This window comes from Megalopta genalis, chromosome 3 (assembly GCF_051020955.1).
Source record: "Megalopta genalis isolate 19385.01 chromosome 3, iyMegGena1_principal, whole genome shotgun sequence".
Taxonomy (NCBI): Eukaryota; Metazoa; Arthropoda; class Insecta; order Hymenoptera; family Halictidae; genus Megalopta; species Megalopta genalis.
In genome coordinates, this window is record NC_135015.1 from 18,939,505 (window position 1) to 19,083,683 (window position 144,179).

The following is a 144,179-nucleotide window of genomic DNA, read 5'->3' on the forward strand; positions in this document are numbered from 1 at the left end:
TGGCAAGGGAACGTACACGAAATCGGCTTTCTACGGTATATAGAGTCACACCTTCGAGTCGGTGAATCGAGCGACACCTGTGTCCTTTGGACGGGGAAGGGCCGCCCCGGCGTTCACGAAGGCTAGATGGAAAAGGGTGGGAAAGGGAACGGAATACGGGTCGGCGAGAAGCGTGGCACGGAAATGGAAAAGGCGAAAACGGGAAAACGGGTGCACTCGGGGAAACACGAACTATTCAATGGGGTGGTTTGGTTCACGGCACGGTGGTGGAGGAGGAGGAGGAGGGGGGCAGGAGAAGGTCTGAAAGAGGCGAAATGTGTTCCTTTGAAGGCGGCTCGCGGAGATACGCCGGCAAAGGGAGTGCGAAGGTAATTCTACAAATTCGTGTTTCACCTATGCGCCCCGCTCTGTAGGCAAGCACAACAAATACAACGATAAATTTTCTGCCTGGCTGGAAATTGTTTCCTTCCTTCCGCGGCCGCGGCTTCTTTTCTCGCCAAATGTAAATGGCCGCGGGTGCAATGGAGCTGGACGCTCCACGTCTTAAACCGTGTACAGCGACTTCCGTTAACACTAAATTTACGGAACTCTAAATTACGTTAAAATTTACGATTATTCGTATCGTATAGATACATTTATGAGTTATTTATTCAATTTATATATATATGAATCAGAATTGTTATTGTTACTTTTAGAAGCTAATATAAAACAGCTGTATTTTTGTGCTCCGTAAATCTAGTGTTAATATTCGGACGCTTTTCGAAACGCTATAATTTTTTTAAGACTGGACTAAGCGACCTGAACTTTTTTTAAAACGATAGCGCGATCGTTCTACCAGACCGCAACTAGAATGCTTTTTAAAAATTACCCTACTGCCTAGAATGACAAAATAAAATAAAAATTCTCGTCTTCGAATCTATCCGAAGCACAAAAATTCGACGAATTCTACAATTAAATATTTATTTGATTTTTATCTTTGGGACTCGCGTTGGTCGCCAACCACGATTGTTACCTATCCGATAAAAGAAGCATCGAGCTACCTGCCAAATGCGAGTTCCTCGAAAACCGGGGCCGATCTATCAAACTTTTCCCATAATGTTTCGCGAAGTCGAAGACGCCGGGCGGACTGATCGTGTTCGGCGACAAGTCGATGAGCGATTATAAGCATTCAGAGTCGGAAGGTAAGCGAGCAAGTAAAATGGAGAAGCGTTATCTGCTTCTACTTCGATGGATATCATTTCACGGGACCCTGAGCAACTCCATCCAATCACCACCCCCGCGAAAACTTCCGTCCTCCTTCTTCGAGGCAGTGTCTCTCTCTCTGTCTCTCCCCCTTTCTTTCTCTCGCTTTGTATCTCCCCCTCGCGCCCTCTCGCTCTCTTTCGTTACCGATCTACCGCGCCTCTCTGCCGGTTCTCCCTTTTCGCCTTAACTCACTTTGGCGCAAACTATTGATTTGTTTCATAGCCAACGGCGCGGCGCGGCGCGGCGCGTCGGCGGCTGCCACGGTGAAACGTGAGGTAAGGGCTTCTTCGTTCCCCGTTCCCGGTTCGGATGGTCTACAAACCACCCCCGTTTTAACCGTGGCAATGCACTACGGTTTACCCTGTCACCCCACGAACACGTACACAACCAGAGAGATTTAGGCACGCCGGCAGCCAGTGTGAGAATGTGCTTGTAACCCCATACGTCCCCGACGAGCGAGGCTCTCACCCCATTTTTCTCTCGTACTCCAGAGGAGACCTTTTTCCCGGCCCTTCTGAGGCGGCTCCAGCTGGCCGGGGCCATGATTTTCATCGAACGATTCGACGACCGATGCATAAAGCATGACCCGCATTAAAAAGGAACATTCTTGTTACACGGGACCACAGATGTCCCCTATTTTCGAGATTCAATTGTTCACCGGCGACGATTTGCATCCGATGAATTACATTATAGAACAACAATAATTGAAGATTTCCTCGGAAACCCCTCTGCAGACTTTGAAAGGGAGCGAGAACGCGCGAGACGATTTTTTGGGGATTTATTTTAATCCTTTGCACTCGACTGGCGACTCTGAGGCGATGCTAAAAATTGCTAAGCCGTTTAAAAAAGAATTTTTACGTTATCGAATTTGTCTGTGTTCGATAAATTGTCGGATAATAGAGGTCTTAAATATAATCGTACTAAATGGAAATACTGTAGGTCGAAGGAAATCCCTTCATTTTGCAATTGAAATAGTTTCAAGCGCAAAGGGTTGATAAAAGTATCGAACACTGTAAATTGAAACTTTGTGCAATCTTTGAGGAATGCGCGCAAATTTTTCCAAGCGACATCCTTTTTTCAAAGTTAGAGTAGTACCGATGAGAACGATTTAAACAATCGTTGTTCCTGGTTTTTACTGAAAATAAGATATATATGCGAGAATATATTTTTTAGACATTAACACTAGAATTATCGAGTTATTAACGCGATACGGTCCTGGCTTTTTCTGCGAAAATTTTTGCATGTAACGGTTCTTAAAAAGCGGATTCCTTATTTTAAAAAAAAATTAAAGTTTTAATTATCGAGTTGTTTTTATTACGTTTCGACTATTTTTAGTTCGGCATTTCACGAAGAATCAAGAAAATTGCTATGTTTAGTCATTCGGCGTTTCCACGAGCAGTCAAGAAACTGACTATTTATACTGATTAAATCTGATTAATTAGTTAACAGGACTAGCGTATATTGTTCTACAACAATGACAAAATTCGATAGTAACATACACCTGAATGAAGAAATTGAAATTTCACGTAGAAACATTTTTATAAAATCGAGAACTGCGAAGGGTGAAATAAAGCGTCGACTGCTGGCAGTCGTTTCGAGCGGTTCTGGAGTAAAACAAGAAGCTACGGTTAGAACTAGGAAGACTCTTAAGTACCCCAGCGCGAGTCCGCGTCGCTCGCGTGATAATCGATGCGGGCCAAATGGCGTTCATTAGTTTTCGCCGCGAGTACGTCTAATTTCTCACGGGGAAGAATTTTTCCCCGGGCAGCTCGAATTGCCTCGTTTTTCAGCCGCTTCGACACGGTCCACTTCCATCTCCGATAAATGAAACCGAACGGGCCGCCGCGGTCGCCCGGAATGGGAAACATTTGATATCTTGTACTTGATTGCAAGGGGTGGCGTCGCGCTTGCGGCAACAGAGCGACCGTGGCACGTCCATTTTCGGGATAAGATGAGAATTACAAGCGTTCCGTTTCGGGGATCTTTTTTCCCTCGGTTTCGCCGACACAATGGGAAATTCTCCACGAGATGGTAATCCCCTCTGCCACCGTCGTGCTCGCAACATGGAAGGGTCGCTCCTATACCAACGTTCTCGCCGGGTCCGAGGATTTTTGGTAAATTGTTTCGCGTTAATACGGCTCTCCCCTCAAGGGTGCTAAGTCCCGCGGTTAAAAATCGCGCTCTATACGGCGGCGTTAAATAGACAAGGATCAACGAATTTTTGTTCGGCATCGTTGGATGAACGTTCGAGCGAATACAAATTTATCTGGAGAGATACAAGATTATCTGGATATTTTGTTAATCGAATAAGAATTTATTTGTGCAGGTATTAATTCGGGAAATAAATTTGAATAGAAATTATAGAATTTAATGTTTTTTCCATAGTTTAGCGATTAATTTTTTTTCATGTTGATTTATACAATTAATTCTAAACTAAATAATCTTTCTTAGAGCGTGAAGAGAGTCATTGTAAAAAAATTAGGTAGAACAGAACGGTCAACAATTACTGGCATTATTAATCGAATATAATAATTGTTATTCGAATGAAAAATAAGGAATAATAGCTATTCGAATGAAAAATAAAGAAAATTCATTCGAATAAAAATATTCGGCTAAAGAAAATTCATTCGAATAAAGTATTCGACTAAAAAGAATTCATTCGAACAAAATATTCGACCAAAAAGAATTCATTCAAATAAAAATATTCGGCTAAAGAGAATTTATTCGAATAAAGTATTCGACTGAAAATAATCCAATCGAATAATTATTTTAGACAAATGTATATATATATATATTCAAACCCATTCGAATAATCTTCGACTCTAGTAGATCTCCTCGGAGGTTAAAAAACGACGGCACAGTCAATCCGTCGAGAAGCGTAGCGAAACGTTCGACGCGTCGACGGCCTGTCAGAACTTTCAGGTTAAACTGTATAAGATCGGGAACGTGATTGGCCAACGATCCGGCAGTATTTTACGCGTCCGCGGTAGTTTATTAGAAATGAGAAATGACACGAAATTCGCCGGATTCTCCATCGAGATTTCCATCGGACCGCATTTACGCCGGCAAAGTTTTTATTGTTGGCGTAGGGTGGCCGATATGAAAAATCACGTGTTCCCATCGTGAAAACTTTTTAGTCCCCATCGACGGCATCCCCCATCACCGACGTGGCCAACGACGCATACCAATATCACCGACTGATAGCGTGATCCTCGTTTCGTCGTGCAACTTCCTCGCGCAAATAATGTTTTATCGTTGGCATTCCGCCGGCCAGTCGATAGCTAACGATTAGGGGATTTTATGGGCCGGTCGTGCACCGACGAGGAGAAGAAAACGCACGAATCTCTGGTTCGGGCTTATCTGGCGCGGGTCGTTACCGGGAACAATATCTCAGAAAATCGTTTCACTTTTAGAGCTTCCGTCTTTTCTGTTCGAGTGCCGTGAAGGGGGAGGAGGAGGGGGAGGCTAACCGACGCGCGCGAACCGGCCGGAACGACGAATGATTCACCCTCGTCCCCCGGTTACATCGGGAACCCTCGACTTTGTAATTGATTGGTCCTGATACGCCTCCTTATCTCTTAATACATCTTCCGCTCCCGCTCTCTCTCTCTCTCTCTCTCTCTCTCTCTCTCTCTCTCTCTCTCTCTCTCTCCTCGCAGATCGCTGCGATTCCGCAGACGCGTGTCGCGTACACTCCCGGCCATAAGTACCGCGTCACCTGTTATGTTTCGCAACAATTACGCCAGAAGCCCTCGATATGGTTCTCGATGTTCCTTTGTCGAAGATGCGGCAAATGAGCCGAGAAAACGGTCGAGAGAAAAAGGTCGTAGCTTGCTCGCAATTTTTATGCAAATGGGGGTCGATAAATATCAGAGTCGAAAGCTGATTTTTAGATTCGCAATGCTCGCGATCAGAAACTTTGTGCAGTTGTGCTTACGATTTTTCTTTTTCTGTTTCGTTCGAAAGAGTTATCTGCTTCGCGAGGAATTAAAATCTCGACGAATTCTTTTCGGTAAATCAAATTATTTATTGGATATAGGTACGTGAATAATATATATATAATTATAGTGGGTGTCTCAAAAATGTCTCGTACTCCGGAAATGAAGGGTTCCTGAGATCATTTGAAGTAACTTTCTCCTTAGCGAAAATGCAAACCGCGGCTTCGTTTACGAGTTATCAACGAAAATCGGTGACCAATGAGAGACGAGATCTGTTGGCGCGAGACAACCGAGCCAATGAGAGGAGCTGGGCTTCGCGCGCTCGTTGGCTCCACCGCCTCGCGCCAGCAGAGCTCGCTTCTTATTGGTTGGCGTTTTTCATTAATAACTCGTAAACGAAGCCGCGGTTTGCATTTTCGCTAAGGAAAAAGTTACTTCAAATAACCTACGGAATGCACCATTTCTGGATTGCGAGTCATTTTTGGGACGGTCAGTATATTATATATATATATAATAAAAATATATATAATAATAATAATATATATATATATATATATAATACATATTATTGTGTATAATATATATATATACTAATAACATATATAATACATATTATTGTATAATATATATAATATATAATTGAATCGGTGAAATCGTAGCAATAAAAATCTGTCCAAAGTCTAAACGCAAACTCAATTGTATTATTATTAGCTAACTAAAAAAATTAAGTTCATATCGCCACAATATTCTTCGCAAGTTGTTTATACAAATTATTATCTAACCGAGTTTCTTCGATTTCTTATTAAACTTTTCGAGTTTCGAAGGTTTTGGAGGATTCGAGTGTCCCGTCTCTAACAAAAAATGTCCTGCAAGCAAACTAGAGCTAACACGCGAGGGTGTCAGGACAATTACGCTATTCATAATTGCCGTTCGCTGGTCGAGCAACCAATGAAATATCGCGTCGAAGTGGCAGAAGCGAGGCGTTGCGGGAGGATTGTGAAATTCGTGCGGCGTGTTACAGGGAAGTCGGCTGGAATAGTTCTGGCTGGGGCTGTCTCAATCGGGCATTCGGCCGAGATGGGGTCCATCGAGGGGCGACGACGGGGGTCGCCGTAAAGAATCAATCCCCCGGCAATATGCGCGTCACGGTCGATGTAAATATTTGCGGCAATTGTGTAAAGATCGATTTCCACGATGCCCCGCGCTGCTATTACGGTTTAAGTGTGTCCTATGAATAATGTATCGAGGATAATGCTCTTAATACGGTGAGATACGGGGGCACTTTCCGGCAACGGGCGATCCGGCGGGCGATCCGGCTCTCCTCCTCGCGGCGCGAGGACGTATTTTTTTACCGCGTCGCGCGGGGTTGGAAAGGCGCTCGGCTCGTCCCGGCGAGGCGATCGCTTTACAGCGGCGCGGTGCCCGGGATAAATATTAAGTATCGCCGGCCGGCATGCAAATGCTCCTTTCGGTATACGATATTTTAATGCCGCGCCGCAATAATAACAGCTGCGCGCGGGAGTCGGCCGAGTTTCTGCGCCCTGTGCGCGCGTCCCGCGTTCCCTCCCCCTCCGGCACCCCGGGACCGATATTAATCTTTCCACGGCGCGAAGAAAATACCTGCGTCGAATTCGGTCGAAAGCCCGTGAAAGAGACCAGCGCCGCGTTTCCTGAGCGTTTTTTAATACGCGTTGAGAGGCGTTCCATAAATCATCCCCCCGGCAAAAATCCAGTCGACGCGCCCGCTTCGCTCTCTCGCGCCGATAAACGAAGCTTCGCGCGAGCTCGTCCGCCGCGGAACGCCGCCGAGCGGACCGGCGCGCGGCGAGAGAAAGAGAGAGAGAGAGAGAGAGAGAGAGAACGGAGCGGGTAATCCACGTTCATTAGCAGCAAAGTGAAAAGTGATTGCAATTTGTCTGACGGGAACGCCGCGTTCGAACAATCCCTTAGGCCAAACACGAGTGCTTGATGCATCGTCGGCGTAGGTTACGACGTTTTAATACGGACAAGTTACGCTCGCTTATGTCTTCATAAGATAAAATGTCCTCCGTACGCTCGGACGGCGCCGTTCTGCTCTACGGTGGGCAGCCCTATGAACGGCGAAATACGTGTTGCCGGGGCCACGTTCGCGATGCCATCGCGAAACATTAATCGCGAGTGGCAAGCGTTTGGACGGGAAACTTCAGCTCTCCTTTCTAATTGATCGGCGAACCTGCTACAGCTATTAAGGCGGTTGCTGCGCGAACGTTCGCGGTTTTGCGATGCCGATGGATCGCTGATCGAAGATTTCAGGCAACATCGAACGGGCACGAATGTTATTAATACTAAATCTACCGCGGTCAAAGTGACCGCTTTCTTATTTCGCAATTCTGCGAAGTGCCGAGGCTGTTTCGTGGAAAACGCTTGAATGAGTTATATTATTGGGGCAAGTTTTATGATGAAATCTTTACAAATTCTAGATAAATTCGGTCTTCTCACTTTTGTGAAGCAGTACATGCCGGTTAGTATTACTGCTTGGTAGGTTTAGTGTTAACACTATGCCGTCCGCAGATCTTAGATCTTAGATTCTTTTGTTTGACGCCGGCGTAATAGCTTGAAAATTTTAGATTTTTAGAAAGATTTCGAAGATGGCGGTAATATAAATTCCTAAAATTAAGATATGTCGTCCAAGAATTTTCGTACTTAATTCTTGGTTAAATAAGCACAATGCTGTAGTTAGTTTGCTGCCTTTCAACGCCCAAGGAATATAGTTCAAATGTTATTTCAGTTTTTTAAAATGGCACCGAAGTGGACGACAGATCATTTTCACAACGACATTTCCTTTTTGTATTCTCAGTTTTATTCGGCTATTTTTCGAAATGTTATATAAACGCGCTTAAAAGTAATTCTCCGAACAGATAGCTTGCAAAAAAGCCGAAATTGCTTCTGCAACGATCCAATAGATTGAACTGCACTTCGAGAACAGCTCCGACGAATGCCTTGAAAAAAAATCGAAACAATACAATCGCCGAGTTTCGAAGCGTAAATATTTCTGCACGCGAGTTTCAGAACGAGTTCCCGACGAAGAGGGATCGGCATCGTTGGCCTGCATTAGCACGTCCTTCGGTTCCTCCGAGGTTTAACAACCCGCTTCGCGGGTTCGGAGAGCGCGAGCGAGCTTGCGCGCGGCTTAGAAAATTGGAACGAAATTAGCGTGGAGTCATTTGCAACGTCGGAACGACGACGCCGGAAGAGACGGCGATCCATAGGCAGATCGTGTTCGAGCAAGGCCACGGATTAATGAAGAGAGACGTTATGGGAATGCCCTCGCTAGCCCCGCAATTTATCAATGGTTTTTCTGCGCGGCAAGCTTGATGGGCCTGGAAATGCTACCACGGCGAGACGCACGCGAGCAGGCGACCGTCTCGAGCCGCGTTCCGCTTCGCTCCGCGCCGCGCCGCGCCGTTCCGGACTTCCGCTCGCGGCGACGTGTTTTGAATTTACGTCGATGTGTCACGAAGCGGTACAAAGTTGAGAGCACCGCGTGCCACTGACACGCATAGAATCTTAATTTCTACCTGTCGCTCGCAGCGCCACAGAAATGAAGCCGCCTAGAAAACTTGCATTTTTACTCTCGGGAGAGTTGTTGAACGCGCCGTCGCCGTTCAGGACTGCCGGCTGGAAATGACACCTCCGGCTTCTCGAAATCATCGCCGACTCGATCCTTTACTACCCTCTCCGCGTCCTCCTCGTGCTAATGATCGCCACGCTAATGGCTTTTTAACTGTGGCCAGCCTCGGAGACGCGGGCTGCTGTTTTACATTCCGACGAATGCATCTTCCTCCTTTGTCTTCGATCAGCCAATTACGCGCACTGATTAGCGCGCGAGACGTCGATGCACGTGGCGCAATCGGGAACAGCTGGTCGGTGTGATATTAAGACTTGTTAATTGCTTGCGCTATGTGATTTTCTTATTATTTTTCTTGCTTTCTATCAGCTTCTTATTTTCTTTTTTTCTTAGAATTTTTCTTTCCCGCGCGTTTCCATTGGATATCATTTCCGGATTTTGATAAAAAGACGGTCGAATCTTGTCTCGTGTTTCGTTTGCTCGGGGTTTCACGGCCAAATCAGATTACGACAATTTATAACAATTTTTCTTATTGTTTACAGTGACTCCCGCTAATATTCGGGCACTTTTCAAAATGCAATAACCATTTTAGAACTGGTCTTGAATTTTTTTTGGATGATAGAGCGACCAGTCTACTAGACCATAACTAGAATTTCTTATTAAATAGAATATTATAATATAATATATATGTAATAATATATATAATATATAATATAATATATATATATATAATATATATTGTATAATATAATATTATAATATTATAATATGTCTATTATTAAATAGAATATTAGAGATTAGATTTATTATTAATATTAGATTATTATAAGATTATGAAATAGAATAGATTTTGAAATTTTCGTTATAGGCTCGAATAAAAAATTTAAACAGCGAGAGTCTTTTATTTTGTCCTATCATTCCAAGTAATAGCAAAATTGTAACAAAGTACAAACAACTATAAAAAATCGGGCCGCAGGGCTCGAACAATCGTGTCTCCTCTTCCCAAATTGTCCATTTTCGTGCACCACGTACAAAACGGTACCAAAATCTCAGCGTAAATTCGACAGAATTTACCGTATCCCTCGTGCTCGCGTCATAAACGCGTAAAATCCGCGGCACGGCCGTGGCGCAAACAAAGCTATGCTTCTCGCGTGTTCGTATTATTTTAGCCGGGGAACGGCCGATGGTATTCCGTCGTTCCATTTGCTCGTTTCGATTTGCCTCGGGACCTTACCGCGGCCGCGCGTGCATTGCCCCGAAAAAAAAAGAGAAAAAGAAATCGCGCGTCGAAAACAGAGTCAAATGGGACGAGCGCGACCGCGCGAGAAAGCAATTCAACGGGGACAACAATGCGCGCGGCCCATCGTCGGGCGGCGCGCGCCATCTAGGATGACACGTTCTCGAACGCGGCGTCACGCGTCGTTGTCACTCATAAATTCTAAGCGAGCTCCCGGCGAACGCCGGGTGCTCTGAAACGATGCTAAAAGGCCCTCCTTTCGTCGTAGCGACAAATGCACCACTCGACTGTCATCTCCCGTCATTCTTCAGTGGTTCAATCGTCGCTTCGCAGCTCGCCCCTCCCCCCCCTTTCACAAAGTCCTGCGTCGCGACGCGAGCGTCACGCCGCGACACGTTCGCACCCTTCGGCGCGATCGCACCTCGTCGCACCTCTTGGCTCGGGAACACGGTAAATTCGCGGCGAAATTCTGTAACGTATCTGATTCAACGCGGAACTCGCGCGACCCACCGTGGAAAATTCGAATGCGCTCTGTTGTCTTCTGTTGCTGCGGAATCGTCGACCGCGAATTGTATGGGTTTAGGAAGCGTTTGAATTTTCGGCAGATTATTCTTTTCTCTAGGAAATATTTAGACATTCGGTACATGTTCGGTAAGTTATTCTTTTTTCTAGAAAGAAAGTACAGTAATGTCTCTGTAATTGACGCTCGGATTGTCCACATAAATGGGCAATTTAGGGAGAGGAGATACGATTATTTGATCCTTGCGGTTCATTTTTGTGGTTAAGAATTGTCAAGAACTATAAAAACGAGCTGCAAGGCTCGAATAATCGCGTCTCCTCTTCCAAAATTGTCCATTTTTCTGCACAATCTGAGCGTCAGTTAGAGAGACATTACTGTATTTGAATCTTTGGTGCAACATTCTTTTGTCTTGCTTGACTTTCTTGATTTTTCCGCGCACACAGATCATGATGATGATCCAAAATATAAAAAATATTATAATATAAATATATTATATAAATATTATAATAAATATAGTATGCAAAATGTAATATATTTAATATAATAGATATAAAATAATATAATAATACATAAGCTAAATATTATGAATATATTATAAAACTATAAAAATTGTTCATTTTTGTTTTCACTCTGAGCGTCAATTAAGGAGAATTTACTGTACTACGTTGAATAATCGACAATATTCGTTAGAAGTTTCGTCGAGAACGAGTGAAATTTATTTCGTTTAGATATAAATTTATTCCGCGAATCCAATGAATGATATTTGTTACAAAATAGATTATATATAGACTGCAGATTTTACGAATTTATTATAAAAGTACCTAGGTCCTTCACAAGGCAGTAAATGCAAAGAATAAATTCAAAAATCCCGGTAGACTTTTCTCAAAAATCTAAAAATCATCAAACAGAAAATAAATATTTATTTGACTCCAGTTTGTTGCAGTCGAGACACAGAATCTTTGTTCCGCATACAGATCCACAGCCTAATTACTAGCCTAGAAGTTACATCTTCAGTTTCACAAAAATAAAACACGGCACGATGTACAATAATCCGGCGATACAGAAAACATCTCACAATTTATCGCGATTTCATTTGCAAATCGTCGCGTTTCAAGAAATATTGTTCCACGAAGCAACGAGTCTGCGGCAGGGAGAAAAAGCAATATTTTTTGAGAAATCGTTTCGCCGTCGAGGACCGCCGTCGCCGTGCATTTACGCTCGCGGACGTGAATTAGGGGAAATCCCGATAATGACGAATGTCGCGGGCCGGGGGGTCGTCGGATTCCGGCTGTGGCGGCGCGGCGTTTACCCGCTCCAGGAAACCATAGAGGGGGCTGGGGCGAAGGAATCAAACGGGAAATAAGAAAGCGTATAGGTGGCCTTTGTGAAGGTCGAGGCGAGAGCGGGCACCGGTGAATATCGGGCCGGGTCGATAATGTTGCGCCGGCTTCGGCTCGGAGCCGGCGGTCTACCTAGCCTGCCAGACGAAATCAGTATGTACAGAGGGACAATAGGGATTGAGACCCTCTTAAAGGGAGGTTAATTGGATCCCATCGATTTCGATCGTACAATGAGGAAATCCAGATGAAATCTCGGCCGATTCGGAGACGGCCGCGCCGTTACGGTCTTCCGTGGTCCTTTCTCCTCGGTCCGTCCGCTCTCTGTTTCTCCGCGGAGGGCCGACCCACCCCTTCCCACCCCCCGGTCCCAGGTTTCGCAGAATCCGTGGGCGGCACTCGCTTTCCGACTCTTTCGCCTCGTAGTCTAGGTAACTCCCTTTTCACGAGTTTCGAGGGGTCCTTATCCCTCGGTGACCTTGCTTTTCCGGCGCACACTTCTGATTTCCTCGGGAAAGATCGTTACCGAATTCGGCTGCAGAATCCGGCGCCCCATCAACGAGACCTATTTACGGGGGAAGTTTATGATTCGCGGGATCCCGGGGAAAATTCGGATCGTTTAGCCGAGTAGAACAAGAGTCGCTCGTTACGCTCGAAGAGTGACAACGGATTTTCGCCGAGCGCGCGCCCCTCGCCGCCCGCAGTTTCACTCTCGTTTTCGCCGCCGCGGCGTCCCACCCGCGTCGAGTGCCCAATCGTTCGTTAAAAATTTCTTCGAGGATTCTCGTGCCTCTCTCTCTCTCTCTCTCTTTTTCTCTCTGCGCCAACGAATCCGGCAAAGTTGCTCGGGAACGCGAGGCGCCGAGAAGAGAAAGAGGGTGCGCGCAGGCCGAACGCCGAATTTCCGGCCCGCCGCGAAAATATTTGTTCCGGCTGTACGCGTGGCCCGATAAAACCAATATCTGCTTCGAGGATGTGTATCGGCCGCGTCTAGTTTTGCGGCGGTGCACCGAAAACAGTTTTGATTATTTCCCGGCGAGCAACACGCCGGTACACTGCGCTCGAGGAACTTTCGAGTGCAGGCTCGGTTCTGTTCGGACCGGCCTGCAACAAATCCGCACCGAAACACAATTTGGGGCTTGTCGGGTAACTGTCGACAATGAAACTGCGAATATGATTCGGGGGAAAAAGCTAACGAAACGCGGCCGTGTCGGCGCGGAACAATCGCTCGGGATTACCGACCCTTTAAACTTGCCCTGAGGTGCTTTCGAACATTTTGCGGCGGATCGTTCCGTTTTCGGTGGTATTCGCCGATTTAGATATTTGCTGCGGAATACGATTCTTTAACGGTGGATTTGGTTCGGTGCACGGGAAGCTGATGTTTTAGATCGGTTTGGGAAAGTGACGATATGACGTTTATCCTGATTTTATTTGGTTTATTTGTTTTATATGTATATGCATAATGAGAAGCGAAAATTAGTCAACGCTGTTAAAACGGTAACTTTTTAAAACGGTGTAACTTTTTTAAACTGGTCTGAATGACTTGGATTTGTCTGTAAATATTATACGATGTATAATTATATATAATTATATATATATATATTTTTTATATTCCTTTTGGTTCAAGTAATAGAAAAATTAAAAATAAAAGTACTTTAGTCATTCTACAATATTATATATATACAATTATTATTATTTTATATTTTTATAATTATATATTATTATTATATATACAATATTATATATATAATATTGTAGAATGACTAAAGTACTTTTATTTTTAATTTTTCTATTACTTGAACCAAAAGAATATAAAAAGACTCTCGTTTCTCACATTCTTATCTCAGGGCTGTTAATGAAAATTTAAAAAATGCATTTGACACCTCTCGATTATTTTTATACACTTATATACACATTTTTCGGAAACAAAAGATACATTCTCATCAATTTAAAGATGACACAATGACACCCTCAAATTCTCGCGACTTTCGCTACAACTAGATTGCAAAACGCGACGCACAATAAAAATCTCCTGTTGCAAGCAAAAAGCTTACTTATTCCTTTCTTTCCCAAATAATATTTCAACAAGGCCCGCCTTACCAAAAATTCGCAAATTTTCGTCGGAACAACGCGCAAAATCCCCGGTCCTAGCAAACTCGTCGCGGTAAAACCGTGACAGCCGAGAATAAACGCGAACGCGTCTTCAATCGAGCCAGCAAAAAAGCAATCAGCCTTCGGCGCGAATCGATCTAGCTGGAAATTCGGTTCCCTAATTAATGCCGGTCCGGCGTGGCGCGGCGCGGCTCGGTTTCGAGCGATCGCCGAGCGATGACGAGGCGGCTAGCTGGCCGGTAGAAATTGTGCAACGCGTAAACGGTCGTCGAAACGTAAACGAGGAACGGCGCGCAATTTTCGGGAGTGGATCGCGCGGCGTTTTCCCGGCAGTTACGCGTCTCGCGCGGCGTTCAACGGTTTACGGTGCTCGTAAAAGTCTCGGCCACCGAAAAATAGTGCGCCGCGCGCGCGCTCGCCCGATCACCAGAATAAACCGGGGGGGCGGCTGCGAAATTTCCACCGGCGGGATACGGTATTACAGTTGGCGCGGTCACCGGTCCCCTGGATAAGGATCCGGAGAAAGGCAGAACGGTGTTCTACGCCGGCGGATCAGAAAAATAAGCGCGCCGAAATCGTATTGGTCACGGTCCTTAGGTTCGCCATGGCCACTTTGCTGTGGTTAAAGTCACGGGTTCTTGTTACCGGGTCGAGCGAGGTAAAGAGGGAAACGGGAACCGAAAAAGGTGAGGAGAGGCAGAGAGAGCGAGGGAGGCAGAGAGAGACAAAGACAGGCAAAGAGAGCCAGAGAGAGGCAAAAAGCGGCAGAGAGAGGCAGAGAGAGGCAAAGAGTGCCAGAGAAGGCGAGAGGCAGAGCGAGAGAGCCAGAGAGAGCGAGAGGCAGAGCGAGAGAGTCAGAGAGAGCGAGAGATAGAGCGAGAGGCAGAGCGAGAGAGTCAGAGAGAGCGAGAGATAGAGCGAGAGAGCCAGAGCGAGAGAGCCAGAGAGAGCGAGAATCAAAGCGAGAGAGCCAGAGAGAGCGAGAATCAAAGCGAGAGAGCCAAAGAGATCGAGAATCAGACTGAGAGAGCCAGAGAGAGCCAGAGAGAGCGAGAGGCAGAGACAAGAAATAGGGAAAGCCGAGAAGCAAAGAGAGAGAAGATGGAAGAAAGCGCCAGTATAGAAACGGAATACAGAGAAGAGAGAGCGAGAAGCATCGCGAAGCACTCCGACACTCGTTTCCCCACTCTTTGATATCCTCCTCGTTCTTCCGCTCTATTCGTGAGCCGACGTTCCAAGACGCTAATTTTCTCCTTACCGAGGAGGCGAATATGCGGAGGCACGGAACGGATCGCGTGTGTACCCCTTGTTCCCGTGCTCGCGACCCACGGATACACTTTCTTCCCCCGTTAGATTGTACTCGATCTGGTTAACACGTTCCCGGAATACGGTGCAAAAGTGTTATTAAGCCTGGCCGAGGGAATTACGAAACGGTGCTCCGCGGGGTGCAAATAACCGGCGAACGGGGAATACTTTCCTATACTCCGAATGTATTATTTTACGAAAACGCGCGAGAGAATCCTCGGCGCTGCTTCCCCGCGTAATTGTTTCGTTTAACTATCAAAAAGCGGACCGTTGAGAATGTAAGTGCCCTGCGAAGCTCTCTCTCTCCTCGAAGCATCCACCGTTTCGACTCGAAGCTGGAATCACAAATCGCGAAACTTGTCGACGCGCGCGAACGTTAACCTATTTCGCAGTCGGAAAGTATCTCGACCCCTTTTTAAAACGCGACGACTTTTTCAAGACTGGGCTGAGTGACTTGAATTTTTTTTTCTTTTTTGGACGATTTTAATAGTCCGCCAGGCGAGGGTTGAAATATTGTTTTTTAATTTCGCTATTATTTCGAATGATGAATAACAGTGAAAGGCTCGCGCTTTTTATCTTTTTTATTTTTAGTGCTGTAATATTATATTAGCAATATTATATATTGCTATAATATTATATTAGCAATATTATGTATTGCTATAATATTATATTAGCGATATTATATATTGCTATAATATTATATTAACAATATTATATATTGCTATAATATTATATTAGCAATATTATATATTGCTATAATATTATATTAGCGATATTATATATTGCTATAATATTATATTAGCGATATTATATATTGCTATAATATTATATTAGCGATATTATATATTGCTATAATATTATATTAACAATATTATATATTGCTATAATATTATATTAACAATATTATATTTTGCTAATATATTATATTTATATATTATATTGTAATTTTAACTTTAGATCTAATATAATTATCTTTTAATTTCACTTCTGTCTCGTATAACCGATACAGATCACTTTTATTCTGCATAAAGTTTTGCACTATATATATAGAAAAGATCAGTGAAATATAAATTTCATAAAATTCCGCACTCTACTTACAACAGTCGCTAACTTTCCGACGCGACGGTACACGCGAGCGTTTTCAAACAACAGGGGAGATGAAACGTGGATGGACGATCTTACGCATCGGTTTTCACAAAAACTGATCGCACGAGTCGAACGTATCGAAAGAAATATGAATATCCGCTGGCCCGTGACGAAAACTAACGCGAGAGACTTTTCCCGGCCGTTTCAGGCTCAGCCACGCGGCGATAAAAAATCGCCATCGGAGCCACCCCCGCAGTTTGTTTCCCCCCGTCGGACGACCATAAATATTCCTGGAACGCAAGATTTCGGTTTCGCGTCGGTCTGCAACCGATGTGCGCAAGCAACATCGTCGAGGCCGCGTGACTTCGGAACGCGCGACGGTCATCCCCCAAAAACGCGCCCCTCGGCCGGCGCGGCACGTGTTTTCGGAGCGGCTCGCCGCGCGCTCCGAACGTATCCATCGGTTTATTATGTTCACAGTCGCCGCACCATTAATAATCGTCGAATCGGCGCACAGCAAACAACCGGTGCGCGTAATTGGAACGTCGAAACAGCGGCCCCGGGGGGCTTTCCGTTTGAAATCGAAAACTCCGAAACGGTTTCCGTCGGCGGCGGCGGCGGCGGCCACCGGCGAAAATTTCGTTTCGCCGGGGTTCCAGCGGAATCGTCTTGCGTCTGTCAACACGCGGGAGTCGCGGCCGCCGAAGAGAGGGCGGAGGGTGCTGGTTGCTCTCGCAGACGACGATGAACCGTCGCACCCGGCAGCACGTGCCGGACGACACCGCGACACGTGCCCCGCGCACGTGACCGGGTAACAGAGCTCAAACACCATCTGGAAAATCTAGCCAAGAAGCGCTTTCGAGGACGCTTTCAGACCTCGTGATCCCCGCCGCACACCGAGCCGTCGTTTTCATCGGTTATGGCCACGGGAACAGGATTTTATTCGATCGAAGCGACCCGTCTCCGTCCTTATCTCACGATATCGCGGCGGACTCTTCGAGATCATCTCGAACAGGATTCACTGAACTCGTAGTCGCGTCTTTCCCGACCCCGTGCGACCCTTCAAATTGGTTGCACGCGCAGACTTTTTCGTACTTTTAGTAGTTTTCTTTGGATTTTTGAGGCACGCGTCAATTTATGATCCAATCGCGAAGAGGTACAGTAATGTCTCTTTAATTGATTTCCAGATTGCGCACAAAAATGGACAATTTGGAAAGAGGAGATACGATTGTTCGAGCCTTGCGGTTTATTTTTATAGTTACAAATTGTCCACAATCATAAAAACGAGCCGCAAGGCTCGAACAATCGTATCCACTGTTCCCAAATTATCCATTTTAGTGGACAATCTGATCGTCGGTAAGGGCGACATTACAGTAATGCTTAACTGACGCTCAGATCGCGCACCAAATTGCACCTAAACAATCATTGCAATCGAGAAATTTCTGATCGCAGTAACTGCGAAGAAGACGATATGTCAAGGGGTTAAACATCTCGCGACGAACATCCGCCACCGATGAAGACGTCGACAGCGGTGAAAATATTCGACAGGGTGAACTTTCGCGCTCGAGGAATGCGCCGGCGAGTTAATTCGGCCGACGACGAGGCGCGATACTTGTGGGCAGGCGTCTCCCGCCGGGTCGCACCGATCGGAAATATTGTTTTATAATATGTATATATCTCGTCGTTGTTTCGTCGCGTCGGTAACCGGTCCGGTATCGTCCGCCGGATCTTTACGGCGCTCGCGAAGGCACCGGTCGGCTTTAGTGCGTTCTAATCGGCGATTCGATGCGCGTCACCGGTGTCGCCCGATTGCCGTTCCGTGTTCGGAGATTACGGCTGGAAAATCGTCGCGGTTTATGACGGGCCGGCGAATCGGCGGTTCGACCTCGCGCGCTCCTTGTCCGCGCCGCAGCCTTGGACACCCTTAATGGTCCCGGCCGCGCCGCGCCGCGCCGGGCGACGACGCTAAAGATAGACACGTTACAAGAGAACCGGCGCGTCCCTTTGATACGTCGCAGGCGGCTTGATTACACGCGGTTACAACCTAGAACTGTACGCCTTTAACGACTCACTTATCGCCGGCGTTCTGGGAGGTCACCGCGATTCAAGCTCGCGCGACCAGCCGCGCCCCCTCACCTGTCGTTTTTCTCCTTCGCGGCAGCATCACCTTCCCGCGAATCATCCTCTCCGGTTCCCTCATTCGCCCGGCATCCTCTCTCCCCCCATCCCTCGCGGACATACTAATTTGCACCTGCGGCAATGTTTCGCCTTTAAGGCGACGCGATTTTTTGCACCGGGCCCATTGTGCCCTTTGTTCGGCCACCGACGAGCGAACCATTGTGCTGGCGCCGGTAATCACGGTCGGTGGATAGGCCAAATTGATACCAGAAGCGAGGCTGATTGTACGAGACGGACGACTCGCGGACCCGTAATTTGGACCCCGTTTCGAGGCTGCTTCGCGCGAATCTCCTTTTTCGGCCGCGGCGAAAAGAAATTGTCGATTCGAAAGTGGATAATGACCATTTAGACCTTACTTCAATGTTGGCCCCTTGATTTGTAGGATTTTTCATACAGGATACAGGTACAATGTTGCATTGAAGAAGATATATATCATGATTACTGAAAGACGAATTCGTTTCAGGGAGTGTGCACTTTCTTTGTATCCGTAGGTGTAGTTCGTGGATTTGAGGGAAAATACAAATTGAAGAGCTAGAAGCAAAAGTGTAAAGAACAAGTACATATAGTCAGGGGCAAAATTGAGTGGACACCGTTTGAAACGGTATACTTTTTTTAGGTGATAGAGGGACTAGTCTACCGGACAATGACTGAAATGCTTTTCTTAAATTTTGCTGTTACTTGGAATGACAAAAAGAGAGAGAAAATAAAGAGTTCAAGTCGTGTGGCCTCCGAATTGCCTTCGAATCGTGGCATCTGCCCTCCGTATTTCCTTAGAATCCTGTCACGTGGCCTCCGAATTGCTTTCGAATCGTGTCACCTGGCCTGCGAATTGCCTTCGAATAGTGTCGTGTGGCCTCCGAATTGCCTTCGAATCGTGTCACGTGGCCTCCGAATTGCCTTCAAATAGTGTCAAATTATTATATTAATAGTTCAAATAGTGTTCAAATTGCTACGAATCGTGTTACGTGGCCTCCAAATTGCTTGAATCGTGTCACGTGGCCTCCAAATTGCCTTCGAATAGTGTCACGTGGCCTCCAAATTGCTGGAATAGTGTCACGTGGCCTCCAAATTGCTCGAATCGTGTCAAGTGGCCTCCGAATTGCCTTCAAATAGTGTTAAATTATTATATTAATAATTTAAATAGTATTCAAATTGCTTCGGATCGTGTCATGTGGCCTCCAAATTGCTCGAATAGTGTCACGTGGCCTCCAAATTGCTGGAATAGTGTTACATGGTCCCCGAATTGCCTTCGAATCGTGTCACATGGCCCCCGAATTGCCTCCAAATCGTGGCAAAAAAATTAGAAATGAAAAATTCAAATTTCATTTTTATTTTACCATCGCTGCCTTTTTCTGCCGACTGCCCCGAATTTCTGCCGAATCCTCCGAACGTTTCCGGAAGAAATCGCTGTAACCGGATCAAGCTGTGTCAAGTACCAAGCTAAAAATAACCCGGAGCAGCCTACGACCTCTTCCGCGATCTTTCTCTCTTAAAGTAAAGATTCCGCCGAAGAAAACAAAATTACTCCAGGAAGCATTCGCTCGCATTCGCACGAACAGGGTCGAAGGTTGTGCCGCGCGGCTTGCCGGCTGGCCGACGCGTCCGCATCGGGACTGACTTCGCGAGTCAAGGCGAGAAAGAAACCGTCCGACGCTAGGAGGCGACTGTCAGCCGTACGTTGGCCAGCTCCGATCGGTTATTGGTGGGTGTTTAATAATGTATTCCGGTTCTGACACGCGGGTTACAGGGCCGACGCGTCCACAGAAGGCCCCGGTACACGTCTGCTACACGGGATCGCGGCGTGCGCACACGTCCTCGCCGGACAAGTACGCACACGTGTAACGTCTCGTATGTAGAGTGGCGTGTCAACAATTAGGAGGATCAGCGTTCGAGAACGTCCGGGCCGCTGATAACGTCTCCTCGGCGAGGGTGGGATGGGGGGAGGACGCCGTCGGTTTTCAGATCGCGGCCTCCGCCGGTGGTGGATCCGAAGAATCCGTGTGTGGGAGTTTCGTGTCCGATCATTAGGGAGATCCTATCGGGATTGTAAGTCACTCAGTCACCCGCTCAATCCTCCGCTCGATTACTCGGAAAGAGCCGGCCTACCGGACGGCGCGACGGCCGAAGCCGAAGCCGTTCAAGTTCTTCTGCGTTCGGGTGCTCTTCTTGCGGCAAGATCGGCCGGAAGAAGAACCGTAGGCTGGAATTCGAGGGATACGCGGCGCGGCGCTCCTCCGCCGATCCACCGGCGTCCAATTAACTAGACTTGTTGCCGCACGGGAACCGATCAGATTTATGTCCGTGTTCTTCTAGCGACGCGGCAAGTGTGAAACCACGGGAAAAATCGAGACACGACGACACCGCAACAACTTTGATAAGGATTGAACGCTCCGGGTGGCTCCGCGCTCTCCTCTCCGTACGATTCCCTTTACAGCGGACGTAAACAAGCGGTTTTTGCCCCGTATCGGCCGCGATCGCTCCCGAGTGCAACTGCAACATCAGTAAAGGTACACAAGGTACACAATCTTGCTCGCAATCTTTTTCCTCGAACAGCCGCGGATCAGCGAGATTTAATTGCTCGATAGGACAATCCATCCGGCGAAAGCGCAATTTGCCTCCGTGGCATCGCGGTCGTGTCCTTGAGGCGGGTTTAGAAGATGAAAGCTGAGGCGTTTATATCGTTTCGTTGGTTTGAGCCTCGGCGTGCGGTTGCCGGGTCTTTTGTGACCCGATGTATAACGTTCAAATGGCCACCTGATCAGTCGATTTTTGGCTATCGAATGAAACAAAAATGGTTGTTTCACTGGGAACTATGGAAAGATTAAGAAATAGAAAGATGTGTGAAATATCTTCGAAAATACGTTTGGAAAAATATGTTGAACAAAGTACAGAATTGTTTTGAATATTCTCAATCGTATAGTTTTGAATATTCTCAATCGTATAGTTGCGAAAATGGTCCGTTATTTGAGGGTTAATACGTATTTCGTTTTCAATGAAATCTGAGAGTACTCAGATTTATATATATTATAATATTATTATATTATATTAATATTATATATTATAATATTATAATATTAATATTATATATTATAATATTAATATAATAAAATATAATTATATATATAATAAAAGCCGCAGATTGCATTTTCGCTAAGGAAAAAGTTACTAACAATAACCTCAACTACCCCCCATCATCGTATTGCGAGACATTTTCAGGACACCCTGTATATATAATAACCAATATGTTGAATTAATTTCTGGCGACGATACCTATGAATCCTATGAATCATCAATAAATGCAAAAACAATTCATCAAAAGGCGCAGCTCGGTTTCAGATGAATGCAGATGAAAACACAATATTTTCACTGCGAATGAATGCACAATGAACGAGATGCACGTCCAAAGTGCAAGGTCTACATTCGACCCAATCGAAGAATAATACCTAAAAGTCGATCAACGAATCAACACAGCGATTAGCTTCAGCTTTTTTCCGAACGACCGCAGCTTCCAGGTGTCGCGACGTTGCAGAGGGAACGCTGGCTATCTGTTATTTCGGGCTGAGGGAAGCGGAGAATCCGAGTCGCATCCTCGAGGAAAAGAATCCCCGCGTCAGCTTTATTAGATTTCCTAGATCGCTTTCTCCGTAAACAAACCCAGTTCGGCCCGGGGACCGTCGGAAAAACGGGATTGATTGGATAGGTTGCGCAGCCGTGTCCGGCGTTTCTGGGTCATTCGTCTTCGGCCGGATTCTATTCTTTTGCCGGGAGTAGCCGCTAATTAAGTCTTTTCGAAGACCAATAGAAACTTGCGGTCTCGTTCCCCGTCCGTTTCCGCTTTGTCTCGAACCTTTCCAATTACACGCTTTACACGCTTTCTTGCCCCGCGTCGGAGAAAAGCAGCGGATATCGGAGAGCGATTATCGGGCTGAAATTGTAGACACTCGAGGATTCAGCGGGGTAGCTTCTTCGAGGGTGGCTCCGAGCCTCGTAGAAAGAGACCTAGGTCACTGTTTCCGTGTTTCAGAGACCGACGATTTCGCCTAATCCAGTGGACGGCAAACTTATTAGTAGTCGACAGCAGAGCGGAATGCGATCATTCGAACGATTGAAATTTCTTTAGAGAATCAATTTTTTTAAACTTACTTCTTTTTAACATGTCGGGAACCAATGCGTGCCGACAGCGTGCATTTTTAATATACATACATTTAACTATATTAATATACATATATAAATACAATAAATATATAATATTTTATTGTATTAATATACGATACATTTTTAATGAAAAAATGCGGTAAATGGATAAACTAATTTCACAAGCGACGCTTATAACTCGATATGTACAGTAATGTCTCCCTTACTGACACTCATATTGTAATTGTATAATGAACAATTTATAACTATAAAAATAAACCGCAAGGCTCGAATAATCGTATCTCCTCTTTCCAAATTGTCCCTTTTTGTGCGCAATCTGGGCGTCAATTAGAGAGACATTACTGTAAAAATTATGAAATAATTGAATCTCTTCGCGCTTCCCGAATAATATCAATTGACCGACGACGATCTTCGCCGCCGTTCTCGGCCAATAGCGATCGAGTGCCGCGGCAGTGGGGCAGCTAATAAGGGTGTGCGGGTGGGGGGAATATAAGCGCAAAGGCGCCTTCTTGTCGCGCGAGGACTATACGTTGTTCCGCGTACAGTAATGTCTCCCTTACCGACGCTCAGATTGTCCACTAAAATGGATAATTTGGGAAGAGGAGATACGATTGTTCGAACCTCGCGGCTCGTTTTTATAATTGTGGACAATTTATAACTATAAAAATAAACCGCAAGGCTCGAATAATCGTATCTCCTCTTCTCAAACTATCCATCTTTGTGCAGAATCTAGACGTCAGTTAAGGAGACATTACCGTAGTTCGAATCGGCCCGAGGCCGGCCAGAAACGTCGCCGCCATTCATCGGCGCGGAGTTGGCGTGCATCGCGACACTTTTCAATGTAGCAGCTAGCATGCGACGTGTAATTACGAAAATTGACAGGTAACGTTCGCGTCGATCACCTCGTGATAATTCGACGCCGCTCCCCGTGTCGAGGCCCGCGATCCAGAATCTACACGATGTAACCAAATTTAATCCGGACCCATTAGTTTCCGCCTTTTTCATTAGGTTTCCCTCGCCGATAAGCGGCTCTGATAACAACCGGTTCTTCGCGGCCGCCGTTTTTTAACACGGCCGGCGCGCACGGCCCGACGGAAGAAAAAGATACGACCGATTCGCAATCCGAGCGCCGAAGGTTAGTAATTATGTTTGACATGCGTTCGAACGCGGCGGTAATAGCGGACGACTTAGTGCACGCATTCGCGGTGGCGCCTGCTATCATTACCGGCTGTTAAAACCATATACGGTTACCCTTTGCTCCTTGTAACTGTCCCTAATAGTCTGTAATTACAGCTAAATAATTTTTTTCAAATCACCGGAATTTGAATAACGCACCGACGAAAAAAAAAATGAAAAGAAACAACGCCACGACAGCCTGTAATAGAACGTTATCTACGCCGCGAGATCTTTCGCGCATGTCCGCAGATTCGGAACCGTTGATACCGGCGCGCATCCACAATTACAAGGAGCCAACGGCTCGGTTATAAGTGATATTCTTCTTGAGTTATCGCTCCGTATATTTTATCACTTCGATCGTCGCTTTTTGCGCAAACGTTTCCCGATATTAACCCATTATGCGGGAAGCGCACCTGGTATCGTCGTTTCCGTTGCCGTCCGTTCGCGAGATGTCATCTTTGAGAACGGATACCGTAATGTCTCTCTAATTGACGCTCAGATTGTCCACAAAAATGGACAATTCGGGAAGAGGAGATACGATTATTATTCGAGCCTTGCGTCTCGTTTCTTATAGTTACGAATTGGCAAGATTATGCGAAGGTCATGTAAGGCTCGAATAATCGTATCTGCTCTTCCAAAATTGTCCATTTTTGTGCGGAATCTGAGCGTCAGTAAGGGAGACATTACTATACACTCCTTGATTATATCGGCTTGTTTCAGGAGCTAGTTTTGTGCAGATTTCAATGCCGTTACAATGTTATCGAATGCGATGTTAAATATTTTTAAGCGCTGTTTTAACGCGGAATCTGTTGAAATGACCGGTCTCGCATTTTGTGTTTTATAATTGTTGAAATTGTAATAACTTTCTTTCGTGGGAAATGATTGAATACATTTCTCGATCCAAGTATTCGTTGTAATAAAAGTTGTGGAAAAATTGAAAAAAAATTGTGGAAAAGTTGTGGAAAAATTGTGGAAAGATTGTGAAAAAATTGTGGAAAAATTGTGGAAAAATTGTGAAAAATTGTGAAAAAATGATGGAAAACTAGTGGAAAATTGTGGAAAAATTGTGGAAAAAATTGTGAGAAAATTATGGAAAACTAGTGGAAAATTGTGGAAAAGTTGTGGAAAAATTGTGGAAAGATTGTGAAAAAATTGTGAAAAAATTGTGGAAAAAATGTGAAGAAATTGTGGAAAAATTGTGGAAAAATTGTGAAAAAATTGTGAAAAAATTATGGAAAACCAGTGGAAAATGGTGGAAAAAATTGTGAAGAAATTATGGAGAACTAGTGGAAAAGTGTGGAAAAATTGTGGAAAAAATTGTGAAAAAATTATAGAAAACTAGTGGAAAATTGTGGAAAAATTGTGGAATCGTGAAGACATCCCTAAAGTTCGTGTACCGTAAAATTAAAAACTAGTCATGTTGACTGTGCTGGATTTAGCGTTAGTATCGTCGACAGAAAGCTTACGACCGATTTTATAAAACAGAACAATCTCGAACAACCCGAGAGACACCGTAGAACCTATTTGTCCGCGCGAAGCAACAGCGAGTGGAACTTCGAGTGCGTAACGCAATTTTGTGAGATACTTTACGAGCGCATAAAAGGGAACTTCTTGCGGAAGGAAGTTCGATAAATTAGTTCGAGTATGAACGGACTTGCCGATCACATCGCGCGGCGGGGTCCGCGGCAATAATCGAGCCGCAGTCGAGGGTGCGGCCGATAAATTTCGAGCGGTGCAATTTTCTCCCGCGACGCTCTTATCGCGGTTATAAATAGTTCGCTTATTATTCATCGTTTCGCTATTGAACGGCGACAACGAAACACTTGCTCGGCGGCACCGGGGCGGCGCGATAGCCCGATAATTACACGAATCGGCGGCCGGCTTGAAATATGCACGGCCGATCGTGGCCGGGTGCGCGCACCTCGCAGCGGCCAATAAACCGCGGAGGACGGACGCGGTTATTTTCTTGCTTCGGCTTTGTGAACGAGGCTTAAGGAGGTGCACGCGGGTGAGATATAGCTCCCTGAAAGCGTTTCGCCGTTATTAACCCCCGGCAAGAGCGCGCGGCGGGGTATCGTGATCGGCGATCGTCAGCGGCTATTGGGGCATTTCGAGTGAATCATGCGGGATGCGCCGCGCGCCGTCTGAACAAAAATTACGATCACACGATCCTGTCCTTTCTTTTTTAGCCGTGTACACCGCGGCCATTCGCTTCAGCTGCCGCTCCGCGCCGTGCCGCGCCGCTCTTTCGCCAGCTCGAAAAAGTCTCTCGGCATCCAGCGTCCCTTCAATTTCCTTCGGCCTGGCCCGTTCTCTGGGCAGCCAATTTGACCCGATACCCGCCGATCCGGCATGTGTAATCACCGAATACACGAGCCTAGCCGTAAACGAGAAACCGATCGTCGATGCCGGCACGACGGCTGCCTAGGAAAATTGATTGTTCCGAGAGGCTCGTCGGCGCGGCAGCTCGCTGTCGTTCGGAGCTCGACGATCGCTTCGAAATACAGTAATTTCTCCGACATTGACCCTCAGCTTCGGAACGAGATGGCCGACTTGGCGAGAGAAGATACGATTCCTCGTGACGATTATCGGCAACTATGAGAGCGAGCCGTCAGCTTCGCAACAATCGTGTCTTCTCTATTCGCAAGTTGCACGGTTTCGTTTACAAGTTGACGGACCATGCGAGAGAAATTATTGTATTAACGCAAAACCTAGCGAGCCGTAAATGTTACACGAATTGTCCATTTTTCTGCGCAATCCGAGCGCGAAATCGGGAGAATTTACTGCATTTCTTTGCCACTAGGAACAAACTGTGTTTACTTGGACCATCGGCTATTTTTATTTAAATGTCTAGCTCGATCGAGGAATTTTCGCAATCATTTTCTACGGGATTATAATTTCAGCGACTCTAAATCCAAGTATACGAAGCGGGTCGTTTCGAGCGGCTCGATAGATTCAGCGTTGAGCAGCTCTAAAAAAGTGCGACAAAGAAACCGGCCCACCTCTAATATCTTTGTATCGCCTCTGTGAACAAAATGCCGAGCACCCGGCGCAGTCACCTTTCGCTGCACTCGGCGAAGGGTGTAACCGCCCCCGCTTTGACTCGCGCAACCGTTTGGCTCGCAGGCGATCGAGCAAACACAGCCGGGGCTCGTTCGGCTTTTTCGATTCCGCGGGAAAGGATTGCGCGGCGTCATTATGCAGGCCGGCCCCGCAACGCTCCGAGGGAGCCAGAAAGGAATCCATCTTGCCGGTTGGAAGTTATTAAGTCGGCCGGTGTGGATTCGCGAAATGAGCTGCCTCGGAGGCGGGCGCCGACAAACGGCTATATTGCATCGGACTTTAAAATACGTTATTTAACGGGCCCCCGATACAAAGTAACTCGCAGCAACATCATCTGCATGGTTGAAAATCACCCGGCGCGCGGCAGAGCGCCGGGACTTCGTTGCCGGGGCTACCTTTGCAACAAACGGAACCCGGACCGGAACGGAACGGAACCGATCCGGGCCGTCGAGGTTTCCCGTGCCACTTTTCGGCGTCGCAGCCTCGAATCATCGTTCCACGGCGACCCGATTACATTATCGATGAATTATTTATCCAGGCTCGAGGCGTGCGGCCTCTCGCCGCCCCGCTCCGCCCCGCGCTATTGCGATATTGCGAGCACCGCGAGCGCATAAAACCGATCCACCGGATGTGCCCGATCCCTCGGCCTCTCCGCCCCCGCGCTTTCTGCGCCCATACTTCACCCTCTTCCTCTCTTGTCGCCCTGCTCGCGGAATTATTAAAACTCGAACCGGCCACTACGACACCGATATATGTATACGTATATTCGCGCGGGGTCCGAGGGGGGCGGCCGGGCACACATACCGGGTGGCCGCCGGGCAGAAAACAATAAAGCCGGGCTATCATCCGGGACGGCACTTCCACTACCACTTCAACTTCCTCCGCTCCTCTCTCTCTCTCTCTCTCTCTCTCTCCCTCTCCCCCTCTCTTTCCTTCCATCTCTCACCCTCTCCCTCTCTCTTCCTCTCTCCTTCTCTCCCGGCCTCTCTCGAACCTTCCACTTCGGCCTACGAACGGCCTGTGCTCGCTCTCCATTCAATTTAGATCCCACTTAGGCTCCCCGAGCCCGCCGTCCGTTCTTCCGTTCCGCCATAAGTCCGCGCCGTCCACGTCATATTTATTCTATTTATTGTAAGCCGATCCCATCCCCGGGCTTGTGTTAATATTTTCCTACGAGATCGCGTCTCCCGCCGCCGCCGCCTCCGCCTCCCCGCCCCGCGGCCGTCGCCGCTGTTTTTCGCTCGCGATCGCCGTTTCCGACCTGCGTCGCCACCCCTCGACACCCATGCTTCTGCTCCCCGACCCTCCCCACCCCCCGGGGTCGCTCTCGGTCGGTATCGCGCGAGGGGCCGCGACCAGACGGCGGACATGTAATTTCGACGTTCGAGGAGGAGGACTATGAAAAATCGCCACCGGGTATTTGTTATGTAACGATCCGCCGTCGGCCGACGTCTATGACGAGCCGGCTGCTAGACTTTGCTTTGCGCTCCGCACGGAAATAGTTTGTCAATTCTTTCCTGTCCGTCTAGCGCTTTTTCATCGCGGTCTTCCTTTTTTTAACGATTCCGCAAACGCGACGCGACGCGAAAGGTGCCGGTTTTTCCGAAATATTTTCGAGTATTTACGAAAATCCTCGACGTCCTGTCCCGACCGTCGCTATATTGGAAATTGCACGGTTCTTTGGTTTAGATGAGATTTGGAAAGGGGGGGGGGAGCTTTGTGATTCTTCTAAGAAGTTGCGGAACGCTTTGTTCGGTCATTGTTCAGATCTCTTGCGCGTTCTGGGTGTACGTATTAATTTTTTCATTAAAAAATATCTCGTGTGGAACGCTTCTTAGGCGTTCTATGTTTGTCAGAAAATTCAGGGAGCGCAGTAAGATAAGATACGACGATTTAATTGGAATATAATATGGAATACGATGCCTTTTTGACAATATGTTGCAATTCGGAAATCAGGAGATTCCTGAGGTGATTTGCAGTAACTTTTTCCTTTACAAAAATGTTCTCCGAGGCATAGTTGACGAGTTATTAACGAAAAACCAGGAACCAATGAGAGGCGAGCTCTGCTGGCGCGAGGCGGCCGAGCCAACGAGCGATCGACGCCCACTTCCGCTGACTGGCTTCGCCGCCACGCGCCAGCAGAGCTCGCCTCTCATTGGTCAGCCTTTTTTCTTCAATAACTCGTGAACGAAGCCTCGGATTGCATTTTCGCTAAGGAAAATGTTGCTCGAAATGACCTCAGGAACCCTTCGTTTTCGGATTGCGAGACATTTTTGGACACCCTGTATATTTTTTTTAGATGGAATTTCACCGAACTCTGTACACTCAACGTAATCGTACTAATCGCATTATAATAGCAGCGAATAAATATCTTTCTTCTTATCTCTTCAATCTTTCAACTGCTGTTTACATGAGATTCTACACATGTACAAATATCTCGTCATCAAATATCGTAAATCAAAGTGTTTCTTACCCTTTAAACAAACAAATCAAATCTTATCGAATCAAGTGGCACTCGAGTTCCAAGAAAGTAACCGCTTTTATTTGATTTCCAGCCACCTTATGCGCGACGATTGCACGGTGATTGCAGCATTGGAAAATCAATAATCGCGATTGGTGGCAGAAACGGCGTCTATCAAGGACGAACGCGAAGCCAACAAGTTTCTATGAATGATAGTAGTTCGCCGGGCCGGTTCGCTCAGACTAGCTTCCAAGCCGCGCGTCTTTCGCTCCCCCGTCCCCTGCCGTCTCCTAAATAGGTGCTCGTCCGATCGAGATTCATATCGGGCAGGTCTTTAAGATAATGATTCGCGCGAACGATGCGTTAAGCCGCGCCGCGATCAGCTACGAGCTACATCGCCGGTGGTAACAAGATATAATAATCACTGTCATCAGCGCCGTCTCGTATAAACTCTCTTCACCGAGGGCTTGTTACATGCCGTGGCGAGCACCGGCCGGCGCCGATCGCATGAAAAACTTGCCTCGTTCGCTGGAAAAAGACCGTCAGTCGGTTTGCCGGTCGATTATCGGCGAAATTGTGAGTGGGACGTACGGAATGCTCGATATAAACGGCCGCGGCCGCGGCAGCTGTGCCTTTGTGCGACGATAAATTAATCGCATCCACCGGCAGCACAGTCCTTGATTAACGCGCAAAATATTTGCACGCGTCCGTTTCATTAGTATTTATTGTAACGTGTGATTTATTAAATAAACATTTCCCGGTGCGGCTGCAGTCGCAGCATCGATGTCTGCTTCGACGTGATCGGCGGGCACGGTCATTTCTCCCAGAAATGCGAAATTTCGGGTTGCTGTGAATTTCCCTGTGCTAGTGCTGCGCCTATGTTATTTATTGCTACGTCGATGCTTAGGGTTCGGTCAGATAAGGAAAATCAAGGAGCTAGAAGTGATGGGACCGTCGAATCGTGGCACGTGGCCTCTGAGTTTGCTTCGAAATGGCTTTTGATCAGTCAAAAATGACATTTCTTTTACAATTCGTGATATTATAAGAAGGTTTCCGTGAGAAGTTTTTTGATAAACTTTTTTAACAGAGATCGTACGAAGCTTGAGTAAACGAAATATTGTTATAACACATTGTTATAAAATATTGTACATTCAACAGCTTCGAACAGCTGTAACACCGTTAAAAATCATCATAAAAGTATAAAATTTTTTTCAAATTAAAGCTCGAAGTCTCTACTTTACGATACCATATTTTAATTTCTAATATCACGCGTGCCAATGACTGTAGTATTCTAAAACCAACGCCACGTTCGTGATAGAAAGTGCACAAAAGTGCAAAGTTTAACGCCGTCCATGGACCTAGAAAAATTTTTTTCGAGCATGCCGTCTGAAGCATCGTAAAGCTCGAACTTTCTCCTTTCATTTGAGGCCAGAATCAAGTGGCTGCGATTTTTTCTCGCAGAGATTTCCGAGTCCATAGAGGCCGTTAAACTGTGCCCATTTTCGGTATCGCGAACATAACCTCGTATTCAGGATACCACAGTTCTTGGAGATGCGCGACATCAAAAATTCGAGCATAATGTCGTAAAGTAGAGATTTCGAGCTTTAATTTGCGAGGAGAGTCATAATTTTACGAATTTCCCCTCCGAATTGCTATCGAATCGTGTCACGTATTCTCCGAATTGCCTTCGAATAGTGGCATGTGGCCTCCGAATTGCCTTCGATCGTGGCAAAAAATTAGAAATAAAAAGTTAAATCATCGTTTTTATTCTAGGATTACTATATATTCTGCCCCGAGTTCCTCTAAAAACGAGGCACGAGGCCCGAAGAATCGCGATTTTCTCTGATCTGCCGATTTCAATTCCGACCACCGAACATTTCCGTGAGAAATTACCGCGCTCCGCTAATGTTCCGCCGTCGCAATTTGCCGTACCACCGTTTCTAATTTCTTCCCGACCGTCCGGCGATTCTATTCTCGCGCCTCTTTATAAAGGTATTAGCGGAACATCGAGAAATTAGGACAACGGGCCGGCGTATTTCACGGCGATTTTCACTTACACGCTACCTACGATCGAGCTCCGCTGGAGATTAACATTTATCCTTGCACCGATCGTAATCATTTCCCCGGGACGCCACACGTACGATTGCTTTCCGTGGAACAGCTGAAATCCTCGTGATCAGCGCTTCCACGAAAATCCCTCGGTTTTTCGAAGGATCCTATCTTTAGCGGGGATCCAATACGGGACGGTGCCGAGCTGGCGTTATTAAAGCGGTACGTGCGGAAACCCTTTCTCAAATTATAAGGACGTGAGCTCCTTCGAATTGAATCGGCGAGCGTCGCGTAATCAGCGACACTTATTTGTAGAAGCTCCGCGTCGCGTACGCGATATTTGCCGGATCTGCGAGACAGTTTTTCCGTCGACGCTGGAACTGCATAATAAAACAACTGCATAATATATTTGTTCCAGAAGCTGCGAACGTTCAGGGTGTTTCGTCCAACCGAGTACAATCTTAATACGAAACAGGGAAATGTATGACCTGATTTGAAACAATCGAGTTGACATTGAAATATTCTCCGCCAATGCACGAATGAAACAATTGTTAACGCTACGTAAGACATCTTGCTATACTGAACGGCTTTTGTATAAACATTGTTCTCGTAGCTTCAACGCATTCCGAGATATTTAACTGTGCTTGGGTAAAAGAAACAGCCTATATACAGGATGTCCCAAAAAAGTCTCGCAATCTGGAAATGGCGGGTTCCTCGGGTCATTCGAAGCAACTTCTTCCTTTACAAAAATGTTCTCCGAGGCACCGTTAACGAGTTATTCACGAAAAACAGTCACCAATAAGAATCGAGTACGGCTGACGCGAGGCGGCTCAGCCAACCAGCGCACGAAGCCCAGTTCCGCTGAGCTCGCCTCTCATTGGTCACTGTTTTTCGTTAATAACTCGTTAACGGTGCCTCGGAGAACATTTTTGTAAAGGAAAAAGTTGCTTCAAATGACTTGAAGAACCCGCCACTTTCGGATCGCGAGACATTTTTGGGACACCCTGTATCTTGATCGTGCACAAGGATGTCAAAAAGTGTTTTGACTAGGGTAGACGAACTTTGCACCCTCGGATCAGTGAAAATACGTCAAAAGAACGTCCCGCGAGGGTCGTTGATCGTCTTTTTCAAGGTCGAAATTACTTCTAAAATTTGCACTCGCTTAAACATTTGCTTTTGAAATCGTCTACGAAACAATTGAACAAAAATTTCAGCCTTGAAGAAGTCGGTCAAGGACACTTCAGCGGGAATACTTTTCGACAAATCTTCGCCGATCCCAGCATACAGAATTCACCAATGCCAAAAAGCATCGTTCGACACCCTGTACAAAACAAAACGCTAAGCTCGCATCTTTCATTTTTCTCATTGTTCAAGAATTCGATGCACGATCCGGTTCTCCGAGGAAAATCCTTCTCGGCTAACACGATACTATATAGCAAAAAGAAATAGATTTGTTGGAAGAGAACTTCGCTCAGCGTTTATTTTCCCGACCGCAATTTTTGCTGGTCGCGTGCACGTCGAGGTGCTTCCTTTGGCATGCCGTAATAGGGAGGATGCAGCCGGGCCAGGGTGCGCTGACAAAGTCCTCCGGGAGGATTAAGACGAATCGTAAATAGGTCCGTGAAAGGTCGCTTACAAATTGCTAATCCAGCGCGAATCAGGGCCGAGGTTGCCTTATCGTTGCCTTATTGCCTCGGCGACCCGACGCGCGCGGCGACGGGGACGGGGTCGGCCGATTTACGGGGGCCAAGTTAGGGGACCGGCCGGTCCGAGGAGCAGCGTTATGTACTTAACTAACCGACTCACTATACTCCGAAGTGGCTCCGTGGCTCCGTGCGCCGGGGCTGCCGTGCGCGCAGGTAGCTTGATTTAACTGCGGCCGATTCGATAACGAATCGGGTAACGAACGTGCCCGGGCCCAAAGGAGGATTTCGTTAAATCGGATCATTTGTCACGTCCGTACAGTGCCTTGGCCGAGTCGCAGCTTGTATCGCTGCGACTCACGTAGCTACCGGCGCGGCGCGGCGCGGCGGCACGTCAGATCGTATCTGCGTTCGAAAACCGGGCCGGCGCGCGGCGGCGTTGATTGGCAGTTCCACGGCCAGGTAGATTTGAGCAGCGCGAACGAGGAACACGCGTGTCCGACGTTTCATCGACGAATCAACGGTGATCGATGGTGCGCGATGATAGATGGTAACCGCCTCGGAAATATTTGCGCCCCGGACTAGGTCTACGAGTTTTCTCCTTCTAACGTCGCGGTTAATTGGTCTCCGTATCAGTGCACTTCCAGCTCGCTCCAATTGCAACGTTGAGAGAATCGGTGTCTTCGAAGAGGAAGCTTCAGAGAGCGATTTAAAGCGATCCCAGTGATTTTTTTGGACAAGATTATGCAGCTTTTGCAGTTTTTGATGATGCAGCTTTGCAGTTTTTTTGATTATGCAGTTTTTTTACCGAAAGATTCAGGACAATTTGTCTCGTATTTGAGAAACACGATGGTAATTTTTTTACGTTGCGTAAAACGCCGTGGAAGTGGATAATGTACCTGTTATGAAACACCGAGCAATTGGCACCCCTTCTTGAAACAGTAGCACAAATAATACAATAAAAAATAGATGGAGCATATGAAAATGGATTTTAAAATTCTAGCCATATTTCTGAGCATTGTTCTTTGTAAAATCACTCGCAAAAATATGAATATTCAGGAATAACACCTTTAAATAAAAATACCGCGATAAAATTGGTGCTAAGCCTCGTTCATTGAATTTTGATTAAACACCGAAGACGAATGATAATCGAAATTCACGGTACAATTCACGACTTTCATTAGAAATATTCAGCAGGACGATCTCTTCTTTTAACATTAGAACTATCAAAACCAGTCGAAATGACTGGTTCCCGATATTTTCTTTTACAATTCCTGCAGAAATGCTTCTGTCAGAAATTTTTGTACGAACTTCTTCGCTCGATAAAACACATTACAATAAAAATCGCAGGAGGTTCAAATAAATTCGACCTTGCCATTATTATAAAACAGTACACATTGGTCGCGTTTAGGTCTCGGTGGCCTCAACCGTGGTTAAACCGTGCGATTATTTCTAACGAAATGCCTTCGTCAGAAATTTTTCTACGAACTTCTTCGCTCGATAAAATACATTGCAATAAAAATCGCAGAAGGTTCAAATAAATTCGACCTTGCCACTATTATAAAACAGTACACACTGATCGCGTTTAGGTCTCGGTGACCTCAATATCCCAGGATCTCGCGACCATGTCCTAGGACCGCGGACGACTTCGGTTCGGACGAAGCAGCGGCCGGAAACATCGAGTCGCGAGGAACCGGCTGGGCGTGCCGATTAAAATCGAGAAGGTTTTCCGGATTCCGCTGGGACAAGCGGAGGAGTTTTGCGAATCGCTGGCTACGACGAACGTGATCCTCCGGCGAATTAAATTAAGCGGCACGAAGAAAAGCGACGCGACGCGGCGCGGCGCGGTGCGGCGCGGAGCAGAGATCACGAGTCGATTTAATCGCGGAATGATTTCGGGGATCGGCGGTGTCCGGCGAAAGCTTTTCCAGGAGACGGTATTGCCGATGCAGCGAGCGTAGGTGGGTACCTGATAAAGTCGGGCTCTCCTCCGTAGGATCGAGAACCGGTGGAACGATGCCCGGGTCACTTCTCCGGTCACGTCTCGAGGATCTGTAATTGAGGAGGATAGGAATCGGCGTCGTCGGTAAAGCGGTAACGACCGCGAGCGATTCGACTCGACTCGACTCGAGTCGACTCCGGAGTCCTCCTCGTCGTCGATTCGAGCCAGAGAGTCATCGTCCACCCTTTCGCCGTTCCGTTCGTGGGAAACGTGCTTACGGGTGGAGATCCACATCTTTTTATCTACTTCGCGAGCACACGGTTACTCCGAGGGAGACAGAAAGAAAGAGAGAAAAAGAGCGAGAGAGAGAGAGAGAGAGAAAGAGAGAGAGAGAGAGAGTTGCTCGATCGTGGATCTCTTCGAGGTCCACGATCCTTGTCTCGGAGATGGTAATCGATCGATTCGAGGTGAAAAGATGGTAGGCTAGGTCCTGAACCTTCTTCCACGGCGAATGAAGTGGTGTCTCTATTATTACCGATCGAGCTTTATCTTCCAGCTCAGGCCGATTGGCCGCGCCGACTTTTCGGGGCGGAGTTTATGATCCTGCTGTCCGAGATACTGTTACCTTTGATGGGTGTTCCGATGATAGAGGATAAGAGACGCTGGGGACGGCATGCGGCACGAAATGCTCGCGAGCCTCTCTTAATCTTGATCACTCGCTTCATTTGCTAAAGGTTAACTAAATTCTCCGAACGTCTCCGCGTCACGAAACAGCTTCATAATCTTCTACCCGATATCGACGGAGATCCGACGCGTGGGATCTTTACCGGGGTTACACACCCCCGATTGCGATTTATTATACAACACACGAGAGAATCGCGGAGTCCGAAGAGCTGTGTCGTAAATGCGAGCTGTTTGGTGTGTATCGTCGTAGAGGTGAGAAAATTAATTAAACGACAACGATCTTAATTTACTGGGAATGTTAATGAAACGTGATCGGTTGGGGGCCAATCACGTGGCTAGGGTGTAAAGCAGTTTCTACGAGAAAATATCAACGTGTAATGATCGTGAATGAAATTAAAATGTTAGCACTTTATAACGCTAAATCTGTAGGTCTTTAGATTAAGTGAATTCCTTCGTTCAAACTTATGTCGTGATAAGAATGAAGAAAAGTTTAAATAAGTGCGAAGCCAGTAGTTCGATGTTACGCCAGCAAATGCATTCTCAACGTTCTTACTTTTTCGGATCCCAATAAAATTGCGAAGATGCGCTATATTGGCGTGAAAATAAATGTTCAAATACGTGAAAATAATTTCGATAATTCTAATAATTCCAGTCGAAGTGTTAATCGTCCAATCGAGGACGAAGTTCTGATTTTTCGGTATGGAATCGCTAGCTTTATTTATTACACGGGGAATTGCATTAAAGAAATATATATCCCAAGAATAACATTAAGAAGAATTATAGGAAGAATTATGTATCCAAAGAATTATATACAGGGTGTCCCAAAAATGTCTCGCAATCCGAAAGCGGCGGGTTCCTCAGGTCACTCGAAGCAACTTTGTCCTTTACAAAAATGTTCTCCGAGGCACCGTTAACGAGTTATTAACGAAAAACAGTGACCAATCAGAGGCGAGATCATTTGGCGCGAGACGGCCGAGTCAATATGCGGAACTGGGCTCCGTGCACTCGTTGGCTGGGCCGCCGCGCGCCAGCCGAGCTCCCCTCTTATTGGTCAGTGTTTTTCGTTAATAACTCGTAAACGAAGCCACGGAGAAAATTTTCGCAAAGAAAATAGTTGGTTCAAATGACCTCAGGAACCTCCCATTTCCGGATTGCGAGACATTTTCGGGACATCCTGTATATCCCAAGAATTATATTAATTTAACCAAGAATAACATTAAGAAGAATTATAGGAAGAATTATGTATCCAAAGCATTATATATATCGCAAGAATTATGTATCCAAAGAATTATATATATATACCCCAAGAGTACCATTAAAAAGGACATAAAAAGATAATCGGAAGATGAAGAATCTCTTAAACGTCGCAGAAGGGTCGAAGAAACTTCCATACCGCGGTCTAAAGTTCGAGAATCGATCGCGAACGAGAATATTACTGGACGGAAGCCTGTCGCGGACACAGTTTGTAGGAGGTACACGGGCTGTCCATCACGGGGTCGTCGTAGCCGGCGGCAGGGATCGCGCTAATAGCCAATAAGCGGGCGGTTTCGGTGATCGTCGAACGATACGCGATACCGCGGACGTTATCTGATTAGCCGGATCGCGGTAGAAAAAGTGAACGTCGCCGTGTACGGATCCGTTCCCGTGGCGGCGGTTGTCCCTTGCGCGGCGCGCGGTCCGACCGGCCGCGAAGACAGCCGGTCGTGGCGAGAGCCTGAGGGAAAGGTCAACGGTTGCGCCTTCCGGCTGCGGCAGCGTTACCGGTCCCCGTTCAGCCGCTGCCTCGCGGCCCCGTCCTCCATTCGTCCGTCTAGCTGCTGGGTAACGTCAGTTCGTCTAGCTAGCGGATTGTCGCGGCGTCGTGTTCGAGTTACCGGTACAGACGGACCGTTGTGTCGCCGGCGAGCCGCCGCGGAACGTGCAATCTTTGCCGGAGCCGCGGAGCGGCTGAATGCCGGTTTGTAACACGGAAGTGCATACACGCGATTCCACGGGAACCGAGCGGCGCGGATCGACTGACCACGGCGCGGCACGGTGACGTCCGAGTTTGCTGCCACGCCGGGGGTCAACGACTGCCAGGCTATTTTCCACGGGATGGCCGGGTCACCGTGTCAATGCTGGATGCAACCACCGTGAACCATGCTTCCTCGTTTCCTAGGTCGTTATCCTGTAACGCTAATTGAAGTCTCACGGCGAAAATCGTTGTCGTTCGGGTGCCGCGCCTGGTCGCACCGTTTCTTGCCTATCGCGGACAATTATACGCAATTATGTTCATGGTAAGAAGAGTGCTGGACGACCCTTTGGGGACCACCTACGGGCGACATGGAGGAAATTACGCGAGTATTGTTGTAAAAAAGGTGGGAGAATGTGGAAGAGACGCGAATGTGGTGATAATAAGTGAGTGAGAAGTAAGAAAAACGTTAACGTAGATACGATGAAATACATTCAAATATGGTAGAAAGCAATAAAGTGCAGTAAAATAAAATAAAATACAATAAAATACAGTACAAAACAGGAAAATGCAATTGAATACAATGAAATACAATAAAATACAATACAAAACAGGAAAATGCAATGAAATACAATAAAATGTAATAAAATACAATAAAGTACAATGAAATACAATAAAACACAATAAAATACAATAAAGTACAATAAAATGCAATAAAGTACAATAAAATACAATAAAATACAATAAAATACAATAAAGTACAATAAAATACAATAAAATGCAATAAAACAAAAATAATAGCAATAGTGGAAATATGGAAATAAGAAAATAACTACAAAGGAATAGAAGGAAGAGAGAAAAGGAAGGGGTAGAAGGCGGGGGGGGGGGGTGAGGAGATGATGGGGTGGCTGAGGAGGGAAATATAACAGAAACATAGAGTGAGCTTATGAGGGTAAAATAACGAAAGGGACAACGCTTTGGACTATTTCGACGACCATAGTTCGTCCGGCATGATTCAGAACGAAAAAGTAAATACATCTCTATGGCTGCGGATCGTTGCGCGAAGATTTAGCTATTTACAATTAGAATGCAGCACAGCGTTCATCAGTTGTCCTAGCAACAGCCTTTTTCGTTGCAGCGAAAAACGCGACCGGTTGATTCTACGCGCTCGCGCGTTGAACCAATTCTTCGCAGCGAGCTCGCAGAAATGAAAGGAAGGTTCTCACAATCGGTCCGAGCCTTGACATCTGCGCTGCAAGTTTCGGTCTGCGAACCGTGTACCGTTTGCCAATGAGTTTTCCCGAGCGGCCCGACTCGGCCCGGTCCGGTCCGGTCCGTCGAGCCGACCGTGTCGAGTAACGTATCGATACAGCGTCCGCGTAATAGCCGGCTCTAAATTAATAGAATGAACCGAGGCCGAAGATTAAAAGGCAATTATGTTAATAGGGAGAAGATTGAATGGTGGTGCGCGGGATTAATAACCGCAGTCAGTCACTGTGCTAACCGTACGCCGGCATAATAGCGCGGCCGATGTAATTTAATAAATATCTCGTGACGGGTCCGGCCGGTCGAGAGTGAGCCATAAATCGAGAGGCCCGAAGTGTGTTCCGTAAACGAAACCGTCCGGCACTCGGGTCGGGGCGCGGCGGGCTACGGCGGGCTACGGCGGGCTGCGGCGGGCCGCGGCGGGCCGCGCGTCCGGCGGAAATTGTTCCGCCTCGAGTGCGGCACCGGTACGCGCTCGCAAGAAAGGAGCCCCCGGGGTTGCCGATCGATTCATTGAACGCACAAACATATTGTCACTTTTGCCGGCCGGGGGAGAGAGAGAGAGAGAGAGAGAGAGAGAGAACGATCCTCGAACAGCGCGCGCGCACTTGAAAAATTCTATTACACCGTATGAATCACTGACAGGTATTGAACGAAACTGTATTGTACGGCGCGGACGTGCGGCTCGCCGGACCACCGTGAAAACTGATCGGCGAACAAACGATGATATCGCGTGTACACAGCCGGCGCGGAGCGGAGCGGCTCGGTTCGGCGCGGAGCGGACCGGCTGCACGCTCCATGAGCGTTCAATATATTTCTAGCAGTTGTTGCGAATGATTGGCAATTATCGGCGCTGTCGCGGCGCTACCAATAACGCCGCGTCGCGCCGGCCAGAAAATCGTCCGGATCGGGTCCGCGGGCACCGCGCGGGGCCCGTCCGCGCTGAACCGAGCGGGAACACCGAGAACGGCCGAGTACGCGCGAGGATCGGTTCATACGGCCCGGAGAGCCGTTGGGCCCGGGCTATTCATTATTCAGCTGTGTACCAGTTACACGGTCTAGCACTCCCAGTGGTCGGGCCAGACGTTGCGTTAACATCGCTTTGCCCCGGACATGTTTACAGCCCTATAAAAACAGTTGCTATCCCGGTTGTTCCCGTTAGAACCACCGGCGTGAAACAATCTTTCTGATTAGCCGTTGTTCGACAGCTCCGGGCCCTGTCTGGCCATTTGCATGTCTCCCGCGAGGAAGGATGCGCTCCTCCCGCTCCACCACGGAGATCGCCTTTCAGTCTGAACAACGTCTACCCGCTTATTGCGGACTATCGCGCGCCGAGATCTGTTATTGATTCGAGCCGTGCACAGCAACGGCGAACTCATTTCTTCGCGGCAAAAAGCTCTCTCTCTCTCTCTCTCTCTCTCTCTCTCTCTATCGGCCGACGTCGATCTCGACGGCCCGATATCCCGGCGGTCTCGAGTTTCTAATGTTACTAATGCGATTTAACGTTCCCTTCGCCGATTCCGCGAACGTTTTCCGTGCGACTTGCGCGCGCCGGCCGCCTCTTGAACGATGCGACGGATAAGTCGCGCGGGAAATCGTAGAAGTTGCGAAATGAGACGCGATTTCTGAGAGCAATCGTTTTGAGGCGGATTTGGACTGCGGCGATTTTCGTGGAAGAGTTCGCGCAGCGATTCGCGGTCTTAGTTTAGCTCGTTGTGCAACATGAATTAAGACGGGCGTTCATTTGAGAGCAAAACTGTGGTATATTTGGGACTTATCAGGCCCTGTGGAGCCTCGCGACTGGAATAGTACCAGGCCCACTGTCAGATAGCTGCTCTCATCGATAGCTACTACTATCGATCATCGGATAGATGTCTCGCGCGATTCAAGGAAAAACCTCGAGTTTTCATGGAACCGAAAATGGTTGGAAATATTGAACAAACAGCGGCAGAAAATGATATTGAGGAGGCTGGACCATTGCTCGGCAATGCACCACGAGGTCCACGAAGTCCACGAAGTGCACGAAGTCCGGCAGGATAGAAATATGCCGGTAGGTCGGCGTCGGTGCTTGCCAGTCAGGGCACGTCTAGCGTTTCCGTTGCGATTAATTTGAGCAAAACCGCGGCAGGCCCAAAAGCGGCCGGTGTTCGGCTAATCACCGGGAATCAACGTCAAGCGGCCGAATCGACCTCCATCTGGAGCGGCGGCCGGTTTCTTGCCCCGGCTACCGTAATGGAGCCCAGAATCCCAAAAGGTGGCCCGAAACGTCGGGGCCGGGAGCGGGGCGCGGGAGAGGAACAGGCTCCGCGGCGGCGACGTTTAGGCGAAACCAAGAAACCGATCCCGGGGATTTCGCGATCCTGAGCGTACCACCGAGTAGAACACGTCGAATACGGTAGGCGAGGCGGATCGAGAGGTGGCCAATGGGTGAAAAAGAACGCGGCCGGGCAGCTCGGTGACGCGGAGATGCCCGGTGCCGGCCACAAAAGAGAAGCCGCGGCCGGAATGGAATGGAACGGAATGCCAGCGGCGTGTGAATTACATTCCTGACACGAGCTAAGCACAACCGGACAACCCATAGACCCACCTTACCGAACTTCTTCTTCTTCTTTCACCGCCGGGGCTCCCTTCTCGTCCGCGTCGCGCCGCGCCGCGTTCGCCGGCAGCGTCGAGTTTCTCGGCGCTATTCGAAGGGGGAGCATGCAACGCCGTGATCTTGTCCCAATCAACGGTTTTTTGCCTCGCCTCCCTTCGCTACGGTGGCCTGATCCTCTTAAGCCGCGCTCCTCTTAAATACACCGAATTATAACGCGTCTTCATCGCGCCACCGGCACGCCGCGCAGCGGTCCGCCGAGTCGGCGATCGAATTTCGGCGGCCGAAATTATTTAACGCTAAAGCTACCACGCTCGAAATGACCGATTTTTTATTTTACGATACTACGAACTGTGGAGAATTCTTCGTGGGAAATGATCGAACAAATGATTAAGTCTACCGGAAAGTTCTGTCCGTTTAAGAAATGAAAGAAAATAATAGATTTTTCATAAATTTAGTAATATTTATATATATTGTACAATATAATTTCCGTCGTTATACTTATGACCTCTTGCCAGCGTGATGGCAATTTGTGAGCAACATTTTTCAAAAATATATGTCTCAAATGAACATGTGCATTCCGGTAGACCTAATATATTATTGAAACAAGTCTCATAATTAAAACTTCACAAAATCCAAGTGAATTCTATCTTTTCACTCTTAAGAGTCAATGCACGTTAATTATCATTACAGGTCGGTTGGTTTAGTGTTAACCGTTTATTTCAAGGTTCAATGTCGAAGTTCGGTTGATCGTCGAATTCGTCTCGACGCCGGTATCTCGACGTACGATATTGCTTCATTGTGAAAAAAACTCGTAGCTGCTTTTATATTCTAATTTGTAGAACAGCGAATACTGGCCAATTGGAAACGTTCTGTTGCAAGATCGTTATAGTAGACCCGTTAGAAAAGAAACAGTCCCTCAAAAAAATATGAAAATTGCGAGATTGATTTTTGACGATGGATTCGTTTGACAATAGATCGTTGTTCCGTAAGGGAGTCGAGGAAGTTACAAATCAAGGACTCGATTTTAGATGCATTTTTGCTTGGGACTCGAACGGTTGAAGTTCCGATCGCGAATGCTTCGCTTGGAATAGTTTTAACACTCGAACTCCGACATCTAACAGTGACTGATGCATATTCTTTTATAACAGTGTTTAAATTTGATTTGTTCAGATCTTGTACGATTTATATAATAGAATCTATGTTGCAGTTGAGGTTGTAATATAACCTTGCGCAACGCATTTTCCCGTACGCGCCGTGCGCCCTGAAATCCAGAAATCTGAAATGCAGAAATCTGAAATTTGAAATCCCTGAAATCCGGATCTCCCGAATCGCGCGAGGCCGACAATGCTCGCCCGCTATCGAAAGAGACGGGCGGGCACTCTTTGTTGCCGGACATCGACACCCATTCCGAGGCTTATCCGGCCGCGACACGTTCCCGATAAAATCGAGACTCGCGGCGAATAGCGCGCTACCCGATCGCGTCGGCTATCTTCGCGCAGGATCGCCGCTTAAAGTCCGCCGCGCGAATTTGCATCCTCGCGATGTCCGATCGGTCCGTCAGCGTTCGAATGCGCCGAGCTGCGTTCGCTCTCGATCACGGGGCGAACGGTTGAAATGAAAATTAACAGAGACTGAATATAGGTTTCGGCGACTCGAGTTTCAGGAACTTCGAAGATCTGGATTATGCGGCTATTGTTTCAGAAGTACAGCTGTTCCACCGCGGAGCATCCGCGAGCCCCGGAGGAATTTTCGGAAGCTTTCGAGCGCCTTCGTTTTCGCAAAACAAACCCGGCGAGCTCGGGGCTGCCGGGCTGGATGGCGCAGCGAATAATGAAAGTTTCTTTAGCTCGTTCAAAGGAAAATGTAATTACAAACACTCGTGCCCTCTAAAAGCGTCTTAGCTCTGTTCCACTTGCCCGACGCCACTTCCGGCCCCTGCGCAACGCCGCGGCCGACGGAAGAATCGCGCGAAAAGAAAATCAAACTGGCCGGCTGCTCGTCGTCGTCGACGACGACGACGACGACGGTTCCGAGCCGAGACAGCTCTTCAGGTGGAATCAACGCCGGGAGACAATGAGAGACCCGACGGAGGTCTTTTGTAAATAGAGCGAGCACAATACGGGACATATTTACGTGGAAACTGGCAGGTAACGGTTCCTCCATTTTTCTTCTCCTCGTCGTCGTCGACGTCGACGACGTCGTCTGAACGCGTTCTTTCTTCCTCCGCGGGGAATAAACGCGACAGACGGTCGCCTAAGTGGCCGTGAACGCGGTGAATGCATTTCAATCTCATTCCCGCGATTACTCGTCGTTGAAATGATCGCCGACGTTCCCCCCGTCCGCTCCCTTTCAAGCCAGCGAGGCCGCTTCCAGCAAACATCCGAGGCTGCGAGACGCTCAGACGTCTCCGGCCCGGCCTCCGTAATGAAGAATAACACATTGTCCACGGGACATTGCTTCCCACTATTATGATTATCATCGCTATTATCGTTATCCCCGCAATAACGTCGCTACTCCGCCCCGACGACACCGAGCCGGGTCTCCGCGCCCGTCTCAGAGGCCTTCGGGACGCCCCGCGAACCGGCGTCTTCTCGCTTTCTTCGGGAAACCGAGAAAAGCTCCCTTTATTCGCGCGAGATCCCGCTCTCATAATACCATTCGACGGGACAATGAAAGGACGACGCGCGACGCCGTCTCGCGCGCGCGGCACCACGCTGCCATGACGGGGCTCGCATTTACGTCGCCGGGGACAATTAGTCGGTCTTCACCCGTGAATTATCGCCGACCGAATAACCTTTTTACCGGAGAGCGCGTCGAATGGGGCGCTCGTTTTTTTCTTCACGCGGAGACTTCGTGTCACCGTGGCTACAGACGTTCGATTTTTCAGCGAAAGGAAAACTGCTCTCGCAATCGTACGAATTACCGTAATGTCTCCTTTACTGACGCTCAGATTGTTTACGAAAATGGACAATTTGGGAAGAGGATTGATACGATTGTTCGAGCCTTGCGGCTCATTTTTATAGTTGTCGACAATTCGTAACTATAAGAATGAACTGCAAGGATCGGAATTATTGTACCTTTCTTTATTTAAATTGTCCATTTTTGTAGACAATCTGAGCGTCAGTTAGAGAGACATTACTATAACGGGTTCGCTGCTGCACGGAACTTTAAAACATTTCTCATTCTTGATACAGTAATGTCTCCCTAACTGACGCTCGGATTGCGCACAAAAATGGACAATTTGGGAAGATATTGGAATATAATATGGAATATGTTGCAATTCGGAAATCAGGAGATTCCTGAGGTGATTTGCAGTAACTTTTTCCTTTACAAAAATGTTCTTCGAGGCATAGTTGACGAGTTATTAACGAAAAACCAGGGACCAATGAGAGGCGAGCTCTGCTGGCGCGAGGTGGCCATGCCATCGAGCGATCAACGCCCATTTCCGCTGACTGGCTCGGCCGCCTCGCGTCAGTCGCACTCGATTCTTATTGGTCACTGTTTTTTCGTTAATAACTCGTTAACGGTGCCTCGGAGAAAATTGTTGTAAAGGAAGAAGCTGCTTCAAATGATCCGAAAAACCCGCCATTTCCTTATTGCGAGGCATCTTTGAGACAATGTAGTCGTTGGTAATCGGCGACTATAAAAAACGAGCCACAAGGCTCGAATAATCGTATCTCCTCTCTTCCCAAATTGTCAATTTTTGTGATCAATCTGGGCGTCAATTAGAGAGACATTACTGTACGTACTCTCTTACCTTGCTCACGTGTTTCTGTCGTGGTATTTTGACAAGACGGCGAGCAGATCGATACGACCGAGACATCGAGAACTGCAAACAAGAATTCGAAAACAGGAATTCACTGAAACCAGGATCACAAAGCGAAGCGGCGAAGAGCGGTAAAAATTCCGGAGAAAATACAGCAAAAAGGAAGGCGCGGCAATCATCTCCGAAGATGCGACAGTTCGTCGCAGTTTAAGAATTCAACGCTGTCCCAGTTACGAAGAAGAAACGGAGAGTCCGCCGACGGTTTCGATACAGATCGAACGAATGTTTATCCGGGCGAGCGTGTTTTCGAATTCGCGATAATAAGGCGGAAGCGCCGCCGAGAGGAGGACCGCGCGAGTCGAGTTCTCCCGTTGAAATTAGTATGTCGGTGCCTGGGCATCGAGAGGCCGCGAGCGAGTTTCCTTCCGGGATTAATAAACTGGAAATACACGGGCGACGTCGACTTCGTGCGCGCGGTCTGTCCCAGTTTCGAACAGCATCGAACTTCTCTCGGGCTGCAAAAGAAAAAAAAACAGAAAGAACTTTGACACGGTTGACGTCTCGGTTTCAGCTCGGGTAGCTTGTTTTTCCGCGTTTCCCTCCAATTGCTAAGTGTTGCCGCAGAGTTCCGAAAGTTTCCACGAAATTCCGAAGTATCAGCATTTCTTCCACGGATCGCCTGATTTTTGGGCACGTTCCAACGTATATGCCGGTTGCGGTCTCTACGTGTCCGCCGGCTTCCCTCCCGAACTTCTCGGAACTTTTCCTCGAGGAAAACAGCAGCTGGACGCGATCGTGCCGCTGGTTAATTCGCTCGCGATTTACCGGCAGAAATCGCGATGCACGGTCGCGTTAACGAACGCGACGCGAGAAGCTGCCGAAACGCGCGCGCGGGCAAAGTGCGCCAAACTCTCCGCACCTTACGAGCAGCCGATCAACGATAAAGATACAGGGTGTCCCAAAAATGTCTAGCGATCCAAAAGTGGCGGGTTCCTCAGGTCATTTCAAGCAACTTTTTCCTTTACAAAAATGTTCTTCGAGGCACCGTTAACGAGTTATTAACGAAAAACAGTGACCAATGAGAGGCGAGCTCGGCTGGTGCGAGGCGACCGAGCCAGTGAGCGGAACTGGGCTTCGTGCGCTGGTTGGCTGGGCCACCTCGCGTCGGCCGTACTCGATTCTTATTGGTCACTGTTTTTCGTTAATAACTCGTTAACGAAGGTTCGGAGAACATTTTTGTAAAGGAAGAAGTTGCTTCAAATGATCCGAGGAATCCGCCATTTCCGGATTGCGAGACATTTTCGGGGCACCTTGTATATCGATCGATTCGTTAAGGCCGCGCACCGAGCCAGCCGGGGGATTCGACGCAGCTTTGTACACAGGAAATACGCTTGGGCATTCGTAAGCTCATTATGCCGGAACTTCGGAGGCCGGAGCACCCCGCGTCGCCGAAACGAGCGGCGAAAAATCCGATCGAAATTGCGTTTCTACTCTGAGACGCCCGAAGCTGTTCCCATGTGAAATATTACGGATTATCGTATTATATCGCGAACGATATGTCAAGGTGATATTCAAGGTTATATCAAGGTTATGTGAAGGTCAACATATGAAATTTTATTATTAAATTTTATTCCGAGCGAAAAGTGTCATCGCTGAATATCGACACCGTCTACAGTAAACTCTCCCTAATTGACGCTCAGCGTGTACACGAAAATAGACAATTTGGGAGGAGGAGATTTATGACGTCGAATGCTTCGACGAGCACCTTTCGCGAAACGTTGCTAAAATGGCGAATGATCGATGGCTGGAGGCTAATCCAGAGGACTTTGTGTCAGAGACAAGAAGAAACGACGATAACAATTTGACGAACGTAACGCGGCGAATCCGCGCGCGTCACGCAAGCAAGCAGCAAGCAAGCAAGCAAGCAGTCAGGCAGGCAGGCAGACGGGAAAGTAGATCGACAAGCTTCTTAAGAGCATTATCGACGAGCGCATCAGGGCGGCCGAAGAAGTTGGCGAGAGGATCCCCGTTGGATCCGGTGCCGGTCAATACAGCCGAACATAAATTTAGCATGCGTACGTGGGTGAAGCCCGGCTAGCCTGTCCGTGCCACGCCTGTTATTGTGCCCCCTGCCCCTTCCCCGATATCAAAGTGGAAACTACCTACGCGTTTAGGCTACCTGCAACTTCATCGTGCTTCCACGAGGCAGGCCGGCCCGGTGCAGCGCGGCGCGGCGCAGCAGCCGGCAGGAGCGGAGAGAGTTTCCGGTTCCCGTTTCGTTCGAAAGGGTCGCTAATTGCGCGATTAATTAACAATATGTTTGCGCGAGGTTTCCCGAATAGAGCCGCCATAAATTCGCGCGGAGTTTCGCGGCGTTCGCCGTGGCCCCCGGATTCGATGCATTTGTGCGGGCTCCCGGCTAAGCCTGAGATCCGCGGCGCACGTGTTCGCCGTTCATTGTTTCGGCTGTTCGCGGATTCAATGGCGTCTCGCTGAATGGCCGCCACGAGGAACGATTTGGCCCCGCGAACACGTACACCGGTGCTCGCTTTTTACACCGGCTCTTGTCTTTTTGCGCCGCGCCCGCCGCGCGTCGCGTCGCGTCGGCCCGAACCGTGTCGTTCGTAACCGAAGAATTGGCTCGGCACACGCGACAGCCTCAATGGATATCTCTCTCTCTCTCTCTCTCTCTCTCTCTCTTTCTCTCTTCTCTCGGGGAGGCCTCCATTGATCGCCGATCGATTCGCCCGCTCGATTTTTGGCTACCGTATAATTAATCCACCGGCCGCGCTGCCAACTTTCCGCTCCCCGTCGTCACCCGCGCTCGCCCCCGCGGCAATAATTAAACCGACGACGAACGGTTCCAGGCGATTGTTCGCCGCCTTTCTCGCTCCTCTATTTTCCCAGCGGCCGGAATTTCCGCCGGGCGGAAAGCGTGTTAAACGTTGTAAAAAATATGTTATCACGGCGCCTTGGTTTTCGCCCCCTTTTATCACGGTAATGCACCGTCGTTCCCCCCCCCCCCCGATATAATGCATTTTCCCCCATTTTCTCCGGCGCAAAAAACGGACCGGGCGACGTTATAATCTTGGCACTTTACGCGCTCGCGCGCGATGCACGCCTATTAACCGGCACGGTAATTCGTCCTGCGGCGAGCGCGCGAACGCGCGAGTGCCTCGCCGGCGAGAGAACTGTCCTTTTTACTGGGTCACGCTATGCGACTAAGAACCCTGATGTTCTATTAGGCTGCCAATGAAACCCGCGACCTTTCGTTTTACACGGTCCTCTCGCCCTTCAGCGATGTCATATTTCGCTTTAAAAAATTGACAAACGCGTGGCGGAACATTTTATTCGTTGACATTATAGGGTAGCGGAGCTGGTTAATTTTTAGTAGCCGATTACTATGCCTTTTTTTTCAAGTTTCGAGCGTAATTAATTTTATATTTATCGTACGTGTGTCGTATATAACATCGATCTTTCTTTTTCGTTTATATTCAAACAGTGTTATTTCTTTGTTAAAATTAAACACGTGAAATACCGCGGAAATTATTTCAATCTTTTGACACCGAGTTCGCGAAATTTTCTATAGAGCTCATGAAAAAGCTTGAGAAAATCATGAACGAACGGAGATCGATATTCATTAATCATGTGCAATAAAACGTATTGAAATTACGGTAAAACAAAACAGCGATTATTTATTTCAATTTTTGTTTCTGTATTTAAATTTCGGTACTTTGTTTACTGTGCACAATAAGTGAATCTATTTTTCACCCGATGCGTTCGTTACTGCGCTGCTTACCACTGGGGGTGGACCTACATAACCTCAAATCTCGAATCGACTCTGTTGTATGCAGAATAATCAGCAAAATAATCAGCAAAAATAATACGCCGCGATATCAGCGAAAATATCAGCAAAAATATTATTAAATATTCGAAGACCAACGAATACTTTTACAGCCGTCGTAAAAATCACGGAAGAATCGAACGAACGCAGTTCGGTCGCTTTTTTAGTCCGCCGTCGTTCCAGTTCTACGGCCGAGCCTCGTCGACGCGATAATAAGACAACCGATGGCGCAAAAATGCTCCTAATTAACAGCGCGATTAGTTAACCACAATATAGCGCTGCGAGGGCAATTAATATGCCCCGATTACAGGTAGGAACACGCAATTACGGCTACCAAGGGATCGCAAGAACAATGAATCAAAGTTGTGCGCCCCGTTCGCTAATACTTGTCTCGTTCTCCTGTCGTGTTCGTTCACGCGAAATTAATAAATCGTTCTTGGAAATCTACCTCGGTGAATGTCGGTCCGATATGATTCAGTATTATGGTGCAGTGCCTCATTGTGCGGGGTTTCTGCGCCGCTACGTTCGTGCTATCGCTCGCGGATGAAAATTATTTTCTGTTTACAGCGGCCGCGGTAAATCATACAGAACCGCCGATTCTTTCGTCGTAACGTTCGCAAAACACTGTGTTACCCGACTAAACGGATGATAGAAGCCGGGGAAGAAAATTGCTATTGACAGCACAATGGTCGGCAACGGATATTTAGATATTAACCCTTCGCACTGGATCGGTGACTCTGTGGCACCACTAAAAAAATGATTATATCACGTTTCAAGACAATTTTTATATTAACAAAGTTTAGATTTAGTAAACTGTTAAAAGCTGTACGAGTTGTACGAGTCACAAGACTCAATTTCATATGCATAATATGCACTTTGTCATATCAAATGGAAATATGGTAAGTCAGAAAAATTATTTTTAATTTACAGTTGAAACGGCTTCGAGTGAAAAGGGTTAAGCGGTGCGAGTTTGTTTTCACATCTTGGATCGGTGACACTTGTTACTCGTTACTTGTTCCTTGGTCTAGGAATTATGGTAAATTCTCTGCGATTGTCCCGCAGCTTCTGAACGAAAGTGGACAATTTGCGGAGAGCGGATACGATTATTCGAGCCTTTAATTCTATAAAAATATTCAAGAACTCTTCTAACGTTTTTACAGTTTTACACTTCATCAAGCCATGCATTATCATAAATGCATAAAATCATGATATTATTAATACTATTATGATAATATTTACCCTACCGCAAAAGGGTTATTGGGGCAACTAAAGACCAGCAAAGCTGACCAAATAAACTAAACTTTGAAGTCTCTTTGAAATGTGTAAAACACAGTGTAGTCTATCGAAGAATAGACCAGTCATTATTGATTTAAAAAAAGCCATTATATTTCTGTGTTTTTATAAAAAGTTCTTATAAAGACTCTATTCTTATAATACTTCGTGTGTCACGTGGACACGAAGACACGTCGACTCTTTGATACGCGACCGAGATTGCGATTGCCATTGAAAAATGGACCGAGAAACTCTCAACTCCGAGGCACAGGCTTAGAACAAAAGATGTCCATTAATGTCTCCCCAACTGACGCTCAGATTGTGCAGAAAAATGGACAATTTAGGAAGTGAAGATACGATTATTCGAGCCTGGTAGCTCGTTTTTAATAGTCGTCGACAATTCGTAACCATAAAAATGAACCGCAAGGCTCGAACAATCGTATCTCCTCTTCCCAAATTATCCATTTTTATGATCAATCCATGCGTCAATTAGAGAGTCATTACCGTACTTTTACGAATAAAAATCGCCAGTACCAAGCAGACGCCACGCGTCGACCTCAAACATTTCCCGTACCTAAAATCATAAAACGGTTTAAGTGTACGCGCGACGAACGCGTTTCCAGCTATTCCGGAAACTGAAAAGTTGCACGGTGTTTGCCAGCGGCATACGCCGCGAGGGGTGCGGGATCGTGTAGCCGGTCAAAGCGTCACTCGGCCGCGACCCCGATATCGTAGGTTCATGCTTGACAAGGAATCCGGCGCAATTAGGCGAGAGCGAGTGGCTCGGTGGCAATTACTTCGGGCAATGCGGTTACGCGGCGCACTCGAGGAGAAGTGCAGCGAGCGAGCGAGGGAGGCGGAGGCGACGGCGGCGGCAGCGTCGCCGTCGGGAGACGGCTGGCCGAACAAGCGTCAAAACAGCCTCATTAAGGTCATTAGCGTTCGACCGGCTGTAAAGGCCCGGCCTGTAAGAGTAGCGGGCGCATGCCTGTGCACGTTGCGCGCCGTGGGGCTCCGGGGCGCGGCATCAAAGATGTTCCGGGCCATCCGTGGCACAAAGGTGTGAGACCGCGAGAGGACCGGCAGCATCTGTCACGACCGCGACCGAAACGCGCGAGCTCGACGATGCCGGGCTTTTCGCCGGCCCCTTTCGATTTACGTAGCGGCACGATTCTTGCGAGCGCATCGTCGCGTCTGCTCGAGCATTACTTTTCACGGGACGGCGCCGCGCCGCGGAGTCCGTTCGAGACGGACCGTTTTGAGGGATGGGGATCGATTTTCCGGGTGAAGCGACAGTTAAGATGGCCCGGCCGAACACGAGGCGGCAAGCGGCTGGTTGTTCGCTCTTTGTCCCGGAGAATGAGCGGAGCGTCGAATGAGATTACGGAAACGATCGTTTTAAGGCCGGTTCCTCGTGCGCCGCTAATTAGTCATCGACGCGGTATTATAAGGGCGCGTTGTTTAATTAAAAGACAAAGCGCGGCAAGGAGGCGAGCTCAGAGTCAAAGCTTCTTCGCGGAATTCGCCTGGCCTCTCTCTCCCTCTCCCTCTCTCTCTCTCGCTCGCTCTCTCTCTCTCTCTCTCGCTCTCTCTCTGCTTTTAACCATTCGAGAGAGCTTTTCGTGCTTAACTTGACGAAGCCTGTTCGCCTTCCTGCTCCCTTCCTCTCTCTCCCCCTCCCCTCCCACTCTCTTTTTACCTCCTGTTCCTTTCGCGAGCGCTCTCTCTCTCTCTTTCTCTCTCTCCGGCTTTCCTTTTTCTGCTCGAATGTTTTTACGCAGACGCGTCTCAAGTAGCGCATGGCCACCAGCCCGGAGCCATTTAAATTATCGAAGCGGCGCATTGAAATCGTTGTTGCGCAGGCCCCGCGCCGCCGGTGGACAGGTGCTGGTAACCCGTTTTGGATAATTCGCGGGGGCAAAGCCCCGCCGGATTCTCGAAAGTCCTGCTCAACTTATTCAAGCTACCTGAAACGCGGCATAAAGCTTTTTGCTTACCCCTTCGCTCCGAAAGGGCTGCCGCACGCGTAATAATTTGAATAGGGCCTGCCCCTGTCAAAACAACCCTCGCCCCGTCCAAGAAGTTCCGTCTGTGCCGAGGGGATTTCTGCATACCGACCGCCCCCGACCGTCTTTTTATCCAGACGAGTGTGCCCCCCAACGTAGTTACTGAATTCGTATATATACATATATATGTATATGTGTAACGTTCGGAACAAACGAATCACGAACACGCCGCCCGAAAGGAAAGTTTGTTTTTCAGCTCCGCTAATTTGATACACGCGCTCCTTCACAGCCCCGCGGCCGACGCGGTCGCAACGTTGGCCGCCGCGCCGCGGAACGCAACGCGGCGCAACCGGATCGCGGACCGTCGACTGCAAGGTGTCTGATGCGTTGCAGCGAGCCTCGAGAGTTTCTCAACGTGGAAATCAGACGATTCTCGGCAAGGGTCGAACAAAGGCGAGCGCGGCTTGCTCTTGCTCGCCTTCGAGCGGACGTCTGCTTTTTATCGCGTCCGCGAATCGCCGGAGACGGCAACGAGAACCCCGAAAAAGTGCCGGGAAAATTCGGCGAAGCCGAATTGAATCGCGACGCGAGTTGGCGGAATGCTCGCGGTCTGAAGAGGCGCGCACGATTCGCTGAAGAGGCGCAGGAATTTGGCACGCGCGTGCACTGGTAACATTTCTTTCGCTAAGTGACTCGTTCGGGACCAACGATCTACAGTAATGTCTGATGCTTTTTGATTGATTGTGCAGAAAAATGGACAATTTGGGAAGTGGAGATACAATTGTTCGAGCCTCGCAGCTCGTTTCTTATAGTTGTCGGCAATTCGTAACTATAGAAATGAACCGCAAGGCTCGGACAATCGTATCTTCTCTTCCCAAATTGTCCATTTTTGTGAATAATCTGAGCGTCATTGTTTTGTAACAATGACGAGATTGGATTCATTTAGGGTCGATTCACTCGGCGCGTAGATGTGAATCGACCCGTAAACTTCTTGTGATTTTTGTTATTATACAATCGTACAATCGTACAATACATACTTGAATGATGATCATCTTTATAGTATCAGGAATTGTAAAAAGGAAGAAAAGAAAACAAAATCAGACGTCGCGATCGTCTTGGTAGCTCCGGTGTTAATGACAGGACTACAGTAATGTCTCCCTAACTGACGCTCAGATTGCGCACTTGCGCACAAGAATGGACAATTTAGGAAGAGGAGATACGATTATTCGAGCCTTGCGGTTCATTTTTATAGTCACGAATTGTCAACAACTATATAAACGAGAATAATCTCCACTTCCTAAATTGTCCATTTTTTAAGGACAAACTGAGCGTCGATTAGAGAGACATTACTGCATAAGGATCACGATTCCCTTGCACATGCACCGAAAGACTTGCACGCCGCGTTAGCAACTGATACAATCGCCGGAATGTCCAGGACGTCCAGGATGTTCATAAACGTTTCTATACATCCAGGTCCTCTAAATCCGACGAAGAGACTCAAAGCGTTCTCAGCGAGAAGATTCCGCTCCGCCGATGCACCTGCGCGTCGTCACCCATCGTCCGACGCTGCAAAGTCTACGTATAAGGAAACAACGTGCCGGCGGAACAGTTGCTTTCGCTGAATTTCTAGACACAACATGTTTCGGCTTTCGAACCACGACGCCCCTCGTCCTCCCCCGCTTGTCCGCGCGTTGTATCGGCAAACTTTCTACGCGAGGTCGCGCTTTCATATGTTGTTATCGAACGTGACCGAAAAGAGCGGGCCCGCGGCGAGGCATCGATATCGCCGGCTAATAACCAGTTCCATAGGGGGGCTAGAAAAATCGCGGGTCCGGTAACGAAGCCGGGGCAGCAGCGCCGGGCGAGGCCAACAATGGCTCGTAACGAAGACAATAAGACTCCGAAACGGACATCTGGCCGGTGAGCCGGGAAGAATGGAATTATGTGCCGAGCGGCGAGTTCCGGGAGTCGGTGTTGTGCACGCGCGCGCCGAGTAATGAGGTATATTACTGCGACCAGGCGGACACTTTTAACGCGCGTCCCGTCGCCGCGACGGCGACGCCGCCGGCGTGGCTGCAGCAACGGCAGCAGCAGCGACGACCGCCACCGCCGTAAATTCCCAATTCCGGTACCCGAACAGAGCCGGTCCCCTCGGCGCGCCGCGCCGCCGCGGGGCCCCTCGCCTCGACCTTCAACCCGGCCCGCCGGGACCCACCGTACCCTTCCGCGATGCTAACTTTCGAACGGCCGTGGAAATTCGAAACTCGACGGTGTATCGCGTTCGCGGAGGCTGTTGCTTGCATCGTGTTGCAGCGACGCCGCTCGCGAACCGGCGGCGCACGGGGGGTGCTGCGGAAGGGGGGGGGGCCCGATCGTTACTCACGTCCCGCACGAATAACGCGTGCGAGTCGACTCGTTACGCCGAAATACGCTCATGGAAAGACGTGACGTATGACGGGGGTCGTCCCGCACGAACGGTCCGTACATTCGCCGGAGACGAGTCGTTAATTGTCCCCCTTCGTCCCCCCGCCCCCGCCGTTTACTCCCGCCGGGTCGGGACGACGCGACCGGACCCGCTGTCCCCGCGAATCAAATCCGGGAAAAGTTTGGCGGACCGTCGTCGAACCGGGACGCCGCGACGCTGGAACGTTGCCAGTTTATGATCCTTCCGCGATTTTTACCGTCGGCCCCCATGGAATGGGAACGTTTCCTTTTAATTGCGTCCCCCCACCCCTCCGCTGCGGGTACGCGGCGAAACGACTCGGGAATGCCGGTGAAATTATTGGCAATTTTATGAAAAATTTCCGAGCGTTCTCGGGTAGCTTTCTTCGATCGGTGGCGCAGAAATTTGAGCTCTTCTTTCTATTTTTTATCGATCAGTTGGCTGTGGGCGACGAGTGTACGGTAATGTTTCTCTAATTGACGCATAGATTGTTCACAAAAGTGGATAATTTGGGAAGTGGAGATACGATTGTTCGAGCCTTGCGGTTCATTTTTGTAGTTAGGAATCGTCGATGACTATAAAAAGAACGAGAGCTGCGAGGCTCGAATAATAATATCTCCACTTTCCAAATTGTCCATTTTTCTGCGCAATCTGAGCGTCAGTTAGGGAGACATTACTGTACTCGTCATGAAGAAGCGGAAGTATTTTGTGTTGTGGCGACAATTCAGTGAAAATAGAAATATGTTTTAAGATTTCAAAATGTTTAGGATATTTTGAGGGCGAATCCTACGCGAAGGTGTTTACATTGTTATCGAAATAATTAGAAATAATTAAAATAATAAAATGATGAATAACATAAAATAAAAAATAACAAAATAATTAATATAATCAGAAAAGGATCACGATATTGCTGTTCAACGTGCAAAGTGCCATTACGTATCGTTCCTTGCTTTGCTGAACAGCACTGTACAACAGCAATTTGAATTTTTACCTTTTACAATTATTATATTTGATTTTTCCTGTGTCACAGCTAACTAATTGAACTATTATATGAAACCTCTATTAAGATTATTAGTAGCATGCATAAAAAAAATCAAAAAAAAACTAACCATGTATACTAACGTTACACGAATAACTTGGAATTTAGGGTCGACAAATCGATGATAAATTCCCGAATTCTTCTCTAAAATTCTCTAAAAGTGCAAGCGATGGAATTCTAGTAATTTATGCACAATAATAAATAATGGGAATACAGAGAGGGTTCACAGAGAAAAATGACATAAAATTGTATCTATTCTATAGGATGGAAAATCCCGCTGTGGCAATATTTGCAAATTATAACATTTCTGCTCTTATCATAGATCGTGCATTGCCATAACGCGAGATTAGAATCCTGGACCAAGCAACCGCACATTTAACTCGCGTCGGCAGCAACATTGATCCTAAAAAGAGCGTCTTTAGCAGCCGACAGTGTCGCGATCACTCAACCCAGCGAATCCGTCGAATTCTGTAATATTTCGATGCAGTTAATCAACCACGAAAACAGCGACATCGACGGTCCCAAAAATCGTCACTGTTAAAAAGTATTCAACCATCCTGTACGAGCAGAAGTCAGAGCGAACGTTCGTTCGCGTAAAATCCGCGAGACAATAATCTCGCAAAGATCGCTCTCCCGCAGCGTGATAAAAAAATGCTGCAGGGTGGCAACGACCCCGAACAGACGAAACGTAACCTCCTTGCCCGGAGACACTGTTTCACTCGGGGGTTTCTACGCGTCCGCGATTTACGGCGGGTCTCGTGCGGCTCCGAGAACGAGAACGCGCGCGCTTCCTTTTTAATTGCATTCCCTCCGGTGCGCGTGCACAGAGATCGGAGGAGGGAACCGACGGACGGGTCCGGGCAGCGTGGCGAAATTTTTCGCGAAAGTTTCTCGGATCGATGTGTCGGTGAACACAGAGAGATAAATAACGCGGGAATAATAATACCCGTTGGGGGCGGGCGAAGGGAGGCATTTTTCGCCAGCGGCTCTTCGGCCCCGGTTCATTTTATCGTTCCGGCTCGCATAAAGTGTTCCGCTTATCGTCAGCCGGTCCGGCGGATAAAGAAATAATTTGGACGTTAATCGGCGAGCCATGGCGGCGGCCGTTTTCAAATTGACCGGATAAAGCCGCGTCACGGAACGTGCTAATTCACGCGGACATGTCCGATACGTTAACTCGTTCGGCCGAATGAAACGTTTTCGAGTGGTCCCGGCCCATAATCGTACGTCAAGCGGAACCCGCGTTTCGAGATGCGGGGAGGCCGAATTCCATTTGGTTCGCGATGGGTTCGCGGAACTCTCTCTCTCCCTTTCTCTCTCTCGCTCTCGCTCTCGCTCTCTCGGCCGGTTCACGTTTTGTCTGGCCGGCTCCGGCCGTCCGGTTCGGCCTCTGCCCGCTTGCCCGCTCGGCTCCGGGCCCGGCTGACGGTTCTGTAGTACGCGAGAGTTACGTTGTGTCCTGGGAATTGGAGCCGATCGTTTTCCGTCGTTTTGCATCGGGAACGCCGCGGCCGTCGGAGCGGAGTCGTCGTGGCCAGGTCGTCGTCGTCGTCGTCTCCGCGCCGTCTCCTCCTCCGCCGCCGGAATATAAATGCGTCTACGATTCGTCGCGACGATCGCCGTCCCAGGACCACCGAAATCCGTACGTATTTGCCGCAGACGACCGCGTCTCGCCCATAATAATGCGACACGAATTTAATCTCCCCCGGGGCCCGACCGTAAATACGGTTTACCTGGATTCCAGGCCAGCCGATCTACGATTCTGCGACGGTGCCGAGTTTGAATTGCGATCCTGGGAATATCGAGTGTCACAGCCAGAGAGGAGGGTTGCTCGCGGAGGCCGGCCGAGACGCTCGAACGCGGGGAGAGGAGAATAATCGGCCGATCACGATCCCGAACAATTCCGTAACCGGCAAATAAATCTGTCGCTGTATGAAGACGTCCCGGTTCCGCCTGTATTCCGAGCAAAACCGATTCGCGAATCTGATTCATAGAACACCATCGGCTGGCTGCGAATCGTTCTACCGCGGTCGATGTTTCCGACAACTGGATTAAACGCGTCGCGGACCGTTCCCGAGAGCTGCTCGAATCGTTCGACTTTTATTCGAGAGAAGTAATCTCACGCGTCTACGGTGCATTTTAAATACGTTGACTATTGGCCGCCGAGGCGGCCAATATGGCAAATATGGGTCGCGACGACTTTTAACTAGCTTTCGAGGTTTAATTTTCAGATGGCAATTTATTCGGATAAATTGAATGTTAACGAGAGCTTTCGAATGCGAGACGGTTAAAACGATGATCGCTGTAGTAAATTTTCACCGTATAGTTTCGGTCTCGTTGGTTGAAGGAATTTGATATTGTGGGGTGGGGGATCTTAGATTGATCGATGCGTTGTCAGCTGTTCAGCAATTAAAGGATCGTACCGAACGACGGCTGATTTCGTCAGGATTTCGATTTTTTTTTTTATTAGAGTTTGAGCGATCGGGCGAGACTGCGTGTTCAATTGCGATTTGGAAACGTTTTTGTCGTTGCGTTCTTGTAATTTTCTCTCACACACACAATTAAATATCGTACTAACTTTCTTGAAGCTCTGATCCTGCGATGTTCAGAGCGTTTCTTGATATTCGGCACTTAATGTACCCCTTTCGCGTCGAAATGATTGTCCTATTTGCGTAAAATGTTTGTATCAGAATGACAATCGAAATCCTATTTGCATAAATTATTTCCATCGAAATGATCGTCCATTTGCATAAATTATTTGTACCGAAATGACCGTCCAATTTTAAATAATAATATGCTATATATCCGCTCTAATAATATGATAATATAATAATATATCTATATATTACATATATCTATGATATAATAATATATTTGCTATAATAATAATATGCTATATATAGCATATTATACATATACATATCATACATATCATATCATACAATTTTAAATAATAATATGCTATATATATATATAATGCTCCGTCATTAATTTCAAAGCGTTCATTAAGTGCGATACAACTATATGACTATAACAAGCGTTTATTAACATTTATTTTACACAATAAAACTGAAAGCTTGTATCTCCTTAATTCGATACAAATTTATCAATCGACCAATCATTTCGATACGGAGGAAATATCAAACATCTTTCCCGAAATACCGAAACCGTCGTTGTTTAGCAGAAAAAACAGATGCTCGTACATGAAACTAACAGATCATCAAGACCATTTAATTTAACCAGGTATTTATCCAGATATTTAACCAGGAATATAGACTGCATCGTACGCGCGCGCGCTCCTAAAATCAGTCCCGCTGCGATCTCGTCGTTCAAGTCCGAAGCGGAGAACAGCGTTCGCCCGCGGACAGCTGCCGAACTCGTTAAGATTCGCCCCAGCCGCGGCGAGTTCGCTCGTTTGCGCGAATTAATGCCTCGATACTATCGGCACGTCGGGGTTAACGCGGCGTAACGCGGTTAACCGGCGTCTATCCCCGCGGTACGAAAATAACGAGACGTCGCGCGACAAGCACGGGGAATCCGCTCCGGCGCGCACCGTTCTCGCGATCTCCTTCCGAAGGAAAGAGGGAAAACTAGCGCGACGGCCGGGGGGCAGGTTCTCCCGGCCGGCAAAAAACGCGTCGGCCGAGACTAATTGCGAGACGAGCGATGACAGCGTTCCTCCTGGAAAACCGTAAACGCTGCTGCCGTGTGCGAACAATCGGCTTGCAGAACGCGCGCGACTCGCTCGGCCTCGCGCCTCTTTGGCCGGCACGGAAAGGCGATCGCCGGCTCCCTCGGCTATCCGCTTTCGGATCGGCGATGTTAATTGGCCAAAAAAACAGCGAATCCTCTCGGTTCCGGCGGAGCGAGCCGTGCAGAATGATCCGCGGCGCGAGGCGCGTCGATTACGCGATATTACGGGGCGAGGGGCGGCGGCGGGCGATTCGAAGCGAGCCGCGGTAAATGAAATCACCGGGCCGGGCAACGAGCGCGAAGTCGAAAATCGTTTTCGCGAAAGTGACCGGAAACGTTCTCCCGCGAGTCCAGCCACGCGCTCGCGCGCGCGCGCGCGTCTAGTCGTCGTCTTTCGGAGCTTTAATCACGTTCACGCGACGCCCGCGTTAACGAGACAGCCGCGTCGTCGTCTAGCCTCGCGTCGCATCGCGTCGCCTCGCGTCGAGCCGAGCCCGTCGCGTTTAATATTTAACCGAGCATCATTTCCGCTCGTTTAATTAAAGCGGGGCCCATCGTCGGGCGCCTCCTGTGAACCGCGATCGGCCCTCGACTGTGCCGCGCGCAACCTCGGTATTTACCGAGCCTGATTCGCAACGAAATTAAATCGGTACACCCAATCCGCCTGCCGCTTTCGTTCCGCCGTTTTATTCCGGAGCGTGTCTGCTTCCTCTTCCAGGGCGACAGCGCGGACGCTGTTCGCCGTCTTGCTTCCTTCCGGTACTCGGCCCGCCGAGCGGAAAATCGACTCCGGTGTGTCTCCGCGTTTCGCCCGTTCCTTCGAGTTTAAATTGCCCGCTTTCACGGGAAACGCGCAGCTCTCTGTTAACCGGCCGACCGCCGGATTGTCCCTGCCAGACAGCCTCTGTTCATCGATGGCTGCCGTCAACCGGGAAAAATTTCTCGCCGAGGCAGCGGTCCGCCAGTTCTTACCGCGGAGCGATTAACCCTTTCGCTACTACGGGCCACTATAGTGGCCCTCCATAAGATGTCACTGAGGTACTACGGGCCACTATAGTGGCCTTTCGTATGATGCCACTGAGGTACTACGGGCTACTATAGTGGCCTTTCATAAGATGCCACTGAAGTACTATGGGCCACTATAGTGGCCTTCCATAAGATGCCACCGAAACACTACGGACCACTATAGTGGCCTTCCATGTAATGCCACTGAGGTACTACGGGCCACTATAGTGGCCTTTCATAAGATGCCACTGAGCTACTATGGGCCACTATAGTGGCCTTCCATAAGATGCATTATATTGCATAATGTTATTTCCTCTCATACTGTAAATTAAAGAGCGCATGCTAAGACGTTATAAATACCCTGGAATACCCTTTATTTATAAATACCCTTTGGAGAGAAATTTTTTCGTACGAAAACATTCAAGCAGCTTGGGTTCTCCGCCGCGGTACTCCCGCTGACGATCGCGTCGCGTAGCGTGCAGTGATGTCGCGGCGCTCCGTTCAGCGGAAGTACCGCGGTGGAGAACCCGCCCGTAGCGAAAGGGTTAAAAAGCGATCGCGCCATTTTTCGCGACCGATTTTTGAACGTCGGTTCGCGTTCTAGGCTATCTACATCAATTTAACCCTTTGCACTCGAGTGGCGACTCTGACGCACCACGAAAATTGTTACATCACGTGCCAAAATAATTTTTACATTATCGAAGCTTAGATATAAAAGATTGTTAAAGGTCTAACTATTGTATGAGTCACAAGACTCAATTTCATATGCATGAAATAAACTTTATTACATAAAATGGAAATACTATAAGACGGAAAAGTTCATTTAGATTTACAATTAAAATGGCTTCGAGTGCAAAGGGTTAATGCTAGATTTGATATGTGATTGCACGAATGAGGAATAACGATGCTCGAGAGCGAACGCGTGCGATCGAGAAATGGTAATTAATAGATTATAAAAGAATTGCGTGTTAGCAGCCTTTTTTTAAATAGTTAAGTTACTTGGTTTTAACCTGGCAACCGGGGAATTAACATTTGTTCAGCTCGTTTCACAATGGCGTCTTTTTTCTCGTGTATCCGAGTTTATTTTCCTTAAGATTTGAGTATCCAATTTTTGATTAATCCATACCAGAGTTGAACGAAGTGTAATCAAAACTCGTCAATTATTATAGCTAAAATTAATTATTTCATACCGCTGAAAAAAATTATTGCACAGAAAAATTATGGATAGGGGATGAAATGCGAGGATCGCTTTAAAGCGCTGTAACATTGCGAAAAAAAATCGCAGCTTCGTTTCTCTTTTTTTAAGTTAAAGGGGAAGGATCGAGCTTTATTCAGCTGTGAACGGCATCTGCGAAATAAATTTTACACGGTCCGAGCAGTTCGTCGAAATATGCAAAAATCGAAATTTTCGATATACCAGACACGGCCTCGCATTTAAAGGATTACAATGGCGAGGATGCATCAAACATAAAATTCGGAAGCGGTGTCTTAAAGTAGAAGTTTCAAGCTTTAATTTAAGAGAAAAGGCATCATCCTGCGATAACTTTTCGCGGAGTTATCGTCGGTCAAAGTTGCCCATTTTTATTCAGAAATGTTTCCATGCAATCATTCTTCTGAGCATGATACGTCGACAATAAGCGATTAGAATCGAACAATCGATCTTTTGCCACGATATTACATCGATATTACATACTTTCGATAGCTTTACATATATATATATATATACACATATAGATAGCTTACATATTCAATATAATAATAGCTTATTAGCTATTAATAAAATATAAATTAATAAAATATAAATTAATAATAGCTAATAAGCTATTATTATATCGAATATGTAAGCTATCTATATGTATATATATATTACATATATATATATATATATATATATATATATATATATATATATATATATATATATATATATGTAAAGCTATCGAAAGTATGTAATATCGATGTAATATCGTGGCAAAAGATCGATTGTTCGCTTCTAATTCTCGATATAATAATATCGATAGCTTTATTTTTAGAAACAAGCTAATTTTTGTTCTCTCGACGAAGCGCGCTAATCTCCTCAGAACCAAGCACCATCCAGCTTATGGATTTCTGAATGTCGACATAGCCGGAGCTTTCGGTCAAGAGCAAACATCCTCGCCGTCCCCGGTGAGAGTCAAGCATAAGATCTCCAATAATCGCCTTTGCGATGTGAATCGATAATAAGGCAAAGTGGCGCAACTTGCAAACGGGGACTGGGAGACGAGCTCCAGGGTGCTGCCGGCAACCCCAAATAGACTAAATGTACCTCCTAACTCGGGCACTGTCCTGCTTGCGGGTTTCTCGATGTTCCCATAGCTCAAACAGAGGTCCGAGTGCAAACACCCTTACTGTTGACAGCGAGAGTTCGCCACGGGATCTTCGGCGACCGCTTTGACCTAGTGAACCGATTATAAGACCATGCCGTAATGCGCTTGGTATTTAGATCCCGACTGCTTACGGCGACGATGCTGCTTCTTTTCGAATGAATGCTGCACCAGTGAGAATCACGGGTGCTGTTTGCTGGAGATACGATCAAGTATATTGCAAGTGTACTCGTAATATTTGTAAGCACGGCAATGTCTCCCTTATTGACGCTCAGATTGTCCACTAAAATGGATCATTTGGGAAGAGGAGGTATTCGAGGACAATTGTGGACAATTTATAACTATAACGATAAACCGCAAGGCTCGAATAATCGTATCTCCTTTTCCCAAATTGTCCATTTTTCTGGTCAATCTGGATGTCAATTAGAGAGACATTACTGTACTTTGTAATTTGTAGAGTAATTACTTGTACAGTAATTTCTCACGGAAATATTCGGAGATCGGAATTGAAACTAACAGATCTGAGAACACTAATAATATTAATGATAATAATAATAATAATAATAATAATAATAATAATAATAATAATAATAATTTGAATACATAGTAAAGCTAGAATAAAAACGATGACTCAACTTTTTTATTTCCAATATTTTTCCGCGATTCGAAGGCAATTCGGAAGCCCTGTGCCACTACTCGAAGGCAATTTGCAGGCAACTGTCCATTTTTGTGTACAAGCTGTGGGACAATTGAAGAGAATTTACTGTGCTTTCAAATACAGTAAATTCTCCCTAATTGACGCTCAGCTTGTACACAAAACTGGACAATTTGGGAAAAGGAGATACGATTGTTCGAGCCTTGTGGTTCGTATTTTATGGTTATCGATTGTCAAAAATTATAAAAACGAGCTGCAATGTTATTTATAATCGTACCTCGTCTTCTCAAATTGTCCATTTTTGTGTACAAGTTATGCGTCAATTAGGCAGAATTTACTGTATTCTCGAATCTCTCCACGAGATATGTTCGAAGAAAACTGTTGCAGAATTCTGATTTTCAAGATTCGAACACTGCACTGCAAGAAGGTTCGAATCTCCGTAACATCGAAGTAAATTCTCCCTAATTGACACCAAGATTGTTACACAAAAATGGAGACAATTTAAGAAAGGGAGACACGATTATAGTCATCGATTGTGTAACAACTATAAAAACGAGCCGCAAGGCTCGAATAATCGTGCCTTTTCTTCCCAAATTGTCCGTTTTTGTGCACAATCTGAGAGTCAATTAGTGAGAATTGATTAGAAAACCTGGAACTACTCACTCGAGAGTTCGACATCTACTCGTGCAGAATGATTAAACTCGAAGTATAATCATCGAGACGTTATTGCGCTCCTTGGGTAGCAATCGAAAGCCACGAAACGAAAGCTCGTTTATTGAAATTGACTGGGATACGTCGGTACGTGTATCGATCTCGATCCCATCCCTGCCGGTTTGCATCGGCGAACGGAACGAATGTCCCCTCTAAACTCGACAATCTTCGATCTCGGGCATGAAAAATTGCGTCCGCCGGCAACGTTCGTGCGAAAAGTTGCGAGATCGATCCATTTCTCATCCGTGGGCGCACAAGCGCTGAAGCGGCGCTGTCAGCCCGGACAGCGTTTAATAAATCTTGTTTGTCACTTTCATTTGTTGATTCTACGCGATCCTGTCGGCGCGGCTCGTTAATATCGCGGCCAATCGAGTAAATTACCTGTCACGCGAATACGGGTAGCAATCGTCGCGCGCTAATGAACCGAAACAGAGGGAGGGAGGGAGGAAGACGCGGCGAAATTTCGAAACGTCGCCGGCCGCTTTCCAGATGCAAAAGGCCCCGGGAGGCTCTGCATACGCGGGCAATTAAGCTTCTTGCGGCGCGGCTCGTTTTGCTACCAAATTACCGGACGGCGGGCCGGGCCGGGCCGGGCCCGACAGCGGAAAAAATGCAGAAAACGCGGATCGGAGTTGCCGTAAATCGTTGTCGCCGGACAATGAGTGAAGCAACGAAGACGAATTGTTTCTTTCTTCCGCGGCGGGTTCCGACGGGCCTTCGTCTCCCCCTCGCTTCTCCTCTTTTTTTCGCCTTCTTTTCTTTCTTCGCATCCCTCGTGAATTTTCATTAATTTGCTGGTACAAGCTGTCGGATCGGAATCGGCATCCGGCGCCGCGTCTTTTGACGTCCCGCGGCGGACATTCCTTCACCGTGCGCCTTTTGCAACGCGCCGCTTCTGCTATTCCCACATTCGCCGGGGACCCCGGGACCAGCAACAAAGTCGATGCAAATGTCGCGTTCACCTTGTTTCGGAAGGCCTCTCCACTCCGCTATTCGCTAATTCCCGAGAACGTGTCGCCGGGATCTGTCAACCCTTTCTTCGCTACTTTCCGTTCGGAATGCCGCGGCGCTGAGCCGGTCGGACAATTTTCTCGTCGCTGCGGCTGCGGATCTTTATGCGGCCGACGCGTTTGCAAAATACGCGCACTATTATCGTTACTTCGTATTTACCGAGGAAGGCATTCTCCGCGTCGGTGAGATTCTTTTTTATCGAAATTCATAAAATTTCCACGGAGATTCGCTGTTTCAAGTTGCATTTCTGCTTCGCGATTGAAACAATGGACGCTGTTGAGACAAATTTACTAACACTAGACAACACCACAGCAATTAACACTCCCCGTTTTAAATTCAGTCGATTGATGACCGAATGGATGATTAATGAAAAATTAAAAATGATTGCTTAATTTTACTAAGATTTGCAAACAGTACGAATGCTGATGAAGTAATTGATGCCATGTAAGTTTGTTTCGTAACTTTTGTTTAATTGAATGAAATATTTTAATTTTATGAAAATTTTTGAGGTTTCTAGCGCGGTCGTGGAAAGAAAATAATTGGTTTCTGATATTTTCTTTTACGTTTCCTGATATTAGGAAAATGTTTCTACGTAAAATTATTAGATAAATTTAATATTATTAGATAAAACTTCTAAATTATTAGATAAACTTCTCTGTAGTCGAGCATATATTAGAATACAAAGTCGTCCAAAGTTCAACTAAACCGAATCTTATCATTGTTGTAAGACAGGGGTGGCAAAACTTTTGATCACTACGGGTGACTTGTTTTTTTAAATTATACGCGGCGGTCTACCAACATCGTATGAATTAAATAATCGTAAAAAAGATAGTAATTCAAAGCTAAAAATAAGTCTAAATTTCAACTGATCATAGATAATATCAGACAGGCGAGAAATTAGGAACAGTTGCGGTCAGTCGACCGCAGTCGACGCTTCGACCACCCCCGCTAAAAAACAATGTACATTAATTCTAGCGTTAACCAGAAAAACAAGAACGGTCAATCGACGACCCTTTCTTCGTCCTACGTGCTCTCCGGCATCGATAAGAACAGGCTTTCGCGAGTCGGTTGCGTCGATGGCGCGTTCGCAAACTCGCGCGGCCGCGGACGCGACTTTCAGCGAGGACGAGGACGCTGCGGGCTGAAAGGGTTAATAGCGGCGGAGATCCTCGCCTTTCCGGGCGACGCATATCGATTGATAAATCGTCAAGCACCGGTCGTGCTTGTCCGACATCGCGGCTGACATCGAGCGTACGGTGTTCGCGTGAACGGACAGCCGAGATGGTAGCTCGCCGCGACTAGTCGTCGACTCGTCGGCTTTACAGATTGACCGAAGGCGAGGAAGCCGCGCTCGCATGAGCCGCCGCCGTTTCGTGTAGGTGTGCGCAGCGCACACGCGGGAGCACCCGTCTAGATGCGCTAACGCGGGACCGACTGCACTTTCCATTTCTGTAATCTCAAAGAGGTCGACCGGCCTGTCTCTGCCCTCCCGCCATCACCCCCCCCCCCCGGGCCTCGTCCTCGTCCTCGTCCCGCTGCGTTCGATCTGTTTTGCTTGTTGCCGCGTGCCTCGCCGATGCACTTTCGCGGCGCCGCGGCGCGTCGCGTTGCATCGCGTCGAGTTCCGTCGAGTCCCGTCCCGTCGCGTCCCGTCGCGGCGCGTCGCGCTGCACCGTGGAAATGGGAGAAGGAACTCCTTGTCGGCGAGACGCGCGCCTTATATAGCAGGATTTCGTCCCAGGGATCGCCTCGCGCGAGAGAGGATAGCTTCCAGCGGTCGTGCCAAGTCATGGAGCTGTCTAAAATCTGTGTCACTCGTCCCGCGACACCAGAACAAAGACGCCTTCGCAGCGTCCCCACGGCTCTCTCTTTCTCTCTTTCTCTCTTTCTCTTTCTCTCTAGTCTACGACCACTTTCCGCTATTTGTTTTACCCGGAGTCGACCCGTTCTCGCAACTAACGGGAATTCTCTTTGTCACTCTAAGTGGATTAACCCTCCGCCACCGAGGACTTCTTCTCCCGGCTGCGACTACATTTTATATTGCAACGGAAGAGGGAACCGGCGCGGATCGATCTCTCCGACCGGAAACCAAAAGCCTCCGGTGTGCTCCCCTGTTTGTCTGGAAAGTAATTTGGCCACTCGTTTCGTCCGGTTGTTTAGAGACCCTATTCTCCAATATTTGGGAAACGAGAATGTTCGCAAATATTGCCGCTGTTCCGATCTATCGTTCGCGATATACAATGTATTGGTACGTTGTTGTCCGATGATATATTAGCGCAATACGGGCCGGACAACGTTTGCATGGAGGGATTCTTATCTATTTTTTTTTTTAAATCAAGGTTTTAACTGTTAGGTTTTGGCTATTCTTAGTTCTCCGGCATTTCGCGAGCATTCGAGAATATTACTATTTTTTTGGCGTTTTAGTTAGGGGGCAAGACACAGCGACGTCTACACTCCCCTTCAAAAGCGTTAGTATTACTATTAGTAGTAGTATTAGTATTATTAGTATTACTAGTATTAGTATTATTAGTATTAGTATTATTAGTATTACTATTATTAGTATTACTATTATTAGTATTACTATTATTAGTATTACTATTAGTATTAGTATATATATTGGTATTGGTATTGGTATTGGTATTGGTATTGGTATTGGTATTGGTATTGGTATTGGTATTGGTATTGGTATTGGTATTGGTATTGGTATTGGTATTGGTATAGGTATTGGTATTAGTATTAGTATTAGTATTAGTATTAGTATTAGTATTAGTATTAGTATTAGTATTAGTATTAGTATCAGTATTAGTATTAGTATCAGTATTAATATTAATATTAGTATTACTATTATTAGTATTAGTATTCTTTTATCAGATCGACTACTTACTTTCATTACGATGTAAACAAAATATATAAACATTATATCGCACTTGTTACAGTTTCGTACAATTAACTTCGAAATAAATCAAAGAAATAACAACAATTTCCAATAGGTTCCCGGAACTTATTTAATCCTCCGTAAGTGTCCAAATACTTTTAGAGGGTAGCGTACACCGTGCAGCCACTGCGAACGAAGCAGGGTACGATCGTCGCCGGGGGAAGAAATTGGAAAGCAGATTTCTGATGCCGCGCGGGGGAAGAAAGCCATTTTAACGCGAGCGTCTGGCCGACCGGATCGCCGTGGAATCCGTGGCAACCAGACCGGGCGATTACGGCAGCCGCGGTTCGACGATGGCGCGCGGAAATAGATCGTTGGCTCTGCGGATCGCAAACACAGGAACCGATGTTAATCTTCCGGTCAAATAAGCGAATCCAGCCCCGTCGTGTCGTCGGCGGGCATGAAATTTTAATTGCGCGGAAGCATCGATTTAATTAAACGAAGCCGGTGGATGGTAGGGGGTGCGGGTTGGAACGAGCTGCGAGCCCGATTGCTCCGGAAGCGGTTACCGGTGAAAGGTTGAAGGGAAAGACGAGCACGGCAGAGGAAAAGAGAGGGCGGGGAGGAGGAGGAGGAGGAGGAGGAGGAGCAAGTAGAGCCGAAGAAGAAGCTCGAGGAACGAGAGGAACGGAAGAGGATCGATAAACGAACACCGCGACGGACGGTTTGCGAGCTTTATCCGAACGTTCCAATTACCGGGCCTCGGATCTCTAGATCTCCGGAGAGTTTATTTGTACCCTAGGCTGTCGCGCGTACATGTGTGCACGATAGTCTCTCGCGAGCCGGAGAGCGGAAAGACACACGCGAACGCGGGAGGCAACGCGCGCGTTCCTCCGGAGAGCCCGCGGACAGATAGCATCGGACGGCAGTCGAGGCATGTAATTGATTCGGAGTAAAACAATGAGCCTCTATGTGGAATCGAGCTACGTACGCTGCTGCGTGCGAGTCCTACACGGTCCCCGTGTCCACGGAAATTCACGGCGCGCCGTGATACTCGAACGTCTTGCGCCCCGCCGTGCGTCCGTTGGACGTCGATGACACCTATCGTTTCTACATATTCGATCGCTTTTTCACGCAGCCACCCTATCCGTTGGGTTTCAAATTTTTGGCACGCTTGTGAACCGTCGTTAAATTATTGTCCGTGGATTTTTTAATTTTTTGCCGCGATTCGAAGGCTATTTGGAAGCCGGGGTCGCGATTCGAAGGCGATTGGTCACGTGACTTGTAGCTCGCGATTTTTCTTACTTGACTTACATCAGAACAGACTATTTTGTATTAAGGTTCGTCGCGAATATTATTTTCGATGTAGCAATAGATTACATGAGCGTAGGAGTGGCACAGGGAAATTCGCAGCAACCCGAATTGAGGCATTTCCGGGAGAAATTTACTCTGCTATTGTAAATTACTGAAATTATGCTGTATTGATGAATGTCGTCTCTGTTTTGCAATCTGTATGGACCTATTTGTTTCTTTATAATGATACGCATTGTTGCAACCCATCCTTGTCTACTACCTTTTCACCCTTTCGCCCTTTTATTGGACCCTTTTATTCACCATTTATTGGACACGCGGAATAAATGTATATCTAATGAAAAATAAGTTTCACTTATTCTCTATAAAAATATATACATATATATAATGTATGTACCATATGCTTTATTATATTTTGAAAATAATAAATAATATATTAATTCTTAAGATCTTATATATATTTCGCATCGCCCTACATAATCATTGATGCTGAAAAGTGCAAGAGGGTCGTTCCAGAGTCAATATCGCCTATCACGTTCGCAAATTGCACCGTCGCGTTGAAAATGATTGTTCTCCGTGGCAGCGCATCGAACGTTCGAGTTCCAAAGTACTGTTGCATTCCGGAAACGACCAAGTCGCGCATTTATCTTCGACGGGCAGCCGGAGATGCGCCGAATATCCGGCGAAGCAGCAGCCGTGCCCGGCGACGCGTGAATCTGATATAACTGAGCGGCTCTTAGCGCGGCCGGAACGTTTTTCGCGTTCCGTGCGCAGAGCGCAGAGTGGGTGAAAAGAGGAAACGGCTTGGCGCGTCTACGCCATTTGGCCACTGACGACGGCCGTCCGGCTTGCGGCGCGATGTACGACTAAATGTAAATAGAAAAGCAACGCGGGCGCCGGCCGGACAAAGCCGTCGCGCGCGGTCCGCCGGGATGAACGAACAAAGCCGGGGGACTTTTATTATAATAATCTGCGGCGTGTACGGCCGAATGCTCGTCTCGTGGGTTTCCTCTTTTTCAACCCTCTCCGCGGCTCAGTACCCCTTACCGCCGCGGTGCAATCCTCTCCTTTTACCGCTGCGCGATGCACTTTATTGCAAGCAACCCCTTTTTTTTGCCGCGGTGGGCCCGCCGCATCGGAATATCGCGAGGAGAGCAACGCGTCATAAAAATGCGTGCGCACCAACCGGTGGAAGAGAGAGCTGAAGAGAGAGAGAGAGAGAGAGAGAGAGAGAGAGAACTCTTGGCGAAAGCGTAGTACGTGCTTTCGACAGCTTTGTGGAGCGTTACGAGCCCCGATGTGTCTACGTGCGCGCGGAAATGATGCCGCGCGCAAGCCGAAGGGGGAGAAGAACCAGCGTGTTTCAGGCCTTCCTCGCGCGAGGGTGGATTAGAAATATTCGGCCGAGTGCGAGAACACCGCTCCAACCAACGGCGCTGCACAAGAAACAGGTGTCGCTCTAAAAAATCTTGCTCGAGAACGCTCCGGAAATCCAGCTCGAGCGCCGCCGCGGTGGATTTTCAACCCTCTAACAAGACCCGCGCCGCACGACTTTTGCCCTAATTAACTTTATTGGTTTCCTTACGGATTCCAAGTTCCCCGTCCCCTCCTTCCTTACATACCATACGATAAAATAAAATACATAACATAATGCGAGAAAGTAAGATAAAACAAAGTAGAATAGAATAAAATACAATAAATTAAACTCGAATAAATATTAATAACTTATAGAATATTAATCATAGTTATACTGTTGGTAAACTGTTAAAACATTATTAACTAGCAACACTGTTCGTAACAACTAACTGACAATTATATATTTGATTGTTTAAACTTTTGTTCTTGATATGGGAAAATTGTTCGAATTACACGTATATTAACCCTTGCTCCGCTCGCTTCAAACCACTTACGTGCCACGTCTTTAACTCGGCAAATATAAATCTCCTTTTTTTTATATTACCGCTAGATGAGGCTTCGTGCTAGAAGGACGGCTTTAAGGGTTGAATAACGGAGAGCGTAAAGTGGGTCAAGAAGTCACTCTGCCTGGGCGAGCCACGCTACTGTTTCACATCAGTTAACAAATACCTGGAATGATCCGTTGCCACGTTATGTAAACTATTGTATTTTACTTGAGTTTAATTCATTTTATTTTATTCTATTCTACTCTAATTTATTTTATTTTATTTCCTTGTCCCATTTTATATATTTAACCTTACTTATCACGGTACCTGAGGTCCGTGGGGACGAATCACCACTCTTGGTCCGTAAAGAAACCAATGAAATTTGTTATAATAATTTGTTGCTACTAATCGACCAGAAATCGACATGCTACAAAGTCGCAGCCTCATTGTTTAAAGAACAGAAGCTACCGATGTCTTTCGGAATTGCGAATCTCGTAACGTCGTGGTTTCGCTATACAGAGAATCTCAAAAAATGACCTCAGGGGGATTCCTGAGGTCATTTTAAGTAACTTTTTCCTTTGCGAAAATGTAATCCGCTGCTTCGTTTACGAGTTATTGATGAAAAAACAGTGACCAATGAGATGCGAGCTCGCCCAGCGCTAGGCGGCCGAGCCAACGAGCGGTCGACGCTCAGTTCCGCGCATTGGCTCGCTCCGCCTCACGCCAACTAATCACGCCTCTCATTGGTCACTGTTTTTCGTCGATAACTCGCAAACGACGCCGCGGATTGCATTTTCGCTAAGGAAAAAGTTGTTTCAAATAACCTCAGCAACCCCTCGTTTCCCTCGTTCACCATAATTATGGAACACCCTGTACATTTCACAGATTCCATAAAAATGAATAGAGAATGATTCCGCGCGTAAGATTCCGCAGTGTCTCGCGAAGGTTTCAGCGAATCATTGGAATTAATGCGCGCGCGGCGGCATCGCCGAGGGGTCGATCTCGTCAAAGGGGAGGCCATAGGCGACGTTAGCACAGAGCCGGTTTCGCGTAGTAGAAATTTAATTACGGCATTATTCCATTGGATGACTGCGTCATTGAGTCATGGGCGGCTTGGCGCGGCGCGGGGCGGTTTCGCGCGACTCGGCCTTGCATGAAAGAAAGAAGCGTCAGCAAGGAGCGGCGCTCCGCGTCGCGGCACAATGACGCTTCTTCCCGCGGCACCGTCATTAACGAGCCGACATTCTGCGGCGATCCTTGCTCGCAAGGAGGAGGAGGAGGAGGAGGCCGAGGGACGTTAATTCATCCCTCGCGTTGGCGACGTTCGCGCGTCGATGGAGCCGCCTGTATCGACGGCTGTCCCCGTAGCCGCGGATAATTATGCCTAATTGTGACGAGGCGGGAGAGGAGGGCGCGCGCGCGCGCGAGCGGTCTCTCGCCGCGGACAAAAGGCCGGGGTAGAAGGGTTGCGAATCGAGCCGAGATTTCTTCCTGTTACAGTTCCTAGCCGAGCGGGGCGAGACGCCGCGCCGGTGAAATAAAGCCGCGCAGCCGCTCGTGCCTCGCCTCGGTTGCGGTGCAACGCCGGTGCAACGGCTGCTGCTGCTGCTGCAGCCTCGCGAACGCGGTTCCCTGCGTCTCGCGTCGCGGGCGCACGAGGACCGCGCGTGTACGTACGCGTGCCAAAGCGTACGTGCAAAAGGGGGCGAACAGAGAACGTGCAATCTATTAGAGCGCGTCCCCGAGCTCTCGCTTCTTTCGCCTTTCTCCGCGCCACCCCCCTCGCAGGCGTCATCGCCGCGCCGCGATAACGGCGATGAAAATGGTAACGGGGACCGGGGTTTCTGTAATTACGCGTCGACGTAAATTGCCCCGCAATGCCGCTGCATAAGCATTCCGCCTTTTTTTTTCTTTTTCTACGCGGACGACGAGCTTCGGGCTCGCGAACGAATCGGAAATAGGGCGCAGGGGAGGAAGTCGCGTCTTGCAACGAAGCGGGTTTGTCCGACGGAGAAGGGTTCGACTGAAATGATTGTCCAACGTGTTGACGTTAGTACGGTAGAAATTAGAGAGAAATATCTTTAACGCGTTCATCGTCGACAAGCAACCCCTAAAGTTCTCGCAACGCCGGAGCAATTTAATTAATTGAACCGAAACTGGAATGTTTCAGTTTGTCTTAGTGGATGAGATTGGAACTCTCTTTCGCATACGTAAGGTTCTTGTTAAGTTCTGTTTGTTTAGATATGTTAGGGTGAAAATGAATTTTTTAAATTGGTGGAGAATTAGTGTCGCCCATATGTGACCGATGCGGCGCCCAACGTGATTATAATGATATAATGCAATGTTAAATATTAATTATAATCGAGAGGGTGCAACGATCTTACAAACGCTGAGGACGAAGAAAACAATTTAACCGGAACTTCCGCATTGCAATAATTAACCCCTTGTCATGCTTCGTTCTGACACTGACATAACCTAAGTATGAAAGCCATTCCGTTCCTTTCGGTCCGAATAAAATTCTGATTTCTCGTCATCGGCATTTAAACGTTTAAGTAAAGGCAGTCGCACGATAAATATAAATTAACTTTTTATAATAAATGATATAAATTACAGTGAATTCTCCCCAATTAATATTATATTATTATTTTACATATAATATGTATTATAATTATATATTATTATATTAATATATATACATTTATAAATATAAATTAACTTTTCATAATAAATGATATAAATTACAGTGAATTCTCCCCAATTATCGTTCAGCTATTAAACAAAAATAGACTCGAAAAAGGCTCGAACAAATCGTATCTCCTATTCCGAAATTGTCCACTTTTGTTTACAAGCAGAAGAAAAATTCAGAAAAATAAACTGCAGATGCTTGCAACTTCTGAAATCAGCCGTAAAATCCTGGCGTCGTCGATACATCGACATCGGGACTTTGGAACAGCTGCGAAGGCTATTTTCATTTAATAAAATCAATCTCCGCCTGACCGTGGGAGCACGAGGAATCAATTTCCGGAAAGAGAAAAAGTAGTCGCAGTCCGTATCGAGCCGGCACATTAAACCACTAGCCCCATCTGTGCCTCGGCGGAGCAACCCCAGACCGAGTTGGCTTCGGTCGCGTGAAAGCTCGCACGGGATTCGAATCCTGCTTCCGAGGAGAGCCGGTCGAGGGGATCTCGAAGAACTTCTCTCTCCGTTAAAAATCTCTTTCCGACGGATTCACCCACTGACACGAAGCATTCCTTTCGCAGGCCCGCCGCGCCCTCGTCAACCCCTTCGGCCGGGTGTTTAATAAATTTACAATCTCGATCCGGCCACCGGGAAGAATCGGCTTCGACGACGACGACGTCGCTGCAACGGGGCTCGCGGCGCTAAAACATATGCCCCTCGTCGGCTTTTCCATTAAACCGCCCTAAATTTAGGTCAGCCTCTTCCCTCTGCCTGGGAGGTGGAGAACAAAGGATCCCGTGGCTGCGCGGCAACCGCCATCCGCGAAACATCCTTTCGCGATCTCTTTAAAAAGGGCGCCGTTGAGCCGCAACGAGGTTACACTCGGAACCACCGGAGCAGCTTGATGCGCGCCGGGAGGAAGAAGAAGAAGAAGAAGAAAAAAAAATGGTTGCATCGGCTCGAGGCTCGCGCGGGCTTTGGCAACGTGCAGCCGGCGGTGCGGCGCCATGCATCGGGGGCAGAATGCATTTCAAACGCCGGCGATGTTAACTTTTTCCAGAAGTTCTCGCGCGTGGCCGCGATGAAACGAGAAAAGCGGCGCATTAAATTCAGCCGTTCGGCCCGCTGAAAGGTCTAGCTGGCAGATTTTTTTACCCGCGGATGCACAGCTGCATTCTCTGTGCGCCGGGCGGGGCGCGGCTGCAGCGTGAAACTCGACGCGTTTCAACGCGAAAACACGGCCCTTTCAATTCGACTCGCTGCCGGAGGACCGGGACGCCGCTCGCGAGACGATACGCTCGCGTTTCCGCGAGCGCGCGTTCCGGCGTTCGCTCGTGAATCGACGACCGCACGGCGCGGCGTGACGCGATGCGGCGGTGCATACAGCACCGCGGAGATCGTGAATGAATGGCAGTATCCGCGAGCAAGCCGATTTAATCCGATAAGGTGACTCGCCGCAAGAAAGTCATCGCGACTAATTAGTGTGGCGACGATCGGTGAAGAGGCAAACGGCGTCGGCTGCAGAAACTGTTGAAAGGTTCCGTCTCCGAGCCGACGCCGGTCATTGTCGGGACCTCGGCCGCGAAACCGCGCGAAATTCATAGCGGAGGACGCGCGCCGATGCAATACGCAGCGATATTTCGTGCGGAGGATGCGCATTGACGACTCGCGCCGCGATATTTTGGGCGGTGGACGCTCATCGACGCGATGCGCTGTGGAATTCCGAGCGGAAGACGCGATGCGCCGCGGAATTCCGAGCGCAGGACGCGCACCGACGCGACGCGCCACGGAATTCCGAGTGGAGGATGCGCATCGACGACTCGCGCCGCGATATTTTGGGCGGAGGATGCGCATCGACGCGATGCGCCGCGATATTTCGAGCGGAAGACGCGCACTGACGCGACGTGCCGCGGAATTCTGAGCTCAGGATGCGCGCCGACATACCGCAGCGTGAAATTTCGCGCGCATTATGCGCAGTGACACGACGCGCCGCTGAATTCCGAGCGCAGGACGCGCACCGACGCGCCGCATCCTGAAATTCCGAGCGCATTATGCACACCGAGGCGATGCGCCGTGGAATTCCGCGTGGAAGACGTGCACCGACGCGACGCGACGCGGAATGCTGAGCGCAGAACGCGCACCGACGCGACGCGACGCGGAATTCTGAGCGCAGAACGCGCACCGACGCGACGCATCCTGAAGTTTCGAGCGCATTATGCACACCGACGCGACGCACTGCCGAATTCCGAGCGCAGGACGCGCACCGACGCGACGCGCCGCAAAATTCTCCCGCAAACAAACGGTATCGCGATCACTGCGGATCGATCCCTGCGCAAACGTTACAGTGACACTGTATTTTTTTCCTATTCCCACGGCTCCGGGTTAGCTTGATTTTCGGGATCACTTTTTCGCGATGTTTGCCTTCTGCGAACTGATGTTTGACGACTAATCCGCGGACCCGTTTTTCATTCAAGTTTTACGCCTGCGGCGACTACGGTTGTCGTTGACGTTAGGACCTCGTGTTGTTTAAAAAACACTGTTATTTAAATACTTTTTACTGATCAGATGAAATCAGTGACAGATGACACCTTTGATTAACCTTTGAATTTAACCAAAGAAATTTCGTTTTGCGAGGGTTTTAAAAAAGTGCTCGATTCGATACTTTTCCAATAAAAGAAACAGGACTGCTATAAGCAAAAGATATTCAATCTGCCAGAAGTATGTCAAAAAGTTATAGAACAATGCGTCGTTCAATATATTAAATAGATATATAATAGATTAAATAAACATAAATATTAAGTAGACATAAATAAATATATAATAGTCAAACAATAAATATAATAGTTATATAGAATACATTAAACCCATTAAACAAAATAATACATTATACAACTAAACAATGCATCGTCAACTCACCAAAATTATAACTTTCCAACAAATCGATTACTTCAGATTCGAACAAAATGTACATACAGATCGTCAAAGACTTACGAAAACCATTTAAAGAAATCGTTTGTTCGCAGAGAAGCTATTAGAACAATGAAGAATAAAATGAACCAAGACCAGCAGAACGAAAACTATACAGCTACAAAGTAACCCAGACTTTCGCCAATGCTTCCCGAAGAATTCACCGGTGTCTCTCGTCCCATCGATTCCCGCCCCCTCTATTAAATCTAACACCGGATCGCAGTTATTGGAGCGCGGGGTTCATTAGGCGCGATCCGCGCGAACTGCGGCCGCAGCGCGCGGGAGAGATCGGCTCGGGCTCTACGTATTTGCATCGTTAAAAACGCACAGGCGCGCTCTCTCGCGAATAAAAATTTCTGCTCGAGCACCGATCTCCTCGCCGCGGTTCGCCGAGGGCGCCCGACCACCCCGAGTGGTGCGCGCACACGTGTGCTCGGGCGTTAGGGGCGCTGGATCGCGCGCGCCACGTACTCGGGCGCGATCTTTACGTGCTCCGGGGAGAGATCGGCACTCTCTCGCGCCCGTTCCCGTAACGACACGGTGAATTCGGGCCGAGTTATTAGACGAGGCGAAGACGCGAGGCGCACGAGGCGCGCCCCCGGGGAACCGGGTCAAGTATCTCCGCGCGCGCCGGTTCATTACATGTTCGAGGGGGTGGGATTAAGAACGCGTTTAGGGGCACGACGTGTGACAATGGTCGAATGCCGCGCTGCTCAGGAACTCGTTCGGTCTGATTTCCGCGCGCCGTGGTACGCGGCCGAATGCGCCGCGGAGACAATGCGGCACCTCGGCTAGAAATACTAGTGATATTGACGGTGCTTCGAGGAATTTAATATGGGAGCTCCTGCGGCTAGGATTGCAGCGGTACACGGGTATGCTCGTTGGTTCTCCGCGATTCCGTGTACAGGGCGCGCCAACTTTGAAAGACCGTTTTGCGAAAATTTGTGGCTTTTCTAGCGGTTATTTATTATTATTATTTCATTATGTTATGGATGTATATGTTAAATATATTAAATTTAGAAATAATACATCGCTTACTCTGCGAAATTAATTTCTGAACGAACCAATAATAAAATTGTCATTATTTCATTATGTTATGGATGTATGGAATACGTTAAATGTATTAAATAGAGAAATAATACATCGTTTACTTTGTGTGAAATTGATTTCTGTACGAACCAACAATAAAATTGTCAACAAGATCTATTTAGAGTGTTGGAAGTTTTGAGAAGAATCATCGAGAACGAAGCAAAACGAATTTTTGTTTTATTATTATTATCTGAAGAAGCTAATAATAAAATTATCAGCAAGATTTATTTGAAGTGTTGGAAGTATTGAGAGGAATAATCAAGAACGAAGCAAAACGAATTTTTGTTCAATTACTACTTATCTGAACAAATGATTACAATAGAAAAAAGCTTTAACAAATCACAGAAATTCTAATGAAAGATTAATATTACTAAAATTGTACGCGTTTTACGCAAGTCTATCCAAGTTCGCCCGTCCTGTACAAATATCTCGCCGCGCAATTGGAAATACATCCGAGAATTCGGAACACGCGAGCCCTAAAATTATTCGACAAAGGACAACCGCGATATTGCGGTAAAGACGCCATGCAATTCTAGATGCAGTAGATTCTCGCGCAACTCGATAATCCGTTTCGTGTCGTACGAATGCGCGTTATAGGTGAACGTGTCGTATGAAAATCCCTTCCGACACGAGCAATTAGATTTAATTGTAATTAGATTTCTTTTTTATCTTCTTCTTCTCCTTCTTCTTCTTCTTACTATTACTGTTATTATTATTATTATTACTGTTATTATTATTGTTGTTATTATTATCATTGCTATTATTATTACTGTTATTATTATTATTGTTATTATTATTACTGTTATTATTATTATTGTTATTATTATTACTGTTATTATTATTATTATTATTATTATTATTATTACTACTACTACTATTCTTCTTCTTCTTCTTCTTCTTCTTCTTCTTCTTATTATTATTACCACTATTATTGTTAACGTTATATCGTACACCAACGTGATTGCACACGGTTCTACGTAAGTGCAGCGAGAGGCTCGCCGAATCTAATCGCGGCATGATTTATCGTTGCAAAAGATCCTCCGAAGTTGGACATAGTTCGCGTACGACTACCGAGAGAAACGCGGACGTAGCGCCGTACTAAAGGCCGGTAACAGTCAGCCGCTGACGGAGACAAAGAAGAGGCAGCAGAAAAGTGCGAGCAGAGAGCGGGTGGGGGGTGCGCGGGGGTGGAATAATTATTCTCGGAAGCCGGTCGCGCGCGGGCTCGAAGCGGCGGAAAATTATTGCCGGTCTTAGGCGATCGTGCGGGCCTTGTAAAAAGCGCGTTTCTTGGCGTCCGAGGGAGCTCCCCGTGCTCGGCTACATCCGTGTTAGGCAGCCGGATCGGCAATAGAAGTTCCTTGCTCGCCAGCTCTGCGGGCGATTGGGTGCAGATTACGGCTTTGTGCTATCGCTTATACCCGTTTCCTATGGACAGCAATTTACGGGTTATCACCGAACGGCTATAAACTTCGGATATCTGGCTTGGCGAGCCGACGTTCCCGCGGCTGTACGCGCGCGCCGCATCGCGGCACCGCGCGCGGCGGACGGAGCGGAGCCGAGCCGCGAAGATAGGCACGTATAGGTGGAACGCGGCGTACGCGCGCGCGCGCGCGCACATAAAATTACTGCGGCCCGAGTGAAATATAGTTTGCAATGTACAAAGCGTTAGAACGACGACGACGACGACGGCGGCTGACAATGCGGGAATCGACGGACACCCGGCCGATTAATTCTCAAGGGCGAGCGGAATCGCGCCCGGCACCGGCCGCGCGCACTTAATCAGAGGGGTGAAGGGTCGAGGCGTTTTGAATTTTACGCCGGGAAAATTTACAGGGCGCCGAGCAGCCGTAATGCGCGTCGGGGATGCACGCGGGCTTCCGAGGTCTTGAAAAATCGGGACGCTTCTAGGGTTAGTCTGGGTGTTACTGTGGACGCACCGAATACTGCGGTATTTTATGAAAGTCATAAAATGTAACATTTTATGGCGTGTAATGTTCTAAGAATGAATCTCATAATTATTTATACGTTTAACGCTTGATTTAGGGAGCACAGATAGCAGCTGTTTTAGATTAGTTTGTGAAAGTAACAATGAGACGTTTATTCTGATTTTTATAATAACTCATAAATGTAACTTTGTGATATGAATAACCGTAAATATTAAAAAATTAGGTGACCGGTTATCTTTTCGGATTCCGTAAATCTAGTGTTAATGTTGGTAATTTGTGATTTATTTGGTACTATGTATTATCATATGTATTTGATATTATTTGGTTCGCAGTAATAGATACATAACCGCAGTAATATATGCACACGTACGATTTCTATCAATTACGCTTTTTACTGAAATTTGTGCTTTCAAAGGTGCAATATTTTGCGAAAAGTAAATATTCAAAGAATAATAGTTATAACTCGAGTCTTATTTTCTCTGTGAAAGTTCTCCTTCCTTGAGAAACCGTAATTTCTCCCTAATTCGCGCTCAGGTTGCGCACAAAAATGGACAATCTGAGAAGTCAACGCACGATTAATCAAGCCTTGTGACTCGTTTTGTGTTAATGTTGATAATTTGTGATTTATTTGGTATTATGTACTATCATGTATTTGATATTATTTGGTTCGCAGTAATAGATACATAACCGCAGTAATATATGCACACGTACGATTTCTATAAATTACGCTTTTTACTGAAATTTCTGCTTTCAAAGTTGCAATATTTTGCGAAAAGTAAATATTCAAAGAATAATAGTTATAACTCGAGTCTTATTTTCTCTGTGAAAGTTCTCCTTCGCGCTGAAATTCCGCACAAAAATAGTCAATTTGGGAAAACGACGCACGATTATTCGAGCCTTGTGGCTCGTTTTTACAATCCTTAACAATCGTGAACCATAAAAAAGAGCCGCAAGACCCGAGCAATCGTATCTCCTCTTCCCAAATCGTCCATTATCGTGCGCAATCTGTCCGCGAATCAGGAAGAAATCACTATAATACCTAAACTTACCCTACCTTCGGACCGATCCACGGAGTTTCTCCGATGCGGCGGAGCGCGATGAGGTGTTGATAACTGTCGCGGTTGTTATTTATGAAACGGGCTTATCGAAGCGTGCGCGGAGCCCGCTGTGCAATAAATTTCGGCGCGTTATTATTAATTACCGCGATAGAGTGGAACCGCGAAAGGCGCGCGCGCCGCCGCCGCGGCTTTGAGGAGTCGAGAAAAATTGAAACGTTAAAGCTCCGGTTTTCATTCCGCAACGCGCGATAACCAACGAACGGTCGACAACTTTAACCGATATACTTGTTACCGGCACCGTTTCGTTAGGCGCCAGTAGCTGGTTAACGTTGTCCGGTAACCAGCGGCGAATGGTTATCGTTGAAATACGACCGTTACATTCGTTTCATCGGCGATTCGGCCGAAGTTTTTCGCGTTTCCGGCGCGCGCTGGCTCAGCGCGGTTCAGCCTGCAATCTGCTGACCATGGACAAACCGTTATCGGTGCGCGCCGCGGCCGCTAAATATGGGTCGCCGATTATTCGATTTTATGGGCTATAATGTTTGTATTTACGAGGTCGAAGTAATGTCGTGTTTGGGGAATGAGCGGCATTGTGTCCGCGGCGCGCGCGATCGGTTCTTCTTTTTCTTTCCTTTTTTATTTATAATACTTCGCCGCGGACGACGATTCCGCCGGCTCCATTATCGCGGGGCGGTGTAAATTTCGTTTAATTTTCGCAATTGAATTTCTGTAACGCGGACCCATTGTTAACGGGTCGCCAATATTGAACAAAAATATCCGTTTCCCTCCACCCCCCTCTCCTGCTGGTTATTAATCCGAGGCCACTAAATTTCTCCGCCCGGGAAAATTAACGTACAAGCGAACGAGTAATCTCGTTTCCCTTTTATCGCCGAAAATTATTTCGATTTCCGCCCGCGACGGCGAAATCGTTCGGCACACTTCATCCCCCCGCTCGCTGTTAAAACACCGCGGCCGCGGAGCATTTAAAATCGCCGAATGATTTAAGGGGCCCGTCCTCGAAATAAAGTTCTCGCGCGTAATCCGTGCAAGCCCGCCGAACCCTTCGCCAACCGCCTCGTCTCCCCCCGCCCCCGTCCATCCCCCTGTCGACGACGTGTGCATGCACGATAAAGGTATGCGCCGTTCACGAGAAGAGGGACGTTACTCGCGATCTTCCACGACGGTGGCTCTTCGAATTATAAATCGCCTCACGAACTCCCACGATCGCCGATATATATCTACCCGGCGCTCTGCCCCTGCCCCGGCACCCCGGTTTCTCCTCGCCGCCCTGGCCTATCGATCGAATACATTTCCTGTTTACTGTTCCTTGCATCTATCGATGGCTTCTGCTGCAGCCCGCCGTAACCTTGGAGGCGCTTCGAGGGTCGCCGTCTGACCACGGATCTGTATCTCCTCCATGATTTACGGCGGCGAGCGTGGTAATTGAACGCTCGGGACCGTGACCGTTCCCGCACGATCGACGGATCCAAAATATTTCGTCGCCGATCCACCCGATTCGATCGTCCAATTCGCGGGATTCGTAATACCAGTGATTACGCGGCGGGCCGGACTCGCGGCGATTAAGTCGCTCGTCGCGATCATTCGGGGGTCGATCGTCGCTCGATCAAAGTCAGGGACGATCGAGAGCTGCTTTGACAATTCCTGCGAACCGATTCTGTTCGATTTGAGCGGAAGGTTCGTGCTAGTGTGTATTACTGCGGTTTCTCAACGGAGGAGAACTTTGACGGAGGAAATGAGACCTTTTACGACGATAAATTGACTACTTGAACTATATCTATTATTCTTTAATTCTAACGTTTATTTTTAGCAAAATGTTGCATCGCTGAAAGCGCGAATTTCATTGAAAAGCGTAGTGCGAAGAAACCATGCGCGTTATTTTGTCGTATATTTGAAAGAATACCTCTTTGAAATCCTAAAAGTCCTCGTTATCAAAATCTTACCGATCTTTTTTTAAATAAGTAGCTGTTTTCAAACTTCATTGATTTTCCCAGCTGGCAGTGTGAGTAAAGCTCGACCTGTGACAACGTGTCGACCTCGAAAAAATGTGTCAAAACGGTGCAACATTTTTAAAACTAGACTAAATGACTTTGAATTTACACGGTCTTACAATTTCCTTGCTATTCTCTGCACGTGTTTCACAATTTCACGTAGTTCCACGACGACCGAAATACTTTCATTCAATTGTGTCATTACAGTAATCTCTCTCTAATTGACGCCCAGATTGCGCACAAAAGTGGACAATTTGGGAAGAGGAGATACGATTATTCGAGCTTTGCAATTCGTTTTCATAGTCGTTGACAATCGATAACGAAATAAAACGAGGGACAGAAGGTGTAAATTTCTAATAAAAAAAACGAGGAAGAAGAAGGTTCGAACAATCGTATCTCCTCTTCCAAAATTGTCCATTTTTGTGGGCAATCTGAGCGTCAATTAGAGGAACATTACTGTACTTGAATCTCGCGCTTTTCAACTTCTGAATCCGCGCTTCCACCGAGAATCGAAACAATACGTCTTCTATGTCTCCGCAAATCATGCAAAGACTGCGAATTTAACGCGTTTATCCTAGAAATTTCAAACATCATAACAATCCTAAGAATTTAACATCGTTATTATTTTCAACTTGCTAAATCAATCGAGAACAAAATTAGAACAGCTGTTTGGCTCTCGTTCACCGTGATTAATGAAAAAGAATTTGTATTCCGCGCGAATAGACCGGCAATTCACTGCCACGCGCATAAAAGACAGCTTCTCGAGCTATCGGGTTGGCAACTAAGTAATTGCCGATTTCAGTTATAGATGTCTCTCACTCCCATTTTTATGGTATCCGTAAATGTTATATTATAAAATTATTATTATTATTATTATTATTATTATTATTATTTCATTTATAGATGTCTCTCATTCCCATTTTTATGATATCCGTAAATGTTATATTATAAAATTATTATTATTATTATTATTATTATTATTATTATTATTATTATTATTATTATTATTATTATTATTTCATTTATAGATGACTCTCCGATTTCAGTTATAGATGTCTCTCACTCCCATTTTTATGATATCCGTAAATGTTATATTATAAAATTATTATTATTATTATTATGTTATTCTTTATTATCCGTGAATGTTAGCAACTGGACAAATTGAATGCAGCGGTCAAGGAAAAGCGACCAGAATTGGTCAATCGTAAAGGTGTCATTTTCCAGCAGGACAATGCTAGGCCGCACACGTCATTGTCCACTCGGCAAAAATTGATGGATATTGGTTGGGAATTGATGTTACACCCACCGTATAGCCCTGATCTCGCGCCATCGGATTACCACTTATTTCGATCCCTGGACAACTCCCTTCGTGGTAAAACTTTTAACGACGATGACGCTGTAAAATCTCACTTAACTCAGTTTTTGGCCGAAAAGGATCAGACTTTCTACGAGCGTGGAATTTTCAAGTTGCCAGAGAGATGGCAAAAGGTCATCGAACAAAATGGAAAATACATTACAGATTAAACTCGCCCTCTAGCCTGACACGCTGTACAATTGCTGTCGTGTGGCACTTTGGGGGCAAAGCAAACCACAAAACTCCTTACACGGACGCGGAGTTAAGACTGGGTCTTCCGTACCCGGCCTAATGACCGATAAGAGAAGGCGTTGGTTTACCCACGTTCGGACCCCTCGTAGGTGTTCCGTCGGGGGGTGGGTATTAAATTTCTTGTGTATGCCAGACCTGGCGAGGAAACATATCTGCGCCACTTTCGCGGTGGCCAGATTTGCAATAAATTACAGATTAAACTTCGTTCCAAGTAAAAGAGTTTTTCATTTCATCGAACAAATCGGCAATTACATAGTTGCCAACCCAATATAATTACGAGAACAGCATTAATACAGCCGTGTTCGATTTGGCTGGTTTTATCTCTCGCGAGGCTCTCACGGCGAGCACCGGCGCGGCGAGCACCCGCGATAGTCTGTCACCGACGATCGCGAAGAGGTCGTAACTTCTGCGATTAACTGCAGGAGACGCGGTACATATTTAACACTTTATCGATACATCGTTATCGGGACCGGATCTCTCGGGGTCCCCGGCTCGCGTGCTCGTTTAATTTCGCGCACGACATCGCCACCATGGAAGTCCTCCCGACACATCGGGGTCGTTCGTTCCGGTCGAGACGTACCCGATAAATAATTAGCGCACCGCCTTCGAAGGATAATATACCCTTCTAGCCCACGGCAAAGGAACGGTTAACAAGCGTAAAGGCGTCGCAGCCGGGTATCCGCGCCCCGCGCTGCGCGCCGCTCGCCGCGGTCTGTCTCCTCGCCTTCCTTTTCGTTTGGCAACTTCTTAGCCGCGTTCCTCGCGATTGAGTTAGACGCGCCTCCATCTTGGGACAAGCAGTCGTTAACACGTGGTGCTACCGGGGAACCGTCGATGCGTTCACCGGCTACCAGCTCGTTAATTAAGCGATGCAGACGGGCACGGGAACGTTTCAGAAACCCCGCAGGAAAATACATATTCATTTTCCAATCCAATTTTCTCCGATCTTTTCTTCTCTTGATTCTCGAAATTAACGGCGCCGCTTTAACCGTTCGCAGTCGGAGTCATTTCAACTGGAAATCCGATATAGTTTTTCTGATCTACGGTACCCGCGTTTTACACGGCTCGGTGCATTTTATGTACCGGGTGAGTCGCGAATTGGTTCTCGCGATTTTTTGGTCCCTTTCGATGGTTTCACGGGAAAACGTTTTCTATCGAAGTTGAGTAGTGTTTAACTGATAAGAAATTGCGATTGTTTAAATTTAAGAATGAATCGATTTTTTATTTAAAATAGACACTAAGTCACCGATATATCTTTTTTTAATGAAACTAGGTAATTTTAACTTTACAGTATAATACGGTGAAATATAACTTTACAGTGACTTTACAATAAAGTTCAAATTACCTAATTCCATGAATCGGTCTTTTATTTTTAAAAAACGCTAGGTCACCGTTATATTTTTTTTTAATGAAACTAGGTAATTTTAACTTTACAGTATAATACAGTGCAATATAACTTTACGGTGACTTTACAATAAAGTTCGAATTACCTAATTCCATTTGAAAATATAACGGTGACATTGTTTATCGGAAATCAATTTCTTTCTAAACTTAAACAATTGAAATTTCTTGCCGGTTGAAAACTAATTAACTCTGAGAGAAAACATTTTTTGTCGCACCATCGGAAGGGGTTGAAAAATCGGCATTAACCGCCACTTGTCATACCTCGACTCTCGATGGAGATCTCTATTAACAACCTCTTAAGAGTACGAATATTATTCTACTCGATTAAGTTGAAATAAAAAGCCAGTTCTCTCTCGGCGTCGGTATTTAAGCATTCGAGTCGGTGTAGACACACACGGTGAATATAAATTTTCTTCTTCGTCCAAGAAATTCTTGCAACCGAAAAAGGTTGAATCATCGCAACTATGAAGAAAATGGCGCGGCGAGGGTTTAATTACTTCGAGGCGATTTAATAGCGTGTGGCATGACTGTTCGACGTGCAATTGAAAACGTCGAAGTTGATGAAGGCAGGAATAAAGTATGCAATTATTTTCGCAAAGTGCTGGAGATTGAATTTACAGTGAATTTACATTCGGCCACGTGCATATTTTCGTATAGCTGTTCCGTATCCATAAAATCTGCCGCGAGTCACAATCGTCACAATGAATTGATGCAATTCATTATATTATATTACATGAGCCGTTTATTTCGAAAGTGGCATAAGTCACTTTGTTTTCAAGTCGATATATTTAAGGGTTCGCGTTTTAACACGTTTAAAAATATGGATGCTAACTTTCGAGAAGATTCACTTGTATTTGTTATCCTCAGGATACTGATATTTTTCTCGGTACAAATAATTTCGTGTAAACATTACAAAATCACCACTTTTCATTACGGTAAAGTGACTTACGCCACTTTCAAAATAAACGGCTCATATTATAATTTATACGTATTTATTACAAAACACGAATCCGCGTAAAAAATGAAATCTGACCGCGGCACTCGAGTGACCGCAATTGCAACCGTTTTCGCCGTAGATTGTCGTCGAGCGAGATGCCGCAATCGCGCGAAAGGTGTGTTACCATCCTAACAGTGTCTGGTGTGCGAAACGCGAGGATCGCATGATCGACACGCATGCTTTTAATGTACACAATTAATCGATAAATTATAACACCTTTCTAATTTCACAGCTGTCCGGGATCGTCTAATTTAATGAATTCGCCACGGCTCGGGCCGTCCGTAAACGGAAAGCGTACGGCATTTCGCACGGATACACACCGCTATTATCGATACGTATATATTTACTCGCCGTTATATGCAATCGTACCGGAGCAATTGGTACTGTTCGACGGCGGATTTTCTTTCTACGATCACCTTTGCACCCTACTTACGCTCGTGACCTTTCTCCTAGCCGCGGCTCCTCGGTTCGGCCCGGCTATTTCTCCCATAGAGAGCGTGCGCGCGGCGATGCAGTTACTTACCTGGAACAGAAAGAAAAAAACAAAACGAAACGTCATTAGCTCGTTCTGTGTGCATGCGAAACGCGAGGTGTTAAAGTTCGAATGCATTTCGACGTTTTTCCCCGCGCTTTTTCCTTTTACATTTCTTTTCTCCCGCGGTCGGAACGCTCTCCGCATTCGAACGTTGCGGCATCGGTCACGATTCGCACAATTCCAACAACCACGATATTCACGACACGTACGGGTCAAAGTTCCGCGGCGATCGTTCCTTATTATAGTAATCGGTTTTCTAGAAGCGCGCCGTTCCAGAACAACGTGTATATACAGGGTGTCCCTAAAAATGTCTCGCAATTCAAAAGTGGCGGGTTCCTCGGGTTATTCGAAGCAACTTCCACCTTTACTAAAGTGTTCTCCGAGGCACCGTTAACGAGTTATTAACGAAAAACAGTGTGACCAATAAGAATCGAGTACGGCTGACGCGAGGCGACCGAGCCAACGAGCAGAACTGAGCTTCGCGCGCAGGTTGGCTGCGAAATGGGAGGTTCCTGAGGTCATTCGAAGCAACTTTTTCCCTTGCGAAAATTTTCTCCGTGGCTTCGTTTACGAGTTATTAACGAAAAACGCTGACCAATAAGAGGGGAGCTCGGCTGGCGCGCGGCGGCCCAGCCAACGAGTGCACGGAGCCCAGCTCCGCATATTGGCTCGGCCGTCTCGCGCCGAATGATCTCGCGTCTGATTGGTCGCCGTTTTTCGTTAATAACTCGTCAACGGTGCCTCGGAGAAGATTTTTGTAAAGGAAGAAGTTGCTTCGAATGACCCGAGGAATCCGTCACTGTCGGATTGCGAGACATTTTCGGGACACCCTGTATATGTATGTATATTTCTCGTACGGAGCGCGGCGCGTCGGGCGACGATTAAACCGATTGATACGGGCCTCGTAAACAATTCAATATCGCTCGCCGTGCCGCGCGGCTCGCCGTGCTCGCCGGGGTGTGGGATTAGCCGTGGCGGGACTTCCTCCTCGAACACCGACAATCATGGCCAATAAACATTTAATAAACGAAAGCTTTCGTTCCCTCGCCCACGAAGCCCACGACTTTCCAATAAATTCCCGAGGGCCCGCGATAATCCGAGTGTGCTCGCCATCTCCCCGTCACAAATTCGAAGACACGACACCAATTAACCTCTTTGCACCTCGGGACGGCCGCGATTTTCTTCGACGCGAACACCGTGCCCGTGAGGGCGGAGGGGGGGCCGGAAGGGGGGACCGGACGCGTCCAATTTGTCGGCTAATCGACCCGGCCACGGGGTTAAACACTCTGCCCCGGCGATCGGGGACGTGCGTTTACGCACGGGGCGCGACTAACTAGCCATTACTTTTTGATTTGTGCGTCGCTTCGGCCGAACATCGCAGCCGGTTCAACCACCCGGCTCTTATTGTCCGCTTTGGGAAGAAGCCAGCGAAAATAATCGCGCCGTTCGCGACACCGTGCCGACCTCGCCGGAACGCAGACAACGGGCCGAAGGTAAGAGCCTCGTGGCCCGCAGCATTGATATTTTTATTGCGACCTTTCCGATGCGAGGAGACGCCCCCCGCACACCCCTCGACCTCTCCCGCCGCGGCGGCGGCGGCTTCCATCGAGGCGTTTATTCCAACGAATGCGCCTCGACGGTTCCTCAGGAATTCCGGCCCTCTGACCGAGGTTCGTCAGCTTTAGTAGATATCCGATTAATTTCGAGGGCGGAATCGGCGAGACGATGCAAGCACCGGCTCGGCGGGTCCGATTTTAACCGCGCAGGCGTTCCCGACGAGTATGCTCGTCGTTAACGAAAGACCGTATCTTCTGTTACGACGAGCACGTTTCTGCACGTTTCGGTTGTTACTGAAATTGTAATTTGAACGGCGAATTTTTGTGCACGACGAGTTTACTCGCCGGTGATTATTTCGTGTTGCGGCGACTGTGCTCGTCGTGCGCACGAAATTTGTCGAAATCGCAATTTCAGTGAACACTGAAATATATAAATATATTTAATATATATAAATATATCATATATACACGAAAGGAACAATTAAACAGTTAGCTGTGTCGCGAGGATCGAGCGACGACGAGTATACTCGTCGAACACAGTGTAAGCGTCGCTGTTAAGATATTGGATCAAAAAGGCGGTTCTATTTTATAAAACTAACAATTTTATTGCTAATATTTACTTATTCACTTAACATTAACATATACTACATACATAATAAATAAAGAACGTAGTCCAATTTGAGAAATAGTAATAGTGTTTTAAAAGGACTCGATTTTGCGAGTAACTGTACACTGCAGAACTTCGCGCAAATTCCGATTTGCGTCACCTACGTGTACGGGAATATGTAATAAACAATAAAAATATATATAGCATATATAAAATAAATATATATATATATATAGAATATATAAAAATATATAAATATATATAGAATATATAAAATGATAATAATAGAAATATATATATAATTGCAAGAATAAATAACGAGCCTGTCGAGAAGAATATAGTCCAACAAACAGTCCTCTCGTTCATTATCAGAGAAGAAATTCTAGCGTTTCCAACAGCCACGGTACACTTTTACACAGCTAATTGATAGTCGTCCACCGCTTCGAGCGCGAAGAAAAGTATAAGATTTCGCGCGGTGGGGAGAACGACGGCGACGGAGTGGGGGGTGAAAGTGACCAACCGACGCGACGGTTCACTTACGTTCGGGTCCCAGGGCCCGGTGTCCAGCTAAATCTTTTTCTCGGCGCGGAACTACCGCGATCTTCATCTCGCGCCGTTTTATCAGTGTCCGAGGGTAGTGTGCGTTTCGCGCATAACTCTCGAACGCGGAGGGCTACTTTTCAACTTTTTACGGGTCTCGGTGTGCCCGGCGTTACCGGGCGCGCACATGCGTTTCGCGCTGTCACCGATCCTCGCCGCCGCGCGTAAGCTCGCTAGAGGGAGCTTCGAATGATATATAGAGGGCTGGGCCGGACCAAATGGGGACCCGGTCCAGAACTTTCGTTTTTCGCGATCCCTTCGCGATCTTTTCGTCGGCGACCACCTTGACGTGAAGATACGTATCTCACGCGGAATCGCTGCCTCGCATTCCGTTTACCGGGAGAATCGCGGCGGATACCGTAACACGGTTTCGTATCGATCTCAGATTTAATTGCCCCGCGCTACGGTATTAACCGCGAGTTTATTCACGCTTGTCGAGATCGCGTGACGAATTCTTCGAAGTCTCGGAATTATTTTGGAAAGAAGCGCAGATTTGAATCTAATGCGCGCGGATCGGTACCATCCTTGCAAGGTGATATATTTAATAATCATTAATTTAATTTAATATAAAATATAATTAAATTATATTAAATATAATTATATATATAATATATATTATATATTATATTATATTATATTATTATTATTATTATTATTATTATTATTAATATATTATATATTATACATATATAATATATATTATAATTACATTACACAATATATTAAATTAAATATATAATTAATTAAATTGATTATAATCAATAATTATAATATATTTAATATATCTATATATTTCATATGTTTGCATATGTTTTAAAAATATATTTTTCCAGCGATGCGCGAACAGATCGCTGCATTCTTGATTCTTTGCATTCTTCGAGAAATATAAGGGAAATTAATGAACCTGGACAACGTTGAGATGACATTTTTGTTGCACCTGGATGCAGGATGGTGCAGGCTCTCCGGAAGGGACACTCGTTGCATGTAGGTACACTTTATACGTTTCGACGACAATACGAGTTACGTTGTAATGAGCGAGAGAAGCGTGGGAAACGTGTGCGCAAGTTGTTGAATGCGGCGAAGTAGTGAAACAATAATTAGTTTCGGGGACCGTTTCAGACTGTGAAATCCATTGCTTTGCTTTTCTAATCTTTCTGAGTCAAACCGTAAAAGTGGATATTTATTTAGAGATTAAATCAAAGTTCCAATGCCATTAGAAGTGACCACTTTTCAAGAAATAAAGACAAGGGCAAAGGAGACAGGTCGAGGAAATGTTGCAGCGTCGGCGCATTTCACATGCGCATGGGTTGCGACGTGCAAAGAATCTGTGCTCTTGTGTACAAGGTAATTCATTCCTTTTTTCTGCATTTCATAGACCTTTCAATGGTATGTTGTTGCGCATTATAGTTAAACGATTCTAGATAACCTGCTTTCTTTCGATAAAACAGAAAAATAGCTTATATTATGTAGCTTATATTATTAATAGCTCTATAACTAGCTATAGAAAAATAGCTCTTTATACCGAGCAATTTTCTTCCCAAATATGTTTTATCACACCTATCACCACTAGTCAAATGAGTGGTCTCAGATTTTTTATTTCATAATCATCGAAGTCGTAAAGCTGCTTCCGTTAAAAATTGTTGAATTCGTTTCTTTATTCAGGCACACACATACACACACACACTGTTATAATAATTGTGCAAAATTTGAATAAATTCTATCTTGTAATTCTTACGAGGCAATTTTTGTTAGTCGTGTTAGTTAGTGTTAATACAACATGTACAGTAAATTCTCTCGAATTGTAAACGAAAATGAATAACTTGAGAAAAGGAGATACGATTATTCGAGTCTTGAGCCTCGTTTTTAGAATATTGTATAAATAATACAATACAATAAATTTATAACAATAATAAAATAATCGTGTCTCCTCTTCCCAAATTGTCCATATTAGAATTTACTGTAGTTTCCAAGAAGAACGAAGGATGGACAGATCGATGTACCGATAATGTCAAGACTTTAAATCTAATTCCAAAATTCTCAAACGTACAATTCGATCATGTGCATAACAAACGATCAGGATACACACTGTTCATTTGTCCCATTATTTAAGCCTTCGACGCAGAAAGGACTAGTTCCCTAAGCAAAAAAAGAAACTCAAGAAAGAAGCTAAAAATCCGTTGAAAATCCTCGTCCTCGATCGGTGAAATGACTCACCCAGTATATACGCGCGGGATGCGCAGATTTATTGCGAGCGCGGGTCAGAAATGGGAGGGGGGGAGAGTAAGGGTGTACGGCCTAGGGAAGAAAGGGCGGCCGTGCGCGCGGGAAAAGGGAACGCCGTGGCGGGGGCCCTTTTGTAATATGTTGATATTTAATGATCCCGCGGGAAATAGTTTACGATCGACGTATTTATTAAACGGCGCTGTTTAAGCCGCTAACGTTTCCCGGCGAGCTAACAAGCGGCGAGCACTATCGCGGGTACACTCGCAGCGAAAACGAAGACGCGCGCGCGCACCACCGGCACCGAAAAGGGATACGTATCTCGCGCGCGGGGTTGTTAATTGCATGTCAGGGCGGCGGGGAGGGGACGGTGCGAAATGAGGTAGAAAATTTGAGCACGGTCGAACACAGCGTAGAATCGCGTACCAGGAATTCTTGACGGAATTTTCGGGCTCGCGGCACCGGCGGCGAAAGTGCGCCGTCGCTGGGGGGAGAAGGACAGGCGCGGAGGGGGTTGGAAGTCGAGGCGGTCGCGAATTTATTTAGTGGAGTGTACACCTTTAACCCTTTCGTTTGCAGCTGATATACGGCCGGACGAAATAAAGAAGTCGTAAGGCCCTGGGCCAGTCCGGGCCCCCGATCCCCCCGGCACCCCGCGCCCTTTCTCCACTCAGCGCTGTGCTCTCCCTCCTCGGCCGCCATTCCTCTTTCCTCCTTGCCATCCCGACCGAGCCTTTGGCTCCATAGAGTTGCAGCCCCGAGATCAATTATTATTACCAGTCGTAAATAAATATCAATATATTTCCTATGCCCCTACCGCGGCTCTCCTCGCTCGCCCTCTCACCCCCTATCTCTCTCTCTCTCTTTCTTCTTTCTCTATCTCCTCTCTTCCTCTCTCATTCTCGTCCTCCCGGCGTCTCTCTCTTTCGCTCTCGAGCACTAAAAATCCTTTCTCGCTGCGGCCGTTTGCGGTCTCTTTGTGACGCACGCCGCGGCAGACGTCCGAGCTTGTCCGGTTACAAGATGCTTGTACGCGGAGCGTACGTTTCTCTTTGCTCTATCCTCCTCGCCTCCTGCTTCGCCTTTCGCAGCCTCCATTTTCGTCTTCTGTTCGACCTGCACCCCTCGGCCCCCCGGCCTCCCCCGTCGACCGAGGGGAGAGAGAGAGAGAGAGGGAGCCCATCTCTCGCGGTATTATAACAGCAGAATTCTTTCGTCGGCGGCACAGAGCCCCACGCACCGGGGCCCACTGGGCCGGCTAGGAGACTCTAGTTGATACCAATCGGCGGAATGTTGTGGGAACAGGCACGGGGGACCCGAGCAAGCTGAATGGAGACGTTGCCGACTAGTTTATTAGAACGTCGGGCTCGGGCCGAACGCGTTCGTATCTCACGGTAACGGATGCTCGCGGCATATATTCGCAGATATGTACATACGTTCGCAGATATAGTCGCAGATATAGTCGCAGATATAGTCGCAGATATATATATATATATATATATATTCGCGGGATAGGTAAACGACGATCGGCATCGGGAAAAGAAATTATACGTCGCGCGCGATCGCACCTGCCATAAATCGCTGACGCCGCTTCCAGTTTCCTGCGTGCCGGCCCGCCGCGATGCCAGCTGCAAAGCTTCGTACGCTTTGTTCCATGAACCAACAGGTCCGGTATCAAATGTTTCTGCATTTCTTCTTCATTTTTCTCGAGCTTGTTCGCGCAGATGGACAATTTGCGAAGAACCGCGCTGCTCGTTTTTTTTTTATAATTGTTAATAATTGGCGAGGGTAAGAATGAGCCGCGAGACTGGAATAATCATATCTCCGCGCTTCATAAATTGTATAGTTTTGTTTACAAGTTCAAGGGAAATTGGGGAGAATTTAGTGTAACGGGTTGCGTAATATGCCTGTTCGCGTTTTCTTCTAAGAAAATATAGCAGCCGTCGACACGAACTCAAAGCGATAGTTCAGATGGATTTTGAGATACATTCCTGTGAAGATATTTCTATGCAACTTAGCGCGAATGAAAGCTAAAAGTGTTTACTTTAAGACAGGGTGGATTAGATTTCAATCGGATGACAGGATTATTTCGAAAAATTGAAAGGAGTCGACCTCTGATATCATGGAATTTACAAAATTTAAAAGGAAAAGTTCTGATAAATTTTAAGATATATTTCCATGGAATTGTTTCTATGAAACTTAGCTTGAATTAAAGCTAAAAGTGTTTACTTTAAGACAGGGTGGATTAGATTTCAATCGGATGACAGGATTACTTCGAAAAATTGAAAAGAGTCGACCTCTGACGTCATGGAATTTACAAAATTTAAAAGGAAAAGTTCTGATGGATTTTAAGATGTATTTCCATGGAGCTATTTCTATGCAACTTAGCTCGAATGAAAGCTGGAAGTGTCTTCTTTACGACAGGGTAGATTAGATTGCAATATAATGATAAGATCATTTTGAAAAATTAAAAGGTATCAAACTCTGGCATCAGAGGGTTTATAAGATTGAAAACAAAAAATTCAGATGGATTTTAAAATATATTCCCGCGGAGTTATTTATATGCAACTTAGCTCGAATGAAAGCTGGAAATGTCTACTTTATGACAGAGTAGATTAGATTGCAATATAATGACGAGATCATTTTGAAAAATTGAAAGGAGTCGACCTTTGACGTCGGAGGGTTTACAAAATTTAAAAGGAAAAGTTCTGATAAATTTTAAGATATATTCCCGCAGAGATATATTTATGCAACTTAGCTCAAATAAAAGCTAAAAGTGTCTACTTTAAGACATGATAGCTTAAATTTCAATATACTGATGGAACCATTTCGTAAAATTGAAAGGAGTCGTCCTCCGACGTCGCGAGGTTTCCACGATTTAGAAGAAAAACTTCAGACAGATTTTAAGATACATTCCGGTGGAGCTATTTCTATGCAACTTAGCTCAAACGGAAGCTAAAAGCGTCTACTTCAAGACATGATAGCTTAGATTTCAATATAATAATAGAATCATTTCGTAAAATTGAAAGGAGTCGTCCTCCGACGTCGCGAGGTTTCCACGATTTAGAAGAAAAACTTCAGACGGATTTTAAGATACATTCCGGTGGAGCTATTTCTATGCAACTTAGCTCAAACGGAAGCTAAAAGCGTCTACTTCAAGACATGATAGCTTAGATTTCAATATAATAATAGAATCATTTCGTAAAATTGAAAGGAGTCGTCCTCCGACGTCGCGAGATTTCCACGATTTAGAAGAAAAACTTCAGACGGATTTTAAGATACATTCCCGTGGAGCTATTTCTATGCAACTTAGCTCAAACGAAAGCTAAAAGTGTCTACTCTAAGACACGGTAAGTTCGTTCGCGGCCAAAGCGAAGTGCTTAAGACGGAAAAACAAGCAAGGCCCTGAGTAAGACCGTTCGAGCAACAAAACGCGCGCTCCTCTGTCCCCGGCTTCGTTTTCGCGCACTGTCCGATCCTATTGACGTATGCCCCCGCGGCGCGCAAGTTCTGGTTCACCTTGCGGAAACGAACGATGCGCACAGGGCGACGAAGAAGAATAGAGTTCATTATTCCCCCGCGGCGAGGTGCGGCGGCGAGCACCGGCCGGCACCGGCGTGCAGCGGTTTCGAGAGACAGCCAGAAAGCCCGGCCTGCGTCCAAGGCCGTCGATCCTTAAACGTTTTCGCGCGGAGACCCGCAGACGCGACCTGGCAGCGCGATTGTGTTCGATTACTTCGTTCGATGGCAACAAATTGCCGGCGAGCCGGGGGTTATATATTATCCTCACTGTCCCCGAGGCGTCGCAGATGCGAGGCCGGTGCGTGCGCGAAAACGAAAAAACCCGCGGGACGTATATACATATGCAAGGAAAAGAGGGAAGAGACGAGGGGAGAGACGAGAGAGAAGAGAAGAGAAGCGGGAAGACGGAGGGAAGTCCGCTTTCGCGCGGAGGTTGCTCTTCCGAGGAGCGGTTTCGTCTCTTTCTGGCTTTCCCCCCGTGTTTCCGCGCCTCTTCCCCTCGCTCTATCTCTATCCATCTGCCTATCCATCCGTCCGTCCGTCCTGTTCCACGGGCACTCGGCACCGACTACCGTTTGGCGCGCTCGCCGCTCGCGGAACGGAGGAGGTATGATGATATTAACTTAACATGCACCCGCGCGCATTGTTATGATAATGTATTTAAATGTCAACTCCCCGTACGTATCGTCGAGAGCAAGCGAGCGTGCAGCCGCGCATACGAGTGCACGCGTCCGTGCCGTGCCACGACGCCGTTTCTTTCCGCGGACGTCTCTACACGCACGCGGACCGCCGCTGCGGCCCGCCGAGGACCGCCGCCTGGATCCTAGAGCCGGCTTTTCTCCGCGCGCGTCGCGTCGCCTCGCTTTTGTGTGCCACGGTGGTCTTGACCGGTACATGCCGCCGCGGCCGGGCACCAACATCGCTTCTTACTCAACCAACTGTTAGTTTATTTCTCATTTGTTGCGCTACTCGTATATGGCGGCCAAGTGTTATTCACGGCGCAACGGGTACACAGCCGGACGCTTCTTGCTCCGCGCTCTTCCCGGGGATATCCGGAGCTTCGAGGAAAGCGACGCGGATCGAGCTTTTCAACGATCGCAATGTCCCTTTTTTTTAAGTCGTTTGTTTTGTTTTCTTTTTTCTTTTTTGGTTCATTTATTATCCACGAAGTGGACCACGGGATTTTAACGCTGGATTTAGGATTTAGGATTTAGGATTTTTTAACTTAGTAATAAAGTAGCTTTTTTTTATTAGTTTATGAAAGCAAGAATAGGATATAATAGGATATAATAGGATAATTATTCTAATTTTGGACCGGTGTTATTGCAATATTCTTCGCAAGGAATGCATACAAGCGCGCTCTAATTCAATATCGAGATATGTCTAAATAGTGAAATTCAAAGAAAAAGGTCTGATTAATTAAATTTAAATTTAATTTATTTTCTCAATAATAGTTCGAACTCTTCTTGCGAATTTTTTTAAAGAAATCGATCGACTGTTCTGCATTGATTTTTTGCATATATTGAGTAGTGGAGCCGGTTACTGTGCCATAACCAGTTGCTGTGCCCTTCATTTTAATTAATTTTCTGATTCTTTTATTTTGTATATTTTTTAGTACAGAATTTGAATATTCATTTCATTCGATAGATATAAAGTTAACCATGCTCTAAAAACGAAGCAAAGGGGCACAGTAATCGGTCACTTAGCTGCAGTACACGATGCAATTTTTCTAGCTTGAAATGCGTGAGAATGTGCGCACTGCAGTTCTTTAAGTCTTCAAAATTGGGTTCGCGTATCCTGTAAATTTTTGCAGGCAATTAAAATTAGCAAATTATCAGAGGCCAGTAAGAAGTCAATAAATATCCAAATTAAAGAATAATAGGTACAGCTCAGGCTGTGTCAATTTGTTGGCATAAAATGTCTTACTTTCTCGGTCGAAGTTCTCCTTCATTGAGAAACCGCAGTAATACCTATGCTCACTCTAGTTAGAGCAGCTACACTCGGCCGAATAAACCCGTAAGAAGATATTATTCCGCGCACGAGACCCGGTTCGTCGAACCGAGATCGACGATAATTCGCGGCGCGGTGCGGCGCGACGATCGAACGCGGTGCGGAGCGATAAAAGCGAGAAACGCGGCACTGTTCTGTAATGCAGCCACCGTATGACTGACTTACATGCGAAACGGGGTCGCATTAATTGAATGAACCCCTTCGCGGGTTATTACGCCGGGCCGCGATTACGCGGCGCCAAAGCCGGCGCTAATTAGAGCATTCGTCCCTCGGAGTGATGTCGATCGCGGCGCGGCCGTAAATCATGATTGACGTGTACCACGGTTCTAATAACGAAGCCGGCGGCCTCTGCCGCCGTAGCTCCCGGCTTTTAAACATTCCCGTCGCCTCGTGCGACGCGCGTGGCGAATAAAGACGTAAATTCTATCGCTACTAGACGCAACCGTTCCCAATGGGGTTTAACCGATTCCATGTAAGGTGCCGGAACCGTTTGTCACGGCGCCGCGCCGCTCTCCGGTCGACGATTAAATCTGGAACGACCTCTCGGTAATAATCGTTGCGGAATAAATAGCGGAAAATTGAATCGTTCGTGTTCTCCTTGAATTCGAGTTTAGTAATATTCTCTGCTTAATATTAATATTCATGGAACGCGGGCAAGCAATCTTATGCAATCATGAACAAATTGTACGACAACCGGTAGAATATTTAATCCTCGTATATGGCCTTCCTAAATTGTTATGTGATCCTTCTATCGCGTTTCAGCCGTTTAGGTATTACAATTTAAATCTAAAAATTACATTAATGATAATGATCAACGGGAGAAATATTATTGTGAATGATATTGATTATTATGAAATATTATTGTGAATGATATTGATTAATATGAAATATTATTGTGAATTATATTGATTAATATGAAATATTATTGTCGCATAATTAGCGTATCAAGAAGAAGCGAAGGAAATCGAAAGGGGATGATACAATAAAAGATAAGATGCGATTGAAGATAAAGTAGGCGATCGAGATACTTAAATAGCGTGAGAACGGAGAAAATAAAAGAGAACAATCTGAGATCGTTTAATTAGAACAAACAAAATAGGTACTAGAATCAGGAAAAAAGGGGATGAGAGAAAGAAACGGGGCGGAGGAGTTATCAGAAAGAACAAGAGCGAACTGCGCGATTATAGAATTATTAAAATAAACCATTTATTTCTATTTAATTCCAGTGTCTTGCAGTTGTCTTCGAAAATTTCTGCGAAAAGATCCGCGGTCTAATTATTACTCCAAGCTAGCATAAACGATTCCCTGTATCTCACGAATACATACGCGTCCGATAACGCCACGTTTTAAAGAAATCTGTCAAATTCTCGCGTGTCAGTTTCGCTGTCAAGTTCAAGGGTCAAGACACGAAACGCGTCAGCATCGAAAACAAGGGGGGCAGCCAAAGGTTCGGGGCGACCCGTCCGAGCGCTCCCGTTCCTCAAAGTTTCTAATTTAAATGGCACCGGCGCGCGTCCTTTGATCATCGTCCAGGTTTACGAGCATTCTGCATTCTGGTCGCATCCGACACGCATGGTAGTCCATCGGCCATGGAACGCGAGCTGGCGCCATCGCGACACCGCGATGTCCCCGCGTTCGTTTTTTCGCGCGTCTTGCACGCGGTACCGCGTTGATTGCTCGGAATAGATCCGCGGGGCCCGCTGTTAGCGAAATTGACACGGTGTTCCGCGGGTTTATTGTCGCGGCGAGCACGCCGTTCCGCGGAACAGCCGGCCGGAGAGCTTCACAAAGACCGCTTCGAACTTTCGTATGACAGTTCCGAAAGTTAAACGAACCTCGCCGGCCCGTAACGCCGACGTCGGGCCGCCTGTGCGCGTCGCGCTCGTAATTAAATATATCAAGATACGGTCCGTTACAACGTCAACGATCCGTGTTATCAAACTCATTATCCCCGGGCGCGATCTCCCTTTTTCCATAATTACAAGCCGCCCTTTGCGCGCTGGCGAACCGCGTTGCCGAACGCGGTAATCGCGGTTTCCACCTCCCGCCGGCAAACCCGGTAATTATTATAACACAAGCGGCGCGGCAGTTAGCGCGACGCCGTCTTATTTTCTCTCTCTCGAAAGTTCCTAGCACCGGTTTAAACGTTCCACGGTGGAAATGGGATAACGTAACCGTTGGCTGGATCGAGCCGTTTTCGCGACGAAATTCTTCCGCGCGCGCGCGCCTTTCCGCGATTCCTTTCTCGAGATCGCCGATTTTTATGCAAATTCAGAATTATCTTCGTTTTTTACAAGCTGTTGAAACTACGTAGATATTATCGATCATTCTGATAACAAGTTGACAGCAATAAGTACAATAATATTAGGTTTCGCGACAAAGTTCTGTCGTATTTTAAGTAAAACGTTCGAATGAATTTTTATCGCTAGATTTACGGAGCTTATAAAACAGCTGTTTTATAGTGATTTATAAAAGTAACAATGAGACATTCATTCTGATTTTGCACAAGCGTTATTATTGTAACATTTGCCGTTTTCGCGACGAAATTCTTTCGCACGCGCCTTTGCGCGATTCCTTTCTCGAGATCGCCGACGACTGAATCGCCGATTTTCATGCAAATTCAGATATATCTTCGTTCTTTACAAGCTGTTGAAACTACGTAGACGTTCTCGATCATTCTAATAACATGCTGACAGCAATAATCTTTCTTCAGAAGCTGTTTTTATTCGATCAAAATATGCTCCGTTTGCTTCGATACATTTTTCAGAAACGAGATTTCAATGCACTGATGACCGTCTCAAAGATATTCCGATCTTTAGAATAAAAAGAAATTGATACAGAATTTTTCAGACTGTGTGTCTTCATTTTATACTGACTGTTCAGTCGTCCGTAATAACTGTTCTAAATGCTTCAAACGAATGAAAGTCGGTCGGCGAAAGATCCGGCGAATAAGCTGGGTGTAAAGAAAATCCGGCGATTCGTATGCACCAACCTAATATACATTCGTACAACGTTCTCGCTGCTCTTTCAATTCGATCAATGTATTCATTTCCGTCGTAAATTCATAAAATCCTGCGTCCGCCGACGACCGTTTCTGTTCGAATCGATTGAAATCGATCAAAGAGTTAACGAGGAACGGTGAACATTATTGTACTTTTATTTGGTTGAAATTTATAGAAATTCGTGCGGCGTGTCGTTGTTCTAATTCAATATTGAGATATTTTATAAAAAAGAAAAGTGATTTGGAGATATTTTACTATTTATTTCATATACCACTGTTCCATTTTTACGTTCATTGCGCGTGTCTGGAGAAATATTGAGTTATTGATGTATCTATAATTATACAGATCTCTTTTTATTATATTTATTTATATTTATATTTATTTTATTTTATGTCACTCGACATATATGAGTAGAAAATTTTGGGGAAGCAATACTAAAACTTTAAACGCATTTTTCTTTAAGCTCTATTATTTAGACAGATCTCATAGTGTTGAATTAGGGCAGCGATATGAAATTCAAGAGAATGTTGCATATGACGCGTTGTTTCAGACATGCACATTTGAGAAGTGAAGAAGATCGTTTCGATTCGTATCATGCACAACGCTTTCATTGATAAAAAAAAAAGTTGCATTGGACGCAATGCTCGAATAGTCGTATTTCCTTTTCTCAAATTGTCCATTTTTCTACAGAATCTGAGCGGCAATTAAAGAGAATTTACTGCATTTAGACAATCTTCGCGGCCGGTCTCTCTGTTCACGATATTATTCCAGAATTAAGAAAGGTAGATCGCTCGCGCACGCGCGCGCGGGCCTAGCCGTTCGCGGTAAAAAAGAAGAAAAGAAAGAAAAAAGCAAACAAAATGTTTCTCGCCCCGCAGTTCCTACAATTCGCGTCGTCGCGCGTTACCCCGCCGCGCGGCGGTTTAAGTACGGCGATTCGGGTTAATTCGACTTGTTAACTTTTTGCGCTTTACGTGCGAGATTTTTCCTTAAGACCACCATGACCCGGATCCGGCGAGGCGGACGGTTTCCGCGCACGGAAACCAAAGAACGCGGGGATACGTGCATAGATTAGGCGAAACGCGGCGCGACGCGGCAGGAAACGGAATCGGGCCGGGACGGGCCGGGGTTAATAACGGCCGGCTAAAGTTCCCACAGAGATCGTAATTTATTCCGTTGACCACACGGCGGCGTTAGGGAATTAACAGGGAAACGCCGATCCGCGACACGCGATATTGAAATACAATCTGTTAGATCCGATCTATCGTGCGCGCGCGCGCGCGCTAGACGGCGCTCGGCGGACGGGTTGCATAAGACGGAGCGGCTCGGTGGCAAAGTTCGCGGCTAGGAATCATCATTATCTGTTATCTAACGGCGGCACGTATTACGGAATACGCGGTTCCAATATCTATTACCGGGGCCGTAAATTTTCGTGGCACACGGCGGCCGAGAGGGAGAGAATCGTATTTCCAACCGATCGCACCTTCGTCCCCTCCGCGCGCGCGCGCGTTCCTCTTCCTCGACTCTCTTTTGACTTTTTTCCCTCCTTCGTTGCCCCCCTGCCCGGCGTCTACGACCGTCGTGCCACGTCTTCTTACCCCTCCTCATCGGCGGGCCGATGTAATTTATACTTAATAACGGGCCCCCGGAGGGCTGTCGGTATTTCAGCCGGTCGACTCGCATTTTTCGCGGCAATCCGAGTCCCGTGGAAATCGATTACGCGGCCCCGCGATTACAAATGTACCGTGATACGTTTTATCTCGCTATTGGAAAACTGTCCCGCGCTTTGTTTTATCGCGTGTAAACGCGCCGAGCCGAGCCGCGCGGAACCGCGCGGAGCCGGAGTCGCGCGGCGCTCGCCGACCGATTCGGTAACGAGAATCCCGGCGTTCCGGCCGATACAGTTTTCAATTAGTTCTTAGACCAGCGGAGATAACGCCGCGCCGTGCCGCGCCGCGAACCCCGCGTTATTGAGTTGTATTCACGCTTCGTTGGCCAGCCGATCTATGACGACCGCGGCAGCCTTCCGATACTGCGGATAGCTGGGAATTTTTCTGCCGAGATAGTTCCGCGGTGGGTTATAACTCGGATCAACGAGAAAGTTCCGCCGACAAACTCTTTAATAGGTTTCAGGTCTCGTGCCTCCTTTAAGCGAAATTGCGGATCTTGATCGCGAACGCGAACGCTTCTCGGACGAACTGCTGATTGATATAATAGAACACGAGACGCTGTTGCTTGTGGGAGGTTTATTAACTCTTTGGGGCGCAGGATTTTGAAAGATAAGATAGACTCTTGTTGCGCTTTAAGTGGTATATTATTTAATATACCACTATATATATATATATATATATTATATTATATTATATATAATAATATTATTGTATTATAATATATATAAATAAATATATCAATAATATATATAACATAATAATATTATTATATATATAATATAATATAATATAATATATATTACTTTAATATTGGTATATTATTGTTAATAAAGGAAGCGCATGATATAAGAACGTAAAAGAATAATTATGATTTAATTCAATTTGTTGTTGTGGGGTTGCGATATTTCGAGGTGGGTCTAAAAATGTCCCACTATGCATTGACATCAAAAAGGTGGCAGATTTTTAATGCATTTTTAACCGTGCATTAAACAGTTAACGAGGGACAGTGAACATTATTGTACTTTTATTTGGTTGGAATTTATAGAAATTCGTGCGACGTGTCGCTGTTCTAATTCAATATTGAGATATCTTATAAAAAAAGGTAATTTGGAGATATTGTACTATTTCATATCCCACTGTTCCATTTCTACGTTCATTGCACGTGTCTGGAGAAATATTGAATTATTGATGTATCTATATATTTATACAGTTCTCTTTTTATTATATTTATTTATATTTATATTTATTTTATTTTATGTCATTCGATATATATTAGTAGAAAATTTTAGGGAAGCAATACTAAAACTTTAAACGCATTTTTCTTTAAGCTCTATTATTGAGACAGATCTGGTAGTGTTGAATTAGGACAGCGATATGAAATTCAAGAGAATGTTGCATATGACGCGTTGTTTCAGACATGCATATTTGAAAAGTGAAGATCTTTTCGATTCGCATTATGCACAATGCTTTCATTGACTTAAAAGCCGAACGCAATGCTCGAACAATCGTATTTCCGTTTTTCAAATCGTCCATTTTTATGCAGAATCTGAGCGTCGATTAAGGATAATTTACTACATTTGGACAATTTTGAAGGATGTGTCCGAAATAGTGATAGTGAAGTAACAATAAATATTATTGCGCGCGAACATAAAACTATGCAATCAAATATAAGTTAAAGCGACTCCGAAAAATCGGAAAACGAAGATGTTTGGATAAAAAAAAGGACATAACCTTATGGTCAGAATTGTCTTCGAAAGCTTCTAGATTTATATCTAGAAGCTTTCGAAGACAATTCTGATTAAAAAGTTAGTAAAAATTTTTAAGTAATTTTGAACGAAAATTTAGTAAAACTTTGGTGTAAAAACGTTCAAAACGAAAGATGTTTCAAGCATACCGCAACGTATTATACATACCGCGGTCTTAGAGTAACAATTATAGAGTGACAATTAACACGCGGTCATTTAAGTGTTAACACTATGTCGTCCGGTGGCACCACGCTGGTGCCATGCAAAAACTATCTGTTGTATGCCGGTGGTACCACTTTGGTGCCATTTTAAAAAACTGAAATAACATTTGAGCTATATATTTCTTGGGTGAAAAAAGGCAGCAAACTAACTACAGCATTGGACTAAGAATTAAGTACGAAAATTCTTGGATAACTTGTCTTAATTTTAGGAATTTATATTACCGCCATCTTCAAAATTTTTTAAAAAATCTAAAATTTCCAAGCTATTATGCCGGCGTCAGACAAAAGAATCGTATCTAAGATCTGCGGACGCATAGTGTTAATAAGTCAGACATCGCTCCTACACGTACATTCGCTACACCGTCGCCCTATATTTACCGAAACAGTCTCATCGGTCTGCACGGTTCGATGGAATTTTAGTTTCTGGCAAGTTCCGTCTGCCGCGACGAGAAACAACGTTTATCCGGGTTCCAGCAGTCTGGGCAGAACGGGGAAAGGAAGAAGCCAGACACATCGGATTTGCCGTTGGATCGTCGTTGATCTCCTTCTGGCAACGCGGCCGCACCTGCGGTCTTAGTGCTCGTCGGCACCGGGGCGAGCCAAGAAATCCATCCGTGTGCTCCTAGGTAACGGCTCGGCGAGCCTCGGCAGGAAATAGATCCGTGGACCGCGTGGTGTCTACGGCGCCCGACCGAATTAGAGTCCACGCGGATCCGCGCCGCGTATTTTCGACGCGGCGCGGCGCGGTGCGACGCGCGGACCGCCTCTCGGTTGGATCCTCCGCAGCCTCCGAAACACGTCTGTGCGGCTTGTTCGCGGGGAACAGTGGGATTTCAAACGCGACGGAGACACGCTACTATTTGGGGCAACGAACCGTCGCGGCCCGACCCGTGAATTTCAAATTTAACGCGACCGAAAACGGTCCAGACGCCGCGACGCTGATCGCGTCAGAGATTTCGCTGATCGGTAATGGGGTCCGCGGTCCATTTGATCTTTTTCGGATCCGCTGATAGATCGTATTAGCGGCCACGTGGATCGTCTCTGATTTCGGTCTACTTAACTGTGGCGAGACGGTGGCTGGGTCCATCCAGAGTATTCACAGCAATGTCTCTCTAATTGACGCTCAGATTCTGCACATAAATGGAGGATTTGGGAAAAGGAGATGCGATTATTCGAGCCTTGTAAGCTCGTTTTTATAGTTTCGAATTGTTAACAATTGTATAAGAACGAGCTGCAGGGCTCGAATAATCGTATCTCATCTTTCAAAATTGTCCATTTTGAATCCATAGCAGAATCTGAGCGTCAGTTAGGGAGACAATCTGAGCGTCAATTAGAGAGACATCACTGTAAATCGAAAATTACTCGATCTTCGGTCAAGCTTCGGTTAAATGAAGCAAATTGCTGTAGGAACTAGAAACAACAGAGAGGCTGATAAGTCTGTGAGAAACGTCTTGAAAAGTATCTTTTGAAAAATTAGCGAACGAAGCTCGGAATTGTTATAAACATCGTCGATGGTACAGTTATGAAAACCGTCCGCCGTTCGAGGGTTAATTCGACGCGTTTTGCTCTCACCTGCGATGTCTTGTCGCTTTCGAGATGCTAGCGGCACGTGTTGCCACTATTTTTATGGTAGAATCATGCTAATATCGCGTCGCGCGAAGTCACGTGACATTCGGAGAATGCGAATCTTGTATGTAATCTTGATCTCTCTATTGTTGCGCAATCTTGAATGTGAATTTTGTATTCGCCGAATGTCACAATTGTAAAGAAGTTTGAAAACAAAATTGTTTGCCACTTATTATATGGATTTTTCGCGCTGGTGTCAATTTCACGTACCATTGCAACATTGAAATTATTGGAAAATAGAGTTGGAAAACGAAGGCCGGATAAGGGTTAAGCGTGAAAGTACGCTCTCCCCGAAAAGAATGTATTGATTATACAGTCTCTAGAGTGGGCAAATCGATTTGCGTTGCAACCTGGTCGTTGAAGGTAGAAACATACTAATGTCACGTTACGTGAAATCACGTGAAATCGTAGAAACGAACGGCGCGTGAACAGCGTATCCTGTTCGTAATCCGTTTCTAAAAGACTCGAAATAATAGAAATACAGTAAATTCTTCTTAATTTCCCTTTAGCTTGTGGAGATCGTCTGAATAAAGATCGCCACGTTTTTATAGCTGCCGATTGTTAACAATTATAAAAACAAGGTGCGAGGCTCGAATAATCTCTTTCTTCTCAAATTGTCCATTTTTGTTCACAAGCTGAAGGAAAATTGGGAAGAATTTACTGTACTAAAAAAGGTTGTTATTACTACTACTACTACTATTATTATTATTATTATTATTACTATTATTATTATTACTAATATTATTATTACTATTATTATTATTACTAATATCATCATTACTATTATTATTATTACTAATATTATTATTATTATTATTACTAATATTATTATTACTATTATTATTATTACTAATATTATTATTACTAATATTATTATTACTATTATTATTATTACTAATATTATCATTACTATTATTATTATTACTAATATTATTATTACTATTATTATTATTACTAATATTATTATTACTATTATTGTTATTACTATTATTATTACTATTATTATTATTACTATTATTATTAATTATATACAATTATATTTAATAACAATTGTTGCTATTATAATTTCAAGATTATTACGTACACAATTTCTCTACGAACAGCAGAATAATACACCGGGGGACTTAAAAGTATCGTCGAACCGACAAACGGACGGCCGCGGGTTGCTTCCGCGAGAGCCATAACGAGGGATTTATTTCCCAAAAGATCTCCGTATTTCAGAGATCCGGACCCGCAGAGCGGGCGGACAAAAGTCTACTCGCGACAAAGGATCCCCGGTAGACGTGCCGCGCGGCGTGCTAACATTTCCAGGATAAATTCAGTAGTTTGGTAACCTCCCCCTAATTACCTTAAGTGGCACGATATTGGCAACTTTCGCCTAGGAGAGAGAGAGGAACGGGCCGAGGAAGGGAGCTGCGGAGCGAAAAGAGAGGCGTGCAGAAGGAGGGAGGCCGACGGTGGAAGAGAGAAAGCCGAGTAAAAGAGCGAAGCTAATTGCCCGGCAGAGCCGGCTGACAATGCAACCGCGTGCCACCACCGCCGCCGCCGACACAGCAGCCATCCTGAGCTCATTTTAATTTTCTAAACGCGGATAAAGACCGAGGAGGTGGAGGAGGAGGAGGAGGAGGAGGAGGAAGGGAAACGGGCACGGCAGCCGCGCTGTAGACGGCCGCGAGGAATGCAAAATAGAGCCGCAAATCTCGCCGGCATCAAAGGCGACCGAGAACGACCCGTCTCGGCATTTCTCGGCCGACCGACCGCCAGATACATTTCCACCGGCCTAGACGGAAAATCGAAGACCCGTCGCAGTCTAATTAATTGCGTAACGCCCTGGGAATCGAGCGGCGGTCGCTCGCGGCGGCGCGGAGGGGGTGTCGATGGGTGGGGCACACCGAATGCCGATGTTTTTACGCGGCCAGACAGATCGCTGCGACAGGGTTGCGTGCCTGATACCATGCCTTCGATTAGCCCGGAGGACGGCTGCCCATTGTTTCGAGGGTATTGTCTGGGAAACTATGTAACAGAGCGGTTATTTATACTGCGACGTCTCGCGCGCGAGCTTGTTCGCTCTTCGCGTTGCGGCGTCAAAGTCCGCCCCTAATTTCGACGAGTGAACGCGCGATTCGCGGCGACCGATCTCCGGAAAGTCCGCCTCTTTCCTCCCCTTCTTTTTTCCTCTGATTCTTCGAGACATTTTTTTTCTTTCCGTTTTCTCTTCTTTTTTACAAGGAGCCTCGTTTCTGGAATTATTTGTTCCGACGCTGGAGAGTCTCGGGCAATTTTTAACGCGACACTTTGCAGCAGCGACATTCATTGGCGTCGAAATCGCCGAACCGGTCGACGGGTAATTTTTAGCGGTATAATTTTTATGCAAAAATAAAATGTATCCGGGTTAATTGCGAGCCACACCGGAGCCGCTCGTTTCTCGGAGATGCTTTTAACGATAAATTCGTTAGACGCCGCTACTGTTTTGCATGTAATTTTCACTCGAACGTTCACTCGATTCCATTCAATTTCGACGTAATTTCCAACGGGCACGCCGGACTCGGAAAGATGCAACAGTATATTATCAGATTTAATTATTTAAAAAAGGCCGGCCCGCCGCGGCGCATTAAATGCAGAAACTAAATATAACTGTGCGCGGGGCCACGGTAATGAACAAGTGTTCAACGCTGCGATAACTACCTACGGAATACTATATACTTTGCTGTGCGCTAGCGCGGAGGGCTAATGATAGTTATCATTATAATAATCCTACGTCCCCAATTACTTTGGACACGGAACGACGATTTTCCGTGCGCTCGAAACGTATGCATGAATTATTAATAATCCGGAATTTCATCGGTGTGCGGCAGGGACTCCGGCTGCGGACCGAACGGTGCTGCGATCTACGCGAAAACCCGGTAAAGTCCGGACGAGATCGTTCGACCGTGTACTGGGTGTCCCAAAAATGTGTCGCAATTCAGAAACGACGGGTTCCCGAGGTTATTTGAAGTAACATTTTCCTTGGCAAAAATGCAATCCGCGGCTTTGTTTACGAGTTATTAAGGAAAAAGCAGCGACCAATGAGAGGCGAGCTCGGCTAACGCGTAGTGGCACAGCCAATGAAGCCAGTTCCGCTCTAATGACCTCAGCTATCCCCCGCATTTCCGTATTGCGCGACATTTTTGGGACACCCTGTATAGGGTAATGGAGCCGGTTACTGTGCAGTGACCGATTACTATGAGTCTCGTTTGCTTCCGGGCGTAATTAATTTATCGAATAAGAGATATTATATTCTTTTATTGGAAAATAAAGAAAATAAAATAATTAAAAAATTGAATATATCATATATTTAATTTTAATTATTTATTATCGTATAATTATCATATATTTATATGGGCATAATTAATTTATCGAATAAGAGATATTATATCTTCTTATTGGAAAATGAAGAAAATAAAATAATTAAAAAATTGAATGTATCATACATACGTCAAAAATTGAATATATAATATATTTAATTTTAATTATTTATAACTATATAATTATCACATATTTATAATTTAAATACAACAATTTAATATGCCTTATTCGATAAACATGCCCGAGAGCGAACCAAAAGCACAGCGATTGGTCAGCCCACAGTAACCGGCTCCGACGGCCCAAGACGAGAACCATCGTCGCGCTCGGATCAATATTTTCAGCATCGAAACGTCATAACGTTAAATTTACCAGCTGGGCGGTTAAAATAGCGTCTCGTTATGGGTTTATGGATAGCCCGGCCGGTCTGCCAAACGTTTCCACGAGGACCGAGTTCTCATTAGCCTGGTAACGGTGTGGCGCATAGTCCTCGGACTGCGCGGCGGCATTCATCGGACTCGTCCCAGTTAGTTACGCCTCTCGATCATCGGGCGAATTTATCAAGTCGCTGGAAGAGGGTGCCCCGCGCAGGGAAAAGCGACGCGGCGACAAGAGGAAGAGGACCCTCGGAGCCGGTCACGGCTTAGCGCCGCAAAGTGTCGAGTAATGCGCGGGCGCTCGCTCGCGGTTTAAGCGCATTAAAATAACGAAGCCGCTCGCGCGGCTCCGTTGAATTATAGCCTTTTAATATTCAAAAAGTCATTACGTTTAATTTAAAGTGTTCCCGGCTGAGAAAGCCGCCGCGCCGCGCCGCGCCGCTCCGCACCGCGGGAACGCATTACGGTTCCCCATTGACAAGTCCTAATTAGCTCCTCTATGCTAGACACAGAAAATAATCCCCCGGGCCGTTGGTGCTAATAAATTTGAAACGCGCGGCGGGATTTTCTTCCATTGTGGCCGGTCGTTAAGAAAGGCAACAAGCTCGCGAAACCCGGCCATTAACGGGTTATTATCTTCCCGCGTGCCTTCGGTGTTTCTGTTACCCAATGATTTTCGCAACACCTTCGCGCGCGATTCTATTTTTGCGCGCGGTCCGTCCCGCGGTTATTATATTCGGTGCCCGTTTAACGGCGATCGCGCGCGATAAAGTCTCCTCGCGCGCGGCGCGGGAAGCCGCGTCATCCTCTTCCTTCTTTTCTTTTTTTTTTTTGTTCGGGCTCACTATAGATAGCCCGCCCGGCTCGCTATCCTGTCCCCACGGCAATTCGAGCGGATTTATTCAAGTTCGCGGATGAGACAAAAGGACGAGCCGCGCCGCCTCGGCATCATTTATTAACGTCCGCGCGGAGCATGGCACCGTAGACAAGCGGGAACAGATGCCGTATTCGAGTGCCGGCCGAGCACGTTTCACGGGGCCAGGATGCGGCAAGACAATTTCTTTAAGAGCCTCCGGTCCGGAGGGAGTGGTTCCTTAACGCCTTCGGCCACTCATCGTCGGTCCTTAAGCAGCCCAGGAGTACCTACGACCATCCTTCCAACGAGCCGGCACCTAACTCGAGGATACTTGTACCGTAATTTGATTTACCCGGCCCCCGGACCGGTCTAACGATTTACCCGCGAATAATTGCGCCGGAAAAATAAGCCTGGCCTAGTTTTTTTCACCGGCCAAGACCACTCGGAAATTCGTTATTTATTCGCTCGAGGACCACTCGAATCGTTCCACGATTAGCACGACGTTCCACGGTTCCGGCATTTGCAACGGTGCTGCCGCGAAAACGTGCGGCATTGTTGCATTATTGTTGCTACCGGTTGCAGGAAATTCCTCCTAATTGATATGTTATTGTTGTTATCGATTGTCAACGACTGTAAAAACGAGTCAAGAGGTTCGAATAATCGTAGATCCTTTTCTCAAATTGTCCGCTTTTGGGCGCAATCTGAGCGTCAATTAGGGAGAATTTACTGCACTCTGCGGCTTCTTGGATTCGTGATTCGCTCGGTTCGCGTGCAATTTTATTCGCGATTTTACTGGCGAGTCAACAGATCATCCTGAGAATCATGGTACAGACAATCTTTTCAGAATCGTTTCTTAAAAGAATATTTTTAACAGTGAACCTGATCAAAATGATCGGTTTCATATTTTCTATTTTAAAGCTGCTAAAATTACACAGATTCTTTTCTAGGAAAGCAATTTCTTGAATCAAGCATACTGTATAAGGTCGGTGTAAAAAGTATTCGCACACTGAATTTCCGATTTTTGAGAAATTCTTGTCATTTGAGCTGTTTTAATTTCGTAAAAAAAGCGAAACCGTAATAAATCAGGACTTATTTGAAAGCTCGACCCCTCTATTCGCAATTCATTCTTTTTACTGCGTTTTTGGGAATCACAGGAAACTAAAAACTGAGGAGGTAGGTTCGCTCGAACATGTTGCAAATTGAAACGTCTCCAAAATCGTTGGAAAATAGTGCAGACCGTCGATAGTTCTCCATCTATGCGACACACGTGACTCACACTTGTCAGCTTTAGAGCTCGATGCGATCAGCATAAAGCTTTTGTTCGGTAATTTTATAAACTTAAATAGATTATTTAGTAGCTAGTTATTCTAATAACTAATTAATTCAGTAGCTTACTATTTCAGGTAGTCAACTACTGTAACAGCTTGTAAACTTAAATAGATTATTTAGTAGCTTATTATTCTAGTAACTGATTAATTTAGTAGCTTATTATTTCAGGTAGCTAACTACTGTGACAGCCCATAAATTTAAATAGATTATTTAGTAGCTTATTATTCTAGTAACTAATTAATTTAGTAGCTTACTATTTCTGGTAGCTTACTATTTAACAGCTTATAAATTCAAATGGATTATTTAACAGCTTACCATTCTAGTAACTAATTAATTCAGTAGCTTACTATTTCAGGTAGCCAACTACTTCAACAGCTTATCATTTCGGCAGCCGATAATTTAGCAGATCATCCAGCAAAAATTGACCGCTCGGCGTAATTATGCTCTTATCTGGGCGCAGCTTAACGAACGTATCCGAACGCGCGTTTCTTTCCGAAAGTTAGATTGTCGGGGCCAAGGGATGGCGGACGAGCGATTTCGTACAAAACGACCGCGAACGTCGAAAACCTCCGGAGTCATTAGATCCCCCGCTTAATCACGGAAGTTTACCGAGTCTTCTCCGGAATCCCGGGACCGGTAAAAGTCGATTCCCAGGACGAAACGCGGCGAAAGTTGGCTCCGGGAGATGATTTTTGCTTGGAATCGATTCGAGGTAAATACCAGCGCTGTTCGATCGGCGCGCGTGGTTGCATATAGCGTTCGTTGCCGGAACGTTACATCATTATCGCGTGGCGGAAGGGAGAGACCCCCGGTGGCTGACGTTAAGGAGAGGACACACTCAAGGCACGGTTTCTTAATGGAGGTCTGGCCCTGTAACAGCTAAGAGGGTGAATAGAAACGTGATTGCAATTAATGCACGTACGGGCCGATTATTGTGTGTCAGGTGCATCGACCGAGGTTAATGCATCCTAATATCATCTCTTAGGCGAGAACCTATGCGGAGCTTTTGGTTGTGCCCGGCCCGGGCGTGTTACGCGGAGTTGGTCGCCTTCCGGAGTATCATCGAAATTGAGGCCTCGATTTCGATCGATTCGTTGCCCCGCGTTTCGAGTGATTTAACCCTTTGCACTCCGCTGTCCCCTCTCGTGGGACATCGTAATTCTAGCATATCACTCGGATGTCCCCTCTCGTGGGACATTAAAGTTTATTAGCGATTACGGGGAATCGAGTTATTTCAGCGCAACTTTTTCAGACACGCATGTTTCCCTGACGTTTTCTCTTGAAATGGCACAAGAAATCAAATCAAAATATAGTAAAATTACTAAGATATATACAAGAAATGTCAGCGGGTTTCGACGAGAACGTGAGAGGCGTGCTCACGACGGTCCGAGCACTTCAAAGGCGCTATTTGAAAAGAGCGATAACCCAAGTTTGTAGAAGAAAGGTCGGTATGCGAACATAGCACGCACTGTATAGTGAGATTTATAATCATAAAATCTGGAGGAAAAGATTTTCAAAGCTGAACTCGGTCTGGTTCGAAGCGTCGAGCGGTATAGATAGATCTAACGAGTGAGAACATCGGAAAAGTGATTCTTCTCTTGGTAAATAAATTGTTTGGTAAAAGTTTTTTTGGTAAATATCATCTTGTGAGTTAGTAATAACAATTAGAAATTTTCAGCCTATGTATTTATTCATATGTTTTATTAGAACAATGGCAAAACGTTCGAACACGAACGAGTCTCATGACACAAGTAGTAGCGAAGATGAGCTCCAGATAGACGTTTATACAGATATGTTAGAAAGACTAACTGTAGAAGGTTTTCTTTTACAGTTAGTCTATCGTTTTGATAGGAGTGATAGCGATATCGTCCAAGCAACAAGGCGACGAGAGAAAGAGTTCGCACAGATAGCGATTACAACAACAAAACAAAATTATAAAACAAGCAATAACAAAATTATAAAAAATAAAATATTGATTTTTTTGCAAATTTCTCGATTTCAGCCAAATTCATATAAGTCCAATATCACTATAATATGTTAGTTAGTTCCGAAACCATACTAAATAATACGAGGGTCTGTAAATGCCCGTTTCTGCCGAAAAGTGGCGCTGAGTAGCTGGTAGTCAACGTCCAGAATGGTTCGGAGTGCTAAGGGTTAATATGTCGGGAACCGCGGGACACGATCGGAGGAACGATCGCGGCCGGCGAAACGATTCTCGCGCGAAAGCAGAGAAATCCGCGACCGTCCGCATTCCGGAGTTTCGGATCGTCGCCGCGAACAGGCCAATAAAATCGCGAACGCCCTCGGAGCGTTGCGCGCTCCAAACGAGATTCCCTCACGGCCGAGCGTGGCTGAATCACCGGACTAATAAAATAGACCCGTCCGGCAAGGTGGCGTTTATCTTTTCGATACCGCGGACTTACCTGTCCGCGTTTACACCGCGCGGGTGGATAAGAAGCAGCTAAATCCGGCAGCTTTTTATCCCGCGGGTTTACTTTCGGTGGCTGTCCCGCTCGTAATTTACGCAAACAGGTTGCCTTCCTCGCGTCGGACGCGCCTCGAGAGAACGGGAGCGAACGCACAACAAATTTCTGCGTGCAGAGAGAGGAGAGAGAGAGAGAGAGAGAGAGAGAAGCCTGCGGAGACCTTCGGAGAGCGGCGAAAGAAGACGGAAGGGCGGTCGGTCGGTCGCCTTTTAATTCGCGTTCCCGTAGTCGTCGGCGGTTCGTCGGGCGGCCAAGGGATCGTCGACGGCTTGGCCGTCGCTTCGTTGTTCGAAGTTACGGGCTTCCTAAATTAATTACGGTGCTACGTAGCCGCGGCTGAAATACGGGACGCACGCCGGCGGAATACAATTTCGGCGGAAGTCGCGTATATCAAACGGCATTCGGCGCGGCTTTATCGGCGATATTTTATCGAATATTATTTACAGGTACGTGTACAGAACGAAACTTCGGGGAATTTAATCTAGGACACCCCGGCCCCCGGGGGTGCGGCCCGCCGCGGCGGGGGAAATGGCGTCGGCATACCGGATATAAATTAGACGAACTCCGCAGCCGGTTGACTCCGCCCTTTCCGCATCCGAGTGCCAAGTTAGTCGAGTTTTCCGTGATTCTTCGACTAACGGGAATTTGAACTTGGTCTACCGACTATTCCCGAACCGACCACGATTTACTAGCCGCGGTCCCTGATGACCCGCGCGCACACCTTTTATCCAACGTGCCGACCCCGTTCCCTGTGAACGCCGGAAGTCGTATTTGCACCCGCCTGGAACCGCGACCCGTTCTTTATGATTTCAGAAAGGAATTTAATCAACGCGCGCCATAGAACCAGGCGGTTGAATGTATCTGTGGGACTTGGGACGACCGAGAATTAACTTTAGAACGCGAGATACAGTCTAATGTCGCCCTAATTGACGCTCAGATTGTCCACGAAAGTGGACAATTTGCGAAGAGGAGATACGATTGTTCGAGCCTTGTAGCTCGTTTTTTTTTTATAATCGTTGACAATTGGTAACTATGAAAACGAGTTGCAAGGCTCGAATAATCGTATCTCCCTTCCCGAAATTGTCCATTTTTGTGGACAATTCGAGCGTCAATTAGAGAGACATTACTGTAGTTAGTAAAGTTCGACCGGTTAGATGCTGCGACCTCTTTGAAAATGATGCACCTGAAATTTGTCCTAGGAAATAACTGGCTAACTCAGTCGCTATATATACAAGCTACGTGTTTTCGTAGTAATTATTTATATTTATTTATTTGTTCGTTTAATTTCGCCTTGGCGTACAAATATATTCGACACATTTGATGTAGGAATATATATTAGTTTAACTCTAAAATTGCCACTTCAATAGTAAAGTTTTACGAACGACGAGTATACTCGTCGTAACATAAAACGTTACCATTTCTTCACGACGAGTATACTCGTCTAAAACAGTTACAGTAGAGTCTTCCTAATTGACTTTGTCTGATTGTGCACAAAAATGGACAATTTTGGAAGAGGATTACGATTATTCGAGCCTTGCAACTCATCTCGATAGCTATAAGAACTATAAATAACTAAGATAATCGTATATCCTCTTCCCAAATTGTCCATTTTTGTGTACAATCTGAGCGTCAATTAGAAAGCATTGACTGCAATCGATTGATCACTCAAGGGTTAAGAGAAACTCTCGGAGGCCCCAAGAACTAATTATCCGAGAATTTTTAGGTCAATACTTGTTTACTCAGAATTCGATATTCTTCCACATTTTCATGTAAAAAGCACAAGTTATGCGGACCATATATTATAAATATATTATATATAAATATAAAATATAATATATAAATATAATTATATATTATATATAAATATATTATATATATAATAATATATATTATATATATAATAATATATATTATAAACAGATTCACTTCGAATCCACTGGTATCATCGGCAAAATCAGCCGATCGACAATCGACAGAAAGAAACTGCATCTTCGCGTAAACGACGAAAACGAGATGCACCGAGCGTCTCGCGACATCGGATCGGAAGTGACCCAACAACGGTGCTCCGAACGAGCGCGCCCTGGAACAGGATCCTAAGTTCGGTGATTCTTTCACAGAGCATTGGCTCGAGAGTGGTCGGGCTAAATCGCCGGGAAGATCTGCATAATTATCGAGGCAGGGTGAGCGAATCGCATTCGGCCTGATCCTGGCGGATGGCTCTCCTCTTTCGTATGTTTGGCAATACCGTTCGTACATCCGACACACACGTACACACACACACACCGACATCGATTATCCGGCAACGAGGTCCGTCCGAGCAATGCAGCACGAGCACAATCCTGGCTGCGATGCTATTAGGCACGCGCAGTTAGCATTGCATGTAATGACACACCTCCCGCAATTGAGGATGTGCGGCGCGTCCCGACCAGTTGGCCAAAGGTCGATCGTACCTGCAGAAACGATCACCGGGGCCGATTGTGCCGCGTCGCGTCGAAACCGCTATAAACGATCGCCCGAACGCTCTAAAATTCCGCGCCCCGTGGGGCGGCCGTCTCGCGGTCGGTCCCCGATCGGTCCCCGCGCCTTTCATCTTTCGAAGCCGGACATTTTTCAGCGCTTATGACAGCCACGGCTGGATCCATTCGATTCTTTACGATTCGTTTTCATTCGTACGGGCGAGGCGCGTCGTTTATACGACGCAAGAGCAACGGGCTGATTCTTGCGGATCGACGGACCCTAAAATCCCCCCACCCCCCTCTGCTGCATCGATCTGCAACGGGGACGTTCTTGGAATCACTGCGACAAGATGTGCTCCTTGTAGTCGAAGAAAATTGGCTAGTTTCATCCGATTGGCCGTGTCGGAGTTCTTAGACCATGTACAGGGTGCCCAGAAAGTTTAGGACCGAACTTATACAGGGTTAAATTAAAAAGCCACGGGAACCAAGCGGTTTTGGAATAACTAAAATTCTTAGATTTTGCCGTAGAATGAATTTATTGATAAAAATATATCTTTGCAAGTACATATAACATATCATTGTTATTCGCGTTCGGAAAATAGGACCGAACTTATATAGGGTTAAATTAAAAAGCCACGGGAACACCAAATGGTTTTGGAATGATCGTAAAATTCTTAGATTTTGTCGTAGAATGAATTTATTGATAAAAATATATCTTTACAAGTACATATAGCGTATCATTGTTATTCGCGAAAATTAAATCTGGCATGCGACAAGCATTTCCGTTGACGCAAGATTGCGTCACGCGAGGGAACAGAGTCGTTTCGATGAACGTTAAATCCACGACGAAACGCGCGTGGTTCAACTGCGGTCAACGACTCGTTACTTTTAACGAAACAATCGTACGCAAACGTCCGATGTTCTAGCGTCCGTGGCTCCGTGATGGTGACTGACAATGGAATGCTATGAGCCAAGGAATGCAACACCACCTGGCGCACGCCCCTCCTTTCTAGGATGAGAGAGTAATACCCCTTCCAAAACCATTTGGTTCCCGTGCCTCACTCTGTGCATTATTGAAACCTCTTTGTCGCGACCGAAGTTAATCCTTTCATCAGTTTCAATATTAACAGTTAATAATTGCGTACGACTGTCAGAAAATTCGAATTTAGATGTTCGAGTTTCGATGCAGTCCTGGGTCGGAACGGACTCGGCGCCCGCCCCTCCTTTCTACGACGAGAGAGTAATACCCCTTCCGAAACCATTTGGTTCCCGTGCCTCACCCTGTAGATTATTGAAACCTCTTTGTCGCGACCAAAGTTAATCCTTTCATCAGTTTCAATATTAACAGTTAACCTTTTGAGCTCTGAATACTCCTGGCCGAAACGGTTCGTAGGGACGGAGCGCGGCTATCGCTGACCATCGCTGGGGGCGGAATACTTTTTTGCCACACTGAAGTGACTATTCAGGGCGCAAACAGTAATAAATTATAGTAATAAATTATACAAGACGAGATACTGCTGACCGAGTCGTTTTGAGTGCTTTGAGTCGCGAAAAAGTGACAGTGCAGGTAATTATTTTGAAATCTAATTGGTTAGAGAGTGGGACATATAAAATGGAATTTCCGTTTCGGAAATTCCCGGGGATTTTCATGACCCTAATATTGCCCAACCGCTACCTAAGGAAGGCAAATTACTAACGAGTGCCCCTGTATTAATTTTACACGAAAATAACTGCATATCGATTGAAAAAATCGACAAACGCATATATGCGCCCTTAGTCCAGGCCGATGACTTAGAGAAAACACATAAATGCGGCCTTAGGCTACACGGATGACTTTCGCCAAACGCGTATATGCGTCCATAGTGCTCTAAGGGTTAATAATTGCGTACGACTGTCAGAAGATTCGAATTTAGATGTTCGTAAGTTCTGGGTCGGAACGGACCCGGCGCCCGCCATTCGACGGTCGATCGACCCTCTGTCGAGTCGGAAAGCTCACAGTTTTCCCGCGATTGTTCGGCCCGGCGAACGAAAACGGCCCATCCACCGGTGGCCGGTCCGAGTAAACGGTTCCATAGCAACTTTCTAAATTGTGATACAGCTCGTTAACGCGCCGGTCCGTCGGTCCCGACGATGACTGACATTTTAACAACGGCACAGCATTACGGAACTATGCGGCCCGATCCTCTTAAGCAGACTTTCATAGGTCGCGGGACGCAATCCCGTTGAACTTCGTGCGCGTTCGCCGCCGAGTCAAGTGTCGGAATCCATTTGCCGCGACGATTGCATAGCATTGCAAGCGTGCGCGCGCGCGCGTCAGCCAGCCAGCCAGCCAGAAATCGGCTAATCGAAACACGGTGAGACGGATATCTTAATGAATGATGCGCGCCGCGGGAGACAAAGCGGGGCCACGTCGATGTTATTATTGTTGCCGAGATGAAACACGCCGGCGGGGAACGCTGCTTCTAATTGTGAAACTCCCGTTTCGCGTCTTTGGTACACCGCGGGAATTACTGCCGCTGGAACCCAAGTACGCTGACAGTTTATTGCGCCCCGTCTGGCTGTCGCGCTGCACAGACTCGAACCGTTCGGCACAATTGCTATTGTGTCGAACAGGTATAAATATTCCATCGCGACTTTTAGAATCATTTCATGCGAGGCCGCTTGCGAGCATCGTTTCATATGGTTCAGAGCACTTGCGCAACAAGCTAACTCGGCGGCAGTGTTACAATTCTCGTGCGCAATGCTCGCGCGCGTCTTACGAGGTCGAGTGATATCCATTTTACGCTGTTTCCCATAATTATGTTAACACTCGGGAACGGGCGATTCCCGACGTTATTTTAAGCAACTTTTTCCTCTGCGAAAATGCAATCCGCGGCTTCGTTTACGAGTTATTAACGAAAAACGGTGACCAATGAGAGACGAGCTCGGCTGGCCCGAGGCGGCCCAGTTCCGCCCATTGGCTCGGCTGCCTCGCGCCTCTCATTGGTCGCCAGTATTTCGTTGATAACTCGTGAACGATGCCTCGGAGAACATTTTAGTAAAGGAAAAAGTTACTTCAAATGACCTCAGGAATCAGCTATTACCTGGTGTTGACATAATTATAGGACAACCCTAGATAAAGGGTTCAGGAAGTGTTACGTATGAAAACTCATCGCACGTGTTGGAGAATTCGAATCTTCCGCGTTATTAAACTAAAAAGTAATACACAGTGATATCTATCCCCTCCCTCCTCCAAAAGTATTAGGACACCTGTCTATTTAATATAAATTGTAATTTCTCATTCATTCAGTTTAGGTAATGTTTTACGATTAGTATTAAGCGTCATGGCATCGCACCGTCGAAAGTACATACTAAGTTACAAGCGTTTGTCACTTGTGCAATCAGTTCATCCATTTGTTGCATTTCGTTCATTGAAAACGTATGGAACATGCTACAAAATGCATGGAACCGAATAAAAATTATTACAACGGATACCGAAATTAGTCCAAAAAGTACTTAAAAAACGCTGTGGATACATCGACGATAACGATATTTACGCTTCGTACAATATAACTTTGAAATAAATCGAAGAAACGATAACAATTTCCAATCGGTTTCTCGAATTCATTTAATTGTCTATAAGTGTCCAAATACTTCTGTCAAGGAACGTACGTTCCAAACCAGATCGTATCGTCAGATGTCGCGTTTCACTTTCTCGTACCGCGCATTCAGCACGAGAAAAACGTATTTCTTTAATTAAAATCCTAATCGCTTTATAATGAAAACAGCGCGGATCATACGAGCCGTTTCGTCGTAGAAAACGACGAGGAAAATCCCCGACGCGTTCTAAGATCTCACTCGCGGCCGGTATCCGCGGCCGGATGAATTACCGGCGCGGATTTTCTGCGCCGAGAGAACGCGTGGGCGCGACCTGCTCTAGAAAGTGGAACGAGCGTCCCGGGCTCGAATGGAAGACACTTCGAAAGAGATGATCGCACTTAAAACGGCGGCCGTGTTTCGCGGGACGCGCGCGGACAGCCGTGGACGCGTACGGAGCTGGCCCGGGTTAATGGCGGCTGTAAACACGTCCGCGGTAAATCGAATAAAATCGGGCCGATGCTAATAACTCCGTTGTTGTTATTATTGGATATCGGTGGATCGTAAAGCCGGCTAATTTATAGACAGCCGTCCGGCGGAGCCGGTCGTGCAGAAGTCGTTCGAGCGCGGCCGATCGCGGGGACGTGTCGAACTGGACGAGCCCGGTTGAGTTGTATATTTCGCGCCATTAAGATAACTCGGCCGATCGTTCGCTCGGGGAACTTATCGCGCGTGTACACCGGCCGATTCCGCCGGGATCGGTTTCCAGCCCCCGCGGGCATGCTTCGCCGTCGCGAAACTCGTCCCGCGAACGATCCTGTCGCGACGCGGCCAAGCACCGGCCAGCCCGAAGCTCGCGATCGCTCGCAGATTATCCCGGTAATCCCGGTCATTATGTTTTCGCGTTATAGAAAACATTTGCCCGGCGATGTTCCGCGCCGCGTGAACGCTCCGCGGCGAGATCGCGAGAGAAAGAGAGAGAGAGAGAGAGAGAGAGAGAGAATGATCGCCGAGTCACGATTCCTTCCTTCCCGTGTTATTACCTCGCGGTGCCATAATTATTTTGCCGCGCGCGCCGCTTGATTGATCGTCTCCCACGCGCGGCCAGATTGTTAACAAGCCGGACATTACCAATGGAAATCGTAGCCGCGCACGAAATGCTATTCGCTCGCCGGTTGTTTGATGATTTTGTTTGAACGTTGGTATCGAGTTAATAGTTCGCGCTGCTTCGGCTTCCCCATAAACGCCTCGTGCGAGCTCGCCGCTCGCTAATGTAACCGTAATGTAAGCCGCGGTTGTTGCCGAGTGGCTCGATCATGGTCGAAACTACACGTGTTTTACATTTATTGGTTGACTCAAGCGGTCCCCGTCCGCGGCACGGGTCGCTGTAACGCCGAGCCGCGTCGTCGCTCCGCGGACGTCTTCCCTTTGAACGAGCAACCCGGCGAATAACGCGGATACGATTCTCGTGTTTCATTAAGATCTCCGACGAGGACGAGAGCCTGCTTCGAGGAAACGAGGAACCAGAGAACGCCGGGACCAGCGCGCAGCACCTCTGTTTACGTTAAAAGATCGCGCGCCGGTGCACCGAGTTGCCACTCGACGCGACGTTGTCGCGGCAAGTGTAATTACTGTCTTAAAAAAGCAGGGCGAGGTAATGGTAATAATAATAGTAGTCATAACAATGACGATGATTATGATGACGAGAGTAACAAAATTTTTATTCAAAATGTCTGGACCCTTGGAGCCGCGCGTGAACGCCGAACCGCCGCGACATTACTGCAGGGGTTAAAGGTAAAGAAAAACATTGGAACATTGGACAGATGTAATTACTGTCTAAAAAGAGTACGGTGAGGTAATAATAGTAGCGAATAATATAATAGTGAATAATAATAGCGATAACAATAATAATAATGATGATTATGATGACGAAGGTAGCAAAATTTCAGTTCAAAATGTCTGTAAGCTCATGCTCGCAAGGTTCACAAGATGATGGGTCCGTCTGGACCCTTGGAGCCGCGCGTGAACGCCGAACAGCCGCGACGTTACTGCAAGGGTTAAAGGCAAAGAGCACGCTGGATCGTGCACACGCTGCGTTCCTTAACGTTGAACTGCTGCTTTTGGTTTACGCGCGGGCCGGGTTTTTTCGTCGGTTTTCTCGCAGCATGCAAATATTCGCAGAACTCGCTGGGCGAGAACGAAGAACGGCGAACGTTTTCGCGACGTTGATGTAATTATCACCGCGAGCGGAGCGCGTCGCGAGCGTCGCGTTACGGAAAAGCAAAGGCAGGGAACGGCGGTGGCAAAGCGGAGTCGAGCGGTTTTTGCGAGAAGTCCCGAGGTAAACGGCTGCCCGTGCTCGCCATTAAGTAATGCAGTCGGTTTCTTCGACTTGTCGCGGCGAACAAGAGGCCCCCTCCTCGTCGCCCTCCCCTCGGGCCCTCTGCTCGCCGCGGCCGATGCGCCGAGGACAGTATGCGATCCGCACGAAAGTTGTTTGCGCGTGTTTTCGAGCTCCGTCTTCTCCCCGTTCCTTTCCTTCGATCGTCTGGGCCCCGCTCGCCGGTACAGCGGTTTTTACTCGCGAGTTTCGGGCGAGCGCGCGCCGCGCGACGAATGCGAGCGGTGCTTAAGAGGAGGGCTAATGGCGTCAACGCAAGAATATCCAGGGGCCCAGATAGGACTATCTGCGGCCCCGTGGAATGCGCCTCGACTTTTAAGGCCCAGGTGACGCTCGTTTCGGCCCGAAATCCGCCTTCGCGCGGCAGGTTCATCGGTGTCCGGACGCGTCTCTCCCAATCTCCTTTGAAGTCGACAGCATAGTAGTCGCGACAAGGCGCCCGCGTACCGTCCCAGCTTTTTGCAAAACGCGCGTCCGCCGATCTTCTAGAACCGCGGGACGCTCGAAAGCATTCGAACTGGATCCAACTAGAATATTTATACGCGCCCGATGCGACAGAAATTGCACGAAACCTTCGGCCACGGTGATTCCGGCCGACTACGTCGGACGACGTGGTTGGTTCGTCGCAATCCGTCCTCGCGTTTCTCTTCTAATTAGCTTCTTGCGGGGAACCGCCGCAAATCCTGGCAAACGATGCCCCCAAATCGTTCGAAAGGATTGCTTCGAAAAAAGTTTACGCGCGTTTAACGCGACGGAAATTCTGTCAGATCTTTAGCATTAGCGGCTAATGCTGATCGATGCTGATTCAGCGGCACGATCAACGAATCGCTCGAGTAACGAAACGAATCGAAGCAAAATGTAATCACGACTACTAATTCATTCTGATAAATATACATTGCTTAACCGAAGTTGCGCTCCGAAGTATCTTCTTTCTTTTATTTGATAATTTGCTGTAACGCGATCCGAGCGTACTAATGAAATTCGCCGCGTAATTTATTCATGAATATAATGAATATAATGCGAATCGTGGAAGTAAACTATTAACGCAAATATCAACGTCGAGTCTGACTCGGCGTAGAAGCGCAAAGGATCAACAGTTATGATACACCGTGACCACTCTTCTTAACCAATTAAAAAAGTAATCGCAAAGCAATCGATTACAGCCGCGATTCTGGTACGAAGCCATGCGTCATTGATTAGATTGAATTGTTTAAGTTTCGCAAGGTGTAATTCTTCTATCAGCGATGCCGAAGCTCGTTACAGGTGGTTAGAGCAAAGGTACCAGCCGCAGCGGCGCGGGTATCTCGCGGCGGAAGCTCGCGCGCACTCGTTACGCGGCCGTTAATGAGAACGGATTATAATTGTGGAACGATTTCCAAGGTGCTCGGTGGCTTTCTAAGCTGTTACCGATCGGAGGAACAGAGTGCTCTCGCGGAGTGGCGGCGCGGGGTGCGGCACGGGGTGCAGCGCGGCGGCAATCCTCGAAACGTTAATTAAGAATTAAAGCCGGAGTGGTCGATAGGAGGACGTCTGAAAGCCTTACGGTCCGGGCTCGCCCGATAAATTTCACCGTTCGAGGTCCTAATTGAAACAACGATTCCACGGCGAGGCGGTATTTCACCGCTCGGCGCCCCGCGCCACCCGGGGAATACCTTATTCGCAGTTCCGCGCAATTAACTTGTACTCCCGGCGAGCTTTCCAGCCGAACCGTTAGGAGACTTACTGCTGGAATCGCGCGTACTTATGGAAACAAACGGTCGCATACGTTAGAACCGCGGTAGATGAACACGTCTCCGGCTTCCCGCGGTCGACACTCGCTCCGAAGCGACACCGCGATCGAGAGGAACACAGGAGACGCGCTCGAGAGAGAAAGAGAGAGAGAGAGCCACCGGCCGTGTACGGCGCCCGTATCTCGATAGTATGCAGATGCGAGGTGCGAGCAGTTAGTTTTCGCAAGTTGACAACCGCTCGATTTAATAGCGTCCACGCGGAGCGGTGCGGAGCGCAGCGAAGCCGAGCGTGCACGTGGCCGCGGCGCGTTTAAAACGGCTGGCGCGACTCGCGACTCGCGCATCCGATAGATCCGCTATCTGGGGGAAACGAATCGACTCGCCGATGCATCATTTGCCGCGCGGCAATCTCGGCAAGGCGAGCCGCGCCGAGCCGAGGCGAGGCGAACCGCGCGCGCGGATAAACTTGTGGCTCAATTATCGGCTGCACACGCGTGTGCGTGCCGGCAGTCCGCGCCGACATTCCGCTTACGGAAACGATCCCCCGTGCCGGGGCTTCTCGCGCCCTTCCCTCGGACTAATAGCGTGCAAAATGATCGGCCGACGAGGATTCCCGTTTCCTACGTCCCCCGTCGTATAATGGAACCTTTATTGTCGTTGTGCAAGAACGGGCCGGCGCCTATTGTTTATCGGACGATCGCCCCCCGGCCACAATTTCACCACTTTAGGGCTTAATTAACGATCCGGCGAACCTCTCGCGATTGGCTCGATTCACTTTTTAGCGCCGCCGCGGCCGCTGGGAACCGTGGCTGCGGATCCTTCGTGTCGCTCCTTTATCGCCTGTTTTATGTTTCCCCGGTTTTATTGTTCGCCCCGGGCACCGGCTCAAGCTCCTCCACTCGAACGTTATCGTCTATTCTCTTCCGTTCTTCTAGTTTCTCTTTACACTTCTGTCTACCCGTGGTCGTAACTTTCCGACCGCCGTCGATTCACCGAGCTCTGCTCCCTTTACCATCTGGACTGCCTAAAACCGCTTCGCGTTCCCGGACGAATATGGTTTGCCGCACAGGCGAGGCGTGCGATTTCTCCGAGTCGATTGTTGAGAATTGACCGCGGATTTTATGCACCGATCGCGGAAACGAGGCGGTGCAATTTAGAACGGTACGAAGATCGAGAGTGTTTAAGAATAGCTGCACAGCTAACCCTTCTATAACACGGTACAGTAACGTCTCTCTAATTGACGCCCAGATTGTTCACAGAAATGGACAATTTGGGAAGAGGGAGATACGATTATTCCGGCCTTGCGGTTTATTTTTATAGTTATAAATTGTCCACAATTATAAAAGCGAGCCGCAAGGCTCGAATAATCGTATCTCCTCTTCCCAAATTATCCATTTTAGTGGACAATCTGAGCGTCAGTAAGGGAGACATTACTGTACGCGGAACAACGTATAGTCCTCGCGCGACAAGAAGGCGCCTTTGCGCTTATATTCCCCCCCACCCGCACACCCTTATTAGCTGCCCCACTGCCGCGGCACTCGATCGCTATTGGCCGAGAACGGCGGCGAAGATCGTCGTCGGTCAATTCATGTTATTCGGGAAGCGCGAAGAGATTCGATTATTTCATAATTTTTACAGTAATGTCTCTCTAATTGACGCGCAGATTGTCCACAGAAATGGACTCTTTGGGAAGAGGAGATACGATTATTCGAGCCTTGCAGTTTATTTTTATAGTTATAAATTGTCCACAATTATAAAAACGAGCCGCAAGGCTCGAACAATCGTATCTCCTCTTCCCAAATTATCCAATTTAGTGGACAATCTGAGCGTCGGTAAGGGAGACATTACTGTAACTCGATCCGGCGTAAGTACGGAAAGAGAGTTCGTCGGGACCGTAAATTCGACGAGCGATCGCCGCGATAAATAAGCATCGACGCGATTCCGGGGAGCGGGAGAGGGTGGGGCTCGGATACGATAATGCCGTCGAGATTCTGTTTGTTCTTTTCGCCGGGCGCGCGAATTTACGGCGCGCGGCGCGGTTCGGATACGTCGTAAAATTTGCACGTCCCGAATCGTAAATTAATTTTTCTCGGCGCGACAAAAGAATTCGTCCGTTTACGTTCGACGGGTGTTTCTCTTTTTTTTTCGGCGAGCGCATGCGAGCTCCGAGAGCCGGCGGTCTCGGCAGAACTCGTCAGGCTCGGTATTAATACAGTGGCGACGCGAGAGAAGAAATTGAATATATTACACGGAGTCCGGAGCGCGGCGAAACTTGGCGAAGTGAATATCATTTCTCATGGTTCGTGTAAACTTGCCGCAAACAGCTCCTTCTTCGTGCCCCGACACACCATTACCAGGAAAGTATAGCCGTAGCACGCGCGTACGTACGCCTATCGTATAATTGAGTCGCGAGCGAGCCCGGGAGTTTGCGCGGCGCGGCGCGGGGCCGGGCCGGGCCGGGCCGCGACAAATGGTGTGTCCGCAGACCGATTCATTTTCGCCGGATACGTGTCAAAGCGAGTGCACCGCCCCTGCTGCACTTCACCTTTCACCGGGGCCACGTGTGCAGCACCGCGGCGACGACGACGACGACGTTCCCCTCAGCTATATTAATGGCTCGCGAACGAGATTATTATCCGCGCTATCCGCGGGAAACACGGTAATTACGCGAAAACACAGGTTCCACGCCGGCGACGAATCGAGCCGCGAGGACATTCGGATCATCGGGCAGCTGTCGACGGCCATAAATCCTCGCGGAAACGCTTCGGACGGTGCTCGCAAGACGCGGCCGGTACACCGCGGAATCGCGAAACAGTCCGCTTTTTTATTCCACGCAAATTTAATAACAGCCCGGCTTTTGATTTATGCCGCGCTCGCTTACGCTTTTGCTAGGAACGGCCATCGTTCTTGCGCATTATGGAGATGCAGGTGTAATTAATGCTGTGGGAAATCGACGATTAAATTCGTCGGCGGACGAGGTCTCCGTCGGGCGTTTTCTCGGCGCGGCGGCGGCTGCTATCGCGTTACCGCGCGTGATTAATGATTTTCGATTTAATTATACGCGCCGGGTAATCGATGTATCGGGGACCCCGCGATAAAGACATTATGGCTACGCTCGTGTTTAGCTCCTTCTTTTTTTCTTTCTTTTTTTTCAAACGGCGCCGGAACACGCGTCGAACGCTCGAAATCCATAATTTACCGGCCTGTTGCGAGACTTTCCTCGGGTCGCAGCTGGTGATCGAACGGCCGCGCGCGAATGTCGCGCATGCAAATGCAACAACGCGCTGGTTGTCTGATAATTGGGCCACAGATTTAGCACCTAATGTGACAACGCGCAAACGGGTTAGGCGACGGGCCGACGCGACGCGACCGGGCGACGTGGTTCTCTCTTTGGCCGCAACACTTTTCCCAACGACCCGCGAACTCACGCTGCGAACGGGCCACCGCGCGATGTATAATGCATTAGCGGACAGTTTATTACGACCTCTCGGCTTTTTTGTTAGTTTTCAGCGCCCGATAATGCCGGCGCGGCCGCCGCGCCGAAACGCGGATCTCACCTCGCCGCGATAATTCCGCGACGAGCGAGGTCGATTATTTCGCGTTCGAGTTCCCGATATTCGAACAGCCGCGCCGGCGACGCTGACGACTGGCGTTAACAAGTACTGTAATGTCTCCCTTACCGACGCTCGGATTGTCCACTAAATTGGACAATTTGGGAAGAGGAGATACGATTGTTCGAACCTTGCGGCTCGTTTTTATAATTGTGGACAATTTATAACTATGAAAATAAACCGCAAGGCTCGAATAATCGTATCTCCTCTTCCCAAATTGTCCATCTTTGTGCGCAATCTGGGCGTCAAATGGAGAGACATTACTGTAAAAATTATGAAATGATCAAATCTCTTCGCGCTTCCCGAATAATATGAATTGACCGACGACGATCTTCGCCGCCGTTCTCGGCCAATAGCGATCGAGTGCCGCGGCAGTGGGACAGCTAATAAGGGTGTGCGGGTGGGGGGAATATAAGCGCAAAGGCGCCTTCTTGTTGCGCGAGGACTATACGTTGTGCCGCGTACAGTAATGTCTCCCTTACTGACGCTCAGATTGTCCACTAAATTGAACAATTTGGGAAGAGGAGATACGATTGTTCGAACCTTGCAGCTCGTTTTTATAATTGTGAACAATTTATAACTATGAAAATAAACCGCAAGGTTCGAATAATCGTATCTCCTCTTCCCAAATTGTCCATCTTTGTGCGCAATCTGGGCGTCAATTGGAGAGACATTACTGTAAAAATTATGAAATAATCGAATTTCTTCGCGCTTCCCGAATAATATGAATTGACCGACGACGATCTTCGCCGCCGTTCTCGGCCAATAGCGATCGAGTGCCGCGGCAGTGGGACAGCTAATAAGGGTGTGCGGGTGGGGGGAATATAAGCGCAAAGGCGCCTTCTTGTCGCGCGAGGACTATACGTTGTGCCGCGTACAGTAATGTCTCCCTTACCGACGCTCAGATTGTCCACTAAATTGGACAATTTGGGAAGAGGAGATACGATTGTTCGAACCTTGCGGCTCGTTTTTATAATTGTAGACAATTTATAACTGTAAAAATAAACCGCAAGGCCGGAGTAATGGTATCTTCTCTTCCCAAATTGTCCATTTTCGTGGACAATCTGCGCGTCAATTAGAGAGACATTACTGTACTCGGCCGCGCGTTTACCTGTGTCCGACGCGTACCGAGAACGGATCGCGGCGACCTGGGCATCATCCGTCTCTCCGGGCGTTCAACTTGCGACTCAATTACGCCTTGATCCCGTGCGCGTGCACCCGGAAAGTTATATTAATGCTCGCGCGGCACAGGCCACCCTCGGCGCGGAACTTTCGACGGAAACGAGAGGAATCGTAAATTTTTTAAAACCTTGCCCGATCGCGGTCGAACTAACCCCGCAGTTCCGTAAATTCCCGTTAAACGGGCAGAACGTTAAAATTGATACCCCGCATTTCGCATTTTAAACACTGTTTTATCGGTGGAACTACCGCGGGTGTCGGACCGATCCAATTCTGCTTTCGTAATTATTGAAGACATAAAAATGGGGCTGCGCGCGCGGGAACGTTCGCTCGGTGGATTCGTTTCGCGCGCGTACCACGATCGGAAGCGATCGAAATCTCAATTAGCTGATTTTAGAGCCAAGCACTTTAGAAGTTAATCCACTCGCTTTTATCGCCCGGCAGTTCCGGTATCGGGGCTGCTTCAGCTTCGATGGTTTCTAATGTTCTAGGTGGCAAGAGTTCCCGGCGGTGGTTCGTAGACACTGCCGATTGCGTGTCCTCGGTTTTTATCCCGTTGTCTGACCACTGCGATCGCATTCCACTTCTTTAAGTGAAAGATGGGCCTACGAAATAGGCACTTAGAGGCTCATGGACTATACAGGGTGAGTCACGAATCAGTCCCCACACGAATTTTCACCTCCTTCCGATGGTCTGATGGAAAAAATGTTTCTTGTCGAAGTTAATTAGCATTTAACCTTGACAAGAGATTGCAATTGTTTAAATTACAAAATGAATTGATTTTCGATAACAGAACATGGTCACCGTTATACATTTTCAAATGAAACTAGGTTATTATTAGGTTAATTGAACTAGGTTAATAATCTTGTTTCATTTAATTTTTAAACTTAGACAGTTGCAATTTCTTGTCGATTAAATACTAATTAACTTTGATGGGATACATTTTTTTGTCAGACCATCGAAAGTGGCTAAAAAATCGTGAAGACTAATTTGTGACTCACCCTGTATATGAATTCTTTAAATTAGAAGTGGTGTTATTATATTTTATTATATCTTATTTTATGTATCCTATTTTATCTTATCTTATGTATCTTATTTTACCTTATTTTATGTATATCATTTTATTCTATTTTATGCACCTTGTTACAACTAATCATCGGGAAACGACGCTTTTTATTTTAAACGACGCTTTTTTGATTATTTTTCGTCGATTTTTATTTCGCATAAAAATCGCTAATTACGTTACACTTGAGCAATCATTAGATTATTCAAGTATAATATTCAAGTTTCAAGTATAATGTAATTAGATTTTTATGCAAAATAAAAGTCGACGATTATTTTATTTATAAAATAAAATAAAATAATATAAATAATTTCCCTCTAATTGCTACAGTCTCATCCCCGTGCACATGTTCCACTCGCGCGGTCCAACTCCGCGCATTATTCGCCGTTCTCCGATTCCCGCAAACGCGCCGCACCTCTCATATTTTCTGGTTGACAAATGCGCAATGTTTTTCTCGCTCTTAACAGTTGATACATTACGCCGCGCAAGACGCAACAACAACATCGCAACAACGCGACAACAAAAGCCCGAGATTCGTTTAATTAACTTTTCGCAGCCGAGAATGACGAATGTTCGACAACAACCGATTACGTTCGGCGAATGCTTTATAAGGTGCTAGCAGGAGCGCGGTTCGTTACGTGGCGGAACGTTTTAAAAACCGTGGGGCCCGTCACCGGGGAATGATTTAGCGGGGGAACAAGCTTAAATTCAGCGACGTGAAAATATATGCAGCGAGCGGGGGCTCGCCGCGCCGGCGAGCGAATCCGTGTTCCCAGCCGGGCGAAACGCATTTACCAGGCCTGATATCCGGTGGAAACGAATCGGTCAGCCGATACATCATTTGTCGTGTTCCCGGCTAACACGTGTGACTCAATTATCGGATGCGTCGGTGTGCGTACGTCGATGGGCCGGCCGCGCGAACGCGCGCTTCCAGCTCGCGCGCCCGGAGGAGCCGGCCGAGCGAACGCGCGCCGATAAAAGAAAGTAAGAGGCGCCTTCGAGACCGCTAACCAGTCGGTTAGTTAGCGCCTCGGATTCGCCGCCGATATTCCTGTGGCGCCCCGCGGTGCTCCAACGGTTATGCCACCCTCCGCCAACAAACACCGGTGTAATTATGCTAACTCGTTAAGTCGCGCCGATGTTGATTCGACCCTCTCGAGACGATCGGAGGTGTCCGCGATCGGCATTGTTTTCTACGATTTCGGACATTCCAGATTACGCTAAGTAATGTAAGGTAATGGTAAATAATAATCGACGCTCGGATTGTCCACAAAAATGGACAATTTGGGTAGAGGAGATTCGATTGTTCGTGGCTTGAGGTTTGCTTTTATAGTTACGAATTATCAACGATTATAAAAACGAGCTGCAAAGCTCGAATAATCGTATCTCCGCTTCCCAAATTCTCCATCTTTGTGCACAATCTGAGCGTCAATTAGGGAGACATTACTGTACCGCTTAAATTGTCACGCGACGAGAAACAGGCGTTATATTTTTGTTAAACTCCTTTTGTTATATTTTTGTTAAACTTTTGTTGACTCCTACCACAGGGTGTCCCAAAAATGTCTCGCAATCCGAAAGTGGCGGGTTCCTCAGGTCATTTGAAGCAACTTCTTCCTTTACAAAAATGTTCTCCGAGGCACCGTTAACGAGTTATTAACGAAAAACAGTGACCAATGAGAGGCGAGCTTGGCTGGCGCGAGGCGACCGAGTCAATAAGCGGAACTGGGCTACGTGCGCTGGTTGGCTGCGCCGCCTCGCGTCAGCCGTACTCGATTCTTATTGGTCACTGTTTTTCATTAATAACTCGTTAACGGTGCCTCGGAAAAAATTTTTGTGAAGGAGTAAATTGCTTCAAATGATCTGAGGAACCAGATATAATGTATGCTTCAGTACGGAAGTTTATTAACAAATTTCCCACGCAAACGTTCCTATAATTTTACTAACTGCGAAAGAAATAATCAGTGACAAATGCATAAAATCCGCAGTCGATCGATGACCGATCTATTCAGTTCCATAAAATAAGATCAGTCAAAATATGGGCTAATTTTTTCGACTTTCCAGCGTACATTCCAACGGATTCCGTCGAGAAAAGTGCAAGGATCGAAGTCCAGAAAGTCGAAGTCTAGGAATGCAATTGAAATAAGCTCTGAATTCATTTGTTAAAAAGTTAGTCACAGTCATCACAGTTTTTCCTTAATAACTCGTAAACGAAGCCGCGGATTGCATTTCCGCTAAGGAAAAAGTCACTTCGAATGACCTCAGGACCCCCGCATTTCTCACTAGTACAATTCGAGACACCCTGTGTACCAAAAACTCTATAATCAAAGTCCTAGCATCTGATATGCGGTCCAACGACGCTAAATTCTCAATTTCTCACGCGGAAAAATTGTATCGCGTCCACGAGAGCGGCTGTCGAAAGCGTGACACGCGAAGTGAAACACTTCTTCGAAGTGTCGCAGATTTTCCTCTGCGATCGTAGTTCGTTAATCCCGTAGGGTCCGGCGATGCCGAGAAACACAATCGCGTTGCAGCGGCTGCACCGCGGTCTGGGAATACGAAAGGCGCGGGTAAACCGGCAGGGGCCAGTTACCGTGTCCGCGAGTCGAGGAACGAGAGGGTTCCCGATAATCATCGGCCTCGGATCGATGCCCGGAAAATCCTTTGACCCGCGGCAGCCAACAGGCATTTCTAGCACCTCGAGCCGGAATATGTTATTACGCGGTGTTCGGCGAAATTATTTTACTGCAACTGCACCTTTGATATTACGAGGCCGGTTCGGTTCCCTCCGCGAGAGGGAACCTCGCCGAGCCTGCAGCGGCGCGGCAGCTTTCTTCGCTGCGAGCCGCCTATCGAAGCGACCAGCTTTTTTCTCTCGCGCGAGCACGAAAATTGCGCCGCGGGCTCGTTAATGCGCCGCACACAATCGGGAACCGTACGCTCGTTTTCTGTCGGCGGCGAACGGCCGGAAAATGCTCGATCGAAATCGCGAGCCCGGCACGGCTGGGCCGCGAATTATTTGGCCGTTTATTGAAAACGAAAAAATAAGCGGCGTCGCGAATGCTGCGCGAATCCGGCAATTCGGCCGGGTCATAACTCTGTTTCTATTACAGGTGGAAAACAAATTGCAGCCGGCAATTGTCCCGTTGTTTATCGGCCTCTATCGTCCGTACACATTTCGATTTGTTGTAGAAACCCTCTTCGCTGCGATTGAAAATCTATGATCGCGGTGCTGCTTTTTCTTTTTTTTTTCTTTTTTTAAACGGTACTACACCCTGCGATTTCTGTTATGTTATTCGATTCGCCGTGCCGTTCCGAACGAAAGTAGTTCGTTATCTCGCGGTGCGACGATCCACGTGAACGCCGGAAGTGCAAACTTCTCTGCCCTTCTTCCCGAACTTCGCCGTACGCTTTACAGCCACCATAATTGCTTCAACCGTTTACCAGTTCGTGCAAATTGCTACGGACTCCTTCTTAATTATTTTCACAGCCGTATTTCACAGCCTCATGCTTCTGTCTTTTTCGATTAATTCTGTAATTAATTTTCTATTGATTCTGTAATTAATTCTGTATTAATTCTGTATTTTTCCCTTTTATTTCTTCTTCTAACAGTACACTATTTGTATGTCAGATAAGATCTCTCATCTATTATATTTTCCAATACTATACGTTTTTATTTATTTATTTATTTCATGTATACTGGCAAAAAGCCATTATTACAATGCAGAACAAAAACTAATGGCGATACTTTTACTATATTAATTATATACTTATTATGTATGCTACACTTTTCCTTACTTTTCTTTTGACTTTCCATTATATTTATATCATATAATTATTATTATTATATATATTATTATCATATTTATATCATATAACTATTATTATTATATATATTATTATCATATTTATATTATATAATTATTATATCTATTATTATTATATTATATATAATATAATTATATAAATTATTATTACATATCTCGCTAAATTATGAGAGACACTTCCCTCCTCCCACTTTCACAGAATTATCTTGCTCCTCCATTTAATTATTTATTCACCAATACAGCTAATAAACCCATCGCCACACAAGAAGAAATAATTCTCTCCATTCACAAAATACCTAAATAAATAAAAGAACAAAATAATTCTGTAAAGTTGAAAGAGAAAACAGAAGCGTCTCCCTTAATCTCGCGAGACACTTTTTCGTCAGTTGTGTAATGTTGTATTACACGGACCTTCACCGTCCCGTCGGAGCGTTTCGCGAGCAACAAATTAGCACGTGGTCCGGTTGGATCTCGCGCGCGGATCCTCGTCGTCCTGGCAGGATGAGGGACGGCGAATCGGCGCGGGCTTGAAAATGAAAACGGCGCGCCGATTTGTCACGCGTATGCAAATGCGTCGGCGGGCTCCTAGAGGTAATTTAAGAATAGTGTTCGCCGGCGACGGACACGTGTAAAACCGTGTGTCGAGAGCCGCGCGGCGTGCCGGGTCGGATCGGACCGTGCCGTGCCGTGCCGTGCCGGGCCGGGCCGGGCCGAAAAGTTCGCCCACGGGGCCTACTATGAGAGCAAGGTCGCTCGTTTGCATACGCACCCGCGCGAGCGAGTAGGAGAGAGCTGGGAGCGAGTGCGCGCGGACCCGTGGCCGGGCATTTACATACATATGGATACGTCGAAATCGCGTTAAGAGCTCGCGCGGACGCGTGTAAATGTTAATGACGACGGTAGCCTTGGCCGGTCTTCCACATTCCCCGATCCTGTACCGTTTTGCTGTATCCGCCGGTTAACAGGCAGGCAAGAAGTAAGGATCGCCGGAGCTAATGGAGACGAAGAGAGAGAGAGAGAGAGAGAGAGAGAGAGAGAGAGAGAGAGAAGGAGGAGGCAGGGAAGAAGAGAAGACGCGGGGAGAGAGAGGGAGAGCCAGTTAGCCGCGCGACGCGGCAGGAAGAAAGATGGTAGGGGGTAAAGAGAGCGAGAGCAGAACGCTGCGAGGCACGAGGGCCGCTTTTTCTCGACTTAGCACATTTTTCAATGCCCGCTGACAGCTATCCCGACCTTCTTTCTCGTGTACCGTCTCCCCAGGACCGATGCGTCTCCGTTTCTTCGCCGGTCCCCGGGCCCCCGGCTCCTGTCGGTTCGCCACCTTCCGCTCGGCGTCCCAGAGGACCCCGAAGCGTCGCGCCGAGGCCGGTCCCCGAAGGCCGAAGCGGAACGTTTCGGTGCTCCAGAAAACCGTGAGACCCGGCTCCGTTCACCGGCTATCGTTTGTTCGTTGTTTCGTGAAGGTATGCAGAGAGAGAGAGAGTGGTCCGAAATGACGCGTCTTCGTTCGCATCGGCCGATACCGTGCAGCTTATCGGAGCTCGGAATCTTCCAGGTCGGAGCGGAAACGTTCGACGGAACGACGCCTCGAGCTTAGCTGCCCGTGAAATTGAAACGGATCCGCTCGCGAACGGGTCGCGGGTCCGCCTGGCCCCGAAGAAGCTGGGATCGAGACGCTGGGATCGAGACGGTGCGATCGTCGTGAACGAGATCCTTGTCTTCCTCGGTTACGGCCCCGATGACGGAGGTGACAAAGGACGCGTTTCCCGCGACGAGCTTCCCCCGGAGATCGTCGTTGCGACGGATGAACGTGGAACGATGTATTCGAGGCTGCAGGTATATATTTGACGGAGACTTTTTCTTTGGCGGGGTTCCAAGAGACGCGAAGAAGTTGAAGGATAAACCAACAGGTACAGTAATGTCTCCCTAATTGACGCTCGGATTGTTCACAGGAATGGACAATTCGGGGAGAGGAGATACGATTGTTCGAATCTTGCGGTTCATTTTTATGATTGTTGAAAATCGCTGGCTATAGAAACGAGTCGCAAGGCTCGAATTCGCAAGGCTCCTCTTCCTAAGTTGTCCATTTTCGTGGACAATCTGAGCGTCAGTTAGGGAGACATTACTGTATATTCTTGTTTCTTTCAAAAAGCCATCACTTTTAATAAATGGCTGCATGTCCGACGAAACGCGAGATGCTTTCATTCTGTTATGAAATCTGCATCGCGTTCGATTTAGGATCATTCCGGTCGAAATTCGACTTCTACCAAAGCAGCGATTCTAAAGTTTTGGTTGATTGTTCGATTGTTGAAGAACAGTGACGCGTCAACCTGACCGAGAACCCTGATCTCACAATTACTTGTCTATCTATCGAGTTGTCGCAAAAGTAATTTCGGTATTCCGAATACAGTAATGTCTCCCTAACTGACGCTACGATTGTAATGTCTCCCTAACTGACGCTACGATTGTGATGTCTCCCTAACTGACGCTACGAAAATGGACAATTTAGGAAGAGGAGATACGATTACTCGAACTTTTCAGCTCGTTTTTATATAATTATATAATTATATAATAATAATTATATAATTATATAAATATATAATTCGCAACTATAAAAATGAACCGCAAGGCTCGAACAATCGTATCTCCTCTCCCTAAATTGTCCATTTTCGTGAACAAACCGAGCGTCAATTAGAGAGACATTACTAAACGGCTCGCAAAGAAACCGCAATTACTTTTGCAACGACCCGACACGTGAAATCAGGACCAAGCATTTTCGCGTCGAATGTATAAGATAGAAACAATCATCGTCCACGTACACACATAAATCCATATCACCGAAAGGGTTGAAAAGTACCTTGCACACACGTTACCCGAACGGCGGGTTCGCTTTCCTGTTCGCCGAACAATCATCGCCGAAGGATGAACGACGGCGAAACACGTCAAGAATGGCAGGGACGACTCGGTCGGGGCGACGCCCCTCGTTAGAATCAGCGGGGCTGGCCGCGCGAGCGTTAAACGGGGAAAAGGGTGTCTATTAAGCGGGGACTACTGTGGCCCAAGAGTTGCGGCCGCACGACTATTAAGCGCGGAGTGGCAACGAGCAGCGAGAGCGTGGGAGACGTAGGCGGCGAGGGACGGCGGGGGACGGGGCCGGTGCTAATGAAAATGTATCGAGGTAGGAAGTCACGGGCCGGGTGACCCCTAAGGGTTCACCTGGCATCAGTTGTTCGAGCCAAGTACGGTCCTCGGTGGCACGGCGAGAGCGCGCCGGCGTCCTTTTCCCCCCGCAGAGACGGGGGGGGGGAAACGCTGCTGCTGCTGCTGCAGCGCCGTCCTCGTCCTCGTCCTCGACCGTTTCTTCTTCTCCCGGTGCAGGCTGCGTCTCCCCCGCGTTCCCTATCTCCGTCTCATCCCTGGCATTACGGCGAGAGCCGAGGTGCATCCGAGACCTCGGTACTATATCCCGGGCCCGAAGGTGGTTACTCGCTCGATGTTTCAACGGGCGAGCGCGGGGCGACGAGGTGAGCGAGGCGAGGCGAGGCGAGGCGAGCGACCGTGCCGAGGCAAAGCAGCCACGGCCACCGCGCTATCTACCATCTGGCATAAATCAACTCAATGCTCGACTCTTAGAGAGCTTCGCCCTCCCCTAAGTCCATATTGCCTGCCTTCCTTTACCGTCTTATCCTTTTTCCTTTCCGTCGACGTGTTCGAGGGGAGGCTACTATCCGACCGATCTGCCGATTATTAATTCAACTCGCCCTTCCACCCTGCGCCCGGTGCACCGTCGATGCTATACAGCATCACGTCTCAACCTCCCCCGGAACCCTTTGCTCCCATCCCGGTCTGTTTATCCCGTGCCATGCCGTGCCGTGGAAGTTCGCGCGCGCGCATTCCGCCGTTCACGGAACTCGTGGAACCGATCGGGGAATCGGCCCGATCGTCGATGAAAGGTTAGCAATCCTGTCCTGTTTACACCTCGTACAAGAAGCTCGAGCGTATCGCGAGAACGGTTCGAGGAGACTCCACGATCGCTCTCCACCGGCGCTGAAACTCTTCGGGAGAGAAGAAGAGGAGCCGGACGAGTCGAAGGGAGAGCGAGGGGAGAGCGAGATCGGAGGAGGGACAGGCATCGCGGTCCTGCGAGGGCGGAGGGCGGAGGGCCGAGGGAATGAGAGAGTCACGGTGTCTGCTAGCTGGCGGGCTCGTTCCTGTATACTTTGTGCCCTTCGAGATACCTCGATAGGAGCACCGCAGCGCCGGTACACCTTCCTTCCTTCCTTCCTTCCTTCCTTCCTTCCTTCCTTCCTTCTCTTCGGCTACCCGCTACGAAGAGTCGGCTACCCGGTTGCGAAGAGATCCTACGAACGAGATCGGGACAACGGGCGTAACAAAGGGTTCGTTCGGCCCGGTACACACGGCGTTACTGGCAGAGAACGAGAGAAGAGGAGCCGGTGGTAAATACCGGCGTGTATATACCGAGCGTGTTACCGGGCCGGTCGGGCCCCCGCGCTCTCGGGCCCCGGCCACGGCCCGTATCCTCTTATCGTGCGCCGGCCGCGCGCAGGGAAAACTAGATTCCTCGCGGACCCGAAAGGTGATAAATCTAACAAGCTACGAGCAAGACTCATGGCTCTAACTCGTATGATTCACGATCACGCGTGCACGCGTGTGCATGAACCATGTCCGGCAACGTGGAACCCATCCCGATCCCGCCTGGGATCGGGCTGCTCCTTTTTTTCTTCTTTTTTTTTCTTTTGTTTGGCCGGGCCTGTGATAGCGGACACGCGAGTCCGATGCCGGAAAGCGCCGAGGAGATTCTTACGATGGGAACTGTGCGAAAGCGTTTCGAGTTCTACGTTTCTGTCTTGTTTTGACGGAGTTCGGCAGTAATGGTTTAGGATCGTTCGTTCGTTTGCTGTACTGCGATTTGCAGTACTTGCTGGTCCATCGCGTAGCAGCGTTGACGCGATTTTTGGTACGTTCGAATCGGTTTGCCTGATGATGAACGTGTTAAGGTTATGTTAAGGTTAGGACAAATTTGGGGAAGTGGACAAATTATGATCGCATTGAACAGTGTCTTCTTTTAATAACTAGTCGTACTTTCGTTGCAATATTTCAGAGAGGAAGGATGAAATTTTTGTCGCGTTTTGTGTACAGTGGCTCGCAAAAGTGTTCGTACACCTTTTAGAATTGTTTTAAATAACTATTTTAAAGTTGAACTAAATGACTTGAATTTTGTTCAAATGATAGAGGCACCAGTGTACTAGATGTACTAGATTTTTTTAGTTTTGCTATTACTTGGAATGATAAAGAAATAAAAATCTCTAATTTTTTAGCTCTTTTATCTGAGCCTATAAAGGAAATGTAAAAAATGTCTTTCAATAATCTCAATAATCGCATTTCTCTTCCCGAATTATCCATTTTAGTGGACAAAAATGGACAATTTGGGAAGAGGAGATACGATTATTCCGGCCTTGCGGTTTATTGTTATAGTTATAAATTGCCCACAATTATAAAAACGAGCCGTAAGGCTCGAATAAACGTATCTCCTCTTCCCAAATTGTCCATTTTCCTGCACAATCTGAGCGTCAGTAAGGGAGACATTACTGTACAACGGGGCGCAATGAAAGAAATGTATCGACACCGCGTGACTTCGAACATTGAGAACAGCGAATCGAAGCCATCGAATAGATCGATCCTTCCTTCCGTAACGTCGATGGTGTTCTAGCAGTTTGTCCCTGCCGGTCGCAAGAGATCGCAGGTCTCCCGGCACCCCGGCCAGGTGTAAAGGAGCGCCAGGTAGTTGGCTGTGTTTTTCGAAAACTTGTTCGCCGGTTCGGATATCCGTGTCCTTCGCGATATCGTGTGGCCGGACAATCTTCGGCGCGGCTGCCGGTCCACGGCGGCCCGTACACGCCGGTCCGTTCACGTTCAAAAGATGTTTTGGTCGGAGCCAATATCTTCGCCATGCATCATTGCCGTCGTCGTGTTTCGTACGAGGCTCGTATAACAAATGGCGGGGCCAAGGTGTGGAGAGAAGAGGAGGAGGAGGAACCCCTTGTCTCATGGTGTCTTGTTCCATTTTCGCGCGCACTAATCATCCGCATTGACAGGGCCCTGTTCGAGGCAAAAACTTGCTTAAATTCTGCTGCCACTGCGCCGGGGCTCGTTCGGTTTCCTCGCCGGCACCGCGGCACCGCACCGGGCACCGCACCGGCACCGTTCCTCCTCCTCCCCCCTCTCTGTCTCTCTCCGCCGGATCGAAGGATGCAAACGACAGGCGACTGATTTACTCGTGCGTGATTTTTACCTCGGCCTCGATACCATCGTTGGGCCCGCGGTATGACGGACCGGTGCCATCCTCGATAGTGCCTGCCGTTCAGACTCTGAGGATGCAGAAAACATTTTTCGCCGAGCCGTACCCGGCGTGCCCGGCCCTCTCGATCCCCGTGGAATCTTGCTCTCGATGTTTTGCATCCGAGTTACGTCCACTGTTTCGTAACATGCCGGCTGCCCTCCTTACGCCAACGCCGAAATCCGCTGCCGGATTCGGACGATCTTCGAACAGTCTCGCGGCGCGTCTGAACGCGGTTGGAACCGCGGTTCGGAGATACTGAAATCTTGGCTGCGATCTGTAGCCTAACGACGGAGTTGTTGTTTTATATAATCGAATTTGGAACTGTTATTATTTTCTTTTTTGAAGTATATAAATGTACTGTTGCGAAGAAAAATAAATTGATTTATTCACTGTGGAAGCGAAGTTGTTATTTTATATAATAAAATTTAGAACTGTTATTATCTTTTACATTATGTAGATGTATGTACTATTGCAAAGAAAAATAAATTGATTTTTTTTCTGCGAAAGCATAGTCGTTATTTTATATAATGAAATCTAAAACTATTATTATTGTTTTTGAGTATATAGATGTATCATCGCAAAGGAAAGAAAATTGATTTATTTACTACGAAAACAAAGCTGTTATTCTATATAATAAAGTGTAGAACTGTTATTATCTTTTTAAAGTACATAGATGTACTTTAAAATGTATTGTAAAAAGTATTAATCGATCTATTTACTAAGAAAACAAAGCTGTTATTTTGTGTAATAAAATTTAGAACTGTTATTATTTTTTTAAAGTACATAAATGTACTATCACAAATGAAAAATAAATTGTTTTATTTACTACGAAGACAAAGTTATTATTTTACATAATAAAATTTAACACTGTTATCTTTTTAAAGTATATGGACGCACTTTAAAATGTACAGTAAAAAAAAATTAATTCATCTATTTACCACGAGAACAACGTCCTTCTTAGCTCCCAATGAAAAAGCGTGACGTCCTCCCCATGCCTCCCCTAATATCTCCCCTAATATACACATAGATCTCTTCGGTCTTCCCGATGAAGAGAAATCGTATGCAATCATCGCATCGATGAGAAAGCACCGAATCCAGCAGAAAAGACGCAGGACCCTGGTCCGTGTTTTTAACAGCGGTCGAAGAAGGATTTCTTTCGAAGCTGACAGCGGGCCAGCTCGCGCGTGATCTCGAACGGGGCTGCGGAGGGCAGCGGCGCGTGTAACGCATCGCGACAAACTCAAATACACCGATCGCAGCTGAAAGCCACGGGGCGGGATGCACGGCTAAACCTTTCCCGAAGCTGCATCTCGTCGTCGTCGTCGTCGTCGTCGTCGTCGTTTCCGCAACCGCTGTAACTACCGTCGCGATAGCGGCCGTAGTTTTCGGCGAGCCCGGAGACGCTCCGGCTCCGTTCGGAATGCAGTTCGGTTCACGTAGCTCCTCCCGTCTTATCCGTGATATAACTTCGAGTTCGATGTAAATTATCCCGTAGAATTGGAGACCGAATTTACGTAATGCCGTGTGTTGCGACGTCGTTGCCGCGCGCGCGCCTTGTCGTCGTGATTGAATTGAAAATGGATCAGGTGTGAACCGGGGAACTCGGAAAGCGAAAGGACCCCCCCTAGATGGTAATCTTAATTCGCCGGTGGGAGGCGACCGACCGGCTTCCTCGAAATGAATCGAATCAATCAGCCCGGAGACGCTCCGGGGATCCAGACTTTCCGCGGTACAACACCACTTTTATTCCGGGAAAAGTAATTGTTCTCTCTCTCTCTCTCTCTCTCTCTCTCGCGCGCGCGCGCGGAGACGATAATCTTTTGTCGCGAAAGTATTTTCTGTATCTTCTCGCGGTAGACATTGTTTCATTCGGATGCGACGAGAGTTAAACGGATTCGAAGGATCGATGTTTTATACCGTTCGCAGTTATTAAATAGATTTTTTCTTCTTTTTTTTCCTTACTTAGCACACCTAGAATCTCGGCAGAGATTCATATCGGCTCACAAGGAAGTACAATGCACGAGAAATTTGATTATCTCTCACCCTTTGCACTCGAAGCCATTTTAACGCTGAATTAAACATAGTCTTTTCTGACTTATAGTATTTCTGTTTTATGTGAGATTGAACATTGTGAAGCAATATCACGAAACAATTACACTTTTAACAGTTTTTAAAATATAAGCAAACTTGACGATGTTAAGATTATTTTGAAAATGTTATGTAACAATTTTAAGCGACGAGTATGAGTCACCAGTCGAATGCAAAGGGTTAAAATTCTAGAACAATGTAATGCATACCGATGCAGAGTGTAAATCAGATAATGTATTGCATTAGGTATATTGCACTGTGTTACGTTAAATGCGGATCTTTATGCAACTTTATGCAGCCTACCAATCTTTATGCAGCCTACCAATTTTTATGCAGCTTATCAATCTTTATGCAGTTTATCAATCTTTATGCAGCTTACCAATTTTTATGCAGCCTACCAATCTTTATGCAGCCTACCAATCTTTATGCAGCTGACCAATATTTATGCAGCCTACCAATCTTTATGCAGCCTACCAATTTTTATACGGCCTACCAATTTTTATGCAGCTTATCAATCTTTATGCAGCCTACCAATTTTTATGCAGCCTACCAATCTTTATGCAACCTACCAAATTTTATGCAACTTACCAATCTTTATGCAGCATACCAATCTTTATGCAACCTACCAATTTTTATGCAGCTTACCAATCTTTATGCAGCTCACCAATCTTTATGCAGCCTACCAATTCTTTTAAAAATGTCACTTCTTCGTATCACATAACAAAAGGTTTTCCCGTTGCGATCACCGAATAAACAAATAAACGAATAAACGAATAAACGAAAGAAGAAATGAAAAACCCAAGCCGAAAATAAAAACTCTATCAATCCTCATTAGCCGAAGCTTTTCCTTTCGCGTGTCGCAAGTTGCCGCGTGCACCGTAAAGATCCCCGATCCGCCGACGGGTCTGTCATTAGATTATTTATTCCGCCGGCAGTCTGATTAAGCGCGGCTTCAAGCCGGTGCGTGTTCGCGTTCAACAAATGT